At 43.2% G+C, this 143,570-nt stretch overlaps 4 protein-coding genes across 6 annotated transcripts in view; 1 reads left to right on the top strand and 3 right to left on the bottom strand.

Annotated features, from left to right (window-relative positions):
* LOC129342339 (interleukin-36 receptor antagonist protein-like) overlaps positions 1-12,017 on the bottom strand; it is a 13,016-nt gene extending 999 nt beyond the window's left edge. Inside the window, exons 1-4 of the mRNA XM_054998042.1 lie at positions 11,946-12,017; positions 8,087-8,255; positions 3,834-3,941; positions 578-711 (exon numbers count right to left, since the gene is read on the bottom strand). Coding sequence (XP_054854017.1) covers positions 578-711; positions 3,834-3,941; positions 8,087-8,156 — 312 coding nt within the window. The 5' untranslated portion in view covers positions 8,157-8,255; positions 11,946-12,017. The remainder of the gene's footprint in view (positions 1-577; positions 712-3,833; positions 3,942-8,086; positions 8,256-11,945) is intronic.
* A 4,516-nt stretch (positions 12,018-16,533) lies between these two features.
* LOC129342679 (interleukin-36 receptor antagonist protein-like) lies at positions 16,534-23,314 on the bottom strand. Its single transcript, XM_054998568.1, has 4 exons — positions 23,202-23,314; positions 22,541-22,642; positions 18,770-18,897; positions 16,534-16,754 (listed from the first exon to the last, which is right to left on the bottom strand). The coding sequence occupies exons 1-4, from the start codon at positions 23,284-23,286 to the stop codon at positions 16,539-16,541; spliced, it is 531 nt and encodes a 176-aa protein (XP_054854543.1). The 5' UTR covers positions 23,287-23,314; the 3' UTR covers positions 16,534-16,538.
* A 14,893-nt stretch (positions 23,315-38,207) lies between these two features.
* Positions 38,208-47,020, bottom strand: LOC129342388 (interleukin-36 receptor antagonist protein-like). The gene is made up of 4 exons (XM_054998117.1): positions 46,894-47,020; positions 43,178-43,300; positions 40,062-40,189; positions 38,208-38,986 (listed from the first exon to the last, which is right to left on the bottom strand). The coding sequence occupies exons 1-4, from the start codon at positions 46,976-46,978 to the stop codon at positions 38,771-38,773; spliced, it is 552 nt and encodes a 183-aa protein (XP_054854092.1). The 5' UTR covers positions 46,979-47,020; the 3' UTR covers positions 38,208-38,770.
* Positions 47,021-62,951: 15,931 nt separating this feature from the next.
* OGDH (oxoglutarate dehydrogenase) lies at positions 62,952-128,178 on the top strand. Of its 3 annotated transcripts, XM_054998523.1 has the most exons (24): positions 62,952-63,020; positions 71,369-71,617; positions 87,186-87,374; positions 92,117-92,219; positions 100,526-100,570; positions 104,354-104,469; positions 107,942-108,096; positions 111,249-111,395; positions 111,758-111,848; positions 112,659-112,838; positions 113,085-113,213; positions 114,441-114,620; positions 115,337-115,489; positions 116,469-116,571; positions 117,095-117,223; positions 118,040-118,190; positions 118,730-118,857; positions 118,965-119,143; positions 120,656-120,727; positions 122,881-123,003; positions 124,784-124,856; positions 125,724-125,887; positions 126,865-127,019; positions 127,953-128,178. In XM_054998523.1, the coding sequence occupies exons 2-24, from the start codon at positions 71,396-71,398 to the stop codon at positions 128,071-128,073; spliced, it is 3,108 nt and encodes a 1,035-aa protein (XP_054854498.1). In that variant the 5' UTR covers positions 62,952-63,020; positions 71,369-71,395; the 3' UTR covers positions 128,074-128,178. The 3 variants fall into 3 exon arrangements, with proteins under 3 accessions (XP_054854498.1, XP_054854499.1, XP_054854500.1); XM_054998524.1 differs by lacking the exon at positions 100,526-100,570; XM_054998525.1 differs by lacking the exons at positions 92,117-92,219; positions 100,526-100,570 and adding an exon at positions 91,892-91,982.
* Positions 128,179-143,570: the final 15,392 nt, after the last annotated feature.

The raw sequence follows: 143,570 nt of genomic DNA, 5'->3' as shown, positions 1-143,570 counted from the left end.
GATCCCAGATCAATGATGTATGAATTAGCATAAATATATTTAACCAGGGCTTTTTTTCTGGGAAAAGAGGTGGTGGAACTCAGTGGGTTGCCCTCGGAGAAAATGGTCACATGGCTGGTGGCCCTGCCCCCTGATCTCCAGACAAGAGATCTAAATTCCCCTGGAGATAAGGGGGCAGGGCCACCAGCCATGTGACTATTTTCAAGAGGTTCTGGAACTTCGTTCCACCACGTTCCAGCTGAAAAAAAGCCCTGTGTTTAACTAAACAGATTCTTCCCATTTACTTTTCCTGTCTTCTCACCTCCTTCTGCTACTTTCCTTTTCTCAAATGTGTTAAATGGCATGCTCCCTAGGGCAGGGACTTTGTTGTTACTCTAAAACTGTATGGATCCTAATGGAGTTATATACATAATTATGGTTTCCATAATTTTACATCCTTGATGGAGACTGACAGTTACTTTGGCTCTGAATAGTAAGGAAGGATTAATGCAGCATATATTCAAGCCCCAGTCACAGGCTGAACAACCAGATAAATCTACAAGGATCTGGATGTGCAAAAAAAAAAAAGAACCCTCACCACTAGCTTTAGTCGCGGTAGATCCTCACCAGATTTCACGCAGGATAGAATGTGTGATCTATTGTTGAGGCCCATAAAGACAGGCCGTTTTTTTGAATCTAGGATAGGATTTGGGAGTAAAGTCATGATGTGCTCTGGAGAAGAACAGAGGGAAGAAACATGGTTAGTTGTGCATAAGCCAGAAGAAAGAATTTTTTGCTGGTACCGATGATAGCCAAGCATGGAGGGTTGCTAGTCAGATTAGAAACTGCTGAAAGGGGCCCTTGAGATGAGTGCTATTATATAGCACTAGTGACTTGCACAACCCGCTAACACCCACTCAAGTTAGACATTATACCATGCTGTAGTTGACAGCTCTGAGTGGGGAAATTCCTGGGGATTTGAAGGTGAAGCCTGAAGAGGGCAGGGTTTGGGGAAGGGTGCGGCCTCAACGAGGGATAATGCCAAAGAGTCCACACTCTAAAGCAGCCATTTTCTCCACTCCCTGGAAGCTGGCAACCCTACTTGCAGCTCAGCTTCTGAAAAGGTAATACAATGCTGCAGAGAAACTAATTTTACTCTTTACTCTTCTCAACACCGAGCTTCATAAATTCACAACTACCTCCAGCCGAACAGTGACCATAACTCTTGATTCTCAGTTCAGATATTATGCCCAAATCACAGATAGCTCAAACCAGGGCTGCAGCCACACACGGACAGAAAACCACCCTGCCACCACCACTATGGCAACAGCATCAAGTAGCACATAATGAGCATCCTCCTGGAAAAGCCCACAACCACCTTCTCGAACAACTTGGCACAATAAGATCTGGGATGCCTTCTTTATGGAAAAAAATCTCCTATCAATTGAAGCTAATGGACTCTGTTAACTTGAAGCAAGGCTTTTGGGAGAACTGGTTACCAGTACTTGATTATATGATCGCTCATGAAATATCACCTTGTACCCCTTACCCAACTGATCCTTTTAGCTTCTAAACCTCTTTTTATTTATTTCTCTTTTTATGATGTTGTATATCTATATAGAATGATACCTGTACTGTTACGCGTAACACTCTTATATTTCATGGTTTTCAGCAAATGCCTATGGTGGACTATTATACTTACCTTTGAGGTTACTTGTTAGTGTGTTTGTTTGATTAATTTTGTTGTGTTAAATGTATTCAAAAATATAAAAATTGTCAAAAATAAAGAATAATAAAAAATGTAGCACATAACGGACAGGAATGTCGTCCACATATACCTGTTCCCACTCTCCTCGCTGCTGCCATTGCCCCTGCTCCCCATTCTTCTTTCCCCTCCATTGTGCTTGCAGAAATGTGCAGATATGACAATGATCACAACTTCCCCCACCACACACACACACAGCCTAGAACACTCCTTCCCCTTCCTTTCCCTGCAGAGCTACCTTTGTAAAGCTATGGTACTGCTTAGAACAAAAAGCAATAAAAGTGGGGCTAAAAAGGGGGAAATGGCACACACCAGTGAGTTACCCTCCGCCATTTTGAAACTGGTACTTAGCCCCACCCCCCTTCCTGTGGTGGCCATGGGCAGAGCAGCTAGGCAGATATTGCACCCTTTGAACTGGAGAAAAAAACAGGTTTGGAAGGTGTTTTAATTTTTTTTCTAACTCAAAATGAAAAGCTCCAGGAACTCTTTCTGTCATACTTGGAATGAGCACAAGGTCAACCCCATGTGGAAGCAGCCCAAGAGTGCAAATCCACTTCAAAATCATGGTTTCTGTTTTTAGCTTGCTGGATAAAATTAAACCACAGTTTATCAATCTGAATACCACGCCAAATCCAGGATAAGGAAGGCTAGGAATAGTTTGGAATGATATTTCAGCTAAGTGACTATGCCTTGCAATTTGTGTTCCACATATGGAATTCTATGCAAAATTATTGCCTCCATAAATAAGAACCAAGTTCTGTGATGGCCTTGGAACTAGTGAAAGTCACCATCCAAAATTTTAAATCCGCATGAATGCAAATATTGTGACTGGTGTAACTTTGTAGTCCCGACTCCCATCCTTTCTGACACCTGTTTACTAGGATTTCAGATTTTTTAAAATGTTTATTATGCTTAGATCTGGGACAGCATCTCTGACAATCAAAGAGAGCAACTTCTCTAGATGCACCTTCCTGCACTTAAGACCTTCTGGTCTAGCACTGCTACAAGTGCAATCATTTGTGGATGAATCTAAAACTGCCATCAAGCAGGGGAGGAGCCTTCTCAGCTGCAGCCCCAAAATTATGGAATGGCCTTTTCAGGTCTTTTCTTTGGTTCTGACACTCTTCCTTTCCAAGAAAATGGTTTAAAATGTATTTATTGCATCAGGCTTTCAATAACATCTCTTGCCACTATCTACTGGTAATTATTTGATCTAGCTTAATATTTGATTTTTTTTTGTCACCTAGAGTTTTTTTAAGCTTTTGATTTGCTGACTTAATTTTGATGGGCTTTATGTCCATCAGTTTCTACATTTGGATTAAAAAGCGGTTTAGAAATACAGCATTGAACAATCCATAGATTTCCTTTGAACATTTTTCTTAATTTTACACACACATATACAGCTATTTTAGTGATGCGACATTAACACCTTCTTTGTCTACTTTTCTTTTTCCTGTCTTGTTCATTCTTCATAGGAAGTGGAGTATGAAAGAAACTCCTGTCCAACTATGCAAATTTAGTAGTATTGTTTCATTTTAATACACATACCTCGAATCCAAATCACAGAATGGTCCCCTGCCCTAAGGAAGCCCGCCTCGCTTCAACCAGGGCCAGGGCCTTTTCAGTCCTGGCCCCAGCCTGGTGGAACGCTCTGTCAATGGAGACCCGGGCTCAGCAGGACATATTCTCGTTCCGCCGGGCCTGTAAGACAAAGCTGTTCCGCCAGGTGTTCGGTGGTTGAAGGGGGCAGTGCCATGTCAGCCTCCCTCTGGGGTGGGGGGTGGGGTTCTCCCCATCATTGCACTTTAATGTACTTGGTTAATTTATTTTATTATTGCTTATTGTATGTTGATTCTAGAATTATTGTTTTCTTGTTTTTATTGATTTTAACTGTTGTTCACTGCCCAGAGCCCCTGAGGATGGGCGGTTTATAGATCGAAATAATAAATAATAAATTAATAAATAAAAATAGAAAAATTAGCTTTGACACCAGAAGAAATCACCAACCCCAGGACAACTTCAGAATTTACAAATGAAATTAAATCAGTAACTTTATGGAGAACAAATGCAAGTAGCTGTCATCACTTACCTGGTAGAATGGAATTTTTAGGGGTTGCCACCAGTCTGTTGTTCACCAAGATGATGGTTTTCTGGTTTATATCCCGAATTTTGATGCACCAGGGTGATTCTACTTTTTCTGTTTCATTTAGGTTGAACAGAAGGAGGGAAAGTGTGTGTGATACATGTAGATAAAGATATATTCACACTTACACACAGTGGAGGAAAAGGGAGCCTCTCCCAAAGAAGGAAGGAGTTAGTAGTTATCATCTTGCAAGCATTATGATTTGTCAGTGATAACATTTATCTTTCATAGCTCAGTTTTGCAAAGCATCTTCACGAAACAGAAAATTACTTGGTTGGCATGCAAAGTTTCCCATGGCATAATTTGTGCCATTCTGATGTGAGGCTTGAAATGCCCTCCATTTGTGGGGTATTCTGCACACAATCAGCTAAACAAATGCATACTTTGAACTTTCACAATCCAGTAATAAAAACATAGGAAAGCTCTACCACAAAGAGAAGTTAACAGGTTTATCGGATCAACTGAATGTTTTCCATTCTAACCTGCCTAGCAATTAAGCTGAATTTCTTAATTCACCATATCTTGTTGTGTCATGAGTCATGACCCCAGAGAGCAACATAGACTGTCTAAAAACCACATAGTATTGGATTCGGTTTCGTTTTCTCAGCCATGCCGGACGCTCCTCTCGGCTGGTCCGGGAGGAAACGACCGGGCACCCTGACCGGGCGGCTGATCCGCAAGGATTAGCCCCCAGGACTCCCAGGGAGGGAGCCAGGGTCCGGGACGCGGCGGGAAGAACTCCCCGAATCAATGCGGGGGGGGGAATTGCCCGTTTGTCCCTATAGAGGCCGGCAGACGTGCGCGGCGCCTCGAGTGCCGCCGGGCAACGAGAAACGGCAAATAAAAGAAACAGGCGGAAGCCCGTAAACAAGCGAATCCCTTCTGTTCTACAAGCGTTTGTGAAGGAGAGGTTGATCTGAAGAAGACTCGTTCTTCCCCTTCGTTGAGTTCCAGAATTTTGTCGGCGCCCCCCCCCCCCCAAATGGCAGCAAAGAAGCAAAGTCCCGCTCTCGGTAAGTCAATCTCGGCTACCTTGCAGAAGGGGGAGTCGCTCGAAGAGTTGGTGCGCAGGGCGGTGGTGGAAGCCATAAAACCCTTTGTTGACAAGCTGAACGAAACCGATCAAAGGGTGGGCTTAATTGAAAGCGAAGTGAAAACCATTAAGGTAGCAGCGGGGGGGGGGGCAGAAAAGTCTGCTCTGGAAAGTGCGTCACTTGTGAAGGCTACAAAAAAGGAGCTGAAGCTGGTTGAGAACCAGCTGATCGGGCTACAGATGGAACGAACGCAGACAATTTTGCGTCTCCAAAACGTGAAAGAGGAGGAAAAAGAGGATCTGTGGGAGGTGGTCTCGGAACTATTGGCGATACCCGCGAGGACGACTAAAGAAGAGGTTAAAAGCGCCATTTTGGAGGTCCGTCGGGCTTCTTCAAAATATGCAACAAAGCGACAGTTGCCTCGTGAGATCATTATTGACTTTTCATCTAAAAAGATTCGGGACACCATCCTATATAACTCATACAATGCGGATTTGGACTTTATGGGTTTGAAAGTCAAGATTTTGAAGGACGTTCCATTTCTAGTCCGGAAACGGCGTTTTAAATATAAAAAGTTTGCAGCTCTTCTGAGGGACCATGGAATAAAGTACAAATGGTTATTCCCGGAAGGAATATGGTTCAGATATAAAGATCAGGCCTATAAGATATTATCAGAAGATCAACTAAAGGATTTTGAGAATAAAAACCCAGAACTCTGCTGCACCGAGAACGAAGAAAAGGAGGAGCCGGAGGGGGGGGAGGAGGAGGAGAGCACCGCAACAGCGGTTGCACAGAGAGAACTGCGTCCGGGACCTAGAAGGGGGAGGAAAGTTTAATCAGAATTTGAAATGTTTATTCTCTGTATGATTAACCACTCCATCATTATCCTATGGAGCTATTTTTGTATTATGACAGTATGAAGGGAAACATTGAAGTGTAGTGTTTAGTGTTTGTAGTTCATTCCCCCCCCCTTTTTCTTTTTTCTCTTTTTCCACCCCCCTTTGTCCCTTCCCTCTCCCCTTTCCTTGTGATAGTCTTGTGTAGTGCTGTGTAGTGTTTTGTAGTTATGAAAAATAGACTGGTTTGGCTGATTGCTTCTCCAACAAATCTTGCAGAGGATACATTGCTTCCGTCTGCAGGACTGGTTGTTGTTTCTGTATCAGCATCAGCCTCTTCTTTATATAAAGAAGGTTCTTCTCCCATCAGAGTTCCTGCCCTCCTTCTCCATGAGATCTCGTGTCTAGGGCTGGCTGTGTATGTGCCATATTAGAAAGGAGATTAGGAAAGATATGCTGACCACTGAAACCTTGGGACAGGACGGTAGCACCTGGTTCCTCAAAAACTGCATGATATGCAATACAAAGATATATGTGCACGCAGGGCAAGATGTAGTGCATGCAGAACAGCGGGTGAAAAAACAGCTGCTGTACAAAGGAAATAAAGCCTCTGTTCCATAAATTCTTTATCTCTAATTTTGCAACCTTAACATTTTGCACTAATTCTGGTAATAAGACAGCTTTCTGAATTTGCCCACTTTAGGGTTTTTCTATTTTCTAGCAGTGTTTTGTGATAATGTAGCAACATGGAAAGTTGACAGAATTATACCTTCACTTGGCTGACATACTGCTTATTTTGATGGGATAATGAAATGAAACCAGAATTTGCATTGTTTCTGTATTTCAAAATATTTACATGTTTAAAAACATCTCCAGGATAATTAATAGAAAAAACAAGTGGGTGATCTTGGAAGGGGAGCGGGTCTCATTTCCCATTCCTTTTCTCCATCTTATAACAACAACATAAATATTTGATTTATATACCGGTCTTCAGGACAACTTAACGCCCACTCAGGGTGGTTTACAACGTATAAAAGAGCAAGAGTCCGGTAGCACCTATAAGAGGAACAAAATTTGTGGTAGGGTATGAGCTTTCATGAGTCACAGCTCACTTCTTCAGATACAGCTAGAATGTGAATCCATCTATCCTTATAATGACTGGTGAATGACAATGGCAAGCATGAATGAATAGGGTAGGGTACACATTATTAATGACCTACAACCCATGCTGGATTGTGACACTTTCCTCACACAGGCACTGGGGGGGGGGGCTAACCTTTTCTAGCTTACACACAGCCTGCTAACCTGAAACAACTACTCACCCACAATGATAAGCCACTTAACACTAACATGGACGCTGGTACCAAGGCCTGCAATAACTCAAGATGCCAACTTTGCTCCATATAGATCCGAGCAACGCCATCAGGGGACCCAACAACATCAGCCATACCATCTTGGGTTCATATTCCTGCTCATCCTCCAATGTGATTTATGCCTTAACGTGTCAGCAATGCCCCTCAACTCTCTACACTGGACAAATTGGCCAGTCCCTTCGACAAAGAATTAATGGACATAAGTCTGACATCAGAAACAAAAATATTCAAAAACCTGTGGGGGAACATTTTAACCTTCCAGGATATTCAGCTGCTGACCTAAAAGTAGCAGTTGTCCTGCAGAGTAATTTCAAAGGGAGATTAGAGAGATTGCTGAAATGCAACTGATAACGAAACTCCAAACAATGCATCCACCTGGACTGAATTGAGACATGGACTTCCTGTCTCATTACCAATGCTAATTTCTCCACACCCACAACCCCTCTGCATACCCCACCTTATTCATTCACACCTGCCATTGTCATTCACCAGCGATTATCATTTGGCTTCTGCAATGAGACCATTCTCCAAGATATAAAGACAGATGAACTCACATTCTAGCTATATCTAAGAACTGAGCTGTGGCTCATGAAAGCTCATACCCTGCTGCAAATTTTGTTACTCTGATAGGTGCTACTGGACTCTCTTGTTCTTTTCTATTGGCATAGACAGACTAACACAGCTACCCATCTTGATCTTTACAAAGTATGTTATTATTATCCCAATGACAATCCCCCTGTGAGATGGGTGGGGCTGAGAGAGCTCTACAAGAGCTGTGACTGACCCTAAGTCACTCAGGTCACTTCTAATTATAATTAGAAAGAACTGCTCCTTACGACATCCTTGCTTCTTGTAAGGGAATAAGCCTGCCAATTCCAACTTAATATGTTCCCATTGCGTGAATTTTTTGATCCACACGTTAATGCTAATTATAATGATAAAGAACTGCTCCTTACGATGTTCTTGCTTGTTGTGAAGGAATAAGTCAGCCAATTCCAGGTCCACATTCATCTTCTGGGGCTCCATTTCTACAGCCTCTCCCACTTTCTTCAGTCCTTCTCTAGAATTGTTTGAGCTTTGTGTTAGCCGTTACTTCTGCAATCACAGCTAGAATCCTAGAAGGAACTGTGAAGAGGATAGCATCACAGACTACAATTCCTGACAAGAACATCCAAAGCATTGTAAACAAGGCTGGTAGTGGAGCAGGGCCATGTAAACATGCCACAAAGAGTAATTATCATCATCAAGAATTTATGGAGTGACAATCATAGATGTACAGCAACACAGGAACTCTTAAAAAGAACAAGATGTGATACGCAGTAGAACAAAGAAGAGGGTTCTTGAGTTCAGAAGTGAGAAGTGCAAGAGAGGGTCTGTGGAGGACAAGGGGAATGAAAACTTCAAAGGAAGAATGCAGTTTTTTCCCCTAGAAAAGGAAACATGCTCAATTACAGCCTTGAATGGTCTGACTATCATTGCAGGACTGTAAAAGCCAACAAAATATTTTCCAGGGACCTGTGATTCCAACTAATCTGACAAAATGGTCTTTTATCTACAAAGCACCTGCTGCAAGAGATTCGTGTCTCATTCAGTTCTTCGTCTTTTTTTGTCTTTGAATTAAATCCGAAAAGCACACTCTTAAATATTTTACCAACAAATCTGAGAAATAAACAAGATCCCTTCTGTTATATGGTGACAGCAGCAAGAGTATTATTTGCAGGAAAATGGAAAACTGATGCTTGTCCGGGTCTCCCAGAGCAGAGAGAGAAGGTTCACGAATATGCTTCAATGGCCAAACTGACTACCTACTTACAAAATAGGTTGATAACTGACAGGGCTCTTTTCTGGGAAAAGAAGTGGTGGAACTCAGTGGGTTGCCCTTGGAGAAAATGGTCATATAGCTGGTGGCCCCGCCCCCTGCTCTCCAGACAGAGGGGAGTTGAGATTGCCCTCCGCTCACAGAGGGGAGCTTAGATTGTACAGTGCCCCTCTGTCTGGAGATCAGGGGGCGGAGCCACCAGCCATATGACCATTTTCAAGAGGTGCCAGAACTCCGTTCCACCACGTTCCAGCTGGAAAAAAGCCCTGATAACTGATTTCTGGAAAAAAATGGAAGAATTTTTTTCATTATTTAGGTTAAACTAATTGATATAGTAGCTTAGAAGGACAGAGGGAAGAAGAGATAAGGAGAAATGTCATGTAGCTAGGTTCAAGGAAGCTAAATACGTAATAATTACCGTTTTAGTTTAAAGAAACTTAAATGTTCTGCTTGTTTTATTCCTAAGATTTTTATATCTGCACTGTTTATAAATTTATTGGTGGTATAAGATTATATAATTTTCAATTTACTGTCTAAATTTTGCATAACTTTTATATTATGCACTTACTTTACTCTGTTTTTCTCTTACTTTCATTTCTTTAAATAAAATATTTTTTAAAAATTCTGTCTTTTTTTTTGTATAGTAGACTAGCACATCCAGCTCCACAATTCCCATAGGCTCTCTGCTCTGTCTGAATGATCTGCCTTATAATCGAAGTAATTCCGCATTCTCTTGATATTTTGTCAAGCTTTTTTGTCTGCTTCAGGTCTAGGGCTGATAGCTCCCTTTCTGGCCAAATTTCCTTTCATTTTACTATCTGTGAGACAAATTAGAAACTGAACATGTATGCTGAGGAGTTGCTTTGTTGGGTGGTTGTTGAAAGTCTCCCACTGGGGCAAACATTAGAAGCATAGAAGCAGAAAGGATTTGGCAACATTTTTCATGCCCTGTTCACAGAAAGGGTTGGCATCACAGCTTCTGCTAGTAAAGTTGGTGGTTCAATGCCTAACATTTGAGGCCATAAAATGAAAAAGTAGTAGTCTCTACCTGCATCCACTTGGTGAAGATTCTCCACAGGGCTTTTTTCCAGCAGGAACGTGGTGGAATGGAGTTCTGGAACCTCTTGAAAATGGTCACATGGCTGGTGGCCCCACCCCCTGATCTCCAGACAGAGGGGAGTTTAGATTGCCCTCTGCGCTGTGCAATCTAACTCCTCTCTGTGCGCGAAGGGCAATCTAAACTCCCCTCTGTCTGGAGATCAGAGGGCAGGGCTACTGGCCAATGTGACCATTTTCGCCAAGGGTGATTTAAACTTTTAAAAACTCCCTCCTTGTTCCAGCTGACCCAAAGTGACATCATTGTGCGGTCCTGAGTTCCACCACTGAGTTCCACCACCTCTTTTCCCAGAAAAAAAGCCCAGATTCTCCCTATCATTGCCATTGCAATTGTAGAGTCGTTCATGTTAGCAACAGAGCATCCACAGAGGAATTATATGCACACTTTCCTCTGTCTGCTGCCATTTCCTCTGCATTTTCTCCCTGGCATGCCATCAGAGGACTTTTTTCAGGCTTTAAAAAAAAAAGAAATGATAATTGTTATGCTACAGTGTTATAACATTATAATTATTAACTCAATCTACTAGCTACTCTGAATTCCCAGCTCTAGTGGGCATGCTTTTTCACATCAACACCAACCAAGCCTGTACAATTAAAAGGTAAAAGACCTAAGAATCATTTCAGGAAGGGTCTGTGCAGTGAAAGCTGGCTAAGAAAACATGGTGGGCAAATTATATCAAAAGTTGTGAGAGAGCTGGGGCTTGTGAGTGGCTTCCTCTGTACTTTTGTGTCAAGCACCATGAGACCTCGGCCGAATCCACACGTCTCAAGTTTTCTGCTTTCCCCCCACCAATTATTCGCTTCTCAGAGGGCTGTTCCCATACTCTTACCTCAGTCCCGCCATTCTCTCACATCTTTCGCTTTGCACCTCAGACGAATTTGTCATGCGTTCAAATGCTTCTCTTGCGCGGTTCTCACCATGGATGTGGACAAACAGAAGCGTTTCACAAGGAGACCGCCCCCTTCAAACCACCCCACTTCCGTGTTTGCAGCCTTCCCAGAACACCATCCCTCTTTGCCATGCAATTATCAAGCTTTTCCACTCTTTCTGCAGCATGCCTGCCTGCCTGCCCTTTCCCTTTCCCTTTCCCTTTTTTTTTTTTTAAAAAGGGAACTTTCCCAGCATTGTTGCACAATCCCGGCCATAAATCTTAATCGGGGTGCTCCAAAATCCCTGCAGAGATATCAAGGGGTGGCGTCATTTCCATTTCCATGTCATTTTTAGGATGCTGAACCGTTGGAAATATTGGTGGCTGTTAAAATTATTTTTTTTAACTGTTGAAATTACCGTTATAGCAGAAATTCGTCATTCTAACATTACATTCAAGCATCAAATAATTAGTCTGCCCATTTGGAGAGTTTGGATCACCCCCACCTTAAATATCAGTTCAAATTAGCCCGCCAGAATAATGGTCCAATGGATTTCAAAGAAGAAGGCACAGAATAACGTTAACTAATCATAGGCATCATAGGGGTGTGGCCTTGCCATAGTAATTTAGCAAAAAAATGATATAGCTGAAATCTGATGAAAAATGAAAAAAAAATGAACGTGATGTCGTCATCGGTGACGTCAGATCTAAACCCGCCCCGTATTGCGCGATTCTACCAGGGATGTGGACGAAGGATAGCGCGAGGCAGCGGCAGTAAGAGAAGGGATGTGAACACAGACTGAGACATTGCGGGATAGAATCCAGCGCGATTAATGCACATGAAAAGTGGAAGGTAGGGAAGTGTGGATTCGGCCCTCCTGTCAGTACAAAATTGCTCTAAATTAGATAGCAGAATGGACTGACATTCACTAACACTTCTGCTCATGAGAGAGCAGGCAATCTGGCACAAAGAAAGTCCAGAGAAGAGATAGAAAGATGAGGAGACAGTACCTGGGCTCAACTGCTAGTCTTGTGCCTTAGGTTGCAGATCCGCGTTCTGTTTTCCCTTTGCTTTCTGTTGCTTACAGAACATTTTATAGCTATCCAGCGGGTGTGACTGAAGAAGATTTTTCTGGATTATGTGTGAAAAGCCTTGTCACAGGCCACTGGCAAAATGCACAGCATACTTCCCTGTTAACCCTTTAAAGTCCGGAAGTCTTTAAAGGGCCAGTTCTACCATCCTATTTTGACTAAAGAAGCGAACACATATAGGAGTGTACAAGTTGCATATGGGCTCTCCGCTTGTGTCAGAGATACGGGATCTTCCACATTAATTCAATGCTTTTCAGAAGTGGGGTTTTTCCCCTGCTTCCCTATAACATCATGGTGCATTCCTGCACCCCTAGCTTTCTCCAATCTTATTCAAACCTGCTTTGCTCCAAAGTTCTGGGAAAGATCACAATACAGCCTGGATAGCTGCCATGTGGGTGGGACAATTCTGATTTCCTGGCTCACATGGCAGTAATTTCTCCTGACCCTGTATTCATGGCAGTTATTACCTTCCCCCGCCACTGGGGGGATTATTATTATTTTTTAGATCAGCACTAGATGATCAATATACCATTGTAAAAATACGTGTAGCAGGTTCTCTGAATTCCCAGCTTTTATTTTTTTAAAAAAAGTCTCTAGCCCCTTTCCTGGTGGAGATATAAGGGGAAAGGCATATCATCACAAGGGAAAGGATTAGAGACTTACTTTTTTTAAAAGCTGTGAATTCCGAGAATCTGCTACTCCTATTTTTACAACAGTATATTGATATTATATTTTCTTGTACCAATTTTTTAAAAATGCAAAAGCCCAGGGAAAGGGGGATAGGAAAACTACGGAGAAACCTGCAATGTGGAATCCCCATTGCTGCTGAGCTTTATCTGCATCGGCACCAGCAATGGAGAAACCACAAAATCGCATCCTCAAAGACACCCTAAATGCACACAAGTTGTAGGTTCTCTTAAAATCCTGTGTGCAGTACCCAGTAGGGATGAGAACCTTGGTGCACATGGAGAAGGGGCTTCAGCTTCCCTCCACCAATACCATTTTCTTGGCCCGAAATACTCGGGGGAGGAGGGGACTACTGAGCCAGTTGGGAAAATGGAACACGTAGTTTTCCCCCAATAGCACTCCCACCCAGGACATGTCAAGTTGGGGAAATGGTGCTGGGGGAAGGCTGAAAACCCTTCTCCAACTGTACCATGGACCTTATCCTAATCAGGTGCCATATGCATGGGAAGTTAGAAGTCATGCGTGATTGTATTATAGGCTGACAGAGGATGGAGAACCCAGGTGCAGCCTGTGTTCTCAGAAATATGTGAAGAGGCTGGTGACCAGTAGGAAGTTTGGGGCAGCCTGGAGATCGCCTGCCATCCGCAAGCACCCCGGAAACATGTGTGGCACACATGCTCCTAGCAGATGCGAAAATGTCACTTCCGGAAGTGATGGCATTGCACCAGCCACAGGAGTGCTCCCGCGCTTTGTTTGAGCTTGATTGCCTATTGCAGGGCTTGGCAGAAACAAGTGATATAATAGTAATAGTAACAGGAACAGTAATAACAAAATAATGTTCTTTATTGTCAAACTCAGAGCAGTGAACAAAGTCAGTGTGTTATTATTATCCCCACAATATAGCTGGGGAGCTGGGGCTGAGGGGAGTGGCTTACCCAAGGCCACCTGCTGAGCTGATGACAGTCAGAGTTGAAGTAGCAGAGTGCCTACTCGCAGCCCAACCACTTAACCATTATGCTACAGCAGCTTTCTGTGGGATTGTTCATTGGTGCACATGATTCCTTGATTGGCTGGTCACAGCAGGTGACATAGAGCAGAACCACAAGTGACAAAAGGCACAGATTGGACACTTGTCTGCTTCCCTCAAGTTTTGATGGGAAATGTAGGCATCCTGGTCTCGCAGCTTCGCTCTCTGACTGCTGTCCAATGGACTTTTCAACTGTCATTTGTCCAACATTCCGCCAAGCTGCCTACATTTCCCATCAAAACTTGAGGGAAGCAGACAAGTGTCCAATCTGTGCCTTTTGTCACTTGTGGTTCTGCTCATAGTTTAGTCAAAGTATTCCTACTCATTCCAAATGTGAAATTTTTTCCAAGGTGTGACAGGGGCCTTGCTGGCAGCAGTGGCGCCAGGGTTTTTGGTTTTTGCGGCTGGCCGGCAGGCTGGGCACCCCCCCCCCCGTGCGCACACGCACACACGCACTGGCCTGCGTGATGATGTCACATGTGACATCATCATGGGCAGGCGCGTGCTGCTGGCCCGATTGCTGCAACGGGTTGCTGGGACAGCGCACAGGTGGCCTCCCAGCTCTCCTGCTCAGTTGCCCTGCACCGCCACAGATGCCTGCCCACGGCTGCTGCGCCCGGCTGGGGGCAGGTGCTGGTGGCAGCGGCAGGGTGGGGTGGGAGAGCTAGAAGGCTGCAGCTCCATGGCGCGTGCTCCTGCTCCCCACACCTCCTCCAGCACCCTGCACCCTGAGGCCACCGCCTACCTGGCCTCAATGGGCGCGCCGACCCTGCTTGCTGGTAGTACCCCCTGCCATGCTCTCTGGCTCATGGCCAAATTACATTTCTTCTCTGATACTTAGTAGATGATGTTACAAATATCTCTCATTATTGACAGAGGAAAGAATCCTCATATATACAAAAACAATTCACACCCATCCTGGTCACCACAAGCCAAAATTGGCTGGCCGAAAAGGCACAATTGATAGTTGAGATTTGCAATAGAAAATTTCCACAATTAACAGCATTGTCTTCATCGTCGTATAAAATATTCAGCAGACAACCAGAAAGTTCCAGGTATGTTGTTAAGGCACTGGTTCCCTACCTTACTGAGGCGAATTTGAAAAAAAGAAAGAGTGAACCAGGAGGGAAAGGGAGGGGTGTGTTTTTGGTAATGCCGTCCAGGAAATGATACTGTATTTGACTAAAGGTGTGGCTGAGAGACTGGAAGGATTTAAATGTCACATGATGAAGACTGCAACGTCATAAAATAAACACATTTTACATTGCGCTATCATGCCTACAAAGAGCAAAGAAGAAAACTGTTGTGTTCCCTGATAGTGTTCACAGGCAGGGCCGGTGCGCCAATGGAGGCCAGGTAGGCGGTGGCCTCAGGCGCGAGGGCACTGGAGGGGCGCCGGAGGACATGTTGGGGACGGAGGCGCGCGCAGCGAAGCTGGCATGACTGGGCTGCAGCTACTGCTGCAGCCAGCCAGCCCCGTGCTGCTGCTGCCGCTGCCGCCACCACCACACGCCCCAGCCGGGCGCAGCCTCTGTGCGCCGCCCCAGCAGCGGCTCGCGGCTTCTGGGGTGTGTGGCGGCGGTGGCGGCATGGAGCTGGCTGGCTGGCTGCAGCAGCAGCTGCAGCCAGCCATGGCAGCTCCGCTGCGTGCTCCTCTGCCCCCACACACCCCGGCCGGTCACAGAAGCTGCGAGCCGCTGCTGGGGTGGCGCGCGGAGCAGCCTCTGCACACCGCCCCAGCAGCGGCTCGTGGCTTCTGCGCCCGGCTGGGGCGTGTGGCAGCAGCAGCAGCATGGGGCTGGCTTGTGCGCTCCTCCTCTCCCACACACCCCGGCCAGGCGCAGAAGCCGCGAGCAGCTGCTGGGGCGGCGTGTGGAGCACGGAGAAGCTTCTGCACGCTGCCCCATCCATCTTGCGCTGCGTGATGACGTGACGTCATCATGCAGTCAGAGGTGTGCGTGTGCACAGTGCGTGTGCTTGTGGCCGCAGGCGCCAGAAACTCTGGCGCCAGCCCTGTTCACAGGTAACCCAAGCCAAGAAGAGTCAGAAGCAGACTATCCCACTGGGTCCATCTTGTGCAGCCTAGCAGCCCCTTAGGGGGCATTTTCCTGCTGGTTATATTGAGTAAGCTCATCCATCCCAGGTTTATATAAAACTGGGAATCTTTTCGAGCTCTGTACCTGGAGACAGTACAGGCCATGGTGTACGTTGCTAAGGGTTTTCTGTGTGCTAATCTGTTCTAGTGAGTGTGCAAACGTTTATTGCACAGGAGAAAATGCTATTGGAACCAAGAGTCTTAGAGATCTGTGCAGAAGTGCATTGGCCCTGGACAAGGGCCCCATCCCCAGGACACCTTGGCTCCCCAGGCCAACAGGACTCTTCCTTCTGGCCTTAATGGTCAATCTGTCCCTGAATCTATGGGGCCCTCCGTGCTGCACCAAAAGGATTCCTCTTTTCTATGAGGTATAGACCAACTGGGTGAAAAGCATACATATGCAGTTAGACATTGGCATTCCTTTATTGAACCTATATGCTTTAGATTCTTGCCATGAAAACCCCACCAGAGGTTGCCATAATTCAACTATGACTTGAAGGCAGGATTTCATTTTCATGCATTGATTACATTATCCATTGCAGTTGATTGCAGAAGTCTCCTTTTCTGGCCAGTTTTGAAGATCCCTTGGGTGGCATTATTTTCAACTCTCTTAGGCTGATTCCGCACTTCCCATCCTCTTTATAGATCATTTGGAACGGATTTTTTCATGTGCAGAATCAGCCAATGTCTGAGCTATTCTGATTTAAACTTTTCTTTCAATATAAAAAAGAGTGATATCAGAACCTCCTCCCTGACTCAAACCAAGAGGCTTGTTTGACTCAGAAGCTGTGCTGAGGAACCAACCGGGGGAAGCCGCTGATTCAAAAGAGCAAGTTTTTTCACTGCCTTTGGTCTGGTTGAAGAAAGTGAACTCCGTGGATTTCTCCTTTTTCACATAAAGTTCCATAATGTCTCCTGCCTGAGAAAACATGAATGCTGAGTTAGACACATGCTGTTGTATCAATAGGATACCGTCTTCCCAAGGAAAGTGTATGGGGGCGGGTTTCCTGACTATTGCCCATTCATTTATATAAGTGTAAAGCATATTGGGAGTCTCTGGTTTAAAACTCCTTTGTGCCATGGACTTACTCGGTGGCCTTTGTTAAGCCACTGTGTCACATTGCCTTAGCCCTTCCCCTTCTTCCTATCTAGTATGGGTGAATAACAACACTGGCCTACCTTACAGCGCTGTAATACTGATTGCTGAGATAATATACAAACAAATTTGGCGGCTGCTGTAGCACAGTGGTTAAATGGCTTTGCTCCAAGCCATCACTTTGCTGGTTCGATTCCCACCACTGCCATGAACTCTGCAGGTGGCCTTGATTAACTTAAGCCACTCCTCTCAGCCTCAGCTCCCCAGCTATATTGCAGGGTTAATAATAACACTGACTTTGTTAACAGCTCTGGATGTGGCACTAATCTATCCAGAAGAGTGGTATATAAGCACTGGGTGGTGGTTGTTGTTGTTGTTATAACGTTCCAAAAGCATTATATGAGTGCTAAACATTATTTATTTTCCATTTCAGCAGAGTAGAAAAAGACACTTATGGCCTGTTCCAAACTAGGTTTAACAAGGAGAGACAAAGAGCACATACTGCCATTTTGGAGGCTGGGGAGAGGCAGCCAGAAGGAACGAAATCCTGGAGATTAGCCATCTAAGTAACAAAGTAATAATGGAACAGACAACAGGAAAGTACACAGAAGTATTTGACGTGTTCCCTTGGCCAGTTCTATTTTTTTATTTTACTTCATTTATATTCTGCCTTTCTTCCCAATGGGAATCCAAAGCAGTTTAAATAGTTCTCCTCTTCTCCATTTTATTCTCACAACAATCCTATGAGTGTGTGTGTAACTGGTCCAAAGTCATCCAGCCAGCTTCCATGGCAGAGTGGGGATTTGAACCTGGATCTCCCAGATCCTAGTCCAACACTCTGATCACTACACCGGACTGGCCCTCTACTGTCCACCCACCCCCATATAGTACAAGTGTGTTCCCTGTTACCATATTCCAACACAGGAATGCATTGCTTCCACATTAGTGTGAAATCTGCAGGTAGAATGCAATGTGTGATGCTCTCACATGGGTTTTCATTCCCTTAGCACACCAGCACTGCAAAGGCATAACTGTTTTCATCACAATTCACAAGGCCTCAGTCTATGCTTGCCAACCTCAGGGTGGGCCCTGCAGTTCTCCCAGAATTACAACTGATCTCCAGACGACAGAGATCAGTTCCCCTCGAGGATCATGCTCTATCCACCTCTCAAAGTATTTGCATGTTGGCCTCTAGATGGCAACCAATATGACTTTCCCTAAACTTTATAAATTAAAACGTGTAACCAGACTGAAAGACTTCTCTCCTGGAGAAGAGTGAGAGTCACTTTGGCAGGGAATATAAAAGTTAATATAAAAATATACACAATCTCTGATTATATGAGATGAAAGGTGGAAAAGCATTTACTTGAGTGTGCCATCAAGTGGCAGCCAATTTATGGTGGCTCCATAGGGTTTTCTAGAGACACAAAGAGGCGGTTTACCATTGCCTGCCTCTGTTTAGTGATCCTGGACTTCCTTGGTGGTCTCCTATCCAAAGACTCACCAGGGACAACTCTGTCTAGCTAGCTAGATCTGATGAGTTCAGGCTAGCCTGGGTTATCCAGGGCAGGGAAGCATAAGCATTTACTTAGGGAATTAAAAAGTACTTGGAAGCAAAAATATACATAATCCCTAAGTATATGAGATGAAAAGTGAACAAGCATTTACCTTTGTCTGCCATCAAGTAGCAGCCAACTTATGGCAGCTCCATAGGGTTTTCTAGAGACATGCAGAGGCAGTTTGCCATTGCTTGCTTCTGCTTAGCGATTCTGGGTCATGGAAGCATAAGCATTTACTTAGGGAATTAAAAAGTACTTGGAAGCAAAAATGAAACTCACCACTAGCTGTAGCTGAGGTCGATCACCCGACTTCACAGACAGAAGGTATTTCTTATCTTTAGTGCCCATAAAGAGCGGTCGCTTACTTGAATCTAGGGCTTGATTTGGAATCATAGAAAGTAACTGTACTGGAAAAAAACAGGCAAAAACACAGTCGGTCAACTGACAAAGAACAAAGACCTTCCTCAAATTCAATTGCCTCATGTGTCATGCACCTTAAATTGACCAGATTTCTGTTTCAAGCCATGTATCACGAATCCTCTCTCCATTCCAAAGAGAAGTCTTCTTTCTTTCTCAACTCCACATTCTCTTCTCTTTCCCACCCCTCAAAGGAAAGGAAACTCCTCCAAACAAATGTTGGATTCCCTCTTTTAAGCCCATTCATATCCGTCCCATCCTACCTGAAGAGTAATTTCTAATTTCTGTGAGTTTCCCTGAGACTTCACTGATTACGTGCAGGCCCAGGTGCCACAGGAAAAGTACTTTTCTTTTGTTGAATACCCCCCATATCTCTATACATCTAATCCTGAACTCAGAGTGGTGGTGGTGGTGGTGGTGGAAGAAAGCACCATTAAGTCATGGCTGGGATTTTCATCTTGATGAGTAATATGATGGGAGACCTCCAAAGAAGGCCAGGGTTGCAGAGGCAGGCTCCAGAGTACATATTTTAAAAATCTGCACTGTGACCCCAAGGACAGAGAAGAGACTTTTCTACTAAAAATCTAAAAGCCACAAGAAATGCAGTGGGAACTTTAAAACTCTCATATAAAAGTGATGTCTGCAGCTTTAAGAAAAGAATGCTAACTGAGACCTTAGAAGATGAAAGCTCAGTGGCCATGTCTAGATTGCTAGGCCATATATATACAAAATTGCTGAGGTTTCCATGCCTCAGTTAGTGACCCGGGGGGGGGGGGAGAAGGTATGGAAGGTAAAGCTGAGGAGGAGTGGCACAGAAGAAAGTAAGTGGAAAGAAGGAAAGGGGAGAGGTTGCAGGAGTTGCCAATGGAAGGGAATGAAGGAAAGCAGAAAACTGAGACCGGAGACAGATTGGTTAATGGGTGAGGGGGGAGAAGGAAACTGGAAAGGGAGAGGATGTGGGGGCTGCAAAAAGAGGAAAGTGGAGAAAATGTAAGGAAGAAGGAAATGAGACCTGCCCCTTGCTAGTCCTTGAATGTCCCAAGCTTGTGGATATATGAATTGATCTGCAATCATTTGTCTACCTGGAAAGACAGTTTTAGCTCAACATAAGCAGAGTGTAATTGAAACAGAAGAAAGTAAGTAAATTGCACCCAAACATAATTCTCAGGTGCATGTGTGATTGATTCAGTTTGGGATTACAGCACACAAGGAGAGGGGGCTGAAACTCCCCTCCCATAACATTTCCAAATGCTCTAGAGAGCACCTGCTTAATTATACTGATGACCTACAAGAGGCAAACAATAGCTCCCCAGGTGCATTTCAAGTTGGGGAAACAGTGCAAGGGTTCCCAATTCCTGGAGATTTGGAGATGGTGCATGGTGAGGCTGGTATTTGTGGAGAAGAAAGAGATCAGCTGGGATGAGATGCTATATTGTCTACCCTCCAAAGCTGCCGTATCCTCCAGAACTGATCCCTGAAGATCAGTTGTATTTCCAGGAGAACCCCAGTCCTTTCCTGGAGATTGGCAACCCTAACCCTCATCCAAAGTGTGCCCCATGGGCCTGGGGAGTTTCAGCATGTCTGGCCAAAAGAACCTGGAGCAGATCCAACAACAATGTAGCAGGAGAGGGGACTCTTGGGAGCATGCCTGCCAGCCAAAGAAGACCAGGACTGACCTTCTGTTTCCCTTCCTGCTACAGGTTTTTAAGCCTGAGTGTGGTCAGAGAGGCAGGTTTTGGGGGCAAGATCAAGGATAAGAGCCAAAGGGATCTTGGACCTTGACTTTTGGGCCATGGGTGCAGCCCAGGGCCCTAAGTGAGATGGCCCAGTAGCAGGGGCAGATTGAGGGCAGGGTGAACAGCCATGGAAACAGCCCAGCCCACAGCCCCTCCAGTCCCCACCAAAGCCAAGGAAAGAATAGTGCACCGGCCTGGCCAAATCCAAGCAGGAGGTGCTTGGCCAAGATGGCTCACATAAGGTGAGCCCATCTCTTTCCTCACCGTAGCAAGGTCAGGCCAGGTGCATCTTCTCCCTTGCCCTGGCAAGGCTAGGCTAGGCTGAGAAAGTGCATCCTTGACTGCAGCAACCTCTACTTTCCCTCGTCCCTGGCTTGTGCCTGCCACTCTTGCTCAATTAATATTTTTATATACACATGTATCTCTATATTCATCATAGCCATATTGTAGAATGTAACTTTTGTAACACTCCCACCATGTCCAGTTACTGGAAATAGCTGAGCCACAACTGAAATTGTGGACAGCAGGCCAAGAAAGAGGGACTCTGGCTTTCCTCTTTTCTCTCCTTTTCTCCCTGTAGCCTAGGGAATGGAGAGATAAGAGCAGGGCTTTTTTTCAGCTGGAACGCAGAGGAACGGAGTTCCGGCGCCTCTTGAAAATGGCCATGTGACCATTTTTGCCGAGGGCGATTTAAACTTTTTAAAGCTCCCGCCTTGTTCCAGCTGACCCAAAGTGACATCATTGTGCAGTCCTGAGTTCTACCACCTCTTTTCCCAGAAAAAAAGCCCTGGATAAGAGTATCCCAAAGGCACATCCACCCTTGAGAAAGAGGTGAGGAGGGGTAGCCCTCCTCCCCCTTCCAGTAATGTACATGCTGTTCTGCTTGTGGCTTATTGAGACTGGACTAAGGTGTGCAGTGACCATATAAGGGAAATATATAATGGATAGTAAGGGGATAGGTTTGGGGTGCTAAATGCACTGTCGCAAGAATAAGTCTGAGAACTGGATATTAGCCAGTGATAAGGTATGCAACAGGTCAGATGTATGTAATGACCAACTGTCTTGAAGATGCTTTCTTTTGTGATGTAACCTGCCGTTAAAACTGCTTGTAATCCTCTGTTTCAATGGTACACACAGACGCTCGCTTTAAGCTTGTGTACCCGATGTTGCAATATCCGAATACATTTTCTTTGAAGTAAGCCCTTGGTCTGTCTCATTCTTGCTCTGAAGAATTGGGTATGAGCAGGAAAGCACCTGTTGGTGTAACACTCTCTTTGGGCTAGGGTGGCCCAGGCAGAGGGGGTGGCCCTAGGGGAGTGCAGTCCCTCAGGCCATCAGCTTTTCAGGTGGACTCATTGGCCAGTCTGCCCCTACCCAAGAGATCCAGGACTGCCCAGGACTGTGTATTTTAAATGTATTTTTATCATTTGTAAACTGCTTTGGGTTCTCACAGGGTAAAAATACTTAAATACAGACATATATACATTGTGTAGTTACGTTGTGTAGTCAGAAGTGTTCACAGCCAGTGGAACTGGTAGGTTCTGATGCAAGTAGGAAGGAAGGGTAGTAGCTGAGACTGCAACCGCAGGAATGCAGTTAACCTGTTGTTTAAGCAAGAACTGGAAGTGGCTTCAGAAGTAGTTAGGGTCAGCAGAGCAAGCAGGCAAGGTGGGGGCTTGTAGTTAAGAGAGGGGAGGTAAAAGAATGGGGCATTCTAGAGATCTCCTTCACAGCTAAGGATCAGTTGCAGAAGCAAGGAAAAGCTCACTATTTGCAAGGTAAGCTCCTGGGATATCTTCATTACCCAGATCCAGAATCTGGAGATGAGTTAAACTATTAACTCTAGTGAGCATGGTGGTCAGGAACTGAGCAATGCCAATGGAACTTTGGATTTTACCTTCTGAATTGGAATTTTGTTGTGGAGCTGCTACTAATGTGCTGTCCTTCAGGAAGATGAATTTCTGGTTGGTATCCCAAATTTTGTAGACCCAGGGTAGCTCTAGGGGGAAAGTATAAAACATAAATGTATAACCACACAAATGCTTGCTTGCACACTTGAAAAACAAGTAAAACCAAGCTAAAATACACATACAAAAACATAAAAACAGCAATTAAATTACAGGCTGGGAAGGAGAGATCACTGAGGGGATGCCAAACAAAACAAAGAAGTCTTCACGCACAAGCAGGAGATGGCAATAGAAGGGGACAAACAAGTCTCTTTGGGGAGAAAGTTCCAGAGTCTAGTCCATGACTGGGAAGGCCCTCACCCGAGTTACCATTCAGATAATCTGAGAAGGGAGCACCCCTCCAGGACAACTTAACACCCACTCAGAGTGGTTTACAAAGTATGTTATCATTTTTCCCATAACAATCACTTTATGGGGTGGGTGGGGCTGAGGGAGCTCTGAGAGAGCTGCCTGTGACTGACCCAAGGTCACCCAGCTGGCTTCAAGCAGAGGAGTCGGGAATCAAACCTGGTTCTCCTGGTGCGCTCTTAACCACTATACAAACGGAACTTTTCCAGATTAACTAGTAGAAAATTAAAAACCATTTTTTACCTTGGTGCTTAGGAGTGTCATCGAATAAATCTGCCATTTCCTCGTCCACAGTCCTCTCGTCTTTCATTTTTGCAGCCTCTTCCATGTTCTGGATTCTTCTCTAGGATAAGTTCAGGGAGGGTTCTGTATTGGTTGCCTCTTCTGTGGTTGCAGTTCAAATCCTGTGAGGAGCTGTTAAAAGAGGATGTCGTCTTAGGCCCGAACTACGCATTACAATTTCTAGAGCGAAGGGAAGGGGTCTCCCTGACCTGACTTTCACACCAGCAGTCAGATGTCAGGCAGGAGGAAACTTGTTTTCTAAAAGCCCCAGACCCTGATTTGGAATGGAACCATGGCACGAAGAGAGAAGGGATTTCAGCCTTCCTCCTTGCGCTGGTGTTGCCGTATTGGAGAGCTGCTTATGTACCGATGGGCGATAAAAGCACGGTTCCCCCATCCCTAATGTGTATTTCAGGCCAAAGTGCAAAATTATTGTATGTTTGACAGCATCCAAGGCTGACAGTTTGTCAGTCTTCCCCTCATGAGCGGGCAGATAGACTAGCACAGGAGCAGGCAGCCTCCAGCACAAGTGCCAAGCGATAGCAGGCTGGGCTACTTTGCTTGGAGTGTAGGGCTGTTCTTCCCAAGGGACTGACGGAAGCTTTTGAGGTGCTGGCAACACTGCTAGCTCACAGCTTGTTCCCAATCCCTCTGGCCAAGTCCAACCCTCTCACACACACACTTTTGTTTGCTGGCATACCATCATTTTCCTTAAGATACAGTTATTGGAAATGGAACCTTTGTGCCCTTACAATCTCTAAAGGACTAATAAAATTTGTGGTAGGGTATGAGCTTTCACAAGTCACAGCTCATTTCTTCAGATACCGAAGTGAGCTGTGACTCACAGAAGCTCATACCCTACCAGGAATTTTGTTAGTCTTACAGGTGCTACTGGACTCTTGCTCTTTTCTACTGCTACAGACAGACTAACACGGCTACCCATCTTAATCAGTCTCTAAAAGACTTTGGAAAGACACAAGCATTCGAAAAACAAAAGCCTGTTTCCCATAATACATTAGCTTGAGGAACTTATATCAGCATTTGAACGTCTTGCATATAGACAACTGCATATAACTTATGTATAAATTTGCCAGTATTGTCTCACTGTGTTTTTGTTGTTTCTTTCCTTTTTTTGCCTTGCACAAATAAAAATAAAAAACCCATCATCTTCACAGGGAGAAGGTGCAATTTTTTTTTTGCATTCCTGCCCAAAAAGGATGCCTACCTCTGCTCTACCACAAAGAAAGTAAAGTCCAGAAAGGTAACAGGAAGCTGAGGAGACGGTACCTGGACTGAATGGCAAGTCTTGTACAGTCTGTCCGTGGGCTGAAGGTCCTCTCTCTATCCTTTCCTTTCGTGGTTGTACAACACTTTATTAGCTACCCAGAGGGAGTGACTTCCCACTTGGGGAGGGAAATTTTTCTAGATCAGGAACATGATACGCCCCATTACAGGCTGCTCTCTAAAGGAAAAGCACATTGGATTTCTTAAGCTTTCGAGGCACTGGGACTTTGGACTGATTCACCACAGATATTGATCAGTTAAGTGATGTCAGCATGATTTGTCTGGAAGGGTTATTCCAGCAAGTTGTAGAAACCTTTTCAAGGCCCAGTGCGTTACCATCAAAATTAATGCTGTTTCATGTACCAAAAGAACAGGCCTTTGCTGAGAAATATTTCTGCCTCTGAATCTTTCTTGACTACTGAGATAAAATCTTTTCCATTCAAAATATTTTAAGTGGCTGAATCTCCCATTCAAGAAGTCCATCTCTAATTTAAGCTCTTTGGGTTATTTGTTTATTTATATTCTGCCTTTCTCACTGGGACTCAATACACAGTGTAAGTCAATATGATGAATGTATTGGGCTGGATTCAGACAGCTTTTTCAAGCTCTTCTTTGCTACTAGAGTTGCCAACTCTAGGTTGGAAAATCCTGGAGATTTGGGAATGGAGCCAGGAGAAGTCAGAGTTTGGGGAGGGACTTCAACAATGTATAAAACCATAGGGTCCATTCTACAAAGCAGCCATTTTCTCCAGGGGAACTGTTGCTGGAGATCTTACAATACTGGAAGATCTCCATTCTCCCCCCCCCCCCGCACCTGGAGGTTGGCAACCATACTTACTATACGCCCCCACATGGTTTTTGTCCATGTAGGTCCCATGATCCCCAGCAGAACAGGCAACTCAGCTGGGACCCATCCCTTTCACCAGCAGAACATTTTATTGGATCCAACCAAATGAATTTCTGAACACCTCAAAGTTCCAGACCCACAGAGACATCAACCCCACAGTTACATCTTTCTGCAATGCCGGCTGCATGGAAATGTCTTCGATGTGCAACTTACCTGCAAGTTTGCATATGAATCGTAGTTAAGAAAGACTCAACTTGGTTTCACTGATCAGACATCACCATAAATCTCATGCATAACATGGATTGAAAGCCACTGTTCCTTTTGTATCTACAGCCAAGAACTGATTGCTAGCAATCTGGAAATTAACTGACGATTACCTTGTGGCATATCATGCCAACAACTGGGGGCATTTCTTCAAGCAGTTGTATCTTGCTCTTTTGAAACCAAGCCAGATTGCCATGAAAGATCTTTTTAGTGATGTCAAACATTCCACTATAGCCACTTCCCAAATACTTTCATGACTTCCTTCTTCAGCTTCATTCCTTTTCATTCACAGCACCTAACTACAACATGCTAGCTTAAAGGTAGTCAGCGAGTTAAAGCTGTTTTAAAATGCATGTGACCTTGCAATAGCATTTAAATGTTTACAAATCACTTATGTGCTTCAAATTCTTTCCAGAGGGCAAAATTTCTTGCTAGAAATAATTTAGGTAGGTAGAAATTCTCTATCCACTGCAAAACTGGGCCAGACTTTTGGTAGGGAGATGCTGCCAAAGGAAAGGAAGGATGGAAAGCTGCAGGTGTGAGGGGAGTTGATAAAAGTTGGTTGGCTGGTGGGTGGGAAGAAGAGAAGGAAACATGAAAAGGGGTTATGGGAACTTTTTAGACAGGGTGAGAGGAAATAGTGGCATGCAAGAAAATGAGATGCTTCCTGTAAATCCTTGTGGGTCCCACTTGCACTATCTAATGTTTTCTTTTCCATTTGGAACAGTAACATTTTCAGAGTAATAGATAAGAAATGAAATATTGGCTTTATGAGAGGCTCAGCGAAGTTAGCAGGCCAAGCAGAGAGGCAAAACCTCTTATGGACTCTGTGCATACAGTTTAAGCACAGTGCAGTGTATTCAGCCACAGAATACCACCAAGATAGCTGGGGAGATGATTAACTGAAGACATGTTACTCTGGTCAGCGACTGCTTATCTGTACAAAAGCAAAAGCTAACAGGATTTTTAAAATTCTTGTTTTTGAACAGCAGCTCCACTGCACAGCATCAAGAGTAGCCTGTATAAGTAGCAAGACCTTGAGAAATTAGTTGCAACACGCTTAAAGCAAAGAACCCTTCAGCTGACAAGGGTCAACCAGGAATAACTCTTTTTATACATTCTAATTTTCTTATAAGGTGCATGGACTTTTTGAATTTGTGTGGTGCAAGGGCTCAAGGATGGAGAAATGATAAGAAGAGGATGTGTAAATACTACTTATGTTTGTTCCTGGATACTACACTGAGGAAAAACCCCACTTCTCTTTAGCAATGGTCCTTCTCAGAAGGAATTATATTATTCATGGCAATGAATTACATTACATAAGTGACTTATCCTATCCCATAGTGATTCAGCTAAGTGAGAATGATGAAAGAGGGCTTGGATGCATTTTTTCCCAGTCCAATTACTGTGGAATCACATGTACCTCTACCCCAGCCAGGGGTGTGCAAGCTGGAAATATTTGGATTTCCTGCTTCGGGTTTACCTGAAGCAGGAAAAACATTCGGAAATACCCAAAACCCAAAGCGGCAAGCTGCTTTGGATGCGGGTATTTGAATTGCTTTGGAATGCTCCGTAAAGATTTGGAGCATTCCAAAGTGATTTAGGGGGCTGGGTTTTCCAGCACCCCCCCACTCCCAACCCCTCCACTTAGCCCCCTCCCTATCAGCTGGCAGGCGGCAGGGGGGGTCCCCCTGCTGCCTGCCAGCTGATAATTTAAAGGGCCCTGTCCTGCCAACAAGCAGCAGGGCCCTTTAAAACCCCCACAATACCCAGCTGCCCCACTTGCCTTTGCTTGGCTGCAGAGCGCCCGGCGGGGAGGTGAAGGCTTATGCCTGCATCCCCCTGCCTCCTTCACCCACTGGTGTCGGGGCCGAGGAGCTCCTCGACCCCGACATCGGTGAGCGAACGGAGTGCTTGGCGTGTGTGTGTGTGTGTGTGTGCAAGCTTAAACCTACAGCCTCCCCACTGCCTCACCCACCCACCGGTGTCAGGGTCGAGGAGCTCCTCGACCCTGGTATCGGCGGGCGAATGGAGCACCCGGCCAGGGGAGGTGCAGGCTTAAGCTTGAAGCCTCCCTGACACCTTGCTCGCCCGCCAGTGTCGGGGTTGAGGAGCTCCTCGACCCTGACATCAGCAGGGCGAACAGAGCACCCGGTGGGGGGGGGTGCAGGCTTAAGCCTGCAGCCTCCCCGCCGCCTCACTCGCCCACCAGTGTCAGTGTCGGTGTTGAGGAGCTCCTCAACCCCAACATCAGCGGGTGAACGGAGCGCCGCCTCCTTCACCACTGATAGGACCGAGGATTTTCCTGGCCCTGACAACAGCAGCTCATTGGGGAAGCCCCTGATGAGCAGCTGATTCAGGGCTTTAAATGCTCCTTTCGCTGCTCTTCACAGAGGCAGGGAAATGGGCATTTAAACCCAAAGCTTCCTGAAGCATTACAAATGCTTTGGGAAGCTTTGCTTCGGGATTTCCGAATCCCAGAGTGTTCTGGATCGGGTCCAATTCAGGTATTTTACCCAAATTGGATTCCCAAAGCACACACCCCTAACCCCAGCACGGCCCGTATGTCCTTGCTCACAGTTGTAAGATTTTACCAAACTTCTTAATCCTCCAAATTCTTGCACAGAGATTCTGTAGAAGAGCATCCAAAATCAATTCTGCGTACAATTCCAAGAACAACTGTTCTGCATCAGACCAAAGGTTCATTTAGTCCAGCATTCTGTTTTACACCAAGGCCAACCAGATGACCTTAGAAGGCCTACAGCAGTACATGGAAGTCCAAGCCACCTCATTACTGATCCCAACCATGATATTCAGTTAACACAAAGGTTCTGTTTAGAAATTGGGGCAACTGGCTAATACTACTGATGGATGTGTCCTCCATACGTTCACCTAACTCCCTTCTAAAGCCCATTAAACTGATGGTAACCACATTCCATAGCAGCAAATTCTATAAGCCAATCACTCTTTGAGTGGCAAAGTCCTTCCTTTTCTCAGTTCTGAATCTACTGCCCATCAGTTTCATTGGGTGTTTGTGAGTTCTACTAATAGAGGAGATGGAAAGTTCTGTCTATCCATTTTCGCCACCCCATGCATAAATTTATAAACAATTAAATCCCCTTGTTAGTTGTCTGTTCTGTAATCTAAAAGGCCTTGGAATCCCTAGATTTTCCTAGTAGGGATGGTGCTCCGACCTCGGAGGCTGCCCTTTTTTGTACCTTTTCCACTGTTACAATATCCTTTTTAAGATTCAGTAACCAGAACTCTACACAGGATTCCAAATGAGCCATACCATAAATCTGTGTAAAGGCATTACAATACCAGCTATCTTGTTATCAGTTCCTTTCCTAATAATCTCTAGTTCAGAATTTGCATTTTTCACAGTTGCCACCAATCTGTTTCATTGAATGTTTTCACCATTACCTGAATCAGTCAAAGCCAATTTATACCCCATCAACATATAAAGATACGATTTTTTGCTCCAATATAATCTAAAACTTGGCCACTTTTCTGCAGACCCAATTCCATGTCTTTCATGAACATATTAAATAGTACTGCTACTGATTCCAATAGTAATCTCCATGGAACCTGACTTCGCTATTGTGAGAACTTTCCATTTACGCCTACTCTCTGCTTTCTGTCGTTTAACCATTTTCTAATTCATCATGACAGGACCAGTCCTCTAATGCCACAAAGTTTACTCAGGAATCTTTGGTGAGCAGCTAGGTCAAAAGCTTTTTGGAAGTCCAAACAATATTGTCTACTAGATCACCCTTATCCAGTTGTTTATTATAACCCTCCCAAAGACCTTCAAAATGACCATGAATTAGGGCTTCGATGGGCCATGCTGATTCTCCCTCAAAAGGACTAATTCCTCAACACACTTCATAATTCTATCTTTAATAAAAGTTTCCACTAATTCACCTGGAACAGTAATTAAGCTAGCCATACTATAATTTCCTGGAACTCCTCTAGATTCTGTTTTTGCTGCTCTCTCCTCCTCTGAATGGTAGGTGATTTTTTTATTTTACTTCATTTATATCCCACCTTTCTCCCCAATAGAGATCCAAAGTGGCTTACATCATTCTCCTTTTCTCCATTTTTTCCACACAACAAACCCTGTGAGGTAAGTTAGACTAAAATAGTGACTGGCTCAAGTTTACCCAGCAAGCTTCCAGGGGAATCAAACCTGGATCTCTCAGATATAGTCACACTATCCACTATACCACACTGGTCCAATAAGTTGAGTATTTTGGCTAGGTGTTCAGCAATTTCATATTTGAGCTCCATATTTACAAAGTCTTGGGTGTATGCCATCTGGATCCACTGGCTTATTATTTTTAAATTTGTCCACCAGCCCTTATCTATTTAACTCAGTTCTTTTGAAACTTTTCATGAAAATAGTAGCTCCATACACTTCTGCAGAGAAAACCAACAAAAGATTTCATTAGATTTCTCTGCACACACCCTATCACCCCTTTGTGATATAAATGCCTTCTGATGTATTTTACAAAATTCTTATTGGAAGTCTTAATGTTTTTAACACCATCTTAGATTAATATTGCCAGAAACTGGTGCTCTTTTTCATTCACCTGAGTTAGGCAAGACTTAATTTTTATGGCTTCCTTGACTTTGTTCATTAAACATGATAACAGTTTACTAACATTTGATTGTACCTTTCCTAATCTGTGGTATGCTTTCTATCTGAACTTCTGTTACTGTGGATTTAAACAATTTCTAAGCATATCAAAAGAATATGAACATCTTATCCTTGTGTTCAGCTTTCTTTTGACCAGTCCTCTTATTTTTTAGAAGTTTCCTCTTCTAAAATCAAAATCTTCCAGCAAATTTGAACAACTCTCCATGGCCCACATTTCTGTAATTTCCAAGTGACTGATCTCATGATGGAGCACAATAATCAGCAAGGAAAAAAAAGAAAAGAAGTTCTGATAACAATGAAAAATTGGTGCCTAGAATGTACAGAAGATTCCTGTATCTGTCACCTTGTGGTACCAGTGTTTGAAAGCATCATTTGGGGAGCTTTTTTTCTGTGACTTATATACACGTTTCCTCATAAATACTGCACTGAAGATGATGAATTAACACTTGAAATGGTAGAATACTCTCCAATAATGGTAGAAGCCAAAGCACAAAGCACAAATTTGACAATTTTAATTGGACTGACTTAATTTTTACACTTGGATTACTTGGGACTGTCTGTTAGATTTGAAGATTTCTGCTTTAAGCTCAAAGACACTAGGAAATCCATTCATGGAACTCCCAATATCTCATTGGGTTTTCCCCTAGGATTTATTCATAATCAGAATAACATGCTTTTAATACTCCATTAAAGATAGCTGGTGAAAGTATTTTAAGTTTTTATAATTAGAGCAACCAGTTTATGAGTATTCATCTCCAAATGATATTGCAACAGTCAGGAAATGGGAAGCAGTTGTCTTGGGTGTAGATTTCCGAGCACAGAAAATTTCCATAAGGGATAATTTCCATAAGGCAACAGCCCTGGAGCATGGGAAGTAAAACTAGACTGGTTTGCCTTCCCCTTGAGCACATCAAGAGAGTTTTTTCCTTCAACAGTGAACAACTACAACTATTTATCTGCAGCCCAGCATTAGCAGGATGTAGCTGTTTTTGAAAGGTAAATAGAGAGAAGGACTGTTTGGATTGGGGTCACAGTGCAGGAGAAGAGGTTAACCTTTTCCACTCCTTGCACCAGTTTTACTAATTTAGCACTTTCCTCCCCTTCCACAGGGTTGCTCTGCAACGGAAAACATATGTGCTCCTATAGGATGTCTATATATATCGCGAATGAGGCAGACAGAAGCCCCAAGAGGGTAACTGGGATTGTGAATATGAGGAAACAATTAATTTACTTCTCTTGTTCTGGCCCTGGTCTGATATCCTCTGCCTCTCCCCTCCAGCATTCACAGCTCTTTATCTTTTAGTCTCTTCAGGCATCATCAATTGGTACATCCTAAGATTAAAGAAAATCAGTACCAAAGGGAGGCTTTCTAGAGAGGATTGAGCACCTGGAACCACAGATCCATTAAAGGTGAGGGTCCTTCCACTTATTCCCCACAATGGATCTAGCTGATATGGCTAAGCAATGACAAGGTTGGACCCAGCCAGCTTTCCCACTCAATCTAATCCACTTCCCCTCCATACTACAGATACCATCCTACATAGCTTTTGTATGTATAAGGTCCCATGATTGTCACCATAGCTTTTTTGATTGGTCAAAGAAGACTTCCCCTTCCCTTTTTCCCAGCAGAGAAACTGGCTGGGTCCAACCCATAATTTACGTGAACCACTTTGAATATGGAAAGCGCCATACAAATTAGTTTAATGAATCATCCATTCAAAATGTTAGCCATGTCTAGTGCAAAATTTCTCAGACTTTTTGAAGCGGAACCTACTTCTAAACTTAAGTCAACTTTTCAGGACCTACTTACAAAGTAGAACCACACTCCTTACCACTTCCCTGACATAAAAAACTCAACTCTTACACAAGTTAATGCACAAGGTTTTTTTTTTACCTTTTAAAAAGTATATAGCACCATTGAGCAATAAGATATTTTTGCACATTCTGCAGAAGCAAATCCAGGTTTGCCATTGGGTCTCCCCAGACCTCCTTTCCCAGCTCGCTCTGTTCTACCTCTTCCCTTACAACTGATCAGCAAAAGAGTCACAACTCACTTTGGGGTCCTAACCTGAAGTTTGAGAACTACTGAGGTAGTAGTTAAGATCTACAATCCAACACAGTGTTAAGCCTGCAGAAACCCACTGATTACAGTGGGCCTAAATGCACTTAACATGGTGGTTCCCAGCCTTTTTGATATGGTGACCCACAAATTCAACTTTACTTCGTATAGTGAACCATCCAGGGCTGGCCCAAGAGACTGAGAAGGCCCTGGGGTGGTGGTGGAGCTGGACTGAGAAGATGCAGACGATGGCAGATGTCAAAGAGGTGGGTGGCCAAGAGCTCGATGTGGTACATCTCCCAGAGCAGGTAAAGGGTAGTGAGGCAGTGCAGGGAAAGAAGTTGGGCAGCTGAAGAAGCAGTGCCAAGACAGAACCTATGCTCACACACACCTCTTTCTCTCTCCTCTTGCTTTTCCATGCACTGAACAGTTCCCTCCTACTCTGCAGCCTTTTTCTCTTCTTCCACCTACTATCAAAAGTTACTAGTTGCCAGACAGCTCCCCACCCCATTGTTGTTGCAAAAGAGAAGGGCAAGGCAAGAATGTGGTAAGTTAGAAAGGAAGCAGAGGAGAGAAAGAAAAGGGCATGTAGGGCAGGAGCTACCATTAGGGATGGCTGGCCTGCGACACACTTTCAGAGGCTTCAGGACCCACTTTTGGGTCCCGCCCCACAGGTTGAGAAACACTGCACTAGTATATTGCAGCCTCCATCTTAAAAAAAAAACCCTGCATATAGCAGCGATGGTGAACCTACGGCAGGTGTGCCACAGCTGGCACGCAGAGCCCTCTCTGTGGGCACGTGAGCCAAGTCGCCGATCGCTAGGTCCAGGGCTCATTTGGAAGGGGAACACCTGCAACAGCGTTCCAGTAGCTCTGAGCAGAGATCACATGGGTTTTGGCCCTGCCCACGTGATTCCTTTTCCTCAAGGCTGCCTACCTGCTGCCAGTCTCTTCAGCAGCAGGAAGCGGAGGCAGCAGCCAGGCTGCTAGGGCTGGCTTTCTAAAGAAGAGTAAGCTGCTTTGATTTAACTTGCTTTACTTTCAGTCGTGGCTTTTGAGTGAGTGAGTGAGAGAGAGAGATGCTAATTAGTTGGGACACCTGTATGAGTTGTTTTTTCTTAACTAAAACCTCAGTATTCAGGTTAAATTGCAGTGCTGGCACTTTAAAATAAATAAGTTGGTTTTGTGTTGCAATTTGGGCACTCAGGCTCAAAAAGGTTCACCATCACTGGTCTAGTCAGTCCCTTGGGAATTCACCAACTTGTAGTTCTGCTCTGTGTTGTGTTCTGGTTTTTACAGGAGTTTCTAAAATATTAATATAGGATGTCCATAGAAAAACGGCTTCTGAGGTGACAGCGCTTCTCTCTGCAGCTTCAGGTTCTCCAGTCTCTCAGGGGAAAATATACATATAACTTCAATTTCAAATACTCTTAACAATAATCGAATTACAAACTAATAGGCAATTAATATAAATACAATCATCCCTTGCAGTAATTAGTATAAGAAATTCTCATAACTAAAATATTAATAGTTCATAGAAAGGAGTGTTTCTGAGGTGAGAGTGCTTCTCCCTGCAACTTCAGGCCCTCCAATCTCAGGGAAAATTGCGCCTTTTTTCTTACAAAGAATACCCAACTGTTTATCTCCCTCTAGTGGACCAAGGGTTACATCTCTATTACGACATCATGGCAAATTGGGGGTTTTGAACCCAGAAAGCCTTTGATTGTGCTGCACCCACGAGTGGAGGGAGGAGACAGCATATGAGAACAGCAAAATCCAGGTTCGTATCCTTTGCAGACAGGGTTTATTTGGTTTGACATCAACCAATCTCTGTCAGCTTTTAACAAATATTTTTCTGAACTAACTCAAAGAAAGGGATTAGATGGATCTACAGTTACAAGACTGAATTAGGCCTTAACTATAATTATGTTGCAGCCAGCATTGACTTTAAATGTTTACTAATATCAGTTGTTAGAATTTGCTAAATAGGAAAGACATAATAGATAATGTCTCCAAGATGGCTTCTTTGTAAATCTTCCAGTAAAGGAGAATTGTGCCATGTTTTGAACTCACCATCTCCACCTAAGATTGATAAGGAGGCTACAATATATAGTGTTAGAATTTTGTTTTGTTTCATTTATATCCTGACTTTCTCCCCACAGGAGACCCAAAGCAATTTACGACGTTTTCTCCTTTCCATTTCATCATCACAACAATTCTGTGAGATGGGTTAGGCTAAGGGTACGTACGTGCATCCAATTTTGAGCTACTTTGACATTTTCGACTTCTACAAAAATTAGAGTATTTAACTGTAGGAAACTCCAGTTTTATCAAGAAGAAAGGGCAAAGGTATTAAATTAGCAGTTGGTTGAAGTATACTTTTGGCTATTCCAGTATTCCATGTTCCTTAGCATACTTTGAATTGAAGAATGGTTTGGAAAAGTTTCTACTGAAGTTGATTTCCCAGAGTGTGATATTTTAATAACTCTGCTGGTTTAGGCAGGGAATGGTGGAATTGTATGGATACGCACAGTGACTAAATTGACAGTTCTTTGATGGGAAGATTTAGATTTAGATTAGTGTGGTGAGAAGTTGGGTGAAGAAAAGGCAACATTCATTGGAAACAAATACAGAAGCTAACATGGTCGTACCATGCAACAATGATACAATGCACAAAAGTACTGAGTAATGATACAATGCACAAAAGTACAATGCATAAAAGTACTGAGTTCAGTTTCTGGCAACTCAAGTTAAGGGAATCCTAGACTAATGTCTGCCTACAACATAGAAGTGCTGCCAGTGGGACCATAGGAGTCAATACCTCTGATTTATGGTTGGGGAGACACGTGATTGGCCCCCCTTAGAAATACCGTGCTGAACTCGGTCTGATCCTGTAGGATTCTTTTCATATTGTACTTGGGCAACATTTGCCACAGTTTATTTCAGAAGCTCCTGATTAAAGTTCAGACATCCACGCTTCAGTTGCGTATTTCTGCAAGGAAGACTGTGTGCTTTGAAGTTTATGTGTTTGATGTGCAACTGACTTGCCTAGTTGCATAGGAAAGATTAGTTTGTTTTCATTGACTGGGACACACCTTATGACTTAACCTTTTTGTGAACCCTGTATGCTTCATTCCTGAATAGCACAAAAGTTGCAGCAAAATGGAGAGCTTTGTTACTGTAATGCCCTCTCTCACTTTCTGGACTGAATTTAACCAAAGGAGAGATTTCATTAATGTGTAGGGAATTAAGATCCTAGTCCATATGATTGCATCAACATTCATCAACATATGAAGTCTTTTAAAAAGTACTTAAAATTTAGTAACAGGAAAGGAAACATTTCTTTCTGAGAGAACGAACTGTTCCTGTGCCTCTGATGTACCAGACAACTATTGTAGGGCTTGCTAGCAACAAGTGATATAATAATAATAATAATAATAATAATAATAATAATAATAATAATAATAATAATAATCTTATATACTACTATTCTGGACACATTAGTGCCCAACTCAGAGCAGTGAACAAAGTCAGTGTGTTATTATTATCCCCACAATATAGCTGGGGAGCTGGGGCTGAGAGGAGTGGCTTACCCAAGGCCACCTGCTGAGCTGATGACAGAGTTGAAGTAGAGTGTTGACTCACAGCTCAGCCACTTAGAGCCAAGCTACAAGTGACGCCTGACACTGGTTGGACACTTGTCAGCTTCCCTCAAGTTTTGATGGGAAATGTAGGCATCCTGGTCTTGCAGCTGTAATGGAGAGCCAAGCTGGAAGACCAGGGCCGTTTCCAGACGGCCCCCCGCCTCGCGAAAAGTCGCGCGTCGTCGCGCGTCGTTGCGCAGAAAACGCGAAATATCGCGTTTTCTCGCGCGAGTTTTGCGCGACGTCGCGCAAAACTCGTGCGAGAAAACGCGATATTTCGCGTTTTCTGCGCAACGACGCGCGACGACGCGCGACGTTTCGCGAGGCGGGGGGCCGTCTGGAAACGGCCCAGGATGCCAACATTTCCCATCAAAACTTGAGGGAAGCTGACAAGTGTCCAACCTGTGTCAGGCATCACTTGTAGCTTGGCTCTCAATCACTGTGCTACAGCAGCTTTCTGTGAGATCATTCCATGGTGCACATGATTCCTTGATCAGCTGGTCACAGCAGGTGACATAGTTTAGTCAAAGCATTCCCACTCATTGCAAATGTAGGTGGGTTTTTTCCCAAGGTGTGACAAGGTGTGCTAGTACCCACTGCCATGCACTCTGGCTCACGACCAAATTACAGTTCTTTACCAATACTCAGTAGATAGTGTTAGCCTATCTCCCATTATCGTCAGAGGAAAGAATCCTCAACGACTATCAAATAATTGAAAAAAAAATGCTAGTTGTCTTTGTTTTAACTATATTGGCATGACGTCTATTATCTAATTTCCTTATTCCTGTATAAAAACTAAAGCATTTCACAAATTTCACATCTATGCATATAATTGTATATAGTTCACTAAGACTTTGTTGTTGTTCTATTTTACTTCTGTACACTGTTTTTGTTTGTTTGTTTGTTTGGTTTTTTAAAAAAATAAAAAAATGGGGGAAAAGTTAGATAAGTATTATATTGATATAGTTAATACAATTAAATAGACTAGATTAGTATGTATTATATAGATATATATTATTCATATTATTATAGATTTTAAGAATTTATAGTATATATTCTTTAGGTTAAGTTGGGTATGGAAAACTGTTGGGAGTCACTAGTTAAGGGAGGGGGGAAAGGATGGGGAAAATGTAATGGGGTGGAAAATGATAATGATTATCATGTTTATGTTTGTTAACCCATCCAATAAAAAATTTTGAAAACCAAAAAAAAAAAAAAAGAGGAAAGAATCCTCTTATATACTAAAAAAAATTCTCACCCATCCTGGTTACCACAAGGCAAAGTTTGCTGGCCCAAAAGGCACAATTGATAGCAGAGATTTGCAATAGAGAAGTTCCACAATTAACAGCACTGGCTTCATTGTTGTATAAAATATTCAGCAGACAACAGGAAAGTTCCTGGCACGTAGTTAAGGCACTGGTTCCCTACCTTACTGAGATGAGTTTGAAAAAAAGAAAGAGTGAACCAGGAGGGAAAGGGAGGGGTGTGTTTTTGGTAATGCCATTAAGGAAATGGTTCTGTATTTGACTGTGAGACTGGAAGGATTTAAATGTCACATTCCCAAGTAAGCTCATGTTGAAGGCTGCAATGTCATAAAATAAGCATATTTGACATTGGGCTATTATGCCTGCAAACAGCAAAGGAGAAAATGAAGAACCACATGCCTGAAACAGAAAATGGGTGCATCTCCGTTGTGTTCCCAAATGGAGTGTTCACAGGTTGCCCAAACCAGGAAGAAGTAGAAGCAGACTATCCCACTGAGTCCATCTTGTGCAGCCTAGCAGCCCCTTAGGGGGGCATTTTCCTGTTGGTTATATTGAGTAAGCTCATCCATCCCAGGTTTATATAAAACTGGGAATCTTTTTGAGATCTGTACCTGGAGACAGTACAGGCCATGGTGTACGCTGCCAACGGTTTTCTGTGAACTGATTTGTTCTAGTAGGTGTGCAAAAGTTTGTTGCACAGGAGAAAATATGATCAGAACCAAGAGCCTTAGTGATCTGTGCAGGGGTGCATTGGCCCTGGAAAAGAGCTCTGTCCCCAGGACACCTTGGCCCCCCAGGCTATCAGCCCACCAGGACTCTTCCCTTGGCCCTTAATGGCCAATCTGACCCTGAATCTATGGGGTCCTCCATGCTGTAGCAGAAGGATTCCCTTATCTATGAGGTATAGACCAACTTGGCAAAAAGCACAAATAACACAGTTCTATATAGTTAAATACTGGTATTCCTTTATTAAACTTTTATGCATTGAATACATTATCCATTCCAGATTATTGCAGAAGTCTCTTCTCCTGGCCAGGTTTGAAGATCCCTGGGGTGGTATTATTCTCAACTCTCTTAGTAGTGATAATGAACCCTCTACAAAAACACCATTAATCAGATGTAAAGCTAAAAAATTATGTCATCATTTTCTTGGAATATTGTGGATGGGTTGTACATCCCTGATCCTTGCCTTATCTTGGCCCAAAATGCATCTCCGGTATCAGACTACAGAGCAAGTTACTTACTGTTCTTGCTTGGTTATGCGGGCAATAGTTTTGGTTTGGTTCTTTACCGCATTCAGACTGACAATGGACTTGGCTAAATCAGACCACCGTCTACATCTCCACTCACATCTTACCAGAAATCCAGCTTCCTCACCACTACCAGCTCCCAGATTTTTAAAACTAAAACTGCAAAGGTCTACACGCTTAATTCAGAAAAAAACCCACTGATGGGCATTAACAGCTTTCTCTTCCCCTTGAAAGCAATACCTCTGAGCTATTCTGATTTACTCTTTTCTTTCAATATAAAAAAGAGTGATATCAGAACCTCCTCCCTGACTCAAAGCAACAGGCTTGTTTGACTCAGAAGCTGTGCTGAGGAACCAACCGGGGGAAGCCGCTGATTCAAAACAGCAAGTGACTTCACTGCCTTTGGTCTGGTTGAAGAAAGTGAACGCCATGGATTCCTCCTTTTTATTATAAAGTTCCATAATGTCTCCTGCCTGAGAAAACATAAATGCTCAATTAGACACGTGCTGTTATATCAAAAGGATATCGTCATCGCAAGGAAAGTGTATGGGGGAGGGTTTTCTGACTATTGCCCATTCATCCTACTATATAAAAAGCAAGCCGTATTGGCGACAACCCACTTTTTAGTCTGTACTGTGTCTGTGCTGACTTTTTAGTCAGCACAGACATGTTGCTGACTACTCTGGCCTACAGCCTGCCTCGAAGCACCTGCTTGCTGCTGGCAAGGGGACTGGTAAATTGACAACCTGAGTACTCCTCCCAGCAGCAAGCGGGTGCTTCGTGGCAGGCTGTAGGCCAGAGCAGGGGAAGCATGGAGAGGAGTGCTTAGGCTGTCCATTTGGTGGGCCCCCACCCGACAGCAAGTGGGCACTTCGCAGCGGCCTGGAGGCCAGAGTGGGAGGATGCTGAGGGGAGGTGTGTGGAGGAGTCCTTATACTCGGGAACATAATAGTAATAATAACTGCACTTATATACCACTCTTCTAGACAGTTTAAAGCCTTACCCAGAAGGGTGAACAAGTTAGTGTTATTATTATCCCCACAATGCATCTGGGGCTGAGAGGAGTAGCTTACCCAAGGCCACCTACTGCGCTCATGGCAGTCGAGGGATTTGAACCAGTAGAGTGCTGATTTGCAGCTGAACAACTTAACCACTGTGCTACAGCAGTTCTATCCACCTCTCAAAGTATTTGCATGTTGGCCTCTAGATGGCAATCAATATGACTTTCCTTAAACTTTATAAATTAAAATATGTAACTGGACTGAAAGACTTCTCCTCTCGAGAAGAGTGAGAGTCACTTTGGCACATAATATAAAAGTCAATATAAAAATACACACAATCCCTAAGTATATGAGATGAAAAGTGAACAAGCATTTACCTTTGTCTGCCATCAAGTAGCAGCCAACTTATGGCAGCTCCATAGGGTTTTCTAGAGACATGCAGAGGCAGTTTGCCATTGCTTGCTTCTGCTTAGCGATTCTGGGTCAGGGAAGCATAAGCGTTTACTTAGGGAATTAAAAAGTATTTGGAAGCAAAAATGAAACTCACCACTAGCTGTAGCTGAGGTTGACCACCTGCCTTCACAGACAGAAGGTATTTCTTATCTTTAGTGCCCATAAAGAGCGGTCGCTTACTTGAATCTAGGGCTTGATTTGGAGTCACAGCAATTAACTGCACTGGAAAAAAATAGGCAAAAAACACAGTCAGTCATCTGACAAAGAGCAAAGACCTTCCTCAGACTCAGGAGTCTAAGTAAACAAGTCTATATTTATATAAAAGTAAATGCATGTCTATGTTTGTGATTATGGTCACGTGAAGTACCTCCACAAGAGCTAATTTTCCCATTTCTGGTTCTATTACACTGCTCCAGTCGTTTGCACAACTGACTAGCAGTACCAAGTCATTGTAGACATCATGGCAAACTTCAGTTTGTGCTCACCATGGCTTTGAACCCAACATTTTGGCTAAGTTTAGAACTACCTGTCTGTTCTATCGTGCAAGCCTAATGCTACACCCTTCTAAGCGCATTGACTTTAGTGGATTTAGAAGGGTGAAGCTGTATTTATGTTTGCTAGTCTCTCTTCCCCTCTTGATCAAACTACAAAAGATTTTTTTTTTAAAGTCATCCAACCCAACTCGCAAACCTCACAAACCCACAGCAGCTGTGGGGTACAGTGGTTTAAATGTCCAGGGAGGAGCCTGAATCCACTTGGAATTGTGATGCAGTAGGAAGGGGCTCCTGCCTTCCCTCACCCCATTCCCCCCACCCCGGTGAATAAAAATCTATGATTTTTTAAAAAAAATTAAAATCGGGTTCTTTTATTTAAATTGGATTTTTAAAATTTATATCAGATTTTTTTTAATAAATTTTTTTTAAGGAACAATCAATCTAAAGACAGTTTTCTATGTAAGATACATTATAATCCAAAGGTTATCATAATGAAATAAGGATTAGTTTTCAATTATGTAGCATGAGGCTTTATATTCATGCAACGTTTAATTTTTTTGTTAAATTCTATTAATCCATTCACCAACATCATGCTCTTCCAAAGGTTTCTGTAAGATTACTGGGCAATTTTTCTATTAAGAAGATATTATCACAGATGCTTGTTTTTACATATAAGTCCAACTGGTAAAGTTCAACAATCCATGAGCAATGCAGTCAACACATAAGGATGAAATTCCCAGTATATTGCACAAATGCCAAGGTAGTGACCTCCAAATCCAAAGATCCAGTGATGGTGCTGTAGCTGAGCATTTCTTCAGCCTACGGATTTCAGCTAGCAAATTTCCAATACCCGTTTCGTAATAACAACTTCCTCACAGGCAATAATATCTACTGGATGGTCACAAAGTTTTCACAAGCTCATGTCTCAGTTGATCAATACAGACGGAACAATGCCGGCATGGATTGCTCATGGATTGTTGAACTTTACCAGTTGGACTTATATGTATATAGTTGAACTTTACCAGTTGGATTGGTTTGCACATTGACTGTTTATTTGTATTGTTTATTGTATGCACAATATCAGCACTTTGCACTTTAAAAATACTCAAAAATATACAAAAAGTTTCTTAAGAGATTGTGGAACCTTGTAGTTCTTGTACACCAGAATTTATTTGTAGTTTCTGAATTCTTACCGGGAGATTGGCAACCCTAATCCTCATCCAAAGTGTGCCCCATGGGCCTGGGGAGTTTCAGCATAGAACCTCCAGTGCATGTCTGGCCAACAGGACCCAGAACAGACCCAGGGCTTTTTTTCAGCTGGAATGTGGTAGAATGGAGTTCCGGAACATCTTGAAAATGGTCACATGGTTGGTGGCCCCGCCCCCTGATCTCCAGACAGAGGGGAGTTGAGATTGCCCTCTGCGCTGCTGGAGCGGTGCGGAGGGCAATCTAAACTCCCCTCTGTCTGGAGATCAGGGGGCGGGGCCACCAACCATGTGACCATTTTCTCCGACGGCAACCCACTGAGTTCTACCACATCTTTCCCCAGAAAAAAAAGCCCTGAAGAGACCCATGAACAATGTAGCAGGAGAGGGAAATCGTGGGAGCATGCCTGCCAGCTGAAAAAGATCTGGGCTAATCTTCTGTTTCCCTTCCTGCTACAGATCAGGTGTTCAAGCCTAGGTGTCGCCAGAGGAAAGTTTCTGAGGTGAAATCAAGGATAAGAGCCAAAGGGATCTTGGACCTTGGCTTTTGGGCAATGGCGCAGCCCATGGCCCTAAGTAAGATGGCCCAGTAGCAGGGGAAGATTGACAGCAGGGTGAACAGCCACGGAAAACTTCCCAGCCCCCAGCCCCTCCTCCCCCCACTCCAAAGAAAGAATGGTTCACCTGCCTCATCAAATCCAAGTAGGAGGTGCTCGGCCACGCTGGGCCATGTAAGGTGAGCCCATCCCTTCCCTTGCGGTGGTAAGGCCAGGCTGGGCTCAGAAGGTGCATCCTTCACTGCAGCAATCCTTCCCGATTCCTGCCCTTGGCCTCTGGCTTGTGCCTGCCACTCTATTTGGCTAGGGTGGCTGAGGCAGAGGGGATGGCCCTGGGGGGGGGATGCAGTCCCCGAGGCCATCAGCCTTTCCGTTCTCTTCCCAGCAGACTTGTTGGCCCATCTGCCCCTAGCCAAGAGATCCAGGACAGCCCAGGAGCTCTTCCTGTGTGTTTTAATTGTAGTTGCATTGTTTGTAAGTTGCTTTGGGTTCCCACTGGGGACAAAAACAGGGTAAAAATACTTAAATACAGATGTACATATGTTGTGCAGTTAGGCCCTCAGAAGTGTGGACAGGCAGTGGAACTGCTAGGTTCTGATGCAAGCAGGGAGGAAGGGTAGCAGCTGAGAACAACAGCAGGAATGCAGAGTTAACCTGTTGCTCAAGCAACTAGCGGAAGGTGCTTCAGGAGTAGTTAGGGTCAGCAAAGCAAGTTGGCAAGGTGGGGGTGGGTAGTTAAGAAACAGAAGGTAGGGGAAAGAATGGGGCCTTCAGGAGGTCTCCTTCAGAGCTAAGGATTAGTTGCAGAAGCAAGGAAAAGCTCGCCATTTCCAAGGCAAGCTCCTGGGATATCTTGATTACCCAGATCCAGAATTTGGAGATGAGTTAAACTTGTAACTTTAGTGAGCACAGAGGTCAGGAACTGAGAAATGCCAGTGGAACTTTGGATTTTACCTTCTGAATTGGAATTTTGTTGTGGACCTGCTACTAACGTGCTGTCCTTCAGGAAGATGAATTTCTGGTTGGTATCCCAAATTTTGTAGATCCAGGGTTCACTTAGGCTCACAATAGAAGGCTCTGGGGGGGGGGGGAAATATATACACACAGATATACAACCACACAAACGTTTACACGCATGCAAAACAAGTAAAACCAAGCTAAAATACACATACAAAAAGATAAAAACAGCAATTAAATCACAGAGTGGGAAGGCAAGACCACGGAGGGGATGCCAAACAAAACAAAGAAGTCTTCATGCACAAGCGGAAGATGGCAATAGAAGGGGACAAACAAGTCTCTTTGGGGAGAAAGTTCCAGAGTCTTGGTCCATGACTGGGAAGGCCCTCACCCGAGTTACCACTCAGCTAATCTGAGAAGGTGGGGGCAACTGAAGCAGGTCCTTGGAAGATGACTGTAGCATTCAGGTAGGTTCATAAGGTATTAGGTGGCCCTTCAGGTATGCTTGTCCCAAGCCATATACTTTGCCTCCAGACATGATCATGTACAGCCAAGCATCTGCAGCAAACCTCTACATGAGTACATTTTCAGTGCTTTTTGCTATGTTGGAGCCTGTGAAGCAGCCCTGATTGTCCTAAATTTTCAGAATTAAGAGCTGAATTGATCTCTCCATTATTTAATCAGAATTCTCTTTCTCCAGAAGCGAAATCATCTTGGCTACTCAGAGACAAAGATAAACAAACTACTCTGTGTTTGGTGAAATTTTTGGCAGCTGTTGTTCAGTTACATGATAATTAATTTTTAGGTTTTCCTCCTGTGGGATGAGAGTTTGCTGTTTATGATTCAAGTTGTAAAAACAGTAAGAAGTAAGAGCTAAAAGATTTTGGTGATGCAAACATACATAACAGGAGCACGCCCTGTCTGTGATCTTCACCCAGCGATTGGCAGAAGGGAGCAAACTCCTGGAGCTTGCCCACCACCAGCAGGCACCTCAGGAGCACACACATGGCACACGCTTCCACCTGGTGTAGTGATGTCACTTCCATAAGTGATGTCACACTGGCTGCGGGAGTGTCCCCGTGCTCTGTTTAGGACCGATTTGGGCCCCAAACTAGCTGAATTGGAGCCGTGCGGAGCGCAGGAGCGGTCCCGTGGCCAGCGCGACAACATCACTTATGGAAGTGATGCCACTGCACACACTGTGTGGTTACGGAAGTGATGTCATCACACTGCTGTCAGAGTGCGCACAGATTTAGACCAGGCCAGAGAAAAGTAAGTGCCAGGTCTCAACCCTCCTGGCGAGAGGCGAGAGGAACCTGGCAACCCTAAATGCTCATATTGTATGAACAGGGGCAAAAGTCGTATTTTCCAGCTTGAGTAGATGCAAATAGAACTCCAGAGTTTTGAAGGACCGTGTTCATGTATACCAAAGCTTCCCATGCATGCAACTCTTGCTGCGCCCATTCATGCAAAATGGCTACTGACTGCATCTGAAGAACTGCAAGTAGCATGGTTGGAACACCAAAACAATGTCTGAACAGGGCTTGTGTAGGGGCTCAATGCAGATATTCAGCTATACATGCAGATAGCCAGGAACAGAGTTAGCATATGCAAACATGCACATACATAACATATGCCTGAACAGCACTATTGTTAACATATAATAATGAAGAATGTGGGCACTTACTGCCAAAGAGAGGTACATACTACATCTAGGTCATGATCCATGTAGTAATTAAGAGTAATTTGCGTGTCACCGCTTTTACAACCATTGCTCCACCTAACTAACAACTAGAGAGAAGACCAAATGTTGCAAGACTGCTGGTTTCGTTTGAGTATCCCTATTTCAATTTTGTTTCTCTCTCTTGAGTTTCCTTTTTCACAGCTTATTTCCTTGTGTGGAATGTTCTCCTGAAAAAGTGTCCATTTTCTAAGTTTGCATCTTTGCCTATGTAGATACTGCATAAAATGATACATACAAATAAACTGCATAAATATTGTATGGGCATGTACAAAGTTTATAATGTCACGAAAGAAACATCAGTGAGAAGAATGAAAATAGGGCACAGCAAAACTACCTGCAAGAGCATCTGAAATGTAAAAAGAATTTTTTTAAAAAGTAGCCATCTCAGCTCATCTCTGCTGGCAGCCTTGATTCAAGGGTGGGTGCTGTCACTCACATCCCAGGCTAGCAATGTGATGTCAGAGGGCTTGCACAGGAAACCACAGTGCCTTTGCTGGGGACATGCAAATGACTGGCTCCAGGGAAGCAGCACTGCTTCAGAGCAGGGTTCTGGTACCAGCAGCCAGAACACCCAAATATGCAACATCAACCCTCCAAAGAGCTCCCTTCCTGCCAGTAGCCCAAGACCACTTATTCTCTGTCACCAAAGACACCAACCCTCAAAGAGAAGGCAGAAAAGCAAAGGTGTTCTAGACTCCAGGTCACAAGGGAACTCTTTAGGAGATCCAGGCCTCACTGAGGGGACACCCCTGGATTGTCTTTGGAACTGTGACCAGGTGCTGCCCAGTCTGGCAGTGGCACCCCCACTAGAAGAGGGTTGCTGAAAACTGAGAATGACATTGGCAGCCAGTAAACGGGCTGGCATCATGCTTCTGGCTTGTGGAGAGAATAAAATACTCCTGTCCTGATTAATGCTGCATAAACCAGTGGGGCAGCGGAGATGGAGTCAAGCGGTCAGCCAGAGCTCATAGGAAAAGCTGCTGGGCGGAGATGACTTTTAGCCTAGGACCTCAAATAACTGACAAGGTCTGTGTGTGGTAAGAGGTCATCTGCACTCACTAGTGGAGCTCAATCCATCTTGTCCTCCTAAGGAAGGTTCACGCATGTGAAGTAACACAAAATTCCGCTCTGAGCCATGACATGGACTGGATATTATTTAAGGCTGTAAGAAGGTAAATATCCCAGCCCCATAGGTGCTCAGCAGAGTCCATGGCCATAGGCTGGGGCTATGGTTCTGAGGTTGGGGCTGAGGTTCTTTACAGGGAGGAGTCATCATAAACTAGGGCTGAAGTTCTTGAAGGGGAGGAGTCATTTCCTGTCCACAGTGGCCTATACCCATATCTGTTTCTCCACCGGAAAGGTGTCCACAGTCCTTGTAACTGACTGACTCCCAGATTTGCCTCTTGCTTTTGCTATTGAACAGCCACCAGTTTTAACTAAAACGTTGAGATTAGCTCTTTGCATCATCAGACAGAAGAGCAGGAAAAACACACTGAGCAAAGAAGCCTCAGGAAATGACAGTGGCAGACAATGCCTGAAACCATAGATATCAAGCATACAATAACCTCCCCATTGAGCCAGACTTCTCTGATTCTCAGTTTTAAGGTAGTTTTAGGTAGGTAGCCATTTTGGTCTGCAGTAGAACAGCTTTCGAGAATCAAAATTCCCTTCTTCCCTTCCCTTCCCTTCTATTTCATGACTCTTGAAAGCTTACGCCCAAATCATTTTGTTGGTCTTTAAGGTGCAACTGGACTTAAATCCTTCATTTTTAAGACTTTTCTTTGTATGTCTCAACCTCATGGTTTTCTGTTCAACTGGCAACTTACGCAGTAGCCAAAAGGATTTACTTGGCATACTTGTCCTTTGTAGGGATAATGGATACAAAGTCAAAACTTTGGACAGGGTCAGTATTAAAAAGGTCTTGTGAACTTTTCCAGGTTAATTACTAGAAAAATGAACCATTTCTTACCTTTACGTTCTCCAAAGTGTTGGAATAAATCTGCCATTTCCTGGTTCACAGTCTTCCTGTGCTTCATTCTTGCAGCCTCTTCCATTTTCTGGATTCTTCTCTAGGATTAGGTAAGTGTTCTGTTTTGTTTGCCTCTTTTGTGGTTGCAGCTGTTAAAAAAGGATGTCATCTTAGGCCCAAACAACACATTACAATTTGTAGAACGACCGGACAGGGATGGGTTTTCCCTGACCTGATTTTCACTCCAGCAGTCAAACATCAGGAGGGAGAGAACTTGTTTTCCAACTGCCCCAGACCCTGATTTGGAACCATGGCATGAAGAGAGAAGGGATTTCAGCCTTCCTCGAGCTGATGTTATTTGATGTTTTGGAGAGCTGCATATGTACAGATGGGCTACACAGGCAGGGGTTCCCTCGTCTCTAATGTGTATTTCCAGCCAAGCTACAAAATTGTTGTATGTTTGACAGCATCCAAGGCTGACAATTTGTTAGTCTTTTCCTCATGAGCAAGCAGATAGACTAGCACCGGAGCAGGCCACCCCCAGCACAAGTGCCAAGCAATAACAGGCCAGGCTACGATGCTTGGAGTGTAGGGCTGTTCCTCTGCCCAAGGGACTCAGGGAAGCTCTTGAGGTACTGGCAACACTGCTAGGTCTCAGCTTGCTCCCAGTCCCTCTGGCCAAGTTCAACCCTCTCACATACATACTTTTGTTTGCTGGCACACCATCATCTTCATTAACTGATGTTCAATGGAAATGGACCCTCCAAGCCCTTACAATCTCTAAAAGACTTTGGGAAGACAAAGGTATTGGAAAAACAAAAGCCTGATTCCCATAACACACTAGATTGAGGAATTTATAAACATATCAACATTTGAACATCTTGCATATTGACGACAACTGCATATGGACTTATTTTTAGATATTGGAAGTCCTTAGCTTACAAATAGATTCACCATTATTGTTTCACTGGGTTCTTGTTGTTGCTTCTTTCATTCTTTTTTGCCTTGCACAAATAAATAAATATAAAAAATAAACCCATCATCTTTATAGGTATACAGTGCAATTGTTTCTTACATTCCTGCCCAAAAAGGATGCCTACCTCTGCTCTACCACAAAGAAAGTAAAGTCCAGAAAGGTAACAGGAAGCCGAGGAGATGGTACCTGGGCGGAATAGCAAGTTGTGTGCTGTCTGTCCGTGGGCTGAAGTTTCTCTCTCTCTCTGCTTTCCTTTTGTGGTTGTACAGCACTTTATTAGCTACCCAGAGGGAGTGACTTCACACTGGGGGAGGGAAATTTTCTAGATCAAGAATGCGATAAGCCCTGTTACAGACTGCTCTCCAAAGGCAAAACACACTTGACTTTTTAAGCTTTCAAGGCACTGGGTCTTTGGACTGATTCACCACAGATATTGATGAATTAGGTGATGTCAGCTAGAACACCCCTTTCAGACAAATCATGCCGACATCACCTAATTCATGTTCTAATACTGGAAGAACTCCACCCCCCCCCACTTGGAGGTTGGCAATCATACTTACTACAGCCCCCCCCACACACACACATGATTTTTATCCATGCAGGGACCCATCCCTTTCACCAGCAGAACATTTGATTGGATCCAGCCATACGAATGTTGAACACCTCAAAGTTCCAAACCCACAGAGATATCAACCCCACAGTTACATCTTTCTGCAATGCAGGCTGCATGGAAAGTTTACTATGTGCAGGCTGCAGGGAAAGGTTACTATGTGCAACATACCTGCACATTTGCACAGGAGTAGTAGTTAAGACTCAACATAGTTTCACTGATCAGACCTCACCGTAAATATCATTCATAACATGGCTTGAAAGCCACTGTTCCTTTTGTATCTACAGCCGAGAATTAATAGCTAGCAATCTGACAATTAACCAACAATTACATTGTGGCACAATTAACACATGCCAACAACTGGGACATTAATGTTGACATTCATTTCTTCAAGTAATTGTATCTTGCTCTTTTGAAACCAAGCCAGATTTCCATGTTCTTTTCAGAGATGTCAAACATTCCACTGGAGCCACTTACAAAATACTTTCAACAAGACTTCCTCCCTCCTTTGATCAATTTCAGTATCATTCCAGCAGCATTCCTTTATATCCACACTTCGTCCTAACTAGTCATGCTAGCCTACAGGTAGTCAATGGTGAGTTGAAGCTAATTTAAAATGCAGCTGACCTTACAATATCATTTAAATGTTTACAGATTACTTATGTGCTTCGAATTCTTTTGACAGGGCAAAATATCCTGCTTTTAAAAACATAGTTTAGGTGGATAGAAATTCTCCATCCACCGCAAAACTGGGCCAGATTTTGCTGGGGAGAGGCTGCCAGTAGGAGGAAAGATAGAAAGCTGCAGATGGGAGGAAGTGCAGATAAAAGTAGGTTGGCTGATGGGTGGGAAGAAGAGAAAGAAACAGGAAAAGGGAAGAGGCTATAGGGTCTTTGAAGAAAGGAAAAGAGGAAGCAGTGGTATACAAGAAAATGAGATGCCCCCTGTAAATCCTTGTGGGTAGGGCTTTTTTTCTGCCAGAATGCTCAGGAACGGTGTTCTGGCAGTTCTCTGTGTGTGGTGGCCCCATCCCCTGATCTCCAGACAGAGATCAGTTCCCCTGGAGCAAAGGTAAGCCTGCTTGTGAGGGGAGGGGGAAGCACATGCGGCGGGAGGGTGGGGAAACAGCCTGGAACAGGCCACTGCCAAGCAAGGGACCACTCCCCTGCTCGGCAGCAGCCTGATCCAGGCTGAATTGGGCCCAATGCTTGTTTGGGGCCTGTTTGGGCTCAGTTTGGGCCCGAAACAGCCAGGATTGGGCCCCAAATAGCCAGGATTGGGCCGCTGCAGGGCAGGGGAGTGTTCTCCCGTGCAGCAGCAGCTTGTTCCAGGCCAATTTGGGCCTGATCCTGGCTGTTTCAGGCCCAAACTGGGCCAAAACAGGCCCCAAATGGCAAGGATCGGGCCTGAAACAGCCAGGATCTGGGCCGCTGCTGGGTGGAGGTGTGCTCTCCCATGCGGCAGCAGCTCATTCCGAAACAATTTGGGCCCAATCCTAGCCATTTTGGGCCCTTTTTGGCCCAAGCTGGGCCCTAAATGGCCAGGATTGGGTCACTGCTGAGCAGGGGAGTGCTCTCCCGTGTGGCAGCAGCCTGTTTCAGGCCGATTCAAGACAATTTGTGCCCTAAATGGTTGGGCCCGAAATGCGGCAGCAGCAGTTCCAGGCCAATTTGGGCCTGAAACGGCCCAGAGTGGGCCGCTTCTGGGCAGGAGAGTGCTCCCCTGTGCCGCAGCGGCCTGTTCCAGGCTGATTCAAGCCCCATCCAGGCAAAGTTTGGCCAGATCCAAGCCGAATTTGGCCCCCCATGGAGCACAGGAGCTCTCATGGGGCAGCCACAGCCTAGATGATGATGTCACTGCCCGGAAGTGACATCATCGCGCAGTCCCGGAAGCTCACATGTGCATGTAGTGACAGGGGTGCCCATCTTGTGGGTCCCCCATTAGTACTATCTTACGTTTTCTTTTCCATTTGGAACAGTCACGTTTTCAGAGTAATATATTAGAAACAACATATTGCCTTTATGAGAGGCTCAGTGAAGGTAACAGGCCAAGCAGAGAGGCTAAACTTCTTATGGAGTCTGTGCATCCAGTTTAGCACAATACAATGTATTCAGCCACAGAATACTGCTAAGGTATTCAGGGAAAAGATTAATGGAAGGCTTGTTACTCCAGTCAGCTACTGCTGATTTGAACAATAGCAAAAGCTAACAGGATTTTTTACATTCTTGTTTTTGCACAACAGCTCCAGTGGAGAGTATCAAGAGTAGCTTGCATAAGTAGTGAGATCTTGAGAAATCAGTAGCAACACCCTTCATCTGACAAGGGTCAAACCAGGAATAACTCTCTTTATATATTCTAATTTTCTTACAAGGTGCATGGACTTTTTGAATCTGTGTGGTGCAAGGGCTCAAGGATGGAGAAATGATAAGATGAGGACTTATAAGTACGACTTATGTTTGTCCCTGCATGCTATGCTGAGGAAAAAAACCACTTCTCTTTAGCAATGGTCCCTCTCAAAAGGAATTGTATTATTCATGGCAATTACACTATATTACACTAGAAACAGAGCCCGTTGTGCAAATAAATACAACGGGCTCTAGAAAGCTGGGGCTGGGGAGGGCTGGGGGGGCGTGGTTAGGAAGGGCTGGCAGGTGGGGGGCAAGGGGGGTCTGGGGAGAGATGAGAAGCAGAAGGGGTCTGGGGAGGGATGGCAGGTAGGGAGGCAATGGGGGTTTGGGGAGGGCTGAGGCAGGTGGGGTGTGGAGAGAAGCGGCAGATAGGGAGGCAATGGGGTTTGGGGAGGGCTCAGAGGCAAGTGGGGTGTAGAGAGGAATGGCAGGTAGGGAGGCAATGGGGTTTGGGGAGGGCTCAGAGGCAGGTGGGGTGTGGAGAGGAATGGCAGTTAGGGAGGCAATGGGGTTTGGGGAGGGCTCAGAGGCAGGTGGGGTGTGGAGAGGAATGGCAGTTAGGGAGGCAATGGGGTTGGGGGAGGGCTCTGCTCGCGCTGCCTTTCCCCAGGCCCCAGGAGAGCGGCGCGCTACGGCTCCAGGGGCCTCGCAGGCCGGCAGCGCTCCCCTTTCAATATAATCCACAAACTTGTCCACTTTGCTGCTGACTCAATTCCAGATCCTTCATGAATACATTAAATAGTACTGAGACTGACTCCAATAGGCTGTGGAACTTGACTTCCCTATTGTGAGAACTGTCCATTTTGGAGCCAGTTTGGTGTAGTAGTTAAGAGCGGCAGGACTCTAATCTGGAGAACCGGGTTTGATTCCCCACTCATCCACTTGAAGCCAGCTGGATGATCTTGGGTCAGTCACAGCTTCTAGGAGCTCTCTCAACCCTACCCACCTCACAGGGTGTTTGTTGTGGGGATAATAACATACTTTGAGTGGGCATTAAGTTGTCCTGAAGGGCAGTATTTAAATCAAATGTTATTGTTATAATGTTATGCCTACACTCTGCTTTCTGTAACCATTTTCTAATTCATGAGAGGACCAGTCCCCTGTTGCCATGAGTGCAAAATGTACTCAGGAATCGTTGATGAGCAGCTAGGTCAAAAGCTTTTTGGAAGTCCAAAAAAAATAATTCCTACTAGATCACCCTTATCCAGTTGTTTGTTATACCCTCCCAGAGACTTTCAAAAGGACTATGAACTGGGGCTTCAATGGGCCATGCCGATTCTCCCTCAGAAGAGCTAGTTCCTCAGTATACTTCATAATTCTATCTTTAATCAAAGTTTCCACTAATTCACCTGGAACAGTAATTAAGCTAACCATAGTATGATCTCCTGGAACTCCTCTAGACCCATTTTTAAAAATTGGCGTAATGTTTCCTGCTTTTTCATTCTCTGGATGGGAGGTGATTGTTTTATTTTACTTCATTTATACCCCACCTTTCTCCCCACTGGGGACCCCAAGCAGCTTATATCATTCCCCTTTCCTCCATTTTTTCCTCACAACAAACCCTGTGAGGTAAGTTAGGCTAAGACAGGGACTGGCCCACCAGCAAGCTTCCATGGCAGAGCAGGGAATCAAACCTGGGTCTCCCAGATCTAGTCTGTCACTCTATCAACTATACTATACTGGCTCAGTAAGCTGCGTATTTTTTTTAGGTGATCAGCAATTTTATATTTGAGCTCCATATTTATGAAGTCACGGGTGTATGCCATCTGGATCTAGTGATTTGTTATTTTTAAATTTGCCCACCAGCTCTTATTTATTTGACTCTGTTCTTCTGAATTTTTTCCTGAAAATAGTAGCTCCATACATTTCCTGCAGAGAAAACCAATGAAAGAATTCATTCCGTTTCTCTGCAATCACCGTCTTCCTGTTACCCCCTTTGTCAAATAAAAGCCTTCTGATATATTTGACAAAATTCTTATTGGAAGTCTTAATGTTTTTTGCGCCAACTTAGATTAATTTTGCCAGAAACTGGTGCTCTTTTTCATTCACCTTTGTTAGGCAAGACTTAATTTTTACGGCTTCCTTGACTTTCTTCATTAGACATGATGGCATTCTATTAACATCTGATGGTACCGTTCCTAATTTGTGGTATGCTTTCAATCTGAACTTCCGTTACTGTGGATTTTAAACCATTTCTAAGCATACCAAAAGAATATGAACCTCTTACCCTTGTATTCAGGTTTCTTTTGACCAGTCCGCTCATTTTTTAGAAGTTTCCTCTTCTAAAATCAAAATCTTCCAGCAAATTTGAACAACTCTCCATGGCCCACATTTCTGTAATTTCCAAGTGACTGATCTCATGATGGAGCACAATAATCAGCAAGGAAAAAAAGTTCTGATAACAATGAAGAATTGGGTCCCAGCATGTACAGAAGATTCCTATATCTGTCACCTCGTGGTACCAGTGTTTGAAAGCATCATTTACGGAGATGTTTTTTCCTGTGGCTGATATGCATGTCTCTTCATAAATACTGCACTAAAGATGATGAATTGACACTTGAAATGGTATAATACTCTCCAATAAAGGTAGAAGCCAAAGCACATTTGACAATTTTAATTAGATTGACTTGATTTTTACAGTTAGATAGATTTGAAGATTACAGCTTTAAGCATAAAGAGACCAGGAACTGTGAGTTCAATTAATGGATCTCTCCATGTTTTATGAGGAGAGTGGAATATAAATCTAACAAACAAACAAACATAAGGCCTGATTACATTCAGGACTGCAAAGTAGCCGGGAAGAGTGTAAAGCCTTGCCCTGATATATATATACACCTGTAAGTTTTCCCCAACGGGGGTTTATAGTGGGCCCTTGGAGCCATTTCAGGTTAAGAAAATGACAGGAGGGGGGAGCTAAACCTGCTGTCCCCCTTCGGCCTCTGCATACCTGGTTCTCAGAGCACAAAGACACTGAGGACTCCCTTCATGGAACTCCCAATGTCTCATCCTGTTGACGAGTATTTATTCATAATCGGGATGGTACATTTTTAATACTCCATTAAAGATTGCCGGTGAAGGTATTTTAAGTTTGTATAATTAGAGTGACCTATTTATGAGTATTCATCTCGAATGATATTGCAGCAACAGACAGGAAATGTGTCATCTGAATACATCCAAAGAGATGCAGTTCTCTTGGGTGTGGATTTCCAGCTCAGAAAATTTCCATAAGAGAGAACCGCTCTTTAAGATGAGAGCTCTTGAGCATGGGAAGTAAAACTAGACTGGTTTGCCTTCCCCTTGAGCACATCAAGAGAGTTTTTTCCTTCAACAGTGAACAACTACAACTATTTATCTGCAGCCCAGCATTAGCAGGATGTAGCTGTTTTTGAAAGGTAAATAGAGAGAAGGACTGTTTGGATTGGGGTCACAGTGCAGGAGAAGAGGTTAACCTTTTCCACTCCTTGCACCAGTTTTACTAATTTAGCCCTTTCCCCCCTTCTCCAGGGTTGCTCTGCAAAGGAAAACATATGTGCTCCTATAGGATGCCTATATATATTGCGAATGAGGCAGACATAAGCCCCAAGGGGGTAACTGGGATTGTGAATATGAGGAAACAATTAATTTCCTTCTCTTGTTCTGGCCCTGATCTGATATCCTCTGCCTCCCCGCTCCAGCATTCACAGCTCTTTATCCTTTAGTCTCTTCAGGCATCATCAGTTGGTGGACCCTAAGATTAAAGAGGCCCGAGCCTGAGCTCATCAGATCTCAGAAGCTAAGCAGGGTTGGTTAGTAATTGGATGGCAGATCTCCAACAAAGACCAGGGTTGCAGAGGCAGGAGATGGCAAACCACCTCTGTTCGTCTTTTGCCATGAAAACCCCACCAAGGGTCACCATAAGTCAACTCTGACTTGAGGGCCAGATTTCATTTTTCAAGATTAAAGAGAATCAGTACCAAAGGTAGGCATTTTAGAGAGGATTGAGCACCAAGAACCACAGATCCATTAACAATGAGGGTCCTTCCACTTATTCCCCATGATGGACCTAGCCAATATGGCTAAGCAGTGATAAAGTTGGCTCCAAGCAGCTTTCCCGCTCAATCTAATTCAATTCTCCTCCTTACTACAGCTACCATCCTGCATGGCTTTTGCATGTGTTGATCCCATGACTGTCACCATAGCTTTTCTGAGTGGTCAAAGAAGACTTCCCCTTCCCTTTTCTCCAGTGGAGAAACTGCCTGGGTCCAATGCATAATTTACATGAACCACTGTGAATATGGAGTGTGCTATACAAATTAGTTTAATGTGAGTCGTCCATTCAAAATGTTAGCCATATCTAGTGCAGAACTGCTCAAACTTTTAAAAGTGGAACGTACTTCTAAATTTAAGTTAACTTTTCAGGACTAACTTGCAAAGTTGAACCATGGTACTTTCCCCTTCCCTGACATAAAACACTAGACTCTTACACAAGTTAACGCTGGTCAATTTTTTTCATTTATATCTTTTAAAAAGTATATAGCATCATTGAGCAATTGCACATTCTGCAGATGCATACCCAGGTTTGCCATTGGGTCTCCCCAGACCTCCTCTCCCAGCTCACTCTCTTCCACCTCTTCCCTCCTGTTCTGTCACAACCAATCAGCAAGGGAGTCACGGCCCACTTTTGAGCCCCAATCTGCAGTTTGAGAACCACTGAGAGCAGAACCACAAGTGACAAAAGGCACAGATTGGACACTTGTCAGCTTCCCTCAAGTTTTGATGGGAAATGTAGGCAGCTTGGTGGAATGTTGGACAAGTGACAGTTGAAAAGTCCATTAGACAGCAGTCAGAGAGCGAAGCTGCGAGACCAGGATGCCTACATTTCCCATCAAAACTTGAGGGAAGCAGACAAGTGTCCAATCTGTGCCTTTTGTCACTTGTGGTTCTGCTCTGAGGTAGTAGTTAAGATCCACAATCCAACACAGTGTTAAGCCTGCAGAAACCCACTGATTACCGTGGGCCTAAATGCACTTAACATGGTGGTTCCCAGCCTTTTTGATATGGTGACCCACAAATTCAACTTTTCTTCGTATAGTGAACCATCCAGGGCTGGCCCAAGAGGCTGAGAAGGCCCTGGAGTGGTGGTGGAGCTGGACTGAGAAGATGCAGATGATGGCAGATTTCAAAGAGGTGGGTGGCCAAGAGCTCGATGTGGTACATCTCCCAGAGCAGGGTAGTGAGGCAGTGCAGGGGGCTGGGAAAGAGGTTGGGCAGCTGAAGGAGCAGCTGCCTAATTGCCAGACAGCCACCCCCCCCCCCCACCACACACATTACTGTTGCGAAAAGGGAGGGGAAGGCAAGAATGTGAGAAGCTAGAAAGTAAGGAAAGGAGAGGTAGCAAAGGGCGCCCAGGTCAGAAGCCACCATTAGGAATGGCTGGCCAGTTGCTTTCAGAGGCTTCAGGACACACTTTTGGGTTGCAACCCACAGGTTGAGATACACTGTAATAGTGTATTGCAACCTCCATATTTTAAAAAAAATCCTGCATGTAGGAATTTCTTCTCTGCAAAGTAAGCATAAAGATCAGCTGTTCTCCTATGTTTTATAATCTCACTTCGTTGATATAAGTGGCAATTATCACGATTCAGACAACCTCAAAGATCACTCAGCAACAGGGTTTTTTTTTTTGGTAGTCTGATCTCCACCCCCAACAAAATAAAGACGTTAACTGCTTAATTAAAATTGCCTCACTTACCACTTAGGACATATGGTTGCCATCCTCCAGGTGGTGGCTGAAGATCTCCCAGAATTACAACTGATTTCCAGGCCACAGAGATCAGTTCCCCTGGAGAAAATGGAAGGTCCGGGAATTGGACTCTATGGCATTGCACCCCAATGAGGTTCCTCCCCTCCCCAAAATCTGCTCTCTTCAGGCTCCCCCTCCCCCGCAAATCACCAGGAATTTCTAAATGAGAACTGGCAAAAATGCCATTCAAAAGAGTCAAATAACTTGCGTACAAGTGGACTTTTGCGCCCTCTAGAGGATCAAGGTGAAAACAAAAAGGAACTGTTTTCACACGTGATGCTAAAGTCCTTTCTGGATAGTGACAAAGACTTGGTACTCATCCTGATAAGTGTGATATCCTGTCTCCGTGTGGAGGATAGCATTGTCAGGGGAGGGAATCCTTGCTGCACTGAATAAGCCATACTAAGGTGCTGGAGAACACTTGTGTGCAGTAGCGTCCCCAAGGTGGCAAGCATCAAAATATTAAAAATGTTAACATTAAAGCGTTTAAAAGAAAGTATTTATAAAATTAACAATTCAGTATAAACAGACAAACACACTTAACAACACAATAAAGGAGGAAGGCCAATAGCAGTTACTAGAGGTATGCCAAACAAAACCAAAATCTTCACTTCCTGGTGGAAGTTAGAGGGATTAAACGTCCTGGGGAAGGAGCTCCACAGATTTGGGGCCATGACTGAGAAGGCTCTTTCTCAGGCTGTCACTCATCTAACCTCAGATGTTGAGAGGGCACCCAAAGCAGGGCCTCCAAACGTGGGACTTTTCGCAGGCAAAACGTACATAGTGTACCACTAAGCCAGGGCTTCTCCTTGAATATAGCATCTCTAACTCAAGAGACATATCCAAAATGGAGTGGGCTTATAAATTTTCAAGTATCTTAGGGTGGAGATTGGAGAGAAGGGCTAAGGAGAGAAGTGATACAAAGATTGGTTAAAGCTGGATGGAGATGGAAAGGTGTAGAAGCAATAGTAACTTCATTTATTTATTAATTATTTAAAACATTTAAATACCACATTTTCAGCCAAATAAGGTTCCCAAGAAGAGGAGCAGAAGACTGAAAAACGGGATCACACATCTGGCAATGTGGACTGGGACTCACAAAAGTTTAGGCCAAAATAATCTGTTAGTCTTGAAACTCTTTGTTATTTTGGCTAGTTTTTTGTTGTTGTTTATATTAGATGAGGTAAACAGGCATGATTTGTTTTTCCTGCTTTTAAATAAAATGTGTTTGTTCAAGTGTAGGTCTGTTGTCAGACTTGAAGATATCCATTCACATATTAGATTTACTCATGCTTACTTTGCTTGGATCACAATTCTTAAGAATGGTATAATCCCATAGGTTACAGTGATGGAACGTCAACTTTGACAGAGGGTGTTGGAAGTGAAGGGGGACTATAAGAGAGTCAGAGAAACATATATCTTTCCTTTCCACAGCTCTGATGCTATCCCTTGGAAGTGTAGATTGCTACTCTTAGGGAATCTTCCTTCCTTCTGGCTGACACCTTCTCTCCCTCTTCTGCCACTACACCATCTTGAAACTGTGAGGGCAGGTCATGGTTCCTGCAGCTCTCTCCATCCCAGGTTAGCTAGTTAGATTAGAATGCACTCTCTCCTCTTTCCTATCCTATATGGAGTTCCTTACAATAAAGGACACCTATTTCTTTACCAAAGGTAATTCAGGCTCCATGTGAATCTTGGATGATATACTCCTAGACAAGATTACAAATTTTTCAGAGACTGAATTTAGTTGTCATAGCAGATTTCAATTACCCTGATATCTGCTAGAAGTCAAACTCTGTTAAAAACATAAGATCTAATAAATTCATGACTGGTCTTGCTGACCATCTTCCAGGAAGGAGAGATGGAAACAAGTGGGTCTCTGCTATTTTGCACTTGATTCTCAACAACAGAGAAGAACTGGTTGATACGGTGAAAGTAGTGGTCAACCTGGGTAGTAGTATTAGTGACCACGTAATTTTGGAGTTTAAGATCTTGGATAAGGGAAAAACTGAACATAGTCAGGCATATAGGTTGGATTTTAAGACAGCTAAGTTTAACAAACTCAAAGTCATGCAGGGGAGAATCCCAGGGAAGTGGGTGGGAGTTTCTCAAAAGTGATATATTGAAGGCACAATCACAAACTATTCCAATAAGAAAGAAAAATGGGAGGTACCTAAAGAAATTTTGCTATATAGTCTGCTTACAACGGTACACTACATATTATTTAGTACTCCACATCAATAAACTGTGATAGTTGGGAGAGATTACATTACAGGGAATTATACATTTGTAATATATTTACAAAACAATGGTGCATGTGTCAGACAGACAGACAGACAGACAGACAGACAGAGAGGGTGAAGAGACACCATCAAGTTTCTGCTTCTGAATTATCTGGATTTCAGTAGCCCTTTACTAGCTGTGTGAAAGATAACAGAAAACTTGAGCTTAATCCTGGATCAATGTAGAGCTCACTGTTGTCCGAATACAGCATTCATCTTGGGTCCATTTCTTTTCTGATTTTAATTTTAAATTTGCATGGTTTTTAATTGGGGACACTGATCAAAAGATATACAGATTTAACTAAAATGGATAGGCGTAATTTTTCATAATGTAGGTACTTGGGCTGGAAAGGAAGAGAGAGGCTCTTCAGAAAAAGCTGGAATAAGGTTTCCAAGAACAGTACAGCAGCTTCTTCTAACTACTTTGAAGAGAATCATTAGGGCAAAGTGGCTGAGAGAGCAGTAGCTGACCAACTCCAGATCTTCTTGGGAAACTCTAGCACTCTAGACCCTTTCTAGTCTGGATTCAGACCAGGGCATGGGACAGAGACAGCACTTGCAGCGTTAGCGGATGATCTCCGTCTGAATATGGACAAGGGCCATGCTTCCTTATTGCTTCTCCTGGATCTGTCTACAGCCTTTGACACAGTAGACCATGCCATCCTGTTGAGGCATTTAGAAACAGAAGTGGGCATCAAAGGATGTGCCCTGAACTGGTTTAAATTGTTTCTCATGGAACAGACTCAAAGGGTTGCCATCGGAGATCAGCTATCTCCAGAATGGGAACTATCTTGTGGGGTCCCGCAGGGCGCAACCTTATCTCCCATGTTATTCAACCTCTACATAAAACCTTTAGGAGAACTGATTCACAACTATGGAGTTGGATGTCATCAAGATGCAGTTGATACCCAGCTCTATATCTCACTATCTAGGTCCCCACCAGATGCAGTAGAAATCTTAGATCGCTGCCTGACAGCCGTGGTGAAATAGCTGAAAAATAACAAATTAAAACTGAATCCAGACAAGACCGAAGTGATGCTTGTTGGGAAGTCAGAGATCATGAAAAACATTGTACTCCCCACTTTCGATGGAGTTCGTTTGACCCTTGCAGACTTGGTTAAGAGCCTAGGGGTTATACTGAATCCAGCACTACTACTAGAAAAACAAGTTAAGGCAGCTGCAAAAAATGCTTACTACAATCTCTCTCTAGCCTGGAAAATGGCCTTTTATCTCAACACGGCTAACCTGGCCACCTGGATCCATACTATGGTAACATCAAAACTTGACTATTGTAATGCACTATACATTGGTCTCCCATCTAAGTTAACTAGGAGGCTCCGATTGGTGTAAAATGCTGCGGCTCGGCTATTATCAGGAGCGAGCAGGAGCTTGAACATCACTCCCATCCTACAGTCACTCCATTGGCTACCTATCATTTACCATACTCAGTTCAAGGTATTGGTTATTACATACAAAACTCTTCACAGCCTTGGTCAGGCATACCTATGGGACCACCTCCCTCCCTATGTCCCTCCACAGCAGCTTCGCTCATCTGAACAGGGTCTCTTGCAGGTGCCAGCCTGTACATGGGTGAAATCAACAGCAGCCCATACACAGGCTTTCTCTGTGGTGGCCCCTACCCTACGGAATGGCCTGCCTGAGGAGGTCAGGACTGGACAGCCCCCACCTTCCTGGCTTTCTGCAAACAATGCAAAACTGAATTATTCAAAAAGTCCTTTTTTCCAGCTAAGAGGGCAGTATTGCAGGAAAGGGGTCCCAGATGTTTTGCTAATGAGTTAGAAACCATAGATTTCACCATTATGTTGCCTTACATATTGTTTTAAATACATACTCCTATATACTACCTGTGCTTTATGTTGTTTAATGTTGTCCTAGAATTATGTTGTTTCAGGAATTTCTCAACCCCATACTGTATCCTTGCTAATACTTTATCTTTGTAAACTTATATTCATTTACCCTATGACACTGTGTATGGAAATGTTCTTGACACTGTAGGGAAATGCCTGTCCTTGATCTTGCCACTAATTGTACTAATCTCACACTATGTAATCCTCGAGTCTCAGTGAGAAAGGCGGAATATAAATGACATAATTATGGATCAGTGAGATATATGGAATAGCATGTTAGATTAGGATCCAGGTGACCTTCAGCCAGCCACACCCTCTCAGCATAACCTACTTCACAGTCACTTTGGCCCCCCATTGGGGAGAAAACGCAAGGTATAAATCAATGGTACGTAATACATAATGTTGAACAAGGAAATTGAACTGCTGGGCAAGAGGCACTGCGCGGGATAAATGAATGTACAGCTATTGGCAGCAGCTAAGGGAATAAGCCCATTTTTCCCCTGCAGAGACTGGCACCTCGCCTGGAAGCTAACCAGGCTAAACAAGTGGCTGTGTAAACCAGCTCGGGATCAGTCGTTTGTACGCACGCGCGTCCCCAACCAACACATGAAAGGCAAAGCCCGGGCCTGAGGCCAGAACACTTCATCGCGCAGGCACAAGGCGCGATCACGTGAGGTGGAGGAGTGTGGAACAAATGGCGCGTCCCGGGACTGAAGCGTGTCACGTGGCTGCTCCAGCCCCTGCGAACAGAGGCCATAGAGCACCGGTTCTTTTGTCTGCAGTTGCGATTTCCAGGTTGCGTTTGAAGCCTTTGCCCTTTTCAGAGAGAAACCCAGAACTGCTGAAAGACAAAATGCTGCAATCCTCAAACACTTTCCTGGATGTAAGTCCCGTGGAATGAAATGGGATTTACAGCTGAGTAGACCCACTTAAGGGTTGTTCCCCAAATGTATGGGTTTTGTGTAGTGGTGATGTGGACCCCCCCCCCCCCAATAAAAGAGCCAGTAGTTTAATTTGTAACATAAGCTTTCAAGAACCACAGCTCTCTTCATCAGATGCATCTGACGAAGAGAGCTATGGTTCTTGAAAGCTTATGCTACAAATAAGTTAGTTAGTCTTAAAGGTGCTACTGGACTCTATCTACTATTTTGCAACTACAGACTAACACAGCTAACTCCTCTGGATCTCTGATCAGGGTATATACAGGCAAGTTTGCTAAGCTTTAGAACCAGCAGAAATCCAATACAACGCTGAGGAAATGCTGAAACACAGTGTAAGCAATTCTAAGCCTGACATATTAAACACCATAGAAACCACCCAGCAGGTTCACACCTGCAGTAACAGACAGTACGCAGTAGCAAAGTCTGCAGTCTCGATCCCTCTGCTGATGCATTTCCTTGAAGCCACTTTCTTACAGCACACCCCTCCCATCGGAGTAAAAAGCCCTCTAGAATAATTGTTTTGCATAGTTTGGGGGAAACCGGAAGAGTGGGTTTTCCATCTCATTATAGCTAGTCAAACCACCTTAACAAAACCCTGGCACTCCTCACCCCAGTGTGTGTTTGTTACATATTGTCCAGTTGCCTTTGACTTAGGGCGACGGGATGAATGAAAGACCTCCCAAGCGTCCGATGATTAACAGCCTTGCTTAGATCTTGCAAACGGGAGGCCGTGGCTTCCTTTATGGAGTCAAGCCAACTCACGTTGGATGCTTTCCTTGGTTTTTCCATTGAATACAATAGCCTCAGTTTTGTCACACGTGGTAAATTGTGAATGGTCGCCGCCTTTCCTTCTTCAATAAGATATTCCGTTACTTGCTGCCTCACACGATCCCTTGTCCCTGGCGTGCGGTTTTATTTCTTCCTTTCCGCACCGCCCTCCATAAAACCATGTGCTCTAAAAAAAAAAACAGGAAAGTGTACGCCGGGATGCCATTTTCCTTGGTCAAGAAGGTGCCATGAACTTTACCACTCTCCGTGCATGTTCAAATCATACCAGAAATCTAAAGAACGCCTTTTCCCCTATCTCTATGCGTTCCGCAAGGGGCGCGGCCCGTCTCTCGCTCACATGACGAGCCGAGAAGCGGTTAGGTTTGCGTGCGCGATGACGTCTCCGGAGACGCGAAGCGGGCGTGGTCAGCGGTTGGCGCTGTCAAGCTGAGCTCAGCGCCGGGAGAGGGAAGACCGTCAAGGCGCTGGCAGGTGAGCTGCTGGCCTGAGGGGAGGGCTGGGCGGGTCGCGGCCGAGGGTAGACGCGGCGTGGTGGGTAGGGGGAGCGGGCTCCGGCCTGGCTGGCGAACGTCTAGCACAGCAGCCGCTGATGGCCCCTCAGTGCTGACACCGGAGTGTCCTTGGGAGCGGCGTGACGGGGTGGGGGAGGCCAGAGCCAGGAGGGCGGCCGGAACACCCGCCCTGGGTTAGGGTTGCCATCCTCCAGGTGATGACGGGAGATCTTCCGGAATCACAACTAATCTCCGAGCTACAAAGGTTAGTTCCCCTGGAGAAAATGGCTGCTTTGGAGGGGGGGCTCTATAGAATGATACCCCATTGAGGTCTCTCACCTACTCGAATCCTGCTTTCCCAGGCTCCACCACCCAAAATCTCCAGGAATTTCCCGAACTGGAGTTTGGCAACTCTAGGTGAGGGAACTGGACCCTTTCCCATGTCTTTATTTATGCATTAGGCTTCTTTCACCCCATTTTCCAACTACAGATATTTTAAAAACCCGAATACAGTTGCCAATTAAAAGTGCTCTCCTCCAGGGACAGGTGTGATGAAAGGGTGCTATCTCCTTCTTCTGGTGGCTGTAACCAGTTTCCTCTAAAAGTTCCCCTCTGCCTAACTGCCATCGGCAAATGGTTCTTCGTCCCTTCTCCTCTCCTGTCGTCTTATTATGGCTTTTGATAACTGGGGGCAGGTTTCTGTGGCTCTCTATCTGTATAACTCTCAAGTTTTTAGGTCAAGTTAGCAGTTTTTAAAATATTTTATATAGCATCCTTAACTGCATGGTACTTTGAGGAGGAAATGACAAGCTATGGGCCCCCAGACCCAAGAACTTCACTGTAAAATTCTGTCCAGGTAGTGTGGGACTGAGATGGGCACAAGGGTCAGTAAGGAGAATGTGTGTTCAGTTGGAATGCAGCCAGTGCTGCTTGTTGGGCTTATTGCTAACTTGATGTTCAAATTGGGCTTAATTCTAGCAGGTGATGATAGCTAAAGTGGGTTCTTAATAAGACTTTACAGGAAATAGAAGTCACCTCACAATGTGTTCTTTTCTGTCCTGGCCAAGATCTAACGAGACTTCCTGCCAGGGAACAAGTAAATCTGAAAATTTTGCCACTCAGCATCTGGAGTGATAATTAATGTAACACAGACCTGCTCCTTAATATGCCAAAGATGGTGGTGGAAGGGGAAATCATCCTGTTCCCAAACCGATCGCCATGTGTATTTTTAAAAGTTAAAGTTCAACTAAATGAAACATTGAGAGGAAGAATGAAGATTTTCTTTAGGTGGCGAGGAAAGCTTTCAGGTACTGGTGTAATTGTCTGAGCTTGCTAATATTTACCCAGTCCATCAGTAGAAGGGCGGCAGGTCTCTGATAGAGGATCTGCTTTGCATATAAAGGATCACAGATTCAGTGTCTAGTTAAAAGGAACAGGTAGTAGGTAATGTGAAGGACCTCTACCTGAGACTCTGGAGACTGCTGACACTAAACATTGACAGTGCTGTCCTTAGTAGACCAATGGTCTGACTTGGTTTATGGCAGCTTCTAGTGTTCATCTGAAATACTTTATAGAATTGAGACCTGTGATACACAAATTCAGATGAACGTTGAGGAACTCACAAGCCTCTGTACGTTGGATTCTGCATGTGGCTGCTGCTAGAAAAGTAGGGTGAGTTCATGTGGCCAAGTGTAATACTTCCATTTTCCTTCTCATTCTCTGTTTCTTCTGATACTTGCTTTCATTTCTCAAAGTGAAGGTACTTCTGCCTTCCCTTTTACTTCTGTTGGTGGAGCTGTTGCTGGGGCTATTAAGCAAATAATGAAGAAAAATGGAGCCTCGAGTGCCTGTTGCCTAGCTGTGGCTATTTTGTGGAAAGCCACCGCCACTCCGCCCATTCCATTGCCTCCACTGCATTATTATATTGTCTTTAGTACATCTTGACTCCAACTTGAAAAATGAGGGAGAGGGGAGTTAGGATGAAGGGTACTGGGAATGAAAAAGGAGGTAAGAGGGAGTGTGAGTGAAAGACCAATAACTAGGGAACTTGAAAAGTCTAGAAGCAGTGCAGTACACGAATGCCAAGAATCATTTCATCACCTGCTATTTCACTCATGGGCGACACATTGGGGATTAGTTGTATAGCGTGGTAAGGTTTGTAAGTAATGGCACTGTTTTGAATTCAAGGTTCTGCTGGGTTGTAGCTGTTTATCCTGTCCATGTACTCTGTCCGTGTACTCTTGCAGCAGTAGAGAGAAAACTGCAAAGTGGCTATCTATTTGTCCAGGCTGTGATATTGTACAAGTTGCCAGCAAGTTTTCAAAATAGTTCATGTATAGTGAGACCCTTCGAGATCTTTCTCATGCAAGCCTATTAAGTAAGCTGCACTTTTCATCTTGGGCTGAAATATTTGTTCCATCTCTATGCTCATTCCTCTGCTTGAGTACATTGCGTAAATTTAGCAAGACCTGTCTTTGACTTCTGTTTTCTTCCTGTTATGTGACTTCAGTTATTGCGTATAAGCAAATATAGACCATTTAGGAATGTTTCCTGCTAACCTTACCAGACACCTTAAGAGTGGAATTGTTGATTATATAAAAGTAAATTAGGTTATAGCTTGCAGGTAATATCCACACTATATATAATTATTATTGTTAATAGTGTACAACAGGCCTATAATGACTCACTTTAATGTATACATCCTGCCTGAGCAGACGTACCTGGAAAAGGGAGTGCTTAACATGTGCCATAAGCAGTTACACCTCATGCTGCATACTAAACATAAATTTGCTCTAGATTATCATATTTAATGTGTCATTCTCCTCCCAAGTGACAGGGATGCATAACTGGAGCTCTGAGCTGCCTCATTTTCCTCTACTGGGGGGATCTCCCCACAGTTCATCTCTCCATCTGCAAATTTTTTAGGACCCTTGGCTCTTATTTTTAGCTATTACTTATATTTTTATGAGATAAATTTACATTCTTTATGGCCAAAGTTGTTGAAATCTCTCACAATTATTTTATCCATCCATGGAATAGTTTCATTGTAAGACGCGATAGAAAACCATTATTATTGCAGTACAATTCCTGCTTTTCTGTATGTGGAAAAGAACTTTGTTGCAGACTCAATTGGGTCCATCTGAAACCAAAACCATAGATGTTTTTTTATATTTGAAGCACTGGATTCTCTCTTTAGGAGTGGTGCCATACTTCATGTACTAATCACAGTCGGTGTGGGTCTATATGTGTTTGTGTTTACAGCAAACAGTAACATGTGATCAACCTATGTGTTTCTGAATGTTTACTTTTGCGTACTTTCTGCAGTATGCTCCAGTGTACCCATAACAATTGTACTTATTGAGCACATGAAGTTCGAAAGAGTCTCATGTCCTCTATGAAGTGAATTTTTTTTGAAGCACAAACCATTGAATTTGTATAGTTGACTTGTTCTTAAAAGGGAAAAATGTAGCTTATGTATGATGGCTCTAAAGAATGTTCCTTAAAGGCCTTCCTCGCCCCCTTTCTCGGGTGTTAATATAGTATTATTGATACTCAAATAGTTATTTTGGTGAATTGATTGCTGGTTATATGACCTCCTTGTCTAATAGCAGATAGTCCATGAAACCAAGGCAATCCTTATGTAAGTGCCTGACTACTTTTTAAATTGCATTGGGTATCATCTGCTAAAAATAACAAGAGTGACGACCTTTTCCTCCCCAGGCCAGTAGAAATCAGGTCACACATGACCCTTCACATTTTTGTTTAGGAGCAGTACAGGGTTCAGGAGAAAACCTGAAGCAAACAGGTTACAAGTGCCTGGAGTCAGGGTTGTCACCAAGTCAACTGAGTTCACAGGATGGAAAAAGGGTTTCCATGTGATATGGTGCTCTGTAGTAGCTTTTGCAGGATTGGAGGCTGAAGTTTTCTAGAAGATACAGAGTGTTTGCAACTGGATTCGTCCATTCAAAACCAATCCAAACAGTAGCCATGGCATAATGCTTTTATTATGATCAGTTAGAATTTGCAAGGTAACTAGCTAGCATTGGAGTTTCACCTGAGTGTTCCTCAGACTGGATATTAAACACATGAGGAATTAGGGAGAAACAAAAAAAATGTTGCCAGTAAAGGACACAATAAGAATCCTATCAGAAAGATGTGATAGTCCTAAGATGATGGTGTACAAAGCTATTTAGGAGCTAGTTAAATTATTTTTTGCCCAGTACAAAAAAATTCAGGCTGCATCACAGCATGCTGAGATAAAGAAGCAAGACTTGCTGTCTCTTTGGAAATATAAATACCAACAGTTATGTGGATCAGTCTCAGGTAACTTTATGCTGCATTATGCTGCATGGTTATGAACAAAACAGCACCTTTAAAGGAAGTTATTTTCGTATATCAAGAATGCCCAACTGGCAATTTGTGTTGCTGCGTTACCTCCCCCCTTCCCTTTCATTCTCCGTGCCACTTTCAGAGTCTAAGGCAGCACTTCTTACCAGTAGCAGCTGCTTTTTGGGGGGGAAAGTCATCTCTCTGCAGTGGTGATAGGAGGGTTGCTTGCCAGGTTCTTTGGCCAAGAGAAACAGTACATTGATGTCATGGGGTAGAGGTCCAGACTGAAGAAGGTGGCCACTGCTGTAGTAGATGAATCCGATCGTTCCAAAGACGCTCACGGCAGAGTCTTAGCCAGGAAAATTGCCATACAAGCAGTAATTATCAGATTGGGGAAGAAGAATTGTTTTATGTTGAGGCAATTTAAAGCAGTGTTTCCATTTTGGAATTCATAATTTCTACAACAAGCATGCTTGCTACCTAGTTGTTGGAACAGGAAACTAAATTGAACCTTTGCTACCTAGGACCATCATTCAAAATCTTGGTCATGCAGGACACATATCTTATGAAATACAGAATTGTATATGTAGCAAAGTGAAACAACAGTTGTGAAACAAATCAGTTTGTTGTGTATGCAGAGTTGCTAAGCGAGTTACATACCTAAGGCTGAGGTCAGATTTTAAGGGATCCTCCTGATACAAAGAGTTGGGTTATATATATGCACATATATAGAAAAAGTATAATATAATATTTGTGAAGCTCCTGAAGTGGCTTAATCATATGGGTTATGGATTCTACTTCACAAACTTTGTATTAAATGAAATCTAAATTTAAAGCAACATTATAGTTCAGAGAAAACACAATATTACAAAGTTAAAAATAAGACACTTTGGTTTCAAAATAGGTTATTTTTTGAGTTTTGTTCAATTGAACTGTAGTTTTTTTCAGACATGATGAAAATAACTACTGTATAGTAGCTAGATTCAGAAGACAGAGTCTCATGTTAACACTATTATGAGTAGCGATAGCAAATAAGTGCTGTTCAAACCAGTTAGTTATCACTGGTAGTTTTTGCTATTGCATAAACCGCTCTGACAGATGATCAAAGCTAAAGTGGTGGGATACAGTTGAAGAAACTTCATGGATTGAAACTCTCGGATTAAGGGTAGTAAAGTGGCCACTGATCTATCTGTGAAGTGTATTGAACTTGTAAATGACTAAACTGACTAATGCTTTTGTTTGCTTGTCTTTAATACTGCTTGGAAAAGCTCTAATTCTTTTTTCTTTTAGACTTTAAACGCCCTTGCTGACTTGATAAAGAACAAGTTCTTGCCACGCGCTAGTGGATCTTTGCACAGTATTGTATAAGATGCCGCAGTAATATTGTTCTAATATTACTAACAGTGCAATCCTAAACAGACTTACACCTCTTTGGGCTTAGAAGAGTGTAACTCTGGTTTGGGCTGCACTGTTAGTGGCATAATGTAGCTCATTTAATTAGGGTGGTATAGTGCTTAGATAAAAGAGAGGCAGCATGTATAGTGGTTAGAGCATTGGACTAGGATCTGGGAAACCCAGGTTCGAATCTCCACTCTGCCATTGAAGCTTGCTGGGTGATCTTGAGCTACTCACACATGCTCACCCTAACTTACCTCACAAGGTTGTTGTAAGGATAAAATAGAGAAAAACAAGATAAGCCACTTTGGTATGTTTTATAAAAAACATCATTCTCAGTTCTCAAGAACTTGAGGTAGTCTTGAATAATCCTCTTTTCTTTAATCTTTAAACTTCTTTCCTAAAGTTTAACTATCTCACTGACTGAAATCCTAACCATGCAGATTTTCTATCTCAGTGACTGATTTTCCAAACACTCTGCCTTTTTGGAAGCTATCATACAAAATGCCTCTTCCATATATGTAAGAAGGTGGAATTTAAAGCTTAGGCAAATTATCTGTTGGGGAAGTGAGTTGCAGGAGTAACTAGACAAGGGCTGAGGTGGGTGCCTGATGTCTTTGATCTGATGCCTTTCATTATGATGTTATCACAGGAATTTTGAAGCATGCTGATTATCTTTCCCCATTCTGTTTAAAGGAATACTCTGTCCTGTTCCAGTCACTCAGTTCTCACTTGGTCTCAGTCAAGTCTGTAGCTGTGTTCAAACTCAAACCTAATTTGCTGCTATGCTTGCTCACCTTGTCCTTTTTCTCATTACATGTGAAGCACAGTTAAAGGCTTCCTGGTTTGGGAAACATTAGTCAAACTCCACTTTCCTGGGCACCTGGACAAATTGGACCGGGTGCTTTAGAAAGCAAGTTTGTGAGGAGGAAGCAAATGCCAGTTTACCATGGTGCCTACATTAGGACATCGTGGCAAATTGGGGTTTCTGAAACCCCAGAAAGCCTTTGATTGTGCTGCACCCATGAGTGGAGGGAAGAGACAGCATATGAGAACAACAAAAGCCAGGTTCGTATTCTTTGCAGACAGGGATTGGTTGGTTTAACATCTGAAGGCAGCTTTTAACAAAGAGTTTTCTGAACTGATTCAAAGAAAGGGATTAGATGGATCTACAGTTACTAGGCTGAATTAGGCCTTAACTATAATTACTTTGCAGTTAGCATTGACTTTAAGGGGAGGGAAATGTTTACTATTACCACTTGTTAGGATTTGCTGAATAGGAAAGACATAATTGATAATGTCTCCAAGATGACTTTTTTGTAAATCTTCCAGTAACAGAGAATTGTGCAATGTTTTGAGCTCACCAGCTTCACTCAAGATCGGTCAGGAGGCTATGATTTATAGTGTGAGCATTTTGTTTTGTTTGATTTATACCCTGACTTTCTCCCCATTGGAGACCCAAAGCGATTTACAACATTTTCCCCTTTCCATTTTATCGTCGCAACAATTCCATGAGATGGGTTAGGATAAGGGTATGTGCATCCAATTTTGTGCTACTTTGACATTTTTGACCTCTACAAAAATTGGAGTATTTAACTGTAGGAAACTCCAGTTTTGTCAGGAAGAAAAGGCTGAGGTTTTAATTTAGCAGTCGGTTAAAGTATGCTTTTGGCTATTCCCATATACTATGTTCCTTAGCATACTTTGAATTGAAGAATGGTTTGGAAAACTCTACTGAAGTTAATTTCCCAGAGTGTGACATTTTAATGGCTCTGCACATTCAGGCAGGGAACGATGATGCTCATGTTATGGAATTGTATGATGCATACAGTGACTGGATTGATAGTTCTTTGATGGGAAGATTTAGATTATTGCGGTGAGGCATTGGGTGAAGAAAAGGCAACATTCATTGGAAACAAATACAGATGCTAACATGGTCCTACCATGCGACAGTGATATATTGCCTGCACAAAACTACTGAGTTCAGTTTCTGGCAACTCAGGTTATGGGTTATGTTATAAGCAGACTAATGTCTGCTTATAATATAGGAGAGCTGATGCCAGTGGGATCATACAGTACTGGGGCAGAGGAGTCAATACCTCTGATTTACATTTGTGGAGACAGATGATTGGCCCGTTAGAAATACCATGCTGAACTCGGTCTGATCCTGTAGCTTTTGCTACAGTTTATTTCAGACACTGGATTACTTTTATCATTTAGATTTGTCGTTTCCAACTGTCTGACCTTAGTCTTGGGACATTGACTTCAGTTAATTTCACCAACAGTGTCTTCTGTACAACCTAGTGGTCAAGCTACTGAAGTATTCGCTGCATCATCTATCAGACGCAATTCAGAGCAGCTCATTGGATCCATTGTGTTCAACTCTGCATTAAATTGTGGCCATCATTCCTCTTATTATAGCAACAGGTTTTGACTTGCTCCACTCAGTTGTTGGTGAGTTAAGTGAGAAATAGGAAAGAAATTTAATTATGAAGTTCCTCTGCAGATATGGAAACAAATGGTGGAAATCAGATACAATTACATCTTTGTATCCTATGAATTCTTCTTTAATGGCTAAGTCATTCTTTATTCTTTTCCCTACAGGAACCTGTCTGTGGCTGCAGAACAAAAATGTTTCACTTAAGGACTTGTGCTACTAAATTGAGGCCTCTAACGGCCTCACAGACTGTTAAGACAATTTCTCAAAACAAACCAGCAGCACCAAGGACGTTTCAACAAATCAGGTGCTATAGTGCGCCTGTTGCTGCTGAGCCATTTTTGAGTGGAACTAGTTCGAACTATGTGGAGGAAATGTACTATGCTTGGTTGGAAAATCCCAAAAGTGTACATAAGGTAAGGAGCAGCCTCTCTCGGATACAGCTTTCTCTCTCTTTACATGCTGGTGCACAGATATGAGCACTGATTTTTCAGGTAAGTACAGGTTATCTTGAAGTGGAATTCAGCTGGCCAAAGATCCTGGAGTTGTTTTGAATCCATTCCACTTTGCAAGAATGGAAAACGTTTGACTGCCAAAGGACAACAGCCATGAGATCGTCGACCTTGGAATGGATTTGGCAAGTTTATAGCTGCCTTCCCTGGAGGAATAATTTCCTGGCTCCAGCATGGATACAAACAAGGATAAGCTGCTTCCCTTGGGTGCCCATTGAAGAAATAATCATGATCCTGTTTGCAGTAGTTTGAGTAGAACCTTTCGGATAGGAAAGAGGCACTAAGATATGTTCTACCATTATGTTCAAGCTCTAGTAGTTTTGAGTCATGGACCTAAAATTTTGTGAATATTTTATCTTGGGTAATACTTGATTACTTGCTAGTTCTTAGTTTACTATAATCCGCAGGAGCTTATATTGCCAGATGGTACTTAAACTTAGGGGGTGACCTTGATGGTGCTGTCATTACTTTTTGCTGTGATAGTTGCATGTGACTGTTTATTCTACAGTGTGCTCAAAACCGCAGCAGTGTCCTGATTTCAAAGTCATTGTGCATTTAATCCCTTGGAAGTCATAACTCTTAATATAATATTTTTAGGGTTACCCTAACTATGTATGGGTAGTTTTCAAAGCAGTAGGGCATGATAGTAAAAATATAAATAAATGTAAAAAATGGACAGGATAATACTTACTGGTACTGAACTAGATTAGGTGCAGAATCTGCTTCTAAATAGACTTCCCATCCATCCATGCACTGGAGAGAGGCTAGTGATTAGTGTAGATTAGAAGTCTTTTAAAGGTGTATTTCCAGTTAACCAAAGAAGATTCTCTCCTCCTTGATGCATACTGGTCTTTTGCTTAACCGTCCCAATGGGCAAAAAGTAGCTGACGTTATGTTGGATTACTCAGTGGCCACTGCTTTTTACAATTTATTGTAAAGAACGTTGGACTAAGGTAAATCCTGGTCTAGATGAGCAAGGCAGGTTCTTAACTAGCAGGTCGATTTAACACAGGTTTGTCAAGTCTTAAGAGATTCTGGTGTTCTTTCTTGTTTTGTACATTTAAAGCCTTTCGGAAGACTGCATAGATCCTAGTGAGGGGGGGGATCATAGGTCATGCAGAACTGAAATTAACATACCCCTCCCTTATTGTACTTAAGTTTTAGTTATTTGTGTGTCCTGGGAGAGAGAGCTTCTGACTTGAGTTCAGTGAACCATAGTGCACAGAGCCATAAATAGACACTCCTTTTTTTTTAAAGGCATGTGTTTCCAGTAAGGGACACCACCATAACACTGCTGAAATGGTATCAATAAACTCCAGTACCTCATTCTAAATATGCTTAGGATTTATGAATATTTGGCAAAACAGAATTCTGGTTTACTTCAGTGATGTCACCGTATCAGGAGAAACGTGTTTGCTTAGAAGATTGCAAAGCCTTCCCCCTGGGGATTTTATCTGCATAGCATGGCCTCCCTTCACTAGTAGATATATGACAGCAACACCTGAAAATTCTTGTGGCCATTTCCTTGGATTAAATACTTCTTTTAAAATGCTGATGTGCAGCTTAAAATCAAGCCAGAAGTAGCCAAGAGCCCAATTGCTACAGAGTGGGGAAACAACAGAAAAGCAGCAAGCAAATAAAACCTTTGATCGCAACCAAACTCCTTGTTTGACAAAGACTTTGCCTAACACTCAAACAGAAGGTGCCAGACAGATCTCCCAGATCTCTCTTAAGGAGTTTGAAAAATGGGGCATACATCCTTTTCCTGGTTGCCACCTATCTTATCTCAGGAGCTGGGGCAACCAAAGAAGAATCTTGAAGGATAATCTTAGCACATAAGCAGGTTGGAGAAGGAGGTGGTAGCAGTTCTATAGCTATCCTCAGCCCAGGCCATTTAGCCCAGCTTTAGAGGTCAAAAACAGCACTTTGAATTTTTCTGGGAAACAAGCTAGAATCCAGTGAAGGTCTCATAATATAATAATATATCGTGTGTCATATGCTTATTAAAATATGTTCTGGTTAATAAGCTAAGTAATATATTTTTAACTTTTCAAAGACCTTGCCCTGTATATTACAATAATCAAGCCTGACTATTACTAGAGCGTGGGTAACTGAGGCAAGATCACTGAGGGCGTCCCTCAGTGGAATGTGGTTCAGGTAGGTAGTCAGTATGCAACACTAGTACCTACATAAGTTTTCTGAAGAAGTGGACAAGTGGATATTGGATGGTCATAGAATTTGCTCTTGTGAACTGAGCTTGTGTACTAGGTAAGTTTATATCAGCCAAGTCATCTTTTTCATCCAATAGGAACAAGCCTTCTGTTTGAGAAGGGGCGAACATGAAGTAATCCAAACTAATGCTTGGGGGATGTGTGGGCAGATCTGCTGATCTAAGCCAAAAATCTAGTGTGCAGACTTTTGAGAGCGTGAAATACGCAATGTTAGGGGAAAGTAATGTGGCAGTTGGATGTTTTGTTTGTTTTGGTGCAAAATTCAGATTATTCTACCTAGGGTTGATCTAGCAGAAAGTTAGGGGTCAATATCTGTTCAGGTGACAGTCAAGTAAGGGCTGAAAGTTAAGAGGAGCAAACAGCTGTGGAACACATTGTAATCCTCTCACCATTTAGAGACCATTCCCATATTCCCTTATCTACATTAAACATGACTGGATTGATACTTGCTTAAAGAACACACTGAGATTATCAGAAAGTAAAACTGTCTCTAGGTAAGATTCCACACACATTACTATAAATACAGTTTAAAGTGCAGAGCTGTATAAAGACCTTTGAAAGCCATGAACGTTTGTTTCTCAAGATGTATGCAATTAAATGCAGAACTAGACTACTATGGCTGTCATCATTACTGGTGTTTCCCACAAACATGTGAAGCATAACATGAACATAGATAAATAAGATGTGCGTACAATTATTTGGGAATCCTGTGTAGCGCCTGTTCTTCCTGCTGTAATTTCTATGCAGAGCTGTATCACGGATTCCTTTTGTTTATCAGAATTCTTCTATCCAAGGCAAGTGAGCAATATGGAGCCTTTTAAGAGGAGCTTGGCAGCAGTTTTCAGGAGTTATTAGTCAAGGTGCAGGCTGGAACTTACTGATTGTGCATTTAAACTCCAAATATAAAGTAGCCCACAGTTGCCTTTAAAAATAAATAAATCCTGAACTACTTGACGGCTGTACTTCCATGTAGCATTAAAAGTTGTTCTAGCCCTTGTCCTCAAACTACCTCAGACCTGGCCTTCTCCCAAACCTTCCTTCAACCTGATAAAGTGGTGTTGTTGTCTTGGTAACTGTCCTTCCATTGCTAGTTCTACCCTAAGCCTGCTGATCTGGTTTATATGCCAGTGCACGCTGACCTTCAAACAGTCCCTTGGCTTTCACTTTTGTCTTATCTCAACAGACTCGAGTTATTTCCCCTCAGAAAAGTTTAGAGGTCATACATGCTGGTGCAACTCTCCTGAGCTGTGAACTCTCAGCAGCTCAAAGTTCAGAACACTCTAGAGTCACCAGGATAATCTGATTTATGCCGTAACGTGCCAGGCTTTGTATCCAAAGGGCTTTCCTAAAGATATGTTTAATGTCAGAGATCCAAGACAGAATATATCTCCCCTTAAAGGAAAAAAAACAAATTCCACTGGAAATGGAACTGGTACATCTTTGGCAAGCACAGCATGGAAAACCAGGTTTAGCTATCAATTCTGAACTTGAGGCTGAATGTCCTTGATGTTTTAATGAAATACTGAAGTTGGGTAACCCATTTTAACACTATCTTGGAAGTGCTAGAGGCTGCCACAGCCCATTTTTACTAGCACACCTTGCTGCATATACCCATGGTAGCTGTTTTCTAATCTAGATAATTTTCCTATGGTTGCTTACAAGGTAATCTTATTATTTATTTACTTCATTCAGTTTGGCTGAATGTGGTTAGAGTGTTGGACTGGGGTGTGGAAGACTCTGGTTTGGATTCTGCACTCCCCGCCCCCCACAGCTATGAAAACTTGCTGGGTGACCATGGGCCAGTCACACACTCTCAGCCTAACTATTGTCATGAGGAGGATAGACTGGAGACAATGAGAATACAAGACAGAACCTTTATTGGCATAACCGTAGCAGTGTTGAAAACAGGCGGAGCCTGTTAATTGTTAAACATTCTAAACACACTTCTCCTCTTGTATACACGGTAAAGGAAGTTTGCCACCATTTCAGTGACTTCAACCTTGGTTGAGGCCAAAAAAACTCACTATCTTACTCTCAACAGATTTGCCCTCCAGCGATTGCAGTAGGTAATCCAAATAAAATGCACGTAAATCATCATAAAATCTGCACGATAAAAGTACGTGGGCTGTATCCTCGATTTCCAACATCCCACAGGGGCATAACCTTTCTCCAAATGGGATTTTTTTGAATCTCCCAAATAGTACAGCAGAAGGGAGCACAATAAAACGGGCCAACATAAATGCCCTTCGAATACAGGGATCGATTAAACAGGAAAAATACTCTGCCAGCGCATCACTAAATGGAATCCCCCATTGAATAGGAGAGCAATGTCCCGAAGCGAGGCTTCTAAGGTCTTGCATCTCCATGTCAATTAGCCTCTGTTTAATCCTAATAAAAGCATTCTTCTCAGATAAAAGGTACAGATCTTCTATGTTGAGCCCCATCAATGTAATTTTCCTTTCGATATAGTTCAACCAGTCACACGTGTTAGACTCGCGTAACATATACATTATGAGACTATTAGGCCCGCTTCGAAAATGTAGGCAAAGCCAGAATTTGAAGGTTGAGGTCCATGCCTTTGTAACTAAACATCTCTGGTTTGTCTCGAGGCAAATTGCCGCATAAAGTATGCAAGCTGGAAGCCCCAAGATTTTCCTAAGAAATTTAGATTGGACTCTTTCGATCGCTTCGTTGGAAGTGGAAATCCAAATAGGAGCTCCATAAAGTAGCTTAGTGCATATTTTATAGTTAAACACTTTAAGACATGGAGAATAATGTAAGCTGCTTTGGGTTTTCATTGGGGAGAAAGGCAGAGGTATAAATGTTGTAAATAAACACAATTCCTCTATTGCCTGTCTTTCTCCTTGAAACTCAAGGAGGATTACAAAGTATTTTTAAAAATTCAGTCAGGCAGCATAACCAATTAACAATGCAGTAGGGCTGCAATTACAGAATTGGAAAACAGTGCAATCAGAAAACTGCCGTAAGACATGGCATATAAGTCAGAAAATGGATTACAGAGACAGAACACAGTGCAGTAAAAACACAGCGATATGTACAATAAACATTGCTATAGTCTACAATCCTATGGCCTTATAAAAGCAACCTCCTCAGCTGTTTCATTATGCTACAGTTATTCAGGCAACCACACTTGTGGCTGTTTACAAGCTTGCCAATAAAATAGAATGCTAAACTGCCTCATTATCAATATATATATTCAGCTGTAATCTAAGCATGCAGATGACGAAGAGCAGAAGAGTTTATTTGGCAATGGCTTTTAATTTAAACTTAAGTGTCACTCAGCATTATAGCTCATCACATAAGGACCAAATGCAAGTCACTGTTAACAAGTTTAAGTAGACTGTTTGCAATTTAATGCTAGTTTCCTTCACTGATTGATCTTCATTCTGTACAGCCTGCACCGTGCAAAGTGGTTAGTGGAGAGGTAGTGAAAATGTGTTTCTGTACAACAGTGATAGAAAGAGATAAGACATGGAACTTTATTGAGCTCTACACGTATAGATAAAACAAATACACTAAGGTATCAGGATTGTATAGTATGACATTTTGAATAGAATTAAGTGCGTAGAAGTGTTTGAGATATCTACATAAAATGACTTAATTCCATTGCAGTGATACTAATCAAACATTACTGTGAATGAGATCTCCCAACTATTTACTGGAGAACAAAGAAGTAAATATTGAACTCCTGACACATCCTAAGAAGATTTTGGCAGGTCCAGTTGCTCTGGATGAAGTGCTAAGAATGCAACTGAAAAGGTTGCCTATGGCCATCAGCATTAAAAATGTGTAACTAAGAGGCTTTCTATTGGTTTTGTGCTTCTGCCACACAGCATAGAATCTTTTTATAAAGTGAAGTTTTATTTTCTGAAAATCTCCATGTATTCTTAAAGTAGATTTATTTCCAATCAAGATCAATGCAGCCAAAGCCTGCTGAAATAAACAAAAGGAATATGAGGATGATTTCTCAATGGTTAAGGAATGCTAAGAATGTGCATTCCTGTCATTTAGTCCTAATTTGGTTGTCAACCAGGTTAAAAAATTGCCCTGGCTGCTACTGCTTTCTAAGGACGAATAAATACTCCAGAAGCTATGTTGGTCAGACCAGCTGCTGCTTACATGGGATGAGAGAAAGGTATAAAAATTGGGGCTGAGGCGGGTCACCAGTTAGCCACCCTGAATTAAACATCCATGTCGATCATCACTGTAATGTCTACCCTTCTTTCCCCTTTAGCTTCATTACCACACTGTCACTTGGATCTTGTTTTCAGAACACAAGATCAACAGCATGGTTGTGACATTGGATGGGGAAGTCAGTCCAAAGGTGGATATCGACAGATAAGGTTAGGATAGGAAAATGTGAAAGGCGAGGGGAATGCCCCACTAAAAAGGTTGGGAAAGTATTTCTTGACCACTGAGATGGAAATTTCCCCCCCTCTTACTTGCAACTGCCTTAACTCTCTCACACCTCCCAGTCCCTTCAAGTCCTCCATGTTTCTTCCCTGAAATGCAGTTTATCTGTGCTTTGTGTTTCTCAGAAGGGTTGTTTTGGTCTTTCACTTCTGCTTACTCAGGATTTGTGTTTTCCACTCTTGGCTTTTTGACAGTGGTGTTCTGGATAAAAGAAAGAGGGCAGAGATGGGATAGTGGAAGGCCAAAGAGGACAAGGTGGCACCAGTTAAGACTGGGGACTACCAGAGTATGAACTAGGGATTTAGCCATGGGGCAAGGAGGGAGGAGTGGATTTTTCCAGTGTTGATCAGAGAGAGGTATCATAAGCTGACAATAGACTTAGAAAAACTGGTAGGGATTAAAGGCTTTGAGATGGAACATTAGGCAGATCTATCACAAATACTTTTTAAAGTTCCTATGTAGAAATTGAGGAAAAGGCAGCTTGGGAGGCAAGATGAGTCATGTGATTTGCCTCCTGCAATCCTTTCCAATCCCCTTCTGCATGCAGCGGAACCTCCTTATCGTTGAAGCTTGTCATGGCTTTGTCCTGCTCTGGTTTTGCCCTTTATTTCCCAGTCTATCCCTACTTGTGACCTTCACACTGTATCGTCTGCCCTTTACCATCAGAAGGACCCCTTCTCTCTTAAACAACTCCACTCATTCTCCCTTGGTGCCTGGCATTGGTCCCAGGACACTACTTTTCTTTCATACTTCAGCCCCCAGCTGCAAACATGCCTTAGTGAGCGAGTGACCCTTGGTCTCATCCCTTATTTTCCTTCCAAAAGAAGCTTAAATTTGTGATAACTCTATTCACCCTCATCCACCCCTTGTTACTCTTTCCTCGTTTTCCTTTGTCTTCTTCAGGATCGAAACTTACTTTGTAAGCTACTTCGGGTGGCACCTGTTGTGTATGTGCTGACAAAACTTTCCAAAACACCACGTGCTCCAATTGTGCTGCGCACACAGATGAAATTGGCTTGCTATCAGTAAATATAAGAAGCGTCCACATGATCAAACTCTGCTGCTTTGCAGTACTTTTCTCAGATGCTTATCTGAATCTGGTTAGCAGTATTTGAGAATGTTAGTTCTACTTAGGTCAGTTGCAGAAGGCTGTGATGAAGAAACAGCTTGCCATTAAGTTCGCTAGCTCAGCTCTCTGAGCTCCCTGCCTGCAGAGGTGAGGCAGGTGGCAACAAGGTGCAGGGCTTTTTCAGTGGTGGTGCCTCTCCTTCGGAATGCCCTCCCCCTTGAACCTCACCTGGCACCCACCTTACTTTCTTTTAGGCACCAGGACTAAATACTCCTTTTAACCCTGGTGAAGGAATTTCGTTTTTTTTTTAATTCAGTCTGATTCTAGCTCGAGGATGGTTTTATGATTATCATTTTACACAGCTCAATGTTTATTTTATGTTCATTTGGATTTATTGTATTGTTTTAGTTGTGAGCGGCCAGTGTTTAGAGAGGAGGCATTTAAATTTTCTAAGTAAATAGACAAAAGAAAGGAGCACAATAATAGTCAAGTGTTTCCTAGAGAATGCCTCTTAAATGCAGAGATGACTATATCCTGATGTTTGGGCTTTCATTTCTTCAGTGCCAATCCCAAGAGAAGTTCTGCAGCAGTTATTGTAGGGTATTTTCTTAACTCCAGCATGTCATCATCTGTTACCTGTTGTCAGGTGTCATATGCTTATAACACAGCACCACGTTTATTGGTTGCACATTTGCTTCTGAGTTCAACTCAGGGTGCTAGTTTTAAGCATTCATAGCCTGGGACTCTCATATCTGAAGCATTCTCCTCATATGTGTCCCACATAAATTGAAGTTAGGACAGCAAGTGCTTTTAACAGTTCCAAGAATCTGGCCGGTAAGCTCAGTGGTAGCAAGTAACAACATTTTAGTGACCCTTCTCTTTGTAATCACCTACCTCTTGTTTTGCAAAGGGCAGGGGGAGACATTTTTCTTTCTCCTGGCAAATATTTGGCAAATAGGGTGGTGGTTTATAATGACGTTGTTTTATTAGTTCCTGTGGTTTAGATGGTTATTATTGTTATGCAACTGTTATGAAATCTTGTAACATTTCATGAATTTTATTGTAAACCCACTTTGAACACAGGAAAGATGGCATACTCTTTTATTTAAATATATGGGTCAAACTGTTTCACAATAGTTCCTCAGAGTAGAACTTTAAGCTTACATGATTATCTGTTTAAAAAAAAAATGGGTCCGTGAGCTTTAGTATGTTTGAACAGAAATTTGTAGAGATCAATCCCAACAATTGACAGGCAATATTGCTGTTAAGTAGAAGGTGATAATTTTGTAACCCACACTTCACTGATGGCACATTTTTGTTTATAGTCCAAAGTGTGTTGCGGACATGAGTTTAGTACACAGATCCCTTTGAAATGCATTGGGAAAATGTCAGTTTACAAATGCTTACCAGCTGCCTCTTCCCACATGCATGTTGGTCTGTTACAGTGAAAATAAAGAGGTGTCTTACATATCATTAAGAACAAAATTTTTATTCCAGCATAAATTTGTGAACTGAGCCTAGAGTGGCTTGTTTTGCAATCAAAGGATGTGGCAGATGGTGGAATATGATCTCAAATATAAATTGATCTGCTTAATTATGAGAATTTGATACTGGATTATCAGTACTTGCTAAATCTTGCAGTGCAATGAATTGGTCAAACATTGACTAACAAAATGAAAAGCATTTCTTTTGGAAACTGATAATTTTGTGAACTGTGAGTGCAGAAAGACAGGGCTTTGCCTTGTTTGGCCACAGTGTCAGTAGAGTGGATGTGGACTTATGTATAATGGGTTGGAACCTACTAGCTTTTCTGCTAGAGGAAAAGGAAAGAGACATCCTCTTTGACCACTCAGAAAGGCTGTGCTGAGATTCATGGGACCTGCAGGCACAAAAGCCATGTGGAGCGGAAGGGAATGGGATGAGATGGAAAAGCTGGTTGGATCCAACCCACCGTTCACATGAAGTCAAGTATTGTCTGACTTCGCTCAAGCGAAAAACTTTTGAGTACATTTAATGCCACTGTAGTTGAAAGAGGCAGCTGTGTGGTATACGTTCAGTTGGTGGAAGACAAGAGTTTTTCATTTGGTTTCCAGGCACAGTCAAATTGGTATGAATTATCACACAACCGCCAGTCTTGATTTTTGTTGTTGTTTTTTTATTGATTTTTTTATAACAATAAACTATTAAACTATATACAATTATGAATTTGCAGCCATAATGACTGTAATGACTGTTTATGAGTGGAGGAACATTAGGAAAGCGGACTGTTCCATCTACTGAATGGAGCTGCCGTCAGGGAGCTTTGCCTTCTCTGTAAGTTGTAAGGAAAGGCATGCTCCTTTTTATAGCAAGTCACGAAATGAACCTAATCTGCATCTTCTAGTTTTATCTTGAGGTGTGTAGGAGTCAGCTCTGGCAAAGGAATCACTAAGTCTTTCTTTAGAAACTTCCTATTTTCAGCTGCGTTTGTTCATACAAGGCTTTCTCTCTCCTTCTACAAGCTTTATTAATACCAATTGCTTTACCTTTGTTGTCCTTGAGGGCTGATAAGGGAAATTAGATTTGAACTGCAATCCTAAACAGATTTACTCCAGACTCAGTGCATTGAAATCAGTGGCGTTAGACTGGAGTAACACTGCTTAGGACTGCATTGTTAAAGTCCATATCTGCTGATTTTCAGCTTCAGTTTTTGTAATTAGGTCTTTGTGTCAGCATTTTTAAACCCCAGAATAATCCTTCAGGAGTCTTTAAGTATAACTTTCCCAGAAGCATTCTGTGGAAATAGTGTGTCAAACGTATTTCCACAGGTTTCTGTGGAAATACATTTTTTCTTCCTTTGCAATATATTCTAAATTGGTTACAGATACCATGAACATTAACCCTTGCCAAGGATAAAGCCTTCATTAAATTAAAAGTAGGGTGGTAGTATCAGGAAAGATTTAGCCAAGCGTGTTAGAAGTATGGGCCAGGATCCAAGGAGCTGTGAAAGTATTTCCATGATCCAGAGAGACTTTATTTAGACTTGTCTGTTTTTGAACTATAGCCCCTCATGGAAAACTTGATTATTTTTCTAAACTTGAAAATTTGAAAAATATGGAATGGAGGGAGGATCTGCCATTCAGAGAAGAGCAGTTAGAAATTGTTTTTCTAGGACAAGCCCTCTGCATATGCCTGAGAAGGTGTCTGGATCTCTGCCACAATATACAATCTATTTGAACATTTCAATGCAAAATCTATAAGTAGTTTACTTTTGATACATCTGCAAAGCATCAGTAGTTGCAAGTGACCTTTAAAGAAAATTGCTGAGTGATTTCCTTGTATCACGCAGTCATTTTGCATTCCTGAGGTTTAAACTGGTAAGAACTAGGTTTGGTTATCCTCTGGATTTTACTCCTGCTGGAAATATAGCACATTTAGCATGCTATCTCAGGATTCCCAGTCCCATGTTGGCTTCCAATATTCAAAAAAAGGAGCAAAGGTGGCATTTACAGGTGGGAAGTAGAGGGTAAGGGGACTTCGTGCTTCCTCACTCATATTGCTTTTACATTGCAACTCCTTGCCACTTTTTCTCCAGTTGGGTTTTCTAGTCATGTGGGCTAGAAAATAGGGGGAAACAGATGGGAGGAAGATTGGCAAAGGAAAAGCAGTAGGTGAGATAAGACTAAAGTGATAAATGCCGTGATTAAAATGTTCAAAACTCCTTAGTACTTAAAAAAATAATAGGGTATGTACAGGACAGCTCATTGTTCTTCCTGCAAGAGGGTTTCCTCCTGCTCTCCCAGTCCATTACATGGGAATAGGACAGCAGCACTACTGCGACGGAATGAGGCTACTGTTTATGTAATGCTGAAAATCAAATTGTCTCAGATTGCTAGGAATCTAGTCTGATTTGGGAGCTTTTAGGGCACTGTGTAAATGTCTGTGTGGTAAAAATGCTAGTCCACTTGATATCACTTGTATTGAACAGAACACGGGTCATTCGTTTCTGGCTTTGATTTGCCGTATCCACTGTTGTTAACAACCGTGTTTTGCAATCTTTCAATTAACTAGTCAGAGGTGTTAGCATACAGCAGCTGTAAACTGCACATTGGCTGTGTTAAATGTCATTAATGGCAACTATGGAAAGTCTTGTCTTTGCATTCTAGACACAGGGAGTGGGTTTTTCTTGGGCTTTGGGGTGGGGTTTTTCATTTGATGGGTAGGGGGTTATTTTTTGTGAATGTTCTCCCAAGTGAGTCAGCTTTTCCCACAGCCTTTGAATATTTGGCAACAGTGTAGAGAACTCTCAGCTGATGACAAAGCAAGTTTTCAGTTGTCTTGATTTTTGTGTGATTAGTTGAAAACGTCCTTCCTTACCCTAGCATGCGTATTACCTTCAGGTTACTATATTTTATATTACCAAAAAAAGGCACAGTTCATACTTCCTCTGTCCTCATAAATACTGATTACCTGTATGTGGCCTTCTAGGTGTATTTCAGGTCAGCAATAAGAGCAAATACAAGCAAACTAGCTCTTTTATGCAGCACTGTAAGAGATAGGCATGGTTTGTAATAATAGGGTGCTCCATTAAGCGCTTTCCTTGCTTCAGAAATCTTTTGCATAGCACTACTGCAACCAGTTTATCAAACCAGAAAAGGCTGTCTTCTGTGCAAGCAAGCAGTGTCTTTTGAGTTGTCTTGTATAAAGGTGATAATGGTGTGCGCCTTCTAAACCAAGCGAGGAAAATATTAGGAGATGAGGGAAGAGGTTTATTGGCAGGTATGGGGAGAAACACAAAGTCTTTGTCCTCCCTCTGCTTATCAGTGCAGCTTATTGGATATTACTACATTAGCTATGTGCAATAGAAAAATATATATCAAAACAGAGCCGTAGTTGCTGTAGCCCTCTTGGGTCTTGGGTGCTCCAAATACCTGACAAAGAAGTAAGGTTTTTGTGTGTCATTTATTATTTTGGTAAATACTGTGAATTGCGAAAAAGTTGGCCATATGCAAGATCCAAAGTGTGAGTTAAAGACCTTGGGCATGCTCAGTAGAATGGTTAACTTCTTCCTTACCAGACCCAGTTTGGTGTAGTGGTTAAAAGCGCGGGACTCTAATCAGGAGAACTGGGTTTGATTCCCCACTCCTCCACTTGAAGCCAGCTGGGTGACCTTGGGTCAGTCACAGCTTCTAGTTCTCTCATCCCCACCCACCTCACAGGGTGTTTTGCTGTTATGGGGATAATAGTAACATACTAACCCGCTCTGAGTGGGTTAGTAACATACTAACCCGCTCTGAGTGGGTATTAAGTCATCCTGAAGGGTGGTATATAAATCGAATGTTATTATTATTATTATATTTCAATTTATAATGTTGTTATTCTTCCTGCCATATTGCAAACTGCCTCTGCTACAAAAGAAGTTTGGGGCAAGGCTGTGTTTGTTGACAGCAGCTTTTGAAATGCAAACTCAGAATTTCTCTGGGGCACAGAGTCCTTTGTGTCCAAGCCTTTTCCAAGGCATCCTTTCTCAGGTCTGTTGCTCAAACTTATCTTGTGGCTCACAATTGACACAAATAGGAAACGCTAGAAATAGCTACAATGGCATGTGACCAGGAATTATACTAGTCCAGGAGCACATGATGTGAGCTCACAAGGTGTACTTCCCAGGGAAGAATGACCTTTCTCCAGCTAATATGATCCGGTGTTCAAAGGCTTTTTGTTTCTCTATACAGCTGGAGAACTGGAGTAGTGTTTGTCCTATACTGACTTTTTCTATTCTTCAACTACACAGAGCATTTCACATACATTGACTTGTTATCTTTACAGCCTGTAAAGTTGGATTAAAAGTTTAAAACCCCAAACTGAAGATGTAAGGTGGGGAATGCTGTGAGATGTAGGTTGTCTAAGGCCATGGCAGAAACTAGCTTTAAACCAGGGACTTTCCTGATCCATAGCTCAGTCTGAAAATCACTATAGCAGACCTACTAGCACCTTGTAACAACTGCTATATCTTGTTGCATATGACCTTGTGTACATGTCTTTGGAAATAATGATATACTGTTCTAGCTTAGAGTGGATTCTCTGTAATTATGATGATGGAGTAAAAGTTCTGATAATTAATTCATTGAGAGATGCAATCTTGAAGGATGGAGAAGGTAATAGATTCCATGGTATGATGCCTTTGGCTTTTAGGTAACTTAAGCAAGGGGCACTAACTAAAGTACTAATGGTTCGGCAATTTTCCCCCCTGCAATCCTAAACAGAGTTATTCCAGTCTAAGCCCATTGAAATCAATGGGTTTAGAGTGGCATAACTCTGCTTAAGATTGCTGTGTTAGGCTCCTAGTTGCTTCTGCTTACTTATTTGTCCAGAGCTCCTGTATCTACTGCCAGGCATAGGTACAGTCTAGCCAATATTTCCATCAATATAGTTTTGAGAATTTAATTCTAAGTCATCATTAAGCCTAGCCTCAGACTTTTCCTTGTGGCTGGACATGACAAGGTTAACTCAATCCTGGGCTGTATTAGTTCAGTCCTGGAATGTATCAAAGGGGCCATAGCGTCGAAATCGCAGGAGGTCATAGCCCCTCTCTATACTGCCTTGGTCAGGCCACACCTGGAGTATTGTGTGCAGTTCTGGAGGCCTCACTTCAAAAAGGATGTGGACAAAATTGAGAGGGTGCAGAGGAGAGCAACGAGGATGATCAGGGGTCTGGAGACTGAGCCCTACAAGCAAAGGCTGAGGGCCTTGGGAATGTTTAGTATGGAGAAGAGGAGATTGAGGGGGGACATGATTGCTCTCTGTAAGTATTTGAAAGGCTATCATTTGGAGGAGGGCAGGGAGCTGTTCCAGTTGGCAGCAGAGGGTAGGACCCGAAACAATGGGCTTAAATTACATGCACAAAGGTACTGGCTGGATCTTAGGAAGAACTTTTTCACGGTCAGAGTAGTTCAAAAGTGGAATCAGCTGCCTAGGGAGGTGGTGAGCTCCCCCTCACTGGCAGTTTTCAAGAGGAGGCTGGATGAATATTTGTCAGAGATGCTTTAGGCTGATCCTGCACTGGGCAGGGGGTTGGACTAGATGGTCTGTATGGCCCCTTCCAATTCTATGATTCTAACTACAGGGTTAACTGGCTAATATTACAGTTAATTGCTTATTGAATACGTTTTAAGCTATATAGTGATAGTGGGGTAAGTTTTGCTAGAAATCCAATAACCCATGTCTGCAGCACTGCTGCTACTTCCTAAGTGGCCACAACTGGAACGGGATCAAAATCAAGTGGAAAACATTGTGTCGCCTTTGTTTCCTACCCATATATATACCTGTGCTTGGTGGCTTTGTTTCTGGGTACCCACTATTGCTAGTAAGTCAAAAGCAAACAGATTGTATTTGTTGTGGTGTATTTTCCTATTTCAGAAGCAGGACAGGGGCGGGGGGAGAAATCAAATATGCTCAACCACTAAAAAAACTTGATGCTGGTGCCTAGTAATTTGGAGAGCTTTTTTCACCAACATCACTACGAGGGTACCTGGATCTAAGGCAATGCTTGGATGTAGGGGATGAGAATACAAGACTTCATCTGTTGGAGCTTTTTCTACATTTTTAATCACTCTAGCATTTTGTATAGGAAAGCATGTAGTTGTGACAGAAGAAAATCTCAAGCTACTGTTGACAATGTGGAAAAGCAGATACTAAACTGTAATGACTTGGTGATTCCCGGTAAGCAAACATTTCTTCTTGGTTTGTTTGTTTTTTCCAGTCATGGGACATATTCTTTCGCAATGCCAATGCTGGAGCTGCTCCAGGTACTGCTTACCAAAGCCCCCCTCCATTAAGTACCAGTCTGTCGACTCTGACACACGCACAATCTTTGCTTCAAGCACAGCCAAATGTAGATAAACTGGTGGAAGATCATCTTGCAGTCCAGTCGCTTATCAGGGCATATCAGGTAAGGCTGCTTTTCTTCTGGTAGTGAATGTGATTACATTGCATTCATTTTGTCAATGGACTTGTGCTTTCTTTCCTTGCTCAGTGCAAGCCTAAACCAACTGTTAAAAAATTCAAAAATTGGTAATGGGGGGACAACGAGAATAAGATTATATTGTTTCCAGCATTAGCATCCAGCTCACTTGAGAGATGAGTTGAAATGCCTAGTGGAGTTCATCTGATATGTCTGATGGTTCCAAAAACTTACTGCTTGTGCTATTGCACAGGGTGAAGGGGGCATTATCAAGCTGGGGCTTAAACTACATGGGCATGGTGTCTGAAGAAGGGAGCTCTGACTCTCGAAAGCTTGCACCCTGAAAACTTTGTTGGTTTCTGAAATGCCACTGGACTCAAATTCTGCTGTTCTACATGGACCACTCGTAATCCAATATGGGGCATGCAAGATATCTCCCTCATTAGTGTGGTATTACTTGAATTCCAAACGTGTCTTTTACCTGCTACCAATTTTCAAAACTTAACAAAAGTGTTGAAACAGCTAGGAACATTTCTACCATTTTGGGGCATCTAACATGTTTGTCCAAAACTGAAAGTAGGTTTTGGCTTGCCAGAATCAAAATATACGTTATTTATTTATGTACGTTATTTTTAGTCCACCTTTCTCACTGACACTCAAGGCGGATAACATAGTGTAAGTCAATACAATCAATAGCTGGGATAGTCAATACACAGTACAATACGGAGTGGGGTTATGGAAACTTGAAAACAAGCAGAAATCAATACAGAGCTGTAACAAATCATAAGCAATTTGACGTGACATAGTAAACAATGTGGAAATGACACAGTAGGAGCAAACTTTAAAGCCTTGGCCTGGGGTACCTGAAGAAGTGCTTTATCCCATATATTTCTGTTTATTAAAACAATCAGACCTTGCCTTTTACCAAGGACTCAAGATAGCTTATGAGCGCAACCCTAGGTTGCCAAAACAGAACAAAAACAACTTAGGAATCCAACTACATATGTAATAAGCAGCCTTCAATGTTCACTCATCTGGAAAGGTAAAAACAATGCCTTTACATGCGTTTCAAGAAAGAGGAAGTGAAGATGCTCAGCACCTCATTACCAGGCAGATCATTACCAGGAAGCCCTATCACTAAAAACGCCCCTGCCAGAGCTGAAGAAGTGTGAACTGGCCCAAAGAGAGGGCACAGCAACAAGGCGATCATCTGAAGAGCACAGGAGTATATTCAGAGATATAGTCCATTAGGTATGAAAGTTTCAGGCCACAAAGAGCTTTAAAGGTAAAAACCAGCACCTTGAATTGGCCCTGGAAGCGAATTGGTGACCGTTGCAGATACTGAAGCACAGGAGTTCTATGTCCCAAATGGCCTGCCCCAGACAGAAGCCTGGTTGCTGCCTTTTGTACCCACTGAAGCTTCTGCATCTTCTTCAAGGGCAGCCCCAGACAGAAGCAGATAGAGTGCCTTACAATATTCTAACTTGTATATGCCTTCATGTGCCTTAAAATTTGCAGAAGATGCCCTGCTGCATATCTTCCTTTTCAGAGGTACAGTTTGCAGCAGTGGGATCTAAAGCTGTCTTTGTTGCTGTGACACAGTTATGATATTCACCCCCCAGGGAAGCCTGCCTTCCTGGTTCTTGCCCAGTCTTTAAAAGTGCGGTACAGCAGGTTTTGAGTCTAGTGGCACCTTAGAGACCAACAAGATTTTTAGAGTGTAAGCTGTCGAGAGAGTTCCCTTCTTCAGACACCTTTAAAACTGTGGTAAGAACTTTTTTGTAGGTTTACTGTGTATTTATTTATATTATCAGTATGGCTAGCTAAAAAGCTCACATAGTTTCAGATACAAAAATCAGCATAGTCTACAACACTCCATCTTGCTAGCAAATGAAATTGCAGTTTCTGAAACAATCCCATGCTGACTTGAAATGGTTTAATAGCTGGAGAATAAATTTCAATGATGTCTGTCATTTGTATAAACACAAACCAAGATTGATGAAGAGTTTGCTAATCTTATTTCAAAAAATTTCTACCAGACCTCTCCCCAGACAGCCAGTTTGAGGAATGGTGGAGGACAGCCCCCTGGCCTGTAGCCATCTCTGTATTCCTGTATTTTAATTTATGCTTCTTTTCAGATTTCTGCACAGCACACCCTGTTGCATTGTTTGTTGAATGTCCCAGCTGTTGATCACATGGACTTGCACTGTGTTTTATGCCTTGAGTCTCAATGAGAAAGGCATACTGTAAATAACAGAAATAAAAAATAAAAGCAAGGTTGGAAGTAAATTAAATTCCTTACAGTTACCATCTCTATGGGTAATCTCAAAGCAGAAGATGGGAGCTATGATCTCAGCCGCTTTCTTACAAGTGCTTTGTACCAGCCTGTACCAGCTTGCTTTCATCCCTGTAATTTTTGCCTCTACAGTGAAAATTGCATTCAGTCATCAGAGTAGGATTTAGCCCTCTTGGACCACTTGGAATATTGTCATTGTGCTGAAAACTTGGCAACCCCCTTTTTTATCACATAGAGTATCCACTTGCTGAAAATGGGCTTCCTGCTTTTGGGTTATCACAAAATTGTGTGTGCATGTTTGCTTACTGTTCCGCCTGAAGGAGAAGTAAATGCACCAGGGGAAAGAATCCAGTGACATTATTGTATCCTTCAGAGGGTTAAACCCCCACCCCTCTGTTGGATACCTTTGCCCATCGTAACCTCTTTATTTCAACCCTTTCCGTGTTTATAGTATTTCATCTGTAAGGCACAGTGGTAAGTCGCAATGTCTTCACTGTTACAGAGACGGTGGTTTTATTATTTTCTACCCAAGTTCATAATGCATCCCAGAGATTCTACTGGTTTGAAGGACGTATCACTGGGTGAACAATTAACTAAAGCTGCTGAGGAGAAATTAATAGGACTTTTTTTTAGTGTGCCATCTTGGACAGCTATTATGCAGAGGCCAAGCTTTTAAAAATAAAAGCATCTATATGTAGGTTAATGTATCTAACTGATGCTGAAGACTCCTCATCACAGCAAGGAATGATAACTTAACCTTAACAATAAATTGTCCTTTCACATGTTGATGCCATACTACAAGGACAATATGTCCATTGGCAACTGAGTTTAGCATGGCACAGAAAATATCAAAGCTGTAAGAAAATAAAAGAGAGTATAACGTAAAGAGAAGCTGCACGTGGCTGTTGACCAAATGCTTAAAAGACTGTGATGAATATGGCCAGAAATATAGGTGAAAAGTTGTTGGACTTGACCAAAAAGATCATGGAGGATGTTTCTGCACACAGAAATAGAGCTAGTCTGGCCTCACAGCTAGACCTGTCAGAAAGATAGTCTGGAAACCCAAAATAGGATAGCCTTGGAGAGGAGCAGGAAAGTGAAAAGTAATACAATTATATGGCCATGTATAGATTTAGGACCCATCTGACTCATATCAATAGATATTATATGTTGAAGCTCATGCGCAAAAGTGTCTGAGAGTGGCAGGAATGTCCAGCTTCACAGAAGTGAAGATATAGTTCAAAGATGGAGTGTATTGATTGAAGGCCAAAAGATGTATGAGACATGTATGAGAAATTGCAGCTACTATTTTTAAATAGACTTTGTTAAGATAAAAAGGTCGCAGGAATGAACTAGCAGTTTTTATATATTTTAAGAAGATATTTCAAGTATAGATGACTTCTGTAGTATTTAAAATTATAAGATAATTAGTTAGCCAGGAATATGCGGGCTTATCAAGTGGGACAGCTAGCTATTCTTAGGAGATGGAAAGCTGAATTAACTGGGAGCGTCTCAGAAGGGGCTCTTGTGAGTTTGCTTATCTTTGGGGTAAGGTATTTTTATGGGCTCATGTAATTGTTCTTCTTTAATGATCTCTGTAACAGTAATGGATGGCATAAATTTTTGTTGATTTATTCATTGTTATAAATGTGTAATAGATGCATTTTAATAAAAGATCAAAATGGAAGCAGAGATTCTCTAGTGGTATCACTAGTTTACTAGACTTGCAACTAACTTAAAATGTTGTTGAGGTGAACCTCTTGCCAGGAATTCAATGATCTGATACGGGAAAGCTAACTGTATGCCTAGGGTTTCTTCAGTGCATGCCTATATCTGAATTAAGACTGACCAGCCTCATCTAGGACAAGTTGTACTTGGGTACACAAATGCAGTTGGAAGACGCTGCTAGTGAGAAGCTCCACAAGCATAATGACTTGCTGGTGTCCTTGCCCCATTTCTGAATTCTTCATTTACAGTTAGTCTCATTTCTCCAAGAGTTTATAGTATTAAATATTTTTACTAAGATAACATGATCTGGATAGTAAAATAAATTAGTTTAGTTTCTAACTTGTAATGCAGAACAGTATTGGTATTTAGAGTGAAACAACACTGGTCAACAAGAACATGATACCCTGACCTTGCAGAAAGGCTGAGGAGTGAAGATGCTTGTTAACCAATTTTGCGTGACTAATTTTATTGTTACTTCTAGGTCAGGGGTCACCACCATGCCAAGCTTGATCCTCTCGGCATTAGTTGTGTAAATTTTGATGATTCCGCAGTATCCGATTCTCCAAACGTCGGTGAGAATTACTCTGCAAATTAATTCTAATGTAATTTTAACTTTTATATCCCTTTCCTTTCTGCCCCCTATCCACCCCTCCCTTCCTTCCTTTTGGTATTCTCTTTCCTCTTTCATTCCTGGCCCATTTCATAGATTCGAGGGCATCATGTAGCACAGCTCGATCCACTGGGCATCTTGGATGCTGATTTGGACTCTTCCGTTCCAGCCGATATTATCACTTCCACAGACAAACTGGGTGAGGGCTCCGAGAGCAGTTAGTGCCGCATTGCTTGAGCTCCTCTTTCACTTTCACAGCTTTTAGATAGATTGCTTCACTAAGTCCAAAGGGAAAGGTCTTAAGTTTCCTTCCTAATGATCACTTTTTAAAAAATGAAATGGCAGCAACTACAGCCTGTCCTTTCACCAGTGCAGCCACACGTTATTGTCACATATGTATACACACTAAGCAAGCTAGCTAGTCAGCCTATCCTTTCAGTTTTTGTTTATTTGAGTTCAGTTGTAAATGAATATAAGTAGGCTAGTAGAGTGAGTGATTTTCCTTCCTGAGGAAAATGTCTGGGTCTCCGAATGCTCAGACTTCCTTGCCTTGTAGTGTTCCTTCGCCACCCCCACCCCCCAACATCCTAAACATCAATGGGGCTCTTGCTTCGGGTGATGGTGATTTGCTTCACCAGCTTGGAGCTCTGCAATGATACCAGTGTTGGAGGGGGGGAATACAAATGCATTTCCTCAGTCAGTTCAGTTACATTCCTGAGTTATGGAGCTTACCTTACTATCCAAAGAGGAGTTGAATATCTAGTTTCAGCTCTAGCAAATGACAGTCGGTGATCATAACAAGGAAGCTTTGGAATACATTCCCACATCTAATCAAGAGGCTGAAATGACAGGGCCTTTGGCTGGAAGGTGCGTGCGTGTGTGTGTGCGTGCTAATGAGGGTGCATGTGGTTGCGTTTATAATTCAGTTTGCTAGTGTAGCCCAATCTCTTAATTGTGATCACTGTAGCATTTTGCTACTTTTCAAGTGTAGAACAGGTTATGGTGGCTGAGCTCTATCAACTGCTGGTGCTTTCCACAGGTTAATGAACCTGGCTCCGCAAGTGCTTCTAAGTAGCATGCTTCTAACTTAGAATAGAGCAATAATAATGACCACTAACAAGGTTGAAACGTGATTAGAATGTTTGTGCATGTAATGTATGCAAAAAAGGGTGTTTAGTATTGAAAAGCTCATAGAATGTATTTTGGGTGCAGGAAAAAAAGCATACAAAGAATGGAAAACAACAAAATAACTGTGATGGATCTTGCTCTTTGAAGTACCTGTCCCATTAAGTGCTTGAGAACACGCTCAGTGCACTTGTCACTTTTACACAATATGTTGTTAAAACTGTAATCTTCGATTCACAGCTGGAACTCTCAGTTTCTGCCCAGTCATCAGGGATCTGTTTGCAGAACAGAGCTGCCAAACATACAAGGCTAAGGATACCAGGCCCTTTAGGGATCCCCACTGGGGTCTGCAGAATCTTTTCCCCTTCTGTCATGGGTTGCATGTCAAATGTGCTTGGCAAACCATTCAGCCATCATCCCTGGTGATTTTATCAGGAATAGTACAATGTATTGAAATAGTGAGGCCGGTGATTAAAGCTAGAACGTTCCTCTGTGGCTTAAAAAAATGTGCAGAGAATCTAACTGTTTTATGGTAAATAGCGCCATTTTATAAAGACAGTATTTTCACCAATGAGAATTTGTGTCATCTGATACAGTATTTCATTATGGCTGTTTTTATTATATTTGATATGCTGTAATCTGCGTTGGTGGTAGGTTATACTGAAAAGTGGGGCCTAAATGTTTTCAATACCATTTAATCCAGTCTTGAGCTATATTCTGCTAAGTCACCTATGGTAATGGCAGTACTGATTCTGGAACATTTTGAGAGGTGATCTACAGCAGACAGGTGTTTGGCACATGCTGCCCTTGAACAACGGTGATGGATGTGCTTTATTGTATAAGATGCAGCAGTGTGTTTTTCCGTCTTGTGTGGAGGAACTGGGGCTTCGCATACAATGTGGCACTAAAAATAAATGAAATCATCATTCTTTATGAAAGTAACTGACATTCTGGAGTCTGTAACCTTTACAAATTACACCAATTTTAAAAATTCCAAATCTGTTGCAAAGCACATAAATGTATCTGTTCTTTTGCTTTGACAGTGAGTATCCAGGCCACTGTCCCACCATCTTTTCCTCTCCTCTGCTCAGTGTGCTGAATTAAAGCTGGCTATTACAGGGAACTCTCAGCTCTAACGTGAAAAAAGTCTCTTGCTGTTTCAGTTGTTTGAAGGGTTTTGTTGAATGCTTGTTAAAGTAGGCCTTTGATTTGGAAAACGTTAAAATGCAGTCCTGCTAGCCTTGAAGTAGGCACAGTTAAGGGTCTTGAATCTGTCATGCATATCAGGTTAGTTTTTAACACTGATGATAGAACCTGCCCTTGTGTTATCTAGGATGCTCTTACCACATTCAGTGTTAGTTTTTCTCAAATTCTGCAGATTTGTTGAAATACTAATGTTTATATGACTATCTTAGTAGGATGAATGTCTATAAGAATGTCTATGAATAATATCCCTCATACATTCCTGTAGGAAGCCCGTTTTTGGCTGTCTGCTTGGTTAGAATACAAACTATACATGTATTGTGCCACACAAGTGATTAACGTTCACCAATCTTTCATATACTTACTCTCTGCTGATGGTGTGTGTTTGGAGTAGAGAGGACAGCGAATAATATGATTGTATATGTCATTTATATTTGATGCAGTATGTGCACGTGTATGTATCCCCATCACAGAGTACAAAAAGTAAGCCATCCACAAAGACTAGGACTTGATTTGAAAGAGTTGTGCCGGTGATGAAGTTTCTCTTCTAACCAGGATTTTTGTGAGCAATCAGAATTTAGCAAACCAGCTTAGAGGCAGTCATTCCCAGTAGTTAATATGAAGTTTTTTTTTTTTAACCAAGGATCGTTTTGATTAGAGCAATGCATACATAGAGGTTTGATGCCTGCATTTTATAAACATGCAGCAAGCTAGTCACAGTGTATCTACACCAGCTAATTTTCCTGGAGCGTGCTGTGGGAATAGTTGATGCACTCTGTACCTCACCCAGTGTATTGGGGCTCTGCAAGTTGTACTTCATTTTCAGGAGACTGAATATTTTTGAATCATTGTCTGTTTTGGGTGTTTGGACAAGGACATACTGAAAGTAGATTTACTTGCAAGGAGCAGGGCTGAATCCTACCATTTTAAGTGAAAAGCTGAAATCCTATCTTCTTAGCCTTTTAGCTAAGATCATGTGTAGTATCTGCTGCCGCTACAGAGCTCTGTCAATTAGCCAATTCATCTGGAAATTGAAATACACCTTTTATAGACAGTACTTGTAGGCAAATGTAGTTCACATCTCTTGAGAGATCAGCCCAGCATCAAAATAAGTCTTAGAAGGCATGGTTTTCCTGAGATTTCCCTTGTAGCTAATTAGCTTCTTCCTCAGCAATGGGTTTAGAATAACGCTAACTAGATGTGAATTTTACATCAGGGTAAAGGTCAAATGTCCAATCTTATTGAGGAGTAATGCTGGAGTGAAGGAGCTTTTTATCTGTTGATTAGGAGTGCTAAAAGAATGAGTTAAAATTGCTTGAGTCCTCTGACATTGGGAAGTGCTGAGCCTGGGTGTATGTGTGTTATGCTGAATGTTGTGTTTTCTGGTGAAAGTTGGACAATATCCACTTGCTGATCTATCAGCTAATAGAGGCTTCAGTGAAAGGAGCTGTTGGGAAGTACAGCTTCATAATTTAGCAATTAATTCCAGGATATTTGCCACAAATATTCCCACAGTGTGGTTTACAGAGATAATTGTGGACTTGTTTTTGTGTTTGCCTTCCAAAATGTGAATTCAAATAGCTATAGACTCACTGAGATCCTAGATATAAAAATATTAATTCTGGATATTAGACAAGAGTCACATAGACAAGAGGCTAGATAATCAGCTGGAATACGGCTCATATTTCCCTGGGAAAGTGTTTACCTTTTATGTAATTAGCAGCTAGACTTTAATTGTGACTCTTTACCTTTTACCTAATTAGCAGCTAGACTTTAATTATGACTCTTTAACACAAACTATTTTTTAGCCTGTGCATACAAGTCTTTAAAATCAGCAAATCCATTTCTGTACATTTATGCCCAGTTAAAATAATTGCCTTAGCATGTGTTACTTCTCGTGTTCACATGGATTTTTTGTTCAGCAGCTTTTTTCATTAACACTGGCTATGCAGGGATCCTGATCAAAGTCATAAATCTTTGAGAACCCATTCCTGCTTCCACAAAAAAGCCTGAAATTGTTACACTCTCTAGATCAGTGGTACTCACTCCACAGTTCATGAACAACCACGTTCATAATTATCATCGGCCAAAAGGGCCAGATTTACTGCCATCCCTGTCATGATGCCCGCACTCTCAGCATACCTGTTCTTCCAGTAGTGGCTGTTTCAGTGTGGGAACCATCTGCCAGCCACAAGCCCTACCATGCAGTGGTCTCACTCACTTTTCTGGAACATGGGGCATGCACCACATTGGGGAACAGTGATCAAAAGAGCCACATGTGGCTTCTGAGCCCCTAAGTGAATATCGCTTAGAGAGTCACAAGTGTCACTCCACAAAATGTCCGTAGGAAGTTCACTTTATAAAAATTGTTGGGATACTTCCTAGGATAATTTTGTTGGGAGAAAAGGGTTAAAATAGCTTAAAATCAGAGGTGCAGTGGATCTTGAATCAATAGTGAAAACATCAGTTTGCTTTTAAAATCATTTACTTCTAAAGGAAAAAGGTACACAGGATTGCTACAAAACAATAAAACCTAGAGCTACATCTTGCTGACCACGTGTACAGCAAAAAGAGATAAATAAGAATGGAGAATCTTCCTCTGTCTTCTTGACCCTGAAAGAAAATCACCTGACCTATTGACCAATAACAGTTTACAAACACACTTCAGTTTCCTGAGCATCTAGGCTATTGGCTCTGTGCCAGGTCCTCTTCCAGGTCAATCTAAACAATGGCATGGTAGGTAAACACATTAACCCCATAATGACTGAATGTCAGACCTTGCAACACATACATTCCAACAGTTTCCTGCCACCATATAGATATTTCCATCTTTATGGAAGGCTTAGCAATTATCCTGCAGCTAGAGAACATACTCTGAGGTGCATTTTGGGAGAGTGAGGCCTTATTCCCCCGATGCAAGAGGTCTTGATCTTAAAATGCAGAGACAGCACCATGCAACCTCTACTGTAAATTCAGGTTTCCTTTCTCTAAATATTATAATAGTTAGCCTTCTATCTTCTATCCTGTCTCTCCAGTCCAGTTAAATTGAATTCATAAGAGTGTCCTTTGACTATACCTTGGCTTTTAAGCTTGAGGTAATTTGTTAGCTTAATCATTTCAAGATCTAGTGTTGCCATCATCCCTATTCTATGACTAGAAACAGAAGGGGGTCCCCCCTGCCTGGCAGGGGGCCCCCCTTCTGTTTCTAGTCATTGGTTTGTTCCAGAGTGGCCTCTCTTTTTTGGTATCATCCCTATTCTTGACTGTAGTCCATACCTTACGATGGGCAGCAGCCTTATAAGCCCTACAATCCAGGGCTTCATGGGAAGGTGGTTTCCAGAACAGGCACTGAGAATTATTCTTTTGTCAGGCTGTACAAGATAAAAACCCTCTCCTCCACTCAGGCAATATTTGGATCTAGGCTATTCTAAATTAAATCAATTGGTTCCTTTGGGAGTCCATTATGAAACTGTAATGGGTGCAATCCTTCTGTCAGTACAATTTGTCTGCGCTCATAGTGTATACGGCTTTGGTGCTGCCTATCTGATTGGGTGGCACCTGAGACAATCCAGAGAAAAGCCAACTAAAAAGTCACCTGTTAGTTGCTCATTTCATTTTCTCTCAGGTACCTCCCTAGCTTGACCATTTGCAGCAACCAGAAGAGTAGAATAAAAACAAACTATGCAGACCATGGTGTTGATGGATTGAGGTTTGCCTTAACTTGATAAAGCATTACCTGAGGATAATGTTTTGTCTCAGCGTTGTTTCTTTTGTGTTTGAATACGTTGCCTTTCTCTTGTTATTCCTTGCTTTGGGTCTGCCCATTCCAAAGATGTGTCCACAGATTATGTGATAAGAGGAAAATTCATCAACACTAATGATAGCAATCAAATATTTAAATGGCTGTCACATAGAGGATGGAGCGGAATTGTTTTCAGTTGCCCCAGAGGATCAGAGCAGTACCAGTGAGTTAAAATTAAACCAACAGAGTTTTCAGCTAAACATTAGGAAGAAGTTCCTGATGGTTATAGCATTTCCTCAGAGGAACAGGCTTTCCTGGGATGTGGCAAGCTCTCCTCCTTTGGAGGTTTTTAAGCAGAGGCTAGATGGCTATCTGTTAGCAGTGCTGATTTCTGTGACTCAGTATGAACTTGGGCCAGCCATGAGAGGGAGGGGAAGAAGAGATGAGCCAGTGCTTGGCTCTCGTGGCCTTTTCTTATGTACTCAGGCAAGGCTTTTTTCCTGAGAAAAGAGGTGGCGGAATTCAGTGGTACCATACGCACATGTGAAGCATGCGTGCACGTGCTCCTGGGACTGCGTGATGACATCACTTCCAGGAAGTGACATCATCATGCAGGGTGTAGCCCCCTGGGAGCACTCTTGGGATTCAAGTCTGCTCGCCTCCCCACCCCAGGCCGATTTGGGCCCAATCCTAGCCTTTTGGTGCCTGTTTTGGCCATTTTGGGCCCATTTCGGCCCAATTTGGGCCCAAAGCAGCCAGGATCGGGCAGCTGCCAAGTGGGGGAGTGTTCCCTTGCCTGGCAGTAGCCCAACCCTGGCTGTTTTGGGCCCAATCCTGGCCATTTCAGGCCCAATTCGGGCCCAAAGCAGCCAGGATTGGGCCCCTGTTGGGTGGGGGAGTGTTCCCTGATCCGGCAGTGGCCCAGTCCTGGCCATTTCAGGTCCGAAACAGCCAGGATCGAGTCCAAAATGGCCAGGAGTGTGGCGGGGGGGCAGTTTTGAGAATTGCTGGAATGGCATTCTGGAGTGTTCCGGCAGGAAAAAAGCCCTGTACCCAGGGTAATGCCAATCACCACTTTGGAATCAGGGAGGAATTTTCCTCCAGGCCAGATTAGCTGGGCATGCCAGAAGTTTTTTGCCTTCCTCTGGGCATTGAGCAAGGGTCAATGGGGAAGTGGGGTGGGTAGCTTTAAATTGTTTGCATTGTTCAGGGACCCTTGGGGTCCCTTCCAGCTCTATGATTCTATTATTCTGTTTGAGGTTCTCCATTTTTTCCCATTATTGATCTTGGTTTGTGAAGTTCATCATATGTAGGAAATAATGGTTAGCACAGGATGTTTTGGTAGTCCTTGGGGAGACTGCAGGGGGAGACTTGGTGTTCCTTGAGTCAGTCTCTAATCAGTTGTTGTTACAAAGGCAGCCTCCTGTTAATCTCAGGAGTAGAAAAATCATATGAAATTGCACCTGAGAGAATCTGAAAAGGACAGCTTACAGGTGAGTATCAGGTTGGCTGGTTTTGTTCTGTGCTGAGGCCTATAGTGGCAGTACTATTTCAGCTGAGAAAACGAAAAGGAGATCTCAAACCATGTAGAGTAACTGTTGTCCAGTGTCTGACCAAATCTTCCCAGTAAATTGACCCTCTTTAGTAATGTTATTAACCGAGCAAAAATCAAAGCAGAGCCAATGACAGAACAGTTTCCTGCCTTGATAAACTTAACTCTGAAGATAAGATCAGGAGAGCCAAATGGTTAGGTTATTGGCTTGTAGATTATGGGGAATAATTTGCTCAGCCATGAAGTACCCAGCCTCTGGACTATTCACATTCTTTCAGTCTAATCTGCTTCACAGGAAGGTAGTAAGGATACAAGGAGATAATCTTATTCATGTTACCTTTTGCTCTGTGGCGGAAGAATCTAATACAAATGTGATAAATAAAATTTTAAATGATGTCATTTGGAACTGGGATAAGAGACCAAAATATTAAGGCTTTCCTTTTATTTTCAACTGTGACTTTAATGTGGAAATTTGAGAGCTATAAGATGGTATATTACTTTCCATATGATTCTCTGTACTGTTTTCATTTGAATATTTCAGCTGAGGAAACAAAGAGGAGATTTCAAACCATGTAGCTTAACTGCTGTCCGGTGTGTAACCCTCCATGCGTTTTATTCTCGACACTGTTCATTTTGGCTGGCTGTGAACAATCCCCATAAGGATTTCTTCGCCCTGTAATAGTGCAGTCATCCTCCATTCTGACCCTCTGCCCTGTGGTGGTTTTGACTATGTGAGAATACTTTTTTCCTTTTCTTTGTTTTAAGTGGTATTTCTCTTTATATGACTACATTCAAAATACTTTGGGTTTTAAAAAAAAAACTAACTTTGACTGGGTCTCTCTGTCTTCTCCTTTCTGCATCCTGCCTTTCCCTCCTTCCCCAGATCTTGCAGTATTCAAGGAGCGGCTGAGAGTGCTAACGGTAGGAGGTATGCAAATAATGGCCTTTTAACCGTTCTGGAGATTAGGACTCTCTTCTGAATAGTTGACTCTGGGCATGTTAAGTATAGGTAAAGTTACAGCTTGCCCATGTTATGGACAATGGGTGTCATCATCCCCCCCCCGCCCCTGTTTTTCCCAGCATGATTTTAAATGTTATAAGTGAAATGGATGTGTGTGTTCAAAGTGTTTCATCAGTTGTGCCTCCCAAATTTTGTACCCTTACATTTGCGTTGAAAGTGGTAGCCGTTTTCCTTATTGTTTGCTTGCTCTGGTTTTGTTTGTAGAGATTTTGTTGTGTTGTATACTTAATTGGTTGCAAGCTGCTTTGAATAGCGTAGCTTGGAAAAGCTGGGAGGAAATATTTTGGGTGACTGAGTGAATAAGTATGATCATTGCGCTGAGCAGTTTTAAAAGTATGCTAATGCAACTGTTTATTGGATGTTCCTCAGAGCACACCTCTAGGTGCCAGTGAAAACTTGGGCCCAGTTGTGTGAGTTAACTTGTTTTATTGTGCACAAGTCAAAATGTTCCCTCTTGGATTCCTAACTATATTTAGGCAAAGGCATCCGTTATCAGTGGGTTGCAGTGCAATCCTAAGCAGAGATAGTCCACTGAAGTCGGTGGGCTCTGAAGGTGGTAACAGTGCCTCGGATTGAACAGTTGATGAAATTTCTACACTGCTGAGTAATTAACATCCCTGCCTAGTCTTACATAGAGCTGTTTCAGAAAAGCTATTTAATTCACAGCCAAAATTTTTTATACTGTCTTACCTGAGAAAGCTGGGGAGAGTTTAACTCTGTGATTGAAAGGGAGCAGTATTGAGGGGATATAATGCCAGTAGGAAACAAGGATCCTGAGCACAACTTGTAGTGCATGAAATTTAACGTCTCCCTCCTGTTAGTCTAGTTATGTTGTAATGGCAAGAGGAGAGTGAAGGATATTAAGATAATTCTTCCTTGATGCTCTCCTGACAATGAATATTCACATATAATATTGTCCTTGATCTGGTTTGGCCATGTGAGATCTCAGCAGCTAATCTGCTCATTTACCCAGAATGTGGGTTCTGATTACCACACTTCTGAAGATTATGACTGTAGCAAATGAACTTGGTTTTTAAACACCATCTGAAATAAAATCGTAAAGAGGACTCCTGTAGTCCAGCAGCTACCAGAAAATTCTGGAGTTAAAAAGAAGACTGCTGCTGCGGCCTCTCTTTTGTGCAGGATTTGCCTCCTCGCACTCTGCCTAATTTTACTAAGCTTTTATCATTTGATTTTAAAACAACTTGCAAACATTTTTTTCTCGCTGCCTTCCTTAGTATGGGGGAGGGGGGCTGGCACACTGTTGAGTGACAGCTACATTTGCCTTCACCTCAGCCCAGCCTTCCCTCTGTGGCGTTAGCAAAGTGATACTTGCTGAAAGGTTTGTTACTCTTGCTCAAGTGTGTTTAATGTGAATTAAATATACTTGAGCAAGAGTTTCAAGAGAAACAGCCAACCCTATGCTAGTCTGTGAGGCGGTAGAAAGAGGCCTACTGTTTGATTTGTTCATGCTAAGTTATTGCAAAGGAATCTGGCAAGAATTACACAAAAGGATTAAGTAGTTAATAAAGAGTTAATGTTGTAGGAGATGATGTCTGCCTCCTGGTGCAGTCTGAGAGGAAGAGCAATCGGGATGTTTGGAAAGATGGCTGCTGGAGATGTTGCTGTCAGTGTCTACAGAAAATGTTTGGTTTCCTTAATAAGAGGTTGGGTCAGTTCTTTGGGTCGCCTGGAGGACCTTTCTAAATTCCATTCTGAGTCCACCACAAGTTTCTTGCCTTCTTTTCTCCTTTCCTTCCTTTTTTCCTTCCTTCCTTTTTTCCTTCCTTTTTTCCTTCCTTCCTTCCTTCCTTCCTTCCTTCCTTCCTTCCTTCCTTTCTCCCTCCCTCCCTCCCTCCCTCCCTCCCTCCCTCCCTCTTCTGTCTAGGAACTCAAACTGTTTCACACTTAATTTTCCAATCAGGAGATTACAAAAAGCATATATTCCCCAACACCTTGTGAAGTGTAACATGAGCATGCTTTTGTCATGGGTCCATGTATAGACTGTTCTAAAGCATTAGGACTCATTTTAAGTAACAGTACTAATAGAGATATATCTTCCCATTAGGGTGAATTTGAAGTTACACTCACGTTTTTCTCATTTAAAATCTTACATTTTAAAGAGTGTAAACCTTGATAATAAAGTGGAAAGGAGGGCTGCAGAGCAATTAGCAGAAAATATTCCAAATCAAAAATGAACATGGAAAGGAATTGCTACAATTGAGTTTCTAACTATGTTTGATAGTTTGTTGCCCCAAACGTGCATCACGGCAGAGTTTGTACTCTGGATTAAAACTACAGATTTTAAAACTAGGAAGTGCCAAGTTTGCAGTTGAGCTCTGTGAATAAGGGTGTGGAAATTAACTACACCTTGGGTATTTTAATGCATAGGCAGCCTAAAAGTGTAAAATATATAAATAAGTTAGCCCATCACTTCTCATGAAACCAACAGTACAGTGCATACTGTGGGGCTTCTGGCCAAAATCTAGTTTCAAGCTGAATTTCCCCTATCCCCCACAATATTTATTCAGACTTTCTCCCATTTCTTTTTTTCTAACCCCCACCCCACCTCATTCTGCTGAGGGACAGTGGGAATTAAATGAAATATCTGACTAAAGAATATGGTTTAAATTGAACACATTGTGGGGTTGCAGTTTTTGACAGATGCTATGTGAAGCTCTGTCTGTGCCTGTTCCAAAAGTATACAATTGTCCACTTCAGTAACAAGCACGGTTTCTTGTGGAAAAAATATTTTTCGTGCAGTTGGCTTGCTGTAAGTAGCAGAATGCCATATGCCATTGGTTGCTGGGACTTGCTAGATGTCAAGTGAGTAACCGTCAAGGAGTCTGTCTGTCTTGAATGTTGCAAAGTTCTTGTCAAGGTGCTGTGTAGTTTCCCTACTCCTGTTAGCTGCAATAACAGTCTTTACAGAAACCATTTTTCCCCTCAGAACTATCTTCTTGCCTTAATTATTACTATACTTGAGTATCATCTGCTGGACCGTTGGTGGTAACATGAAGGTCCTGGGGTGTCATATTGCATAGTAAATGTGACCCCTGGAAAGTGATTTTTAGATGAACTGTTGGGCAGTTTCTATGAGAGAACCTTTTGAAAGGCCTGTAGAATGTGCTTTGTTGTTTGCAAGGAGTCTTGTTTTGCTGTGGATCTTAGTTCCCTAGGATGAGCTATTCAGGAGAGTCCTCTGCAGAACCCCAAAGCTCTGCCTGCTTTTCTGGCTTTGGATCTGGGAATTGGTCCTTCAACTCCTTATTTCCTGCTTCAGTTTTACTTTTAATTCTGAACATATGGGAAATGTGGTGAAATGTATGTTCTCTGTATCTTTTTTATTTGTTTGTTTCTGTTTTCTCATAATTCTGATTTGTATGTACATGGGTCTGAAATTTTTATTGATTCCTCCATCGGATTTAATTACCAGTTTTCATGGCAAGTATATTATTTGTGTTTGTATCCTGTGTGCCTCATAAATAACCCTTTTCGTTCTTGCTTTACCTATCCATTGTTTAATTGCTGCTTGGTTTTAATTCATAAAAAAACTTCCCCATGCTTATTTTGTGCTGCTTTCTCATCCCTTCCTCTCCTAAAAAAAAACCCTGGTTCCTCTGCTGCTGTCTGCATTCAACAACCTCCCCTGCTCCTTCTCTGCTTCTCCTACCCATGAAAATCCTGCAGGGTTTTATGGACTGGCTGAATCGGACCTCGACAAGGTTTTTCACTTGCCTACTACCACTTTCATTGGAGGAAATGAGTCTGCTCTTCCCCTGCGGGAAATCATCCACCGTTTAGAGGTAAGAGAACTGCAAAGAGTGCCGGAGACCTTAAGACTGTTAAGGCATTGTTCTTTCTTCTGTCTGTCCTCAACTTAGACATGGCAGGATGGGGAGCATCCATTGATTTTGAGGGGTGGGTCACATCAGCACTCAACCCAGGAGCTCCCTGTTTGGGCATCCTCTTCCACATGCTGGGAATGCTGAGAAGGATTGGAAGGAAGCTTCCCAGAAACTCACTCTCCATCTCATTATATGTAGAATTTGATTAGGTTACATCCATCCCCCAGTCAGAAAACATTGTTAAATCCTAAATCACCTTTTGTGCCACTGTTACTGATATTTTTTCTTTTAACATGGTATTAATAAGGTCAGAGAACTTTCAACAAAAGAACATAAGCTGTAAGTTCTTGTTCATAAAGAGATTTGAGGGAACTTTGAAACTGTAATGAGAGCTTTAAGAATGAAGGTCGGTCATGATACACAGTTTTTACTATATGGAACAATCTACACATAGGTCAAGAGTCCATTGCCGCTTGCACCTTACTTGCCAAGTTTTGCCACGCATACGTTTCCCACATAGATTATCTTTGAGGAAAACAAGTATGAAGCCGCTGTCACCAAAGGCGTATTCTGAAACAATGCTGCAATCATTAGAAACAAGATTGCCATCAGTTGCGATGACTAATTGTCTTTTGCCCTGTGAGTCCAGGCAAGTTGATGTACAAGCTGTTCCCAAAGCAGCTTCCTATGAGCCCTTGATAGGGGTTAAAACAGCCCAACTCACATTGGTGGCAATGTTGCTGCTGATGACAGATGCTGCATCTGAAGGCTGAGATCAGGGCGGATTCTGTAGAAGCAAGCTGTGCGGGAGATGTTGTGGAAGCCCACATATAGGTGCACCTCCTAGTTCTAACCTTGCACAGTCACTTAATCTGAAATACGAAGTTCACTTTCAAAGTGTGAGCTTCAAAACCTATGTGAATTCTTTTTAGGGAAGATAAGTAAGACACTGTCATGCATAAATCTCCTCAAACGCTCCTTCAAAGAAACATTGTGGTAGGGAATTGAGTCCCAGGGCCATCATCACTATTCAGCTATCTGAGCCAGTTTGGTGTAGTGGTTAAGAGTGCGGGACTGGAGAACCGGGTTTGATTCCCCACTCCTCCACTTGAAGCCAGCTGGGTGATCTTGGGTCAGTCACAGCATCTAGGAGCTCTCTCAGCCCCACCCACCTCACAGGGTGATTGTTGTTGTGGGGATGATGATAACATACTTTGTAAACCACTCTAAGTGGGTGTTAAGTCATCCTGAAGGGAGGTATATAAATCAAATGTTATTATAATATTATTAACGCCCTGTGACCTTGGGAAGGCCTGCCTCTCAGTGATTGCAGCCTGTGATTGGGTGGTAGCAATGGTGGCACAGGGCCACTTGGAAAAGCCCACCTGCCCGCCCTTTCTTGGTACACATGCCACCAATATGGTGGGCTCTTCTTGCCCCCTACTCAGAAGGCAAGGAATGGGCTGCTGCAGCTAATTACCCAAGCAGTAGTAATCAGGAGCCGCTGCCGCCTGCCTTTCTCTGTGCCAGATCTGTCTGGGAAGAGGCCCACTAGGCAGCTTTTTGCCAAGAGATTTTTGTTTCAGAAGGGAACCTAAACTAAAGGTAAAATACGGTTATCCAAACTCTCACAAAATGGGAAGAATAGAATAAATGACGCAATAACTGCTGAATTCTAGAAAGTACATAAATATAGAAGCTAAAGGGTTTTAGTGGCCATTCCTGACAGGAGCAGAAGTCCTCCTTTTCCTGGCAGCCCCATGGTTTCCCTTGCCAATGTGGTTGTGTCTTGCTCAGTGAAGCAAAAGAACAGGTGCTGTAGACTCAGAAGGGGGCGGGGAAGCAAAGCATGGAGACAAGACAAAATCTCAAGGACACGGGTAATGCTGTCCAAGCTTTGTTACTTAGACCAGAAGCAGAGGACCCACCAAACTGGAGATGACCCCCCCCCTCAGTTTATCTTGACATGTCAGCATTGTTTCCCCTTTATTCTATAGTCAGCTGTGCTTTAGGCTTGACCTCCCTTGTCAATGAATGGATTCTAATTCACATGCTTAATGCCACCTTCTTTCTGGTAAAGGAAAGGGAACTTTGTGTCCTCTGCCTTCCTCAGCTCTGAGTATCATGACTTATGTCTAAAAATAATTCCCAGCAAGGCTGTTTAAAGGCCAGCCTCGCCACCCCTTGCCAAATGTTCTTTTGCTGCTCCACTCACATCTGCTGCAATCCCCTCTTGTGGATTCAGAATCTGAACATGACTGATCTAAAAACACAGCTAGTATAATCACTCCTATGAGGTCTTAGCTCAGTGGCTTTTCCTTCAGAGAACGCTTTCCACATCAACCCTTCCCCCTGCGCACACACCATACACTGTAGAATATGTGATGTACACACAGTCAGGACACTGGTCAGCCCTGTTGGGTTCCATGTAAACTAGGTATGTTTCAAAACACACTCCTCCCCCATCGCTCTGCATTGAAGCAAGAGGTGGGTAGTGATGGTTAGGGTGTCTTTCAGGGAAGCTTGGCTGCCATTTCTTATCTTATTGAGGAACATCTGATAAATATCCAAAGAATGCCAGTATTCCCTAAAACGTGTTGGCCTTAACTGAAGACTTCAGAGATACAGAACTTTGTTTTCAGTCTCTGAATTGAATTCAGGTGCACTGAGAGATTTAAATTGACTGACAGCCTCAGTACAACCCCGTATTTATGTGGAAGTAAGCCTCAATTAGATTAGTGAGACTTCCTGGTAAACATGGTTATGATTAAGCAGCAAGTAACTGCAAGAGCCAGCATGATGCAGTAATGATAGTGGGTTGGGTGTGAATTGATGATCAAGATGTTTAAATCCTCGGACAGCCAAACCTTACTGGATGGCTTTTACAGAGGTAATAGGGGTATATTATGACAAAAGAGTTCAGGAGATCCCTTTTATAAAAGGAATGGGACTTTGAACTGTACCACGATGTAGTGTGTATTATCTGTTTGCTTGGATATATTATCCCATTCTCACATCTGTGTTTTTATACTTATGTAATACTGTTTTCTGCGTTGTTTAACATATCAGGTCTAATACTGCATGCTTTTTTTAAGGCTGCTATAATTGTTGTCCTATTACATTGCTTATTAGATGTCTTGTCCTGTTGATGGCATTGACTTGCTTTTTGTAATCCACCTTGAGTCTTAGTGAGAAAGGTGTCTATAAATAAATAAATGGCTTTGAGCCACTCTCTCTGCCTTATCTGTTTCTGGATACAGTGAGATCACCCAGTGTGTATTTCCCTGTAGTGCCTGGAGGAAGAGCATGATATATGGAGACAGAAAACACTTTTTTACTCTTGGCTCATGCAGTTACATATTTAATTTGTGTTTGGGTTTGATCAAATTTTTAGCCTCATATTTTGTCCTTCCTTTCTGTGTTTAAATAGATGGCTTACTGCCAGCACATAGGTGTAGAATTCATGTTTATCAACGACCTGGAACAGTGCCAGTGGATAAGACAGAAATTTGAGACCCCTGGCGTCATGCAGTTCACTAATGAGGAGAAGCGCACCCTGCTGGCTAGACTAGTCCGGTCAACCAGGTACTTTGTATTTCTTCAGCCCGGTCCAGTGGAGTTTGTTAACATTGTAAAGGGTGTGTATGGTTCTGATGTGTGTTAGTAGAGTATGGCTTTCTTAAGTATAGGGGCTCTTGACCCAAACCTCTTAGGCTTAAAGCTTCATAGCAACATATCTAAAAAGACACACACAAAGTGGAAGTAAGGATCCTAGGTTCATGGTCCCCAAAGTACCAGAAAGTGTGTAAGAGATGTGGTACACTAAACCAATTGAGATACATAGGAACAGGCGCAAACTATCCCTATTCACTCCCTGGTAGAACATCACTGCTTTGTACAGTATGTGTCTTTTTCTGCTTAAGCAGGGAACTGTGTGAGAGAGAGTGTGTGTTAAAGGAAACACAGATATGTCCCATGTTGCATAGAACCATGTGTGTGACTCATGGGTAATTGATGATTTTTTTCTGCACATTCATCATGTTAACTGATAGTTTCAGCTTTGCAAGCAGCCACTCCATTGTGGTTTTTTTTTCTGGTAGCTACTTTTTGCTGACTCCTTGAACTAACTGCAACTAGGACTTGTTAGAGTCTTCTATTTTAGTTATGCCGCCCTTGGTATATAATGAATGTGACAAAATAGTCCTAATCTTGTTCCACACAGAGGGAGTGAGGGGCGGGGGGTTGCAAAGAGGCCAAGTCAAAACCAGATCCAATCCAAAGAGTAATCAGTTCACTCAGAGAGTGCGTGAGACACTTCCAACTTTTAACAGACAAAGTGTGAAAACAGTTCAGGATGAAATAAATTAAGCAGATGCAATAGAGGCTCAGGGATCTCTGGGGTGTTTGCTTGAATAGGCTCTGCGCAGACATTTGGTATGGAAGGAGCAAGGTTAAGCTGTATTTTTACGTAATAGAATGGGAGATCATATAATTCACTGCTGCTCTGAATTTTGGCTAGTGTAAGTGGAAAGTCCACTTTTAAAAACATATTTAGGAAAGCCCTGAGATGTTGGCTCATTTCAGTTTATGCATGTGTGAATGTCAAAATCTTTTTACATGCCATCTCCTGTTTGTGTAATCTGCTTTTAGTCTCACTGAGAAAGGCAGACTATAAATAATGTAAATAAAAATTAAAAATCCTGTTCTTGTTCTGGCCTCCCTTGAGTCCTGGCCTCCCTTATGCTTCCTCCCGGATATGACTATGATTTATTGCTTGACTCTTTTTAAAAAATTCCCTCTCTTTTGAAAATGCAGCTTGCCGTGCCATGACTAGGTGTTCCTCCAAATCTTTTGAGATTGATGCTCTTTCATCTCTATCTAGCCAGTCTAGCAAATATTCTTCCTTGTCCTTCAGAATATGTTAAATATATATTGTATGTTCACATTCATAATGCTATGGTAAAGGTAAAGGTGGTCCCCTGTGCAAGCACCAAGTCATTACTGACCCATGGGGGGACGTCACATCATGGCGTTTTCTTGGCAGACTTTTTACGGTGTGGTTTGCCGTTGCCGTCCCCAGTCATCTACACTTTAACCCCAGGAAACTGGGTACTCATTTGACCAACCTTGGAAGGATGGAAGGCTGAGTCAGCCTTGAGCCGGCTACATAAACCCAGTTTCCGCCAGGATCAAACTCGGAGGAGAGGTTGGGCTGCAGTACTGCAGCTTACGACTCTGTGCCACGGCGCTCTTTACATAATGCTATGAGGCAATGGTTTCTGGTCCATAACAGACATGTATGTATTTCTCTCAGAAGTAGGAGACGGATTATGAAAACCTTGGCCTCACTATTGTCTCATGGGCTGTGATAGAAATAGGGGAAAGAGCGGGATTTGTGAATATAGCCTTCCACCCCAGACAGAGAGGGGATGGGTCACAACTGTCCATGGCATCAGATGCACTTCTCTTAAGGAGAACTCTGGAATAAATGCTTGGGCTGGGAGGGTAGAGGAATTTCAGTATAGCCCTGTATCTCTTGCAACTGATGTTGTGATGGGGAGGTGGATGTGGTATTCACCTGTCATCTTCTTTTTAATACAAATTTTTAAAATAGTGGCATCTGTAAAAGGTTTCCAAATATCTAAAAATAAGTCCATGCACAGTTGCTGTCTATATGCCACATGTTCAGATATTGATAAGGGTGTAAGGTCCTCAATCCATTGAATTACGGAAGGTAGGTGTTTCTCTCTCCAATATTGTAATGTAAGTCTTTTGGCTACAGTAAAAACACAAGAGGATCCATTTTTGTTGACCATTGGTTAACTTCCAAGAAACAGGCAAATAGCTTGCTGTCTGTTATATTAGACTTTTTTCCCTCTTTTTTCTTTTTATGCAAACAATATAGCAAAATCCTTTCTGGATTGATCTTTCAGGGTTCCAGGTTCCATCATGGCTCCTTACTTAGGTGGGTAGCCATGTTGGTTTGTGGTACAACAGCAGGATTTTAGTCCAGTGGCACCTTAGAAACCAACAAGATTTCCAGAGTGTAAGCTCTCAAGAGTCAGAGCTCCCTTCTTCAGACACGTGTCTAAAAATCTTATTGAACATGAATTCCTTTTGAAATCACTTCCACTATGATTATTTTGAAGTATGTAGTCAGCTTATATTAGTCACTTTAATACTGGAACGCCTGTTCTTATCTGCATGTTCCTGCGTTTCTGTGTTGTTGAATTAGGCATTTTACAGAGTTAGAGCCAAGCTACAAGAGATGAATTACACGAGGAGGAGCTCGTGAAGCGAGTCACAATGTTAGCCGGGAAGCGGAGTTTTAAAAGAGATCAGAAGGCTTTGTTAATTTCACCTCTCTACAGAGCCAGGGAGATTGCCGCTCAGAGGGTTTGTTAATTTCCTCTTTGCCTCAGGAAGGCTCTGTCAGTTTCACCTCCCTTCTAAGAGGTGAAGAGGAAATAAACAAACCTTCTGAGGGGCAGCTCCCTGGTTCTGTAGAGAGGGGAAATTGACAAAGCCTTCCGATTTCTTTAAAAACTCCGCTTCCCAGCTAACATTGCGACTCTGTCCACATGCTCCTCCTCGTGTATTTCATCTCTTGTAGCTCAGCTTTTAGTGTCCTTGGTATTGGTATATTTCTCTTCATAACTCATTTGGAATGCTTCAAGACCCTTGTGGGTTCTCTGATGCTTGTGGCTCTTCAAATGCCTTTTATACCTGCCTTCCAGATTTGAGGAGTTCCTACATAGGAAGTGGTCTTCTGAAAAACGATTTGGCTTGGAAGGCTGTGAGGTGCTGATACCTGCCTTGAAGACAATAATCGACAAGTCAAGCGAAAAAGGAGTGGATTATGTGATCATGGGGATGCCACACAGGTAACTTTGTTCTTGGGAAAAACTGATTAGTTAAGGTTTGCCAGTTGACTAAGAGCTATTGGCTAAAGAGCCGTACTTGAGTCTGAGTAGACCTGGGTAGAAGATTTGCCGCTACCGTAGACTTCTTACTATGCAACCTTAGCACATCCATTTTCTCTTAGAATCAGTACCCTGTTCTTAAATTAGGAAATGATAAGTCACTACCATGTAGTCACAAATACTGTGTAACGAATTATGTGGCTCCAGTTTTTAACAGAAAATGCTATAATCCTTCTTCCTGCAAAAGAGGAGTTAATTTTTTTTCCCCAGACTGGCCCAGAATGATATAAAATCTGTTTCTTGCTAATGTAATTGGTTTTCAGGGGGCGTCTGAATGTTCTTGCCAACGTAATCAGGAAGGAGTTAGAGCAAATTTTCTGCCAGTTTGATTCCAAGCTGGAGGCTGCAGATGAGGTGAGTTCTTTCATGTGTGTGTTGGGGGGTGGGGTTTACATTTTCCCATTCCATAGAATTATTGCTCACTGGATAGAAGTTACTCTGTGGTATTCTTCCTCAGCCCACTTGTCCACCTTTCAAACATACTATTAAGAACTCATCCTGTTTGGCTTAGAAGCTCACTTCCAGCATTTTTGGTTTCGTGTAACTAACTTGGTAGTTTTCTTAATGTTGTTCAGTACTCAGTAGCTTTTCCTTGAGGTCAAAGTTATAGCATGCTCTTGTTATTGTAACTGGCTTTGGAGTAAATGGCCAGTTCATACCTTTCATATGAACCTAAACTTAAGGAAAGAATAGAAATTAAGATACAATACTGCGTCTATTTCCATGTGGTGATGGCTTTAATCAAATCAGTTGCATGAGATTTTCAGCCATCTTTCAGTGGCTGAGAATAGCTGTTGAGTTCAACTGGTACGAAGTTACAGTGATTCTTTTCTGGGGTCATTTACACTTGGGATGGTGATGCTAGTACTGTGTGTTTTGAAATCTCAAATCTAGATTTATCCCTCCTAAAAGCCTGTGACATCCTTCTACATCGGTATGAATTAAGGTAGAAAAGGATGAAATAAAACAAGTTGTAAGCAGCAGTACCATTTTCTCTGCCTTCCGGTTTTGGAGTTTTGTTAACCCTGTATGTGCTTTGAATGTACATGCCATCTGTCTTTCTCTTCAGGTTCATTTCTCATTTACTTGGTTGTCTTGAGACTCTGAAAATCCACATTGTTGGAAACCAAACTTTCTGAAGTTAACTTTAATCCCTTTCCTCAGGGCTCAGGAGATGTAAAATACCATTTGGGAATGTACCACCGAAGGATAAATCGTGTCACTGACCGGACCATCACTCTCTCATTAGTTGCGAACCCATCTCACTTGGAGGCTGCTGATCCTGTGGTTCAGGGCAAGACGAAGGCTGAACAGTTTTATTGTGGAGATACTGAAGGGAAGAAAGTAAGTGGGCGTGCAGCGTGCCTCTAGATCACTGATCATCTTTCTCCACGGTTGATTGCACATGGTTAGTCAAAGGGAAAAGAGTATTGTTTGCTCCAGTGTCAAAAAGTACATCTAACACAAACTGCCTGTTCTTCCTCTGGCCAACAACCTGTCCTTCAGCAGCCTCTGCAGCCATTTCTGGGTCTCTGGTGCTGCAAGATTCCTGACAAGCATTTTGTGGTGTTGTTTTTGTTCCCCTTCAAGGTGATGTCCATTCTTTTGCACGGTGATGCTGCTTTTGCTGGGCAAGGCATAGTTTATGAGACTTTCCACTTGAGTGACCTGCCTTCCTATACGACACACGGGACTGTTCACGTGGTAGTGAACAACCAGGTAATACGTTGGATCCCTTTGCCACTATACAGATATTCCCTCTCTGTCCTTTTTCTCTTAATCTGCCAAGAGCACCTAACTGGAGTTTCATTTCTCACTTCTTGCAAGAATTTCAATACTATTTTGGTTATGAAGTTTTCAGTTGCATCTGAATGCTGTTCTTGACTCAGATTTCTTGGCTACTGTTCTTGGAAAAACACCTGGATGGGCAAATTTAAAGAATGTGCAGGCTCCACACTTAACGCTGTCTGCAGTGTAATAACTGAATTCCTATACTAACCTTTTAAATTGATAATTAAACGTTGAGCTCATTGAGATAATAGTCTGGTTTGTTAGTGTTATCTTGTTAGTATTGGCTGGACTAGTTTTTATGAGGGGCAACCAGGAAAAGGGAATTTCTGGAGATGTTGGCTGTCTAACTCAGGGCCAAGCTACAAGTGACGAATGACACTTGAACGGCAAGTGGAGCGCAAGTGAACAGGGAGAAATACACTTTCCGTTCAAGTGTCATTCGTCACTTGTAGCTTCGCCCTGAGCTTAGTCTGGTTTTGGTCTCATCTCTAACACGAACACTCTTCAAAAACTCTCCCCCCACCCCCAAAGGTCTTTATGTTGCTTGTTCCTTTTTGTTTCCCTCTCTGATTCTTCTGATGAAGGGTTGAAAGCCAAATCCAGAAATAATGCTAGACTAGTTGAATAGCTAGGATTCCTTTTAACACCTCTACCCATGTTATCATTAACATTAAACCCAAAGAAATTATTACATAGCTGGGGCTGAATAAAAAATTAAAGCAAATGCACCAAGACTTTGATCTAGTCTGGTGAAGGCTATTTTTCCAGTTTTTACAATAGGGAACAAATTGTGAATTAAATCCAGTTTATTCCTTCTTACCTCTGACTTAATGTCAGTGGTTCCAAAACACAATAGTAAATGGGCCTACTGCCTATTTCTGTGTTTATTTTTAAAATTCATTTATATTCTGCCTTTCTCACTGAGACTCAGGAAGGATTACAGATCTAGAAAGTGCATGTTGTGTTCTGTGTTCTACTGTTAGTTCTGGATCAGACTGTTGACAGTCTCTTAAGTGGTCCTGGCCTCTGTTTGAGTATCATTGCTTAAGCCATCTGCTATATATGTGTTCAGTCCAATGGCAAGAATGTATGAAGTCCTCATATAGCATCTTTATTTGTGGTCATTATTAAGTGGCTTCTAATTGTCTTCTCCAGATTGGATTCACTACTGATCCCCGTATGGCTCGTTCGTCTCCGTATCCAACAGATGTGGCCCGTGTGGTGAATGCACCCATTTTCCATGTCAATGCCGATGACCCAGAGGCAGTGGTTTATGTATGCAATGTGGCAGCTGAATGGCGAAGTACTTTCCACAAAGATGTAGTGGTGGACCTGGTAGGTGGTACTGGTTCTGTTGGGGATCCAGGTGTATCTCTACGATTGGAAAAGCATCAGAGGGTGTAGCTTATAGTCAACGCCATACTAAACTTGGCAGTCTGGAAGATGTTGCTACTGTTTTAATGTTCCCTGTTTTATCCCAGGATGCAAGAAAGTCAGTCGCTAGATTCCAATGAATCTTGCTTCTAGCTTATGCTGCTATGAGGTTCTAATTAGAACCTCTGAATTTCCTGAGCATCTTCTTATAGCAAGCATCTTGGAGGACCTTCCTCATTATATCTAGATCCAAATTTATCATTATTGTCTTGATTCATCTAATACCATGTTATAATTTATTTTTTATCTGCTGTTAACCAGCATGTCACTCGCATAGTATTTCTGTATGCTGCCAAGAAAATCCATGCTAATGGATTTTGCTTAATGTTTAATCTGTTGTTATTTTTACTGCGCTTATAGGGTTTGGAGATGTCAACTCAGTTCTTTTTAACTAGTTTTCTGTTAACATTTGCATTTCATGTATTATTTTTTAGTCGAAGATTGTAATGGCCTCTGGCCATTTGCTGTCCACTACAGCTGCTGCTGCTGCTACTGCAGCAAGCAACTTCAAATATTTCATAAGAGCTACTTAGAGGGTTGGGGGGAGGCTGTTTTTGCTGTAAAACATTGAATATATAGATTAACTTACTTGTGTTTTTCCCCTTCAAATGGGCAAGGTGTGCTACAGGCGAAATGGACACAATGAAATGGATGAGCCAATGTTCACTCAGCCCTTAATGTACAAGCAGATCCGAAAGCAGAAGCCCGTGTTGCAAAAGTATGCTGAGACGTTGGTTTCTCAAGGGGTGGTAAATCAGCCTGAGTATGAGGTACAATAATTTCTGCTTGACAGTCAATCTGTAGCCAGTGACCCTTTATAACCTACAGAAATGCCTTTATAAACCTTTTTTTTTTAATGATTTAATGTCGGAATTCAGGCCAGAAACCATGCAAGCTGGAAATTATGTCCAACTGCATAACATAGCAGGTACCTAATTCTGGTATGTGGCAAGATTGTCTCTCATTGAGTACAAGAGAGGAAGATGCAGCATGCAAAAGAACTGATACAGGATCGGGCATAACTAGAACCCAGTGGGCCAACTGAATAAACATTCAGATAACTGGGAAGAAGGAAGCAATGAGCAAACATTCCAGTGGTTTAAATGTTCTCTCTGGCTACTGTAAGAGCTGTCGAAAGCTTTTAGAGTCTTCTGTTCTTAAAGTTTCATCCCACTGATCTTCTGGCTGTTAAAAATCCAGAAGATCCTCTCCTCAAGAGTCCACAGTCTCCTCCCTGTCATCCCATGCAGTTAAATTTTAATTCAGTTTCATGTTGTGTAGTCTCATGTATAACTGCTACTGCCATTTGGGTGGGCTTCTTACTGAGAGAAGCACAATTCTGGCATTTTGTAATTGACGGAGAACAGTGCAGAGTGAAACATACAAAGAAAAGTTGTCATTATGGTCCTGGGAAGCAGTTGCCTTCATTTGTCATTTTAAAAATCCACATTTCAGCATCTTTCTCGGAATTTCTCTATAGCCTTAAGCTGGCTTCAGTGGTGGTTCCTTTTGTCTGAAAAATGGCTTTCTGGAGCAGAGCCTCTGTTAGTCAGCAGCAGCTTTTGGTTCAGTACACAAGTAGCATTGCCTCCGTCGGCAAGTGCAGTTGACAGACATATACCTGGGTAGGTTGGAGACAAGGCGGAATGATCCTTAGGATTCTGTTCACTTGGAATGAGCTAGTGCTAATACTTGTGCTTAGGCTCACCTGTTACAGCCGTTAAGTTGTCCTGGTACTCTGCCTTCCAGGAGGAAATTTCCAAGTATGATAAGATCTGTGAAGAGGCTCATGCCCGATCCAAGGATGAAAAAATCCTTCACATCAAGCACTGGTTGGATTCTCCCTGGCCTGGTAAGTTGGGATGGGGGCATGGCTGGCATGTCCAGCCATGACATTTTCAGTTAAATGGATCGGGTAGTAGGTGATGGGAAAGACCTCAACCTGAAGACCTTGAAGAGTCATTACCAGCCAGAGTAGATAATACTGACCTTGATAGACCAACGGTCTGACACAGTATAAGGCAGTTTCAGGTACAGTATTGGTGTGGACTGGCAGCTTCCCACTGGTCATGGCTAAGAAGCATTTCCATGGCCAGTGTATTACAGCTGCAGCTCCTGTTAGTAAAAGAGCCAATAAAAGTCACCCATTTGGCAGGTAAAATGCATTTGCAATTAAGAGAAAGGTGGTTGATAAATGAGGCATCTCATTGCTGCAGCTGCTCTGGCAGGGCATGTCCTTTCCAGTAGTTTTGTTTAGTCTTGTTTCTCTGCCAAGTTTCCTTCTTGCAAAGATGATGATGACGGGAGGGTCTATGTTACTTCTTATTCTATCAATTAAAGCCAACATTAGCAGTCACTCTCCTTTATTTCCCCAGGTTTCTTCACTCTGGATGGCCAACCTAGGAGCATGACCTGCCCTTCCACGGGTCTGAATGAAGAAGATTTGGTCCATATAGGAAAGGTGGCCAGCTCAGTACCTGTTGAGAACTTTACCATTCATGGCGGTATGATTTTCTAAATCAGCAGCTGAGTTCTTTCCTCTTAGTTCATTTTTAATGCAGTTGGCAGGCTTGCACTAGAAAAGGCAGCCCTGGACTTGTTGGGGTAATAAGTTTGATACCCCAGAATCTAGTTGGAATTGAACAGCAAGATTTGAGTCTACTGGCACCTTAGAAACCAACAAGATTTTCAGAGTGTGAGTTTTCAAGAATCGACGTTCCCTTCTTCAGATACCTTGGGCTTCAAGACGAATTGTGGAGAAAGCAACCTAGTAGGAATTTCCTGGTAGATGTCCCCTTGGGCTGACCAGCTCACATGAGAGACACTACTTTTATACTGTGAGAGCTCACTGAGGGAAACAAGTATTTATCAAAACATGGCCTGCAGTTTGCTCAATATTGAAATTATGATTGATTTCTGAGAACCCAAATCCACAATTTCCTTTGCTCAATTTATTGAAGTCCCTTCTTGATTCATAGTTTACAATTGTTTGAGCTCAGCAATTACTCCTTCTGTCAGTAAGCTTTCTTAAATATGGAGAGATTCCATGAAGAGTAGATCCCAATCCAGTTTTTTTTTTAAAGTCTAAAGAAATCTCTGAGCCCTTCAATTTCTCTCCTCCATGATTTGCTTCCTTCTGACACCTTGATCTTGGTTATGTTCTTCTTCCTCACCATCCCATGTATTCTCTGTACTTCAAGTCCTCTGAGTTTGAGTGTAATGCTGTCCCTGAGTGTGATGTGCATCCTTGAGTCATCTGGTATCAAACTGCATTCTGAAAGCAGTTTGAGGCAGGCTCTAAACTATGTTTCTCTCTGCAGGTTTAAGCCGGATTCTAAAAACTCGTGGAGAGTTGGTTAATAATCGGACAGTAGATTGGGCCCTAGCTGAGTACATGTCATTTGGCTCTCTCCTGAAAGAGGGAATCCACATCCGACTGAGTGGGCAGGATGTTGAGAGAGGAACATTCAGGTACACTTTCTTATTTATGGCAAGCATGTCTACACATGCCAAAAATGTACAAATTTACACACAACAAATCAAATCATAGTCTGCTGCTAGTACTAAGGAGACAGCATTCTAAAACTGCTAACGAAAATATCTCGATAAGAGTAGTGTAGACCTCTTAAAGCTGCGTTTCTATACAGGGTTAGCAGCATTGATTTCACTGGCCTTAGGCACACACAACTCATCCCAGGATCAGGCAGCACGTTTGCTTTGTCTAACCCAGTCTTGCAACAACCATTCATCTGGTCACCTGTGACAAGAGACAGGCCTCTTCATTTGACCAAGCACTGAAGCTGTTGTATGTTGGAAGGGAATTAGCTGTTTTCATTAGCATTAACAAATTAGCAGTTACTCAGTGTTCAACAAATGGCTTATGCAAGTATTTGTGGACAGATAGGGCTAGTAAAGGTGTTTTTTTTAAAGGATTAGTAACTTTTGGAGACTTACCTGCAAGGTTCTTCTGACCAATTCAAGTAACATTTATGGCTGTCATTCCTTTTCAGTCATCGGCACCATATCTTGCATGATCAGAATGTAGACAAAAGGACTTGTATCCCCATGAACCACCTGTGGCCAAACCAGGCTCCCTACACAGTCTGCAATAGCTCTCTCTCAGAGTATGGAGTCCTTGGTGAGTAGACTTCACTGTTCCCTGCAATTATTAAGGTGAGGATTACTTTGCTGTTTCATGCTAATAACATTCCAGAAGAGCACATGATCCCATTTGTGTCTTTGCAGGATTTGAGCTGGGCTTTGCTATGGCTAGCCCAAACGCATTAGTGCTGTGGGAAGCCCAGTTTGGTGACTTCCACAATACAGCTCAGTGCATTATCGACCAGTTCATCTGCTCTGGACAGGCCAAGTGGGTGAGACAAAATGGCATTGTCCTGCTACTTCCCCATGGTATGGAGGGCATGGTAAGGAAACTGATGTTTTCTCCTGCTGTTGGGGCTTACTGGGTGGAGGAGGGTGCATAGCCAAATTTATTTCTTTTTATTTGTTTGATTTTTAGCCCACCCTCCCTGCGAATGGGCTCAGGGCGGGGTACAATAAAATGCTCAATAAGCATTTAAAATATATATAAATATAAATAGATTTAAAATCCAAAGAACATAAATACATAAAACAGCGTATAAGATGGCAGCCCCCCAGAACATAATGAGCAGAACATCAAATTTGCTTCTAGCTTTGAAATTTAAAAGGCCGTCTGAGAGGGCTTGATGGGACTTGTCAAAATTGTGTTTTGAGACAACGTCTGGACTTTATATTGAAACTGGTGAATGGAAGTGCTGAAGCCTTTGTCATTCATAGATGAGCAGTCCCTATATTCTCAACTGCCCTTTAATGACTGTGATCCAAGCAAGGAAATATGTTTGGTTTTGGAATTTTGACCCCTTGGTCAGTCTTCATAATCAGAGCTGTGCCTGCTTAGTAGTGCAAATGTGTGTTCTGGAGAATCAAAGAACATCTGCCAGTATGCTTCTCGAGGGAATGCAGATTTGTTTCTCAGCTGCCCCCAGTCAAGACATAACACTGCCCAAGCACATGTGTTCCATGGCAATGAAATCCATGCTGACAGCTGGGACTGTATTTACTCTCCGTTGGGCTGTGTGCCTGCTGTGGTGGTGCAGGAGCATGGAAGAAGTACAGAAAAGTGCATTTAGGTATAGAATTCAGTTTCTTAGGAATCTCATCACTCTAAGAAGCAAGTTTCTAGTCCTTTATGTTTGTGTAGTTGTATGTTTGAATTTAGGCTGGGACATCCCAAACCCTTAAAGCAGGTCTTATTAGCATTTTATGCTTGTTTTTTGGTGTCCAGGGTGCCTCAGTGTCCTGGTTATGGCAGGTTTAAATACATTCTCTTGAGGATTGGGTCGTCATTCCCATTTATCTGTTTATTTATTTACTTCACTTGTACCCTGCCTTTGTCCCCAGTGGGGGGCCAAAAGCTGTTTACATTTTATCTTCACAACATTCATGTGACATTAGGCTTGAGAGTATGTGACTGGCCCAAGGGAACCCAGTAGGCTTCCATGACAAAGAGGGGATTTGAACCTAGATTGCCTAGATCCTACTCAGATATTCTAGCCAGTACACCACGTTGCCTTGTGTTTCTTTGGGATATAGTGAGCACACCTACTGTTGCAGATCTGGGTGCGGCCAATCAGAAAGTGAGGAGAAACAAAAGATGTTGGTGATCAGGGCTCCATGGGCAAGCTCCGAGTTGTACATTTGAAATTTGGGTTTCGTGTTTAATGTTTGAGGCTAAACATTCTCTATCAAGTTATATTCTCATATTGGGGACCCAGGTGCAAACTTTTTGTTCCTTAAAATGCTGGCTCCTAAATGCCTTTTACTTAATATACTATAATGTTCAGTTAAGGAAAAAAAGTTAATTCAGATCATTGAACAGTCTTGTTTGTTTGCAGGGCCCAGAGCATTCATCTGCCAGACCAGAGCGATTCCTACAGATGTGCAATGATGATCCAGATGTGTTCCCAGTGAGTTGTGTAGCTGTGAGAAAGGGCTTTCTGTCTTTCTGTATCCTCTTTCCACACCGCTTGGATTCCTGCCATTCCTCCAAATAATTGAAATGTATATTTATGATAAAAGCAGATGTGATGGACTGTACTTAACAGCAGACTCCTGCAGTGCAGCAAAATCAAACAGCTGGGAGGGGAAGGGTTAACTGTTCCCTAGAATGGAGAGCTTGAGTGACAAGCTACTTCCTCTTCTCCGAGTGGTCAGTTAAAACCAGTCTGAAGGCTGTCAGTTGGTTTCTGACTGGATTTTAGTGTGAGTATAACAAGAAAAGTCAGAGAGGTTCCCCTTTAGAGTGAAGGGAGAAAACTCTTTTGCCCTAACTGTAGTATTACAGTCTTGAGGAAGAATTCTATTTAAGAATTCAAAGTCTAAGCATCAGCATAAGCTGAAGCACACTTTACGCAGACATGCGAGAACTGTGAGTGTGTTTTGGCAAGAGTGATTAAGTAGTGGGTTGAGACTCCCTTTCAAGCCAAAAGAAGAAAGGTTATATCTTCTGAGGAGAAGATTAATTCCTGCCCAGTTTCTGAGGGAGGACCCCGTGTCTGTTGTGAAGTGAAAACGGTTTTAGACTAACTCCAGGAAACCTGAACTGTCATAGAAAACTTTCTGAAGAAACGTTATTGCTGTAACTAAATCACTAAGTAAAACACCTCTCGCTGTTAAGAATAGGGGTATGTGACTTGAGATTCCGATTCAGAAAAAACACCCAATTGGACCCAATTTGGAAAGATTCGGAATTCCCAAATCGGGCCCAGCATTGTTGGCCCAATTCTGAAATACTGAATCAAAGCTTTCTGAAGCAATTTGGATCGCTTTGGAAAGCTTCAAGTCAAGCAGGAACAGCCCCCAGCACTTTTCTGGCTGTTTGCATTTGCAAAAAGCCAGAAAAGTGCTGATTGCTTTTAAGCCTCCTGCCCTTAAATAAATATTTTTTTAAAAATTATTTATTTATAAATAAATTATATTATTTATAAATAAATAAATAAATGTTATATAAAGTTGTTATACAGTCTCTATTGCCATTTCCAACAAAAAAGGAAGAGGGCTCCCGCTTTTCCTGGGCTGGAACAGCTAAAATTATATCTGCGTTTCAGGGTGGGACAAACAGACTTTCAAAACCACAGATATTAACACGCTACTTGGGGCTGCTCAGTCAAAGTAGGGAAACTGAATTTTGGCAGGAAAATCTGTCTTACCATAGGGAAAATGAAAGAGGGTCTGTCATAGCAGAGGACACACAGACAAGGTATTTTTACTTACTCAGATTCCTCAGAACTCAGAAAAATATAACTATAGATTTAACCAAAATTGGCGAGGGGGGTTTGTTCAAGCCCACCCCACTCCCTTGCAGGCCCTTGTTTTCTTTCAGAGAAACATTGAGAGGGGGTTTCTGGAAACATGTTTATCAAAAGTGACAATAACTTGGAATGGCTGGGAAACATGAGATAAGCCATATTTGTAGCTGCCAGAGAGTTTCTCGATAAGGGAGGACTGTAGCTGGGCTGTGATTGACTCATCCAGCAGTCAAGGAATTATGTGGTCCAAGGTCCAAGTTGTTAGTACCCCTAAAAATGGGCTAATATGCTGTATCAGAAATGTCCTTAACACCGTATACTGCCATACTGGGCTAGTCCAAAGGTAGTAGGTTATATCAGTTCCCCCCTTTTTCTAACATGCTGAGGAGTGCTCCCAAAACCACCCTGCCAATTATTTATCTACCACATTTAGATCCTATCTTTCCTATAAGAAGCAGAGTATGGTGTAAGTCATCTCACATGACCTTCACACAACAACTCTAAGGCACATTAAGTTGAGATAGTGATATGTAGTAAGCTCCCAAACCTGTCAGACACCATGGGACTTGAATCCAGAACCCTGGGTCAGAAACTCCAAAGCCTTTTTCTGCATGTTATCAGAGCTGCCAGAATGCAGGGAGAACTATGGATCCAATCTCTTCTACCTCACAAAGTCACTCTCAAGATGTTCAGCAGAGGAACTACCATTGATTTTATGGGGTAGTTTGGCTGTCTGCTTTGATATATTCACTCTGCGCATATACATGCCTGTTTTCCAACTCTTTTGAAACTGGCTGCCTCCCCTTCTGCAGAAACTAGACGACTTTGACGTGCGCCAGCTGTATGACTGCAATTGGATTGTTGTGAACTGCTCCACTCCAGCAAACTTTTTCCATGTTATACGGAGGCAGATACTTCTCCCCTTCCGAAAGCCGGTCAGTATGAAGAATGACTTCCTCAGCACAAAATGAGTGTTTCCTTATCCCCACCCCACGCGCACACACTACAGCTTTAGTGAAGGACTGAAACCAGGCCAGAAGCAGCACATGAGCAAATGAAATGGCTCTCGACATGCTGGCCCTTTTTTCCTCCCTGGCACTACATTTTTATCCATGCTTCAAACAAACACTAAACTCTAGTATAGAAAAAATATATATAGGCAAGAAATGTCCACAGAACAATGGTATCCATTTATCAGTGATTGGAATCAAACGTACAGCAATTGTCAGCAAGAGATTTTTACTTTGAGCTCAATTCAGCCGATTGTCCTTTATAGCGGAGGGGTTTTTTTCTCTCCATCCTCATGGGAATAAGGTGACTGTATATTTTTGTATGTAGTTTGTATATTGGTAAACAAAAAATCTCTTTTAAAAATGTAGAATCAAACCTGGAGACAGAAGCAGAGTTTTAGTTGGCAGCGCAACACATGGAATATACTGGTCATTCTGTAAGGGCTCTTACTTGTTACTGTAGAGCATCCCATTCAGCAGGGGTTCCATTTCCAATTTGTTAAACAAATCCCTGTGGATAGAATTATGACTTCCTTTCCAAGCTGTGGGGCTTGAGCTGCTCCCTTTGGTAAATATTAGCGCAGCTCCTGCATGTTCCATTCCTGTGGAAAGGCCGAGTCAGCAGCTGAACCATGCAGTTCATGGAGAGAGGGCAGGCTGTGTCAAATCCAGCTGCCAGGTCAGCAGATCGAGGATTTCCTGACTACCTGAATTAAAGTCTCCCCTAGACTTATGGGCTAGCCATGCACTCCTATACACAAGGGTTATTGAGATGTAGCCTTCTGTTGACAGGTCTGGCCCCAAAACATTTACTATCCTACTTAGTTGCTCTGTGTCCCTTATAACATTGCAAGAGATGCAAAACTCAGCTTTCACACAGCCATACACCCCGCCCCAGGATTTTTATCCTCACATTGTCTGCAGTGTCATAAAAGACCCCAAGGTGCACCTCTCAAATCATGTGCCTTTTCACTGGCAGCCCTAAAAATATTGCCATCTGAAGAGAGCATTTGGATTGGTTTTGCAGTTGGTATTTCCGTGTTTTTCTTTTAGCCCTTCATATTTCATCGTTGCTGTTTTGTTATCTAAAAGATACTTATCCTGCCTTTCCATCAGTTAGGTCATAAACTTACAAGCATCTTCCAAACTGGGGGGGCGGGGCGGGTAGGAAACACCTATAAAACAAATCAAATTACCTAGTCTATCAAATATCACAGCCTAAAAAGCAAATATATAGACAGCAGCTAAGAGGAGAGCAAATAATTATTGTTAAAAAATTAGGTGAATAAGAAACTTTGCTGGGAGTTCAAGAACACGGGCGCTGCCATAGATAAGACCTGGTCTCGAGAAGCCATTTCCAAAGGCAGGGGCATCATTAAAAAAGAAACTGATAGAGAGGTTCATAGGTCATTCAGTAGGAACGATGCAGTTAATTCTGGCAAAATAATTGTGACTTGAACACCCCTATATTTACAAACTTGACCTGATCTCCACCCACCCACCCCCAACCTGATCTTCATGTGTACAGCATGTTTTTGTATAGACAGTGCCTTGGGTTTGTCTGCTTAAAATGCAACACTTGTGACTTTTTGGGGGCTTTGTTGAGTCATGAGTATCAATGATTCAGTACTTACACAAAAACTGTTTCCATTCCTTCTGGACTATAGCCCTGGGTGTATTTATTTTTACATCTTTTTATATTTAGCTGATTGTCTTCACTCCAAAGTCGCTGCTGCGTCACCCTGAAGCTCGATCCAGCTTTGACGAGATGTTGCCAGGTATGGTAAGCTTGGGACTGGGTTGGGGAGGAAGTTTGTATATAGCTACCAGGAGGAAAATATGTGACTTGATAGTCAGGGTTGCCAATGAACAGCTGTGCCCATTGACAGGACCTGACGGAGTTGCGAAGGTTCAGCATCCCCCCCCTGATGACACAAGAGAGCAGATTAGCTGACTGAAATTTTAACAGAATTCCCCCCCCCCCCCCGCATTTCCCATCTTCTGTTATCTGTTAGCTAGATACCCAGCAGGGCAAAATTTGTTCGTAAAAGGATCGTCTTTTAAGCCCATTATAAGACCTTCTGTTTTTTTCAGCTCTGTGTATCACAGTGGAAAAGACTTAACTCTACTTTCTGTTTCTCCTTGCTGAGAAGCTGAACTGATAGTAAATGTGATATTTGTATTTTGTATAAGAGTCAGATGACATGCTCCTTTGCACTCAACACTAATCTGAGTGGCAGCGTGCTTGACGGGCCCTGCACAGAATGGCAGTCACAGGAAGTAATTGCAGTGCTTGCGCAGCTCCAACCTCGGGAGCCTCTGCTTCAAGGAAGGGGATCGGTCACTGGGCTGAGTTCTTCCTCCTGAAGGCCAGAACGCTCAGGGCAAGTTCATTCTTGCAGCCCATCGTTTCTGGCTTGAAACTCTCTGAAGCACACCGACAAATGATCTGGGGATAGTAATTGTTCCATTAAGCTTTATTTGTAAGGCTGCTTATATTTTGCATCAGTGATGATGTTTTCTTAAAACTCAGTCATGTAATTCATGCAGCTGTGTTCCAGCCTTGAGGAAAGGTGTCAGCCAAGATCTGCTGGCCTTTTGAAAAAGCTGCATTTGCTTTAACCATAACGTGTGTTTTCCCGCAGGCACACATTTCCAACGCATCATCCCAGACAGCAGCCCTGCATCCCAGAATCCAGAGGGAGTCAAGCGAGTTCTCTTCTGCACTGGCAAAGTGTATTATGAACTTACTCGAGAGCGCAAGGCCCGGCAGATGGAAGCAGATGTAGCTATCACGAGGGTGGAGCAGGTAGGAGATGTGTGAGAACTGTTTCTGTGGCCTGACACTCTTAACTTGCATGTCTAACCTCACTCTCTAGTGACATCTAGATCCTCAGTAGTTCAGATCCAAGCTTTTAAACTAGAAGAGATTTTTAGAAGGAATCCTCCACCAGATTTAAAATACATACTCCAACCTCCTTAAAGCTAAGCAAAGACTAACCTTCCCATTACACCTCTGGGCAGACAGTGAAGGCACCACAGGGAATATTTTAGCACTTCAGCTGAACTTTGTGGACTGAGGTGGAACCACTTCTTATATGTGCATTCTGTAGACCTGGGCGAAAGAGCTGGTTCTGGTAACAGTCAATGCCCTGATTGTGCTGAGCAGCACTTTAAAGAATACTTAGGGCTCACGTCAGCCGAGATTGTTGCAGCAGTGAACAATTCCCATGAAGCTTCACAGGTCTACTGACCTCCTTGCTCATACACGAGGCAGGAATGTCAGGGACTAGCAATTTACCTTTACTTACAGAGGAATAGATTCCCGCCATGCAAACTGAAAAACCTCCTTTAGGCTTGGGAAGGGGCTCATATATTTAAACTGACCACATCAGGCCATTTGTCCATCTGGTTCAGCATTGTCTGACCCAGACACTCTCCAGGCAGGCAGAAGTAATACTGGTGGTGACCTGAGGTCCTTGATACCCGGGTCTGAAGCTGGGACTGCCTTCGTGCAAATTGTGTTTTCAGTCTGAGCTACACCCCCTCCCCATTTTGCGGCTGGATGCCTTAGTCTTCAAATCATGTCATAATACTGGGAACATAATGTTTCTTCTAGGTTGTGTAAGCTTTTTACTTGAGTAAAAAAAAACACTTCCCCATTTTCCATTACATGGAATTTAAGAACCAAAGTTACCATTTTTTTCCTCGCTGCAGTTTGTCTGCTGTCTGTTGTTCACGGGGCTAATTATGATTAATCTCAAGGGCCTTCTCCATTGTTTGTAGCTGTCTCCATTTCCTTTTGACCTCCTTCTAAAAGAATTCCATAAATATCCAAATGCTGACCTGGTTTGGTGTCAGGAGGAGCACAAAAACCAAGGATACTACGACTACGTGAAGCCTCGACTCCGCACAACGATCGACCGTGCAAAGCCTGTGTGGTAAGCTTCCCCTTCTGGTGGTTAGCAGGCAGAGAGTTTGTTTTGTATGCCTTGTTCTAGGGGGAGAGTGTAGATGCAGCAGTGTGTTATGAGCTGACATAACTTTTCTTGGGCTTCAGTTGCTGCTCAGTGTGGCATTCAGCAAAGAAGATCTCTGCTTTCTCTGGGGCATTTGACTGGGAGAATGGCTTAGCATCACAGATCACTGAGTGATCTTGGATCAGGCATTCTGTATCCAATCTGTCTCACAGGGTGCTTGTGGAGTTAACTCAGCCTGCTGTACTCTGAACTCTATGGAGGAAGGGTGGGTTGCAAATGTGATTCATGGTAATAGAAGAGGTGCACTGTCCTTCACCTCTCAGGATGGCAGTAAAATAGTAAAGAGTCCAGTAGCACCTTTAAGACTAACCAACTTTATAGTGGCATAAGCTTTCGAGAACCACAGTTCTCGAAAACTTATGCTACTATAAAGTTGGTTAGTCTTAAAGATGCTACCAGACTCTTTACTATTTTGCGACTACAGACTAACAGCTAACTCCTCTGGAGCATGACAGTAGTCAGTCTAGATTCTGTTGGTCAGATCAACACTGTAAGAACAGCTCTTGTTGCATCACAGTGAGTTTGCGTTTCTATTTGGGTAACAGGCCCAGCACCCTGGTGTAAGGGATGATTTTTTGAGAGACACCAAAATTAGGTAATTTCTCCAGGCTTGCTGTACCTCTGGCCTGAAATTAGCCTCAAATAGCACAAAGTTGCAGTGGAACTGGCCTTACCATGAAGGGGTGTGTGTGTGTGGCAGATTCCAGTCAGCAAGTGGCCAGTTTCTTCTTTATTTTAGTGGGTGTCATTTGAAACTCCTGCCTCAGGAACCTGTAGGTCTTGTGACCCTGAGTCACAGTCTGAATCTCCACTCTCCTGCATCCCTGCTTTTAGGTATGCTGGACGCGAACCTGCTGCCGCACCAGCAACAGGCAACAAAAAGAATCACCTGACCGAACTGCAGCGCTTCTTGGACACTGCCTTCAACCTCGACTCTTTCAAGGGCTTGTCTTAGATACACTTCGAACTGGTTCTGCAGCACACTGTGTGTGTGTTTGTGTGTTTGTCTGCTCACCTCCTTTCTGTGTCCTTAACTATACACCTTGTAATTCTAACTTAAGGTCCCTGTTATTAACTTCTTGTTTTGCTGCTGAGAAACTGCCTGTTCAATCACCCTTCTCCAGGATGCTGGTGTTTCCTTCCAAGTACTGCAGGCTCAGACCTTTGGAACAATGTGGTGTCACTCCAGCACAAACTTCACATCCTTTCCAAACTGTTCCCACCCATCCAACCCACCCAGCGTTAGCCATCTCCACTCTTTCAGAATTAAGGGCCTTGGAAGGACTGGTATTTGCCTTCCAAATGATTCTCTGCTCGAGACTGATGGTTCCAGGTAAAAGCACGTCTCATTTCCAGCTCCAAAATGTTGTGGGAAGCAGACACTACTTTTGAATCTCAAAACACGCACACATGCCCATCTTGAAGGGCATGGGGTATGTATGCCACATTCCCCTTGGCCTTTCTTTAAACATCACTGAAGATCCTCAGATAGCACTCTCAGTCATGTGCCCTGTCTTCTGCGGTTTTGCATTGCTCTTAGACAAGTTTACTGACTGCATGCACCTCAAATCCAGGCATTCTTTTTCAAAAGATTCTCAAATGAAAATGATGGACTGACTCCGCCAGGCAAGAATCTGGCTTCTTGTTTGATAAAAGCTGCATCCTTTTGTAGATCCTACAGCATCAGAGTTTACTTAGGAATCTTTTAACAGTCATCACATCCATATCTAAAAGGGCCTTTGAATGTGCTTAGCTGCCATTCTCTGATGCTGTGGCTAGGTAACACTGTCCTTGATCATTGTGAAGATTCACTGCGTTCACACCAATTAATATAATCTATGGGGGAACTACAACTCCCAGATCTTCCTCTGTTCTTGATTGTAATTCCACATCAGGAGCAACAGCCTCATTTGACTACCTTTGTTGTATCACTTGAGCAGGAATAGCTTTTTTTACAGGTCATCGTCTGGTTGCACATTTTTTTTCACTTAGTGCCAGGCAGATAGTACCCACCTTTGTCCCATTCTTCGTTTTATAAATTCCTTCTTCAATGATTATTCATAACATTTCATTGGATCAGCCATCCTTGGGAGGAATGGTTGTGCATACAAAATAAGGTTTTTAAAATAGCTGAAAATCCACTTTCTGGTCCATGGGAGACTTCCAAAGAGGCCAGGAAGAGATCCCCCCCCACACACACACACCGGTGGCTTCATGAAGACTGCAGCATGAGGCTGCCAGCCTCCCTCTTGTACTGCCTAGGAGATGGCTCACCTGGTGCTCCCACCTTCCTTGTTCCCAGGTGTTTTTTAATACTTCCTGGCCAGCAGTTCTACATTTAAAGATGCACGGGGAATGGAATAGAGCACTAAGTGTTCTAGGTCCTTGGCAAGGGGTGAAGTGATAGTGAAATAGAGGCTTGCCCAAAATCCACCCACTCACTTCACTGTGGTGCCAACAATTACTGAAATCATTATTAATCGTTAGCCCGCTAGAACTCTTCTGCCTCAGCACCCCTGACCCGTTCTGCCCAGATACATCCTCTGTTGCTGAGTAGAAGGGCAATTTGCTCTCCCTCTGTGGGCTCAGATGGTGAGTAGAAGTGAGGCTGTGTATGCACTCTGATTGCAGCAATTACTTGTACCTCCATCTCAGTGGCTTTCTCCTGAATTAGCGTGGCTTTGTAAAACACAGCCCTGAGTAGCCCAACACCAATTAGTGAAAGAGATTATATATGCTACTGTTGTTTTTAAGAAGAGTCGTTCCAGACCTCACCCTTTCTGTGAATGAGCCCTTCAAATCGTTGTGTAGCCCCCTGACCTTTTCAGGCTCGTCAGGGAGTGGTTGCCTTAATTCTGTACATCTTCCACCAGAAGAGTTCCCAGTCCTTTTTATGAGCACAGTTACTCTGTGGGTTGTCTCAACATTGAGTGTTCAAAGATTTGACCCTATGTGAGGCTCATTGTTCCTGCTTGATTGCTCACGTGCCCTCTGGAATTCATTTCCTGACCTTAGCCATGCTGATGTCCTGCCTATTCCACCCAGTCAATAGGCTGAAAGCGTTAACAGTCCCAAACTTTTATGCCAGGGGCAGATGCCGAACTTGGCTTCTTTTTCACATTGCTGATCACGGGTGATAGATTCTAATCGTAAGAGCTACTTGGCAAACTTGGAGTAACAAGGCTTAAGAGTGGACCTGGGTCCCTTCCCTTGCACTGAGCAGTCGATACAATGCTCTGGGCAGGGGGGTGCAGCAATGACTTAAGATTGGTTCCAGCGCCTGCCTTTCCCCAGAGAGAGCACAGCCCATGAAGAGATGCCTTCTACACAAGTCTACGTCTGTTCTGTGTCCGTCTGCTGCATTTCTGAATGAGGCCTGTCTGTGTTCCTGTTCCATATTGGAGCCTGCTGTCTCTTCGGAAAAAAAATCCCTGAAAGGCCCAGCTCTGGATCCATGTGCCCAGCTTCCAGACAGTAATGGGAGAAGTGCCACTTCCTTCTGTCCCCGAGCTTTCTTCTGCGTGTGCTGCTAGCCATACAAAAAGTGTGTGCCATCTTGTGAATAAAGATTTTTCTATAACATATGCATCTGTGCTGCTTCGATAGAGGGAACAGCACGCTCCAAAAGTGTTGCCTGTAGGAAGAGGGGATGGGCTGTTGTTAGATCTGGGGCTTTATTGGTGACTCCCAAGTGGTACTGATTTGTTTTTCTTCAGCTCTGCAGAGGAAGAATCCGGGTGTCTAACCTTTGCCAAAGCCAGGGGCCATTGAGAGAGGGAAATTGCCTATTCTGAGCTAGCACACTACCCTGGGGCTCTCTGCAAACTTACATATGGACTTATTTATTTTGGTTTTAATACACAGTCAAACTGAGATGTGTCTGGCTTAAACAATAAAGCCTGATCTTCTGGCCAAGTGTGTCTCGCTTGCTCAGTTGTCTGAGGTTGGTTCAGCTTGCAGTTTCCATACTACTGTGGGGACGTTTTATAAAAACAGCTTGAGCGGTGCCTGTGCTTGCAACAAATAACTCGGCAAGCTACTTCGCAGTAAGTATATACCATCATCCTCTAGACAGCATCACTACCAAAGGAATGAGAAGTCCTTTTAATCGCTGGTGGGGATGGGGTTTTGCAAAGTGTTCCACAGCTTTATCCTTGGTGAGAAAAGGCGGTGTTGCTGTTGCTCCGAAAGGAATCCTTGGCTCCGGTCCCCATAGATAATGTTCTTATTTGGGATGGTCTCTGAAAATCCAGAGGTTCGGGAATATCCTGAAGAACTGAACCATACCGTTTCTTGCAGGAGGGCATAGACTTTAGTTGCAAATACTTATATTTAGAAATTTCACAAACAGAACTGCCACACCAACAAGAGAAGGCACAGCACATTGCAAGATATGGACAATATCAACAACAGCGGCCTTCCTCCTCCCCATTGCAGCCTCGTTTAGCCCAACTTGTTCATGGCTGTCCATATCCATCACAGGATGCTTGGGAAATTGCTTCCAAGTTCCTCTTTCACTAGCCTTTGGTTAACAAGCATCTAGAATAACATTGCAGCTTTTAAAAGGCAGAGAGGGCCCATCAATGGCTACAGGCCATGATGACTCAACAGGAACCTCCACAGCCAGAGGCAGTAAACCTCCAAACGCCAGTGCTGAAAGACAACCGCAAGGGGGGGGTGCTGTAGCTCTCCAGGGCATCCAGCCTCTGCCTGGTGGACTAGAAGCAGGGGAACTCCTACGTAAGGGTCTATTTGCAACAACCAAGCCAAAAGAAGTCGCCTGCTTTGAGTGAGAGTTGAGAGTCCACGTAATATTCTTAAAAGATTTTGACCCATTAAGTATAATCGATACAATCTGTCATGGATTGGCCACACTATGGGGCCCAGTTTGAGTTAAATGATTGCTGGTCCAAGAGAATATAAAATACACAAAGAATTAGTTGGTAGTTCTTGCTATAGCAACCTCTGGTGTAAGGCAATAGTGCTCTACACATTGGAGGGAGGAAGTGAACAGTTGCCGTTGGGGGGTGGGGTGGGCAAAATCTCTAGCCTTGCCTAATATGTCCGTCAAGGTGAGGCCAACCCATTCCCATTTTCTGCCTACCAAAATGCTATTCTGAGGGTAGAACCACAACATGCTTGACATGTGCCAGGTTATGGGCATGTGATGGGACTTGCAGCCAGACATACATTAGGGGAACTCGTCTTAAAAAGCACTCCTTCACTCAGCACCTTGGGGTGGGGGAACTTCCCGTTTCCGCCCAAACCTCCTATTGTCAGTGGAAAGATGGAGCAGCTTTTCACCCTTTTTCTCTGGCTGCGTGTGCCCTAGGAAGGATTTGGGGAGCCAGAAAAGGGGGGCTAAAAGGCCCTGCTATGGCCTTTTTCAGCTGGTGAAAGCAGGGTGGGAGAGCAACTGGAAGTTCCTTCTTCCCCTCACAGTGCTAAGTGAACAAGCCCTTTTTAAGGCGAGTTCCCCTGATGTATGTTTGCCCGCAAGTCTAGACATGCCCTCGTGACCCAGCAGGTGTCAGGTATGTTGTGTAGCTTGACCCTGAGTCTTGTACATGACAAACATGAACCTGATGGCATCTTGAGGCAAATTGCTTTTGATGGAGCAGTTTAATGGTGGTTTCCTGGCAATATTTGTTATTTATGTGGTTTCTTAAATCCACCAACAAAGTTTGGGTACTACTACTAACTCTCTAGTTGCAAAGGGCCATTTTTGTGCAACAAATATTGTGATACATATACCACACCCTCATTAAGCAAATATTGTGACTAGGGGGAGGAGTACACAGAATAAAAATGTGCGTTGCTTCGTTTGTCAAATAACGCTATCTTATTAGTCTTGGCAGAGCCATAGGAGTAGGGCAAAAGGGGTGCTGACCCTCAGAATCCCCCCCCCCATTCCAGGGCCTGTTTTTAAAATTATAAAGGCTACCGAACGGGGAGATGCACAGAATAGAGACCAAATCTGTGACACCTCTTCTGTCTGATCTAAAGCCCAATATTTTATTTCAATGATTTCTCAATACAGTTCAGGGCCAGTTTATAGGTTAAGGGTCCCCAACCCTGTTGAATTTTTGGAATTTTGCAAAAAGGTGGTCAACATGGCAAGTCGCTGATGCCGTGGGCAGGAGTGCAGCCCATCACAAAATGGCTGCCATGGGAACGGGTCAATCAAAATGTTAGGAGATTCCAAGCTAAGCATCCTCCTACAGGCAGCTGTTGCTAACTGGGTGCTCCCTACAGGTGAGGGTTACCCAGAAACAAGTGATTTCTCTTGGACTCTAATAAAGCAACTCATATCCTAGTGAGGTAAAGAAAAACTCGAATTGGCTCTTTTGCTTTAGGGAAGAAGGAAGTGAGTATCTGAAACATTAGGAGGACATGGTGCCCCATGGGCACCATATTGGGGATCACTATTGTTGGTGAAAGAACTGAAACCAAATAAAGGCATGGATGACATCGGCTATGTTTCATGCTAGCCTTTTCCCACTTTGAAGGCCCCTAGTTGCTGTAAGTGTGCAGGCTCATTGACCTGGGAGAAGACCCTGGTTCAAACCTTTGCCTTACTAGGCAACCTTGGATAAGTCATAGCCTCAGCTGAATCCCCCAATACGGGAGCCGTAGTACTGGCCTTACAAGGTGGTTGGTACGCATTGCAAAGGTCATTATTAGCCCGTTGGTAGCAACAGACAGTAGCAACAGTCATCCCATAGGAGGATACAATAGAACAGGGTCAAGGATTCTGAAATTGGTCAATTCATGAAGAGCAGAACTCTCTTTTTAAAAGACAGTAGGAGGGAGGGAGGGAGGGAGAGCATGCAAAGTAAAAGAAAGAAAGAGTCATTATCTTGTTCTCTGTACTGGAACAAAACAGCAGCTGAAGCTTAATTGCCATTTCACTAGCAGGACAAATAGTACAGCAAGGAGTAGTACAGTACTCCTTAAGTTTTACTACTTGAGGAGTAGATGGATGAGTCTGTTTGGGGAAAAGTAAGCATGAATTCCCCTTTGGTCAGCATGCCATGATCTGTCAATCTATAGAACAAGAGAGTTACAGACCGAGACTTTTTGGATCTGCCTAATCACCCATGCAACCTTAGGGCTAAGGCACCATAATGCATTTTCCATGGATTCTACCAGGGTATTCTGTGCCTGTATAAGATATGTCCTTGGGGTGGTCTCATGGTTTTTGAGGTGTCCTGCTTCTAAATATGCAGGGCTTTTTTTCAGGGGGAACGCTGGGGAACGGAGTTCCGGAACCTCTTGAAAATGGTCACATGGCTGGTGGCCCCGCCCCCTGATCTCCAGACAGAGGGGAGTTTAGACTGGGCAATCTAAACTCCCCTCTGTCTGGAGATCAGGGGGCAGGGCTACCAGCCATGTGACCATTTTCTCAGAGGGCAACCCCCTGAGTTCCACCATCTCTTGTCCCAGAAAAAAAGCCCTGTAAATATGTATTGAGAATTTACAAGCCGTAGCTGGCTTTCTGGTGGAAATGGCACCCGCAGAACACACTGCTTTAATTTACCAGCAATTTCGCCATGGCAATACCCCACAGAAAGACTTAAAACAGCTTGAACTCATCTATATATGTGAAAGATCATCTCCCTTATATCCTATAATGGTCTTTCAAGTTGCCTGAGAGCCCTTTTCATTAACCTCCGAAGAGCTTTTGTGGCAGATGAGATATCCGAAATCTTAATGTAATGGCCCTCCAGATTATTAAAGATGCAACTGGATGTTTTTGTCACTGTTTTGTCACACAGAAACCACTAGATGGCAGCAAAATATTAGCATTGAGATGAGACCTTCTTGTGCCGAAGCATCCTTCAAAGAAGTTGCCAAGCTTCTGAGCTTTACAAAATTCTTCAGCAAAGATAAACATTTATGGTATCAAAAGGCCCTTGTGTGTGTGGTATGGTTGAAGCAGAGGAGACAAAAGGATTTTTTCCCCCTTTCCAAAGCTAGATCATAGAATCCGAGAGTTGGACTGGGTTTTACAGACCACCTAGTCCAACCCCCTGCCCAATGCAGGAACAGCCTAAAGGGTCCCCCCCCACAAGTATTTGTCCAGCCCCTCCTTGAAGACTGCCAGTGAGGGAGAACTCACCACATCCTAAGCAGCTGCTTCCACTGCTAAACTACTCTTAATGTGAAGTTTTTCCTAATGTCCATCTAGTACCTTCTCTCCTGTAGATTAAACCCATTGTTTCAAGTCCTATCCTCTGCTGCGAACAGGAACAGCTCCCTTCCCTCCTCTAAGTGGCAGCCTTTTAAATACTTAAAGAGATCAATCATGTCTCCCCTCAACCCTCTCTTCTCCAAACTGAACATTCCCAGGTCCCTCAGTCTTTCTTCATGAGGCTTGGACTCCAGGCCCTTGGTCTTCCTGATAGCTCTCCTCTGTGCCCATTCCAATTTGTCCACATCCTTTTTTGAGGCCTCCCGAACCGCACACTCCAGGTGGGGCCTGACTAATGCGGTATATAGTGGGATAATGACATCCAGTGACTTGCTACTGCATCACACGGAGTGCTCCTATTTAGCCTCCCATCCACCCATATCTCAAGATCTTGTTCACACACACTGCTGCCCAGAAGTGCAGACCTCAAACAGTAGGCATGCCTTGCATTTTTGTTACCCAAGTGGAGAATCTGGCTCTTATCCATGTTTAATTGCATCTTATTCAAATCTACCCACTTTTCCAGTGTGTTCAGATCTCATTGAATTCTATCCCTGTCTTCAAGAGTGTTTGCTTCTCCTCCCAGTTTGGTGTCATCTGCAGATTTAATGAGTAATCCCTTCACACACCCTCATCCAGATCATTTATAAAAATATTTAAAAGTACAGGGCCCAGGACCAAGCCCTGTGGCACTCCACTGGACACCCCCCCGATCAGACATCATGCCATTGACAACTTCTCTTTGGGTGCAGTTATCCAGTCAGTTCCCTATCCATCTAACCATCCTAAAGTCCAGTTCACAGTCCACCAGTTTACCCATCAGAACATCAGGGACCTTGTCAAAGCTTTACTGAAATCCAGATAAACTACATCAACAATATTCTTGCAATCCAGTAAGCCTGTCACTTGATCATAGAACAAGATGAAGTTGGTCTGGCAGGACCTGTTGGGGATAAATCCATGCGATCCACTTCCCAGTATCACCATGTTGGCCATTAAATGTTTGTAGACTGACACCTTTAATATCTGTTCCAGTATCTTCCCTGAGACAGAGGCCTGTGGGTTCCCAGAATTGTTCTTTTCCCCTTTCTCGAAGATTGGGGGTGACATTTGCCCTCCTCCAGTCTTCCGGCACATCACCTGTCCTCCAAGAGGCCTGCATGCAGCATTAGAGCACCAGCCTTGTGCTGCTGTGGGCTCTACATTTCTTTCTGGTGCAATTATTGCCCACATAGTGGCCTAATGCCCACTTTAAACAAGATAGTAGGTGAATGCAGAATCACACAGGTAATTCCTTTCCCACCGGCATTTGAGTCAGCTCTCAGACTAAGTCACCTCCACCAGTGTTATTTCAGAGACAACCAAGGGAGGGGAGCGCCTGATGAGGGCAAGGCAAGAGTTAAGGGCTGCTTTGCAGGCTGTACAGAAGTCGGGCTTTGTTCAGAATGAGCGGGGCAGACTAGCTGAAGATTATTCAGTGAGTGTTGTGCCCAAGTGAGGACTTAAATCCGTGTCTCCTTACTCCAACACTAACCTCTATATTACTATCAAATGTACAAGACCTGGCTATCCCATGAGAAAACAGAAGACAAGAGATTCTCAAGATGTCTTCTACTGAGCCTGGTGAAGTACGAACACTGTTTTAGTCCTATTGGGATGCCTGAGGTGGAGGCCCACTTCACACATTAAGGATATGGAAGGTGTCTGCATCTACCACATGATGTCTGAGGCAGATCAGATGGGTTTTATCCTACCACCTATGCAAATTCTCTGGAAAATTTTGTTGTGAGAAGCAATTATTTGCCTCTACTTTTCAACATATTTGGCTGAATAGGGCAGAAGTGGGTAACCTCTTGAGGGAAATTAGATGCTTTTAACTGAAGAACTGTTAAGACTGCCTCAAATATATACAATAAAAAAATTAAAGACAAAGCACTCTTTGGAAGACAGTGGGTCTTTGCTCTTAAAGTTAGAGAAAATAAACATGCATCCATGTTGGGAATTCTTCATATTGAGTTATCCTGGGTTATTATGGGTACTGTTTGTGTAGAAACTGGCTGCTACATTTTAGGGAAAGGGAGGGGGCCACCTAGCTAGTTTAAGCCAGCTTATTGGTTCTTCAATTGGCACTTGAAATAAAACCAAAAACTCAGCTGGAAACCCTTTTGAGAGTCCATATTCCCACCCCAGAGAGCGCTGGCCTCTGTTTCTATAGCAACCACTTTAATTGTCCACACGGTACCCATTCCTCTATAGTAAGATAATAAATGAGGATGCTGATTGCTGTTCCGGGGGATACTCACTTTACTTATCTCTCATGTTAAGCATTTCTCACTTGTAAAAGGGTAGCATCATAAATGGCTTCCTGGAACCAGTGCTGGAGTCCCTGAAACGCATAGAGGGGAATTTATAGTTCCACAGGCAGCTACTCCAATATATGGCTGTGCCCCAAGAAAGGTACTTTACGGCTGTCTCTGTCCAAGTCATTTTATAACTAGCAGATCCTATAGCTTTGGCAGAAGTGGGAGGAAAACAGATTCTCACTTTCCCCAAAGCTAAAGTTTGGCCCACCCCCGATCTAAATGTGTGGGTGCTGGCGAATGGGCAAACTGTACGAAGTAAGTTCCTTTCCAGGGAGAAGGAGGGGGTGGAGCTTCTGGGAAGGATGATTAAGAACTGAGCAGGTTGCACAATTCCTGGCCAAGAATGCATTTTCAGGGGGAAATGAGTTATTCTTAGTGGCTCCTCAAAGCTTCTTGTGCTGTACAGTTGGATAATCTGGGTGGTGGGCAGCCCTTGTGGCTTCGTGTGGATGTTGCAGTTTTAAATTCTTGAGTCAGCTGATGAGGGGACTGCAGCTTGGGCAATTCCCATTCTCCAGTCTGGTGGCAGAGAACTGAGGTGGCAGAATAGATTGTACCATTGCAGGTTTTAGTATCCACCTCCAAATGTTCCTTCATAGGCGGGGGACGCTTCCATACAAACAGAAGAAGGACCACACAGGAAGAAAGTCCCCCCCCCACCCCATGCTATGCTGTGGATTTCAGCCGGACGTTGCACAGTCCACCCTTGCATGTGTGAAGCTGACTTAATAGTGGGACAAAATGCCGTTCTGCTTCTGGATGAAAAGGTGGTGCCCATATCCATGTGCCATGCTCTCTTTCCCTCCCATTAAGACACTCATCCCTCTAATAACAAAATAGTAGTGATGTCTGAAAGGCAAAATGGGAGCCCTTTGTAGCACTATCAGTGATATTGCACTTCTGCTGGGAAGGGGGACTGTAAATGCAAGCACAATTAACCCTTCAACCCGGATTTAACAAACTCTAATACCTTTTATTAAGACCAACCCAAAATGATACAAAGCAAGTTGCAAGTTCTCCAGAACACTCCATCAGCTTGATTGTTAAAAAAAGGTGGTAGGAGAGAGGAAAATGAAACTTTCAGGCTATATGGTTTTTGGTGTATCCTGTAGGATGCTTAACTGCTCAGACCTGGGACCTCTTGCTTGCATGTGTGAACCTCTGCAATGACCAAGAATAGCGGTGGCCCATCTACTAGATGGCCCCAGGCAATTGCCTAGGGTGCCAGTGTAGGAGGGGTCCCATCCAGCCCTGTCCCCCCTCCCCAACCCAGTCGCTCACCAGCTCTTTTTGCTTCATTCCATTGAGGAGGCAGGTCAGCCCTGGCCTTCTTCCTCCACATCCTGCTGGAACATTGTCTGGGGACGAGTGCCCCAAGTGCTCTGGACTTGCCACAGACCCCTTACCTGAAGACCGACGGCACCCCGGCTGCAGGCACAGAGAGCCCAAAGAAGGCGACCCAGCTCCAGCCAGCAGAGAGGAAGGGGGGAAAGGAGCCAGCCGGGGAAGCTGGCCAGGCGCATGCTGCCCAACCAAGCCCCGAAGAGCAAGAAGAACTCACGCCTACATGGGACACCGATACCAGGACAGACAGGCTAGGAGCCCCTGCCCAAGCGCTAGGGGGAACCAGCAGCAATGCCCACCCTGGAGAACTAGCCAGAACCCAGGAGGCCAGGGTGGCGCCTCATGAGCAGAGGCGGAGGCAGCCAAGCCGCATTGCCTGGAAAGGCCCTGCCAGCCCCATCCTGCAGGAAAGAATGAGCAGGAAGGAATGAGAGGAGGGATCCCTGAGGGCAGACCCAGCCTGGCTACATCTAGCCCCACCCTGCAAGAATGAATAGGAGAGCAGGGAGAGCCTGGGATGAGAGAGGGAACGCCTGAGGGCAGACCCAGCTGGCGGGCATCAAGGATAGGACAGAGCCTGGGAGGAAGGGAGGGGGAAGTTGGGAGAAGCCCTATAAAGGCAGGCTCAGTAGGGCGCTCAGGGTGGGTTGTGTAGCAGTGGTGCTAGAGAGGTGGAGAGTGGTGAAGGAGTGGAGAGGATGCGAGTGAAGAGAGAGGATGCGAGAGGGAGGAGGATGAGGGTTGGAGGTAAGAAGCAGAGGCGGTAGGGAGCTTGACAGGTTGAGCAGGCCTGCGAGTGGTAGAGAGGGAGCAAGGGTGATGTATACCTCCTCTCCTTCCACAAAGCTGGAACCTGCATCTGGGAGCTGCAGTTCAGGCACACCGGCGCTCTGTGCAGCCATGCCCATGCCAAAGCCTGACAGCCACCTCACTGTGTATATATGTGTGTGGGGGGGAGAGGGGCAGCTTGGGCACCTGAAATAGTGGAGCTGGCCCTGACTATGAAACTGAGGGCCAAGCTACAAGTGACGAATGACACTTGAACGGCAAGTGAACAGACTCACATATATTCCTCGCTGTTCACTTGCGCGCTCCACTTGATCACTTTCACTTGCTGTTCGTGTCATTCGTCACTTGTAGCTTGGCCCTGAGTCAAATCATTGGTCCCTTTAGCCCAGTATTGACTATGCTGACTGGCCCTTTAACTTACTGGGAAAATCCACAGTGGTCCACTGCCAGAAGGAAGCCAAGACACAACCATGGTAGCAAGGAGCAGCACAGCCAGGGGCTGCAACGGGCATCATCCTTCACTTCTCCCCTGCTGGCACCAGCCTTGTCCCAGCCAAATGGCCCCTGCAGGGATGCCAGTCTCATAGGGAGTACTCTGGTCTGCTTGCTCCTCCACTTTTTAAAAAAGTCCCAATCCTCCTATAAAGATTGAAACTGAGTTTCCCTGAGCTTTGGAACCAGAGGCAGGAAGGATTGAAGCTTGGATCTTACTTGTGCCGAGCAGATATTCTGCCACTGAGCTGTGATCCAACCCCCCCCCCCCCGCTGCCCAGTTTTGGCTTCCTAGGGACCTCTGAATCACCTGGGACGTGAACTTGAGTTGTGAGAATGGGATTTGCAGATCCTTCCCCACTAGCCCCACTGGTACAGAAGCTTTCCTTGCCAGCCTTTTCCAAAAAGGGCATGCATCATTCTGACAAGTACGCTTTCCGAAGAGCCTGTTTAGCAGATGCAGACAATTGGGTCCCCGCATCATTTATTTTGTCAGAGGAGGGAGGCTGTACTTGTCAAATATCAAGGCTTTAACACCAAAGAATCCGAACATCTGCATTCAAGGGCCCAAAAGACAAATGATGCAGAAATTTCCAAAAACAGCTGTAGAGGGTTCTTGTATGACCCTGGAGAAAGGGAGTTTAGCTCTCTTCCTCTTTGGAATTCCTCCCTCCCTATCCCGGCACCTTTATACACCAGTAAAGCAAAAGGACAGATTACTTTGTTTTGTACATTTTTATCCTGCCACCCTCAAGGACCTCCGGGTCATGTACATTGTTCTGTGTTCCTCCCTTTTATCCTTACAACGAACCTGTCAGGTAGCACCTTCATGGCTCCTGTCACTGCACAGGCCACCTGTGGCAGAAAGAGGTGCACAGGAGATCACTCAATCAACAATTAGATGTCTGGGCAACCCTATTTCTCTTTACTTTGCCCATTTTAAGTCCCAGTAAGAGAGGAAAGCAGCAGAGGAGGCCGGATTTTTGACCCAAGAAATAGCACAGGACAGAACCATTAACCTTCTTCCTTCCCCCAACATTGTAGTCTCAATCCATACCACCCCGTTCTCCCCTCTGCCCTCCTGTGGTTGCTTTCTAGGGCCAAAGGAGACATCTGGTGTTCAAACCCAGAACTCTGGTTTGGCCCTAAGATACTCCAAGAATATTTGCCTTCCTCCGGGATTGATCAAACACCCGGCTGCTCCCACTGGCCTTTCTGTTGCCAGTTAAGAGAGTTTTATTTCAGCGATAACCTAAACTGGTCCTCTTTAGATGGCCCAGAGAAGAATGGTTCCTTGGGATGGCCCTGCTCTTCCCTTGATGGTTTGCTGCACATTGTGGCACAGCAGGCTGGGAGGCTCTTGAGATTGCCTGTGCCACTGCTTGTGCCCTTGGAGCCGTCTGGAACAGGAGTGCTTACGGGCAAGGCTCCAAGCAACATTCTTCCTCCCGCCGAGGGGCACAGACACAACTGTCTAGGACAGCCTGGCACCGCCTCTCCTGAACACTAAATAAACTGCAGCTGCCATCAGCTTGCAAGATGGCATCTGTCTTAATTACACCCTGGGATGTTTTAAGGTGGCACCAAGGCCTTTCCCATCCTTGCTGAGTTTTTTCTCCACCCAGGATTCCTCCCAGCATATTTAGGCAGCAGTCCTCCAATGGGAGCTGTTGTTATTTCTCCCAAATGAGGGGAAGCCTCTGCTCTCCCCACCAGCTGTGCTTTGGAGAACTTCTTTGTTTTAGCAAGGATCATGGCTGCCACTGATTCACAGTGGAACGTTCAGGAAACAGCGTGAGAAGGGTTTGCTCTGTGTCAAAGGGGGACAAATGTCCGGATCAAAAACTGAATATGATGCACAAAAGGTGCAGCGAAATCCCACCTGGCCCTCTTTTTAACTGCATTGTCCTGAAGTCTCCTAACAGACATGCGTAGACTGCCTCCCCACATCATTGGATGTCATGCTAGCAGTGTGCTGCTATCCTTCTCAACTGTTCCGTCCACACCAAGAAAATCCAACTGCAAATTAGTTCTAGGGGAGAGGGGAGTGGTGTTGCGTCAAACAGCATTGAACCAGCACACATCACATACAGTGCAAAACTGTATGCGTTTCAGGCAAATCCTAGAGTGTTACACCCATGTGGTGAAGTCACTTTGGGGTTTGTACCACAAGTAACATTGTGGTGTCAGCGCAATGCTGGTCTCCTCTCCTCTTTTGCTTCTGCTGCTCAACTAAGCAGCCAGGGCAGGAGGTTTCCCACCGAAGGGAGACCTGGGTCCCTAATTACTATAGTGCAATATCCAAATACGTGGGGATGTTGGCTTTATTATGGGATTCTGCCTTCCTGCATATCCCTGCTCTGCCTCTACCTGTCTCAGGTAACGTGGGTTGGTGTGCCCAGGAAAAACGAGTGAGACTAACTCATGCTGTCTCCCATTGGTATGCATATAATAAACCACTGCCGCCTTTAACTCTTCAGTTTGCCCATCCCAAATTGGATTATATTACATAGCTGTGGTCTAGTCCTTACAAACAACAAAATAGTGAACTTGTACTTGGACTATACCACTTTAACCTCCAGATGAGGGTCTTACCCGGATGAGTGCTTCATTAGGGAAACAAAATAGCCCATGCATATAGCCCCTAGAACCCTTCTTCCTGAAATCTAGTTTTCTGTGCATAAGGGAAAGGTTGTATCGTATTTGCATCTGCTTGCAGTGGTACAGTCCAGACATAGATGACTATCTCAGCTGCTGTTTGAAGGAAGTGAGCCTGCAATGTATAGGGAAAGGCTCAGACTCAGCTAGCGCCGTGCCGGGATCCTGCACGCTCGATCCTAAAAGCTGCCTGCATAACTCAGCTGTTTATGTCAGGTCAGATGACTGTTAAGCAGTTGACAGGATTGTGGCCTAAAAGGCAGTAAGTCATAAAAGGACCCGTGTTAAAAACACAAACAATTTAACTGCTAGAACACATTGTAAACTTTTTTTTAAGACTCGGACATAATGTACTACTATGGAGAAATAATTCTGAAAGGCTGGAAATTAGTTCTGAAAAAAGGCTTACATATGTTTTAGAAAAACAAAAGCCAGGCAGCTGTATTGGTCCACAGAGAAAATCTATAAACAACAGTATTTTTTTAATAGGGCCAATGAAAATATCACAAAATAGTGAGTGCAAACTTTCCAAATTCCTCAGAACTCTTCATCTGGCTGTTAAGCACAAAAATGGGGCAGGTCTAAAAAAGTTTGAGATGCCACATTTGAGTA

Source organism: Eublepharis macularius, chromosome 14 (genome assembly GCF_028583425.1).
Source record: "Eublepharis macularius isolate TG4126 chromosome 14, MPM_Emac_v1.0, whole genome shotgun sequence".
Classification (NCBI taxonomy): domain Eukaryota; kingdom Metazoa; phylum Chordata; class Lepidosauria; order Squamata; family Eublepharidae; genus Eublepharis; species Eublepharis macularius.
Note: the sequence above shows the minus strand (reverse complement) of the source record. Positions and strands in the feature narration are given on the sequence as shown.

What these genes read in the sequence shown, in the direction of transcription:
- LOC129342679 (XM_054998568.1), bottom strand. Translation starts at nt 23,286, where the DNA reads ATGGAAGAGGCTGCAAAAATGAAAGACGAGAGGACTGTGGACGAGGAA. An exon ending in TGACACTCCTAAGCACCAAG is followed by an intron (nt 22,643 to 23,201) that starts GTAAAAAATGGT and finishes CTTTCCCCCTAG; the next exon opens with AGCTACCCTGGGTCTACAAA. An exon ending in GACCTCAGCTACAGCTAGTG is followed by an intron (nt 16,755 to 18,769) that starts GTGAGTTTCATT and finishes ATGTTTTCTCAG; the next exon opens with GCAGGAGACATTATGGAACT.
- LOC129342388 (XM_054998117.1), bottom strand. Translation starts at nt 46,978, where the DNA reads ATGGAAGAGGCTGCAAGAATGAAGCACAGGAAGACTGTGAACCAGGAA. An exon ending in ACACTTTGGAGAACGTAAAG is followed by an intron (nt 43,301 to 46,893) that starts GTAAGAAATGGT and finishes CCCCCCCCCCAG; the next exon opens with AGCCTTCTATTGTGAGCCTA. An exon ending in ACAAAATTCCAATTCAGAAG is followed by an intron (nt 40,190 to 43,177) that starts GTAAAATCCAAA and finishes ATTTTTTTCCAG; the next exon opens with TGCAGTTAATTGCTGTGACT.
- OGDH (XM_054998523.1), top strand. Translation starts at nt 71,396, where the DNA reads ATGTTTCACTTAAGGACTTGTGCTACTAAATTGAGGCCTCTAACGGCC. An exon ending in CACTTCCACAGACAAACTGG is followed by an intron (nt 92,220 to 100,525) that starts GTGAGGGCTCCG and finishes CTCCTTCCCCAG; the next exon opens with ATCTTGCAGTATTCAAGGAG. An exon ending in CCCATGGTATGGAGGGCATG is followed by an intron (nt 119,144 to 120,655) that starts GTAAGGAAACTG and finishes GTTTGTTTGCAG; the next exon opens with GGCCCAGAGCATTCATCTGC.